At 57.2% G+C, this 127,302-nt stretch overlaps 9 protein-coding genes across 14 annotated transcripts in view; 6 read left to right on the top strand and 3 right to left on the bottom strand.

The window, feature by feature from the left end:
• Positions 1-833, bottom strand: part of ODAD1 (outer dynein arm docking complex subunit 1) — a 31,078-nt gene extending 30,245 nt beyond the window's left edge. Inside the window, exon 1 of the mRNA XM_036311569.1 lies at positions 812-833. Coding sequence (XP_036167462.1) covers positions 812-833 — 22 coding nt within the window. The remainder of the gene's footprint in view (positions 1-811) is intronic.
• A 4,784-nt stretch (positions 834-5,617) lies between these two features.
• On the top strand, positions 5,618-9,576 carry EMP3 (epithelial membrane protein 3). Of its 3 annotated transcripts, none has more exons than XM_036311560.1 (5): positions 5,618-5,894; positions 6,769-6,861; positions 7,099-7,201; positions 8,378-8,518; positions 9,086-9,306. In XM_036311560.1, the coding sequence occupies exons 2-5, from the start codon at positions 6,784-6,786 to the stop codon at positions 9,163-9,165; spliced, it is 402 nt and encodes a 133-aa protein (XP_036167453.1). In that variant the 5' UTR covers positions 5,618-5,894; positions 6,769-6,783; the 3' UTR covers positions 9,166-9,306. The 3 variants fall into 3 exon arrangements, with proteins under 3 accessions (XP_036167453.1, XP_036167451.1, XP_036167452.1); XM_036311558.1 differs by lacking the exon at positions 9,086-9,306 and adding an exon at positions 9,324-9,576 and having other exon boundaries at positions 5,633-5,894; XM_036311559.1 differs by lacking the exons at positions 5,618-5,894; positions 9,086-9,306 and adding exons at positions 6,126-6,182; positions 9,324-9,576.
• Positions 9,577-10,064: 488 nt separating this feature from the next.
• On the bottom strand, positions 10,065-33,159 carry TMEM143 (transmembrane protein 143). The gene is made up of 8 exons (XM_036311556.1): positions 32,896-33,159; positions 32,322-32,562; positions 30,709-30,813; positions 21,371-21,565; positions 20,271-20,401; positions 18,425-18,704; positions 11,557-11,746; positions 10,065-11,013 (listed from the first exon to the last, which is right to left on the bottom strand). The coding sequence occupies exons 1-8, from the start codon at positions 32,916-32,918 to the stop codon at positions 10,814-10,816; spliced, it is 1,365 nt and encodes a 454-aa protein (XP_036167449.1). The 5' UTR covers positions 32,919-33,159; the 3' UTR covers positions 10,065-10,813.
• Positions 33,160-34,289: 1,130 nt separating this feature from the next.
• Positions 34,290-42,887, top strand: SYNGR4 (synaptogyrin 4). 2 transcript variants are annotated; one of them, XM_036311514.1, is made up of 4 exons: positions 34,290-34,401; positions 40,936-41,173; positions 42,195-42,334; positions 42,628-42,887. In XM_036311514.1, exons 1-4 carry the CDS (start codon positions 34,309-34,311, stop codon positions 42,859-42,861), a joined length of 705 nt encoding a protein of 234 aa, XP_036167407.1. In that variant the 5' UTR covers positions 34,290-34,308; the 3' UTR covers positions 42,862-42,887. The 2 variants fall into 2 exon arrangements, 1 of the variants encoding a protein (XP_036167407.1); XR_004968024.1 differs by lacking the exons at positions 40,936-41,173; positions 42,195-42,334; positions 42,628-42,887 and adding an exon at positions 39,017-39,102.
• A 2,607-nt stretch (positions 42,888-45,494) lies between these two features.
• KDELR1 (KDEL endoplasmic reticulum protein retention receptor 1) lies at positions 45,495-53,294 on the bottom strand. Its single transcript, XM_036311537.1, has 5 exons — positions 53,056-53,294; positions 52,346-52,446; positions 52,005-52,163; positions 47,432-47,684; positions 45,495-46,221 (listed from the first exon to the last, which is right to left on the bottom strand). The coding sequence occupies exons 1-5, from the start codon at positions 53,144-53,146 to the stop codon at positions 46,187-46,189; spliced, it is 639 nt and encodes a 212-aa protein (XP_036167430.1). The 5' UTR covers positions 53,147-53,294; the 3' UTR covers positions 45,495-46,186.
• Positions 53,295-57,179: 3,885 nt separating this feature from the next.
• GRIN2D (glutamate ionotropic receptor NMDA type subunit 2D) lies at positions 57,180-102,476 on the top strand. 2 transcript variants are annotated; one of them, XM_036311565.1, is made up of 13 exons: positions 57,180-57,550; positions 60,643-61,133; positions 65,079-65,698; positions 70,727-70,841; positions 71,038-71,249; positions 72,020-72,188; positions 72,829-72,982; positions 75,615-75,740; positions 75,950-76,179; positions 78,838-78,998; positions 99,611-99,798; positions 99,999-100,231; positions 100,424-101,767. In XM_036311565.1, the coding sequence occupies exons 2-13, from the start codon at positions 60,669-60,671 to the stop codon at positions 101,765-101,767; spliced, it is 4,017 nt and encodes a 1,338-aa protein (XP_036167458.1). In that variant the 5' UTR covers positions 57,180-57,550; positions 60,643-60,668. The 2 variants fall into 2 exon arrangements, with proteins under 2 accessions (XP_036167458.1, XP_036167460.1); XM_036311567.1 differs by lacking the exon at positions 57,180-57,550 and having other exon boundaries at positions 60,669-61,133; positions 100,424-102,476.
• Positions 102,477-104,073: 1,597 nt separating this feature from the next.
• GRWD1 (glutamate rich WD repeat containing 1) lies at positions 104,074-110,803 on the top strand. Its single transcript, XM_036311563.1, has 7 exons — positions 104,074-104,283; positions 104,492-104,609; positions 104,794-104,953; positions 107,861-108,074; positions 108,206-108,348; positions 108,726-108,923; positions 109,846-110,803. The coding sequence occupies exons 1-7, from the start codon at positions 104,097-104,099 to the stop codon at positions 110,161-110,163; spliced, it is 1,338 nt and encodes a 445-aa protein (XP_036167456.1). The 5' UTR covers positions 104,074-104,096; the 3' UTR covers positions 110,164-110,803.
• A 6,328-nt stretch (positions 110,804-117,131) lies between these two features.
• On the top strand, positions 117,132-123,349 carry KCNJ14 (potassium inwardly rectifying channel subfamily J member 14). Its single transcript, XM_036311534.1, has 2 exons — positions 117,132-117,884; positions 119,530-123,349. The coding sequence occupies exons 1-2, from the start codon at positions 117,171-117,173 to the stop codon at positions 120,115-120,117; spliced, it is 1,302 nt and encodes a 433-aa protein (XP_036167427.1). The 5' UTR covers positions 117,132-117,170; the 3' UTR covers positions 120,118-123,349.
• Positions 123,350-124,043: 694 nt separating this feature from the next.
• The window catches only part of CYTH2 (cytohesin 2), a 7,739-nt gene continuing 4,480 nt past the window's right edge, over positions 124,044-127,302 (top strand). The window contains exons 1-4 of one of the 2 annotated variants that reach the window (XM_036311536.1): positions 124,044-124,252; positions 125,042-125,189; positions 125,291-125,357; positions 126,357-126,475. In XM_036311536.1, the coding sequence (XP_036167429.1) occupies positions 124,234-124,252; positions 125,042-125,189; positions 125,291-125,357; positions 126,357-126,475 (353 nt within the window). In that variant the 5' untranslated portion in view covers positions 124,044-124,233. Of the gene's footprint in view, positions 124,253-124,635; positions 124,791-125,041; positions 125,190-125,290; positions 125,358-126,356; positions 126,476-127,302 lie in introns of those variants that run through there. The other variant, XM_036311535.1, reaches the window with a different exon arrangement.

The raw sequence follows: 127,302 nt of genomic DNA, 5'->3' as shown, positions 1-127,302 counted from the left end.
TGCCTGGACCATCACCCCAGCCTCCTCCCCCGCCTCCCCGCCTCCCCTCACAGCCCCCGAGGGGCTTTCTACAACCAGAGTGGACCCTGCCTCTTCCTTGCTCCACCACCTTCAGGACCAAATCCCAGCTCCTCAACCTGGTGTTCAAGGCCCCACATGGCCTGACCCTACCCTCCTCTCCGGGTCTCCTCCACCAGCTCCCCGCCTACCACGCACAGCCCAGTGGTTCTCAACCTGGAGCGATTCTTTTTTCTTTTTTTTCTTTTCAATATATTTTATTGATTTTTTGCAGAGAGAAAGGGAGATAGAAACATCGATGAGACAGAAACATCAATCAGCTGCCTCCTGCACACCCTCTATTGGGGATGTGCCCGCAACCAAGGTACATGCCCTTGACCAGAATCGAACCTGGGACCCTTCAGTCCGCAGGCCGATGCTCTATCCACTGAGCCAAACCGGTCAGGGCAACCTGGAGCGATTCTATCCCCCGTGGACATTTGGCAATGTCTGGAGACATTTTTGATTGCCTTGATGTGGGGGTGGGGGCGGGGGAGGTGCAGAGGGTGCTACTGGCATGCAAGTGGGTAGAGGCCGCCCCCACAACAAGGACTGACGACCTGAGCCCAAGTGTCAACAGTGCAGAGGTTGAAAAACCCCTGCTCAGGCCGCAGGCTGTTCTCTCTGCTGAACCTCTCCCCTGCCTCCCCCCCCCCCTTGGTAATTCGGGGGAACTCTGGGCCCCCCCCATTCACACATCTCCTCCTGCAGGAAGTCCACCAGGCCCACCCCGCTCTCCAGGCCTTGCCCATACCTATGCCCAGCGCCACCTCCATCCTCGCACAGCTGCTGCCCCCACTAGAGGCCGCTCCCGGAAGGCCTCCCTGTCCCCGGAGCCCCGCAGCTCAGGACCCGAAACCTGGGGGAGCCAAGGACCAGAATGAGGGGAAGAAGGGGCGTCAGGATTACCTAGTGTTTCCTGGAAGGCCTCGCTTCCTTCCTCCGAGCGGGCGCTCATTGTGGCCAGCTTAGACAACGATTGCGAGTGTCCTGTAGAGGCGACACAGGACCCACCCCTTCAGGCCGAGGGTGGGGAGGAGGTGGGGAGGAGGTGGGCAATGAGCCGGGGACTAGGAATGAGAAGGCCACCCCATGGCCAGCTCTGGCCTCTCTCTGACCGGCAATTCCTCCAGGGGATGGGAGGGGGCACCTCGCAGGCCCCCCCACACACACTCCTCTCAACCGCCCTCCCCTTGCATTCAGTCTTGCATCTTGGCTCTGACTCTGGCCTCTGACGGGGGTAGGCCCCCTAGGCTTTCTTTTTTAAAATATATATATATTTGTATTGATTTCAGAGAGGAAAGGGAGAGAGAGATAGAAACATCGATGATGAGAGATGATCATTGATCCGCTGCCTCCTGCACACCCCACACTGGATATCGGACCCGCAACCCGGGCATATGCCCTGACAGGGAATCGAACCGTGATCTCCTGGTTCATAGGTCGAGGCTCAACCGCTGAGCCAGCCAGTCGGGCGGTCCCCGAGGCTCTCACACCTCCGAGGCGGGCTGTCTGGGGGAGGAATCACAGAGGAAGGGGGACCCGGTGCAGGGCGAGGCCCAGTCCCTACCTGCTGGAATGCCTAACCTGTCCATCCTGGGAGCTCCGAGCTCAGTGTTGTGGTCCGGTTACTGGGGAGATAAGAGGCCATGGGGCCTGAGGACAGCGGCGGGGGCGGGACCAGGACCAGAGGGGAGGTCGTGGGAGGGGAAACTGGAAGGCGTGGCCGAGGAGGCGGGAGAAGACGAGCTGGGATCTTCGAGGCTTTAAACAGGAGCCCGGCGAGGGGCGGCACCAGCAGGCGTTGAGGGGCGGGGCTGGGAGGCGTTGAGGGGCGGGGCTGGGAGGTTTTGAGGGGCGGGGCTGGGATGGGATGAGGGGCGGGGCTGGGAGGTGTTGAGGGGCGGGGCGAGGTGGGTTGAGGGGCGGGGCTGGGATGGGATGAGGGGCGGGGCTGGCAGGCTTTGAGGGGCGGGGCGGGGAGGTGTTGAGGGGCGGGAATGGGAGGTGTTGAGGGGCGGGGCTGGGAGGCGTTGAGGGGCGGGAATGGAAGGTGTTGAGGGGCGGGGCGGGGAGGTGTTCAGGGGCGGGGCTGGGAGGCGTTGAGAGGCGGGGCGAGGTCGGTTGAGAGGCGGGGCGAGGTGGGTTGAGGGGCGGGGCTGGCAGGCTTTGAGGGGCGGGGCGGGGAGGTGTTGAGAGGCGGGGCGAGGTGGGTTGAGGGGCGGGGCTGGGATGGGGCTGGGATGGGTTGAGGGGCGGGGCTGGCAGGCTTTGAGGGGCGGGGCGGGGAGGTGTTGAGGGACGTAGCCGCGAGGGTTGAGGCGGTGAGGGGTGGGACAGGGTACCTGAGGAGGGCGGGGCGTCAGGGGCCAGCTAGGGGCGTGCCTGGAAGAACCAACGAGGAGCCTGGTGAGAGGACGCTGAAAAGGACTCCGGTTCCCCAGACCTGATGGGACGGGGCTAAGCGGCTGGCGCTCTGGCTGGACCTGTGGGTGGTCGGAGTGGCCAACCTGCGAGCACGGGCCTGAGAAGCGGGGGTGCGGGGGGTGTAGCCGGGAGTGGGAGGCAGGAGCTGAAAGAGCCTGCGATGGCAGGCCTGAGAGGGAAACGTCTGGAAGGCTCTGCACCAGCCCGAGAGAAGCGTGTCTTAAACTAAGACCAAGTTATTCTGAGGATTCATTAGCAGGGAGGCGGGGCCGCTCACGACCTCAGGTCCTCGCAGAGGCTCACTACGCATGCGCGGCCCAGGGCCTCCAGAGAAGCCGCCACAAATCCTTTGCTGCCCAGAGTCCGCCCACTGAGACGGAAGTGGGCGTGGCCTCGCGCGCCGCGCCAGCCCCCGTTCTCCGTCCACGCCCCTCGTAGGGCACGCCCCCTCGCTTCGCTGGGCACGCCCCCTCAGCGGACTGCTGCTACCCACGTGGGCCTCCCCAGAGCGGGCTGGCAGTGGGCGAAGCGCCCTGCAAGCTGGGTGTGCCTGAAGCCTGCGGTTTCCTGTGGGAGGAAGCGGCTCGCGGGCACTCAGCTCAGCTCGCAGCGTTGGAGGCCCAGGAAGGGGAGATCCCTCCACCGCTCTCAGATCCTCTGACTCTTCCCCTTGCACAGGGCCCTAACACGGGGGACCCCCTGAACAGCCCCTGGATACCAAGTACCATGCTGATACCATTCAGGGAACTTGATTCAGAGTCGTACCCCGCTATTCTCCACCTCCCCCGCTCAAATTTCCGTCTCCCTAACCCCTGGTCCCTGGACTCCTCCCCAGACCTGTGGTCCAGCCCCTTGGCCCCCTTTGCCTGCACTCCCTGAAAAGCATGTGACCCTCTAGCTCCCAGTGTTTCCCTTAGTGACCCAGACTTTCTAACTTGCTTGAGGTTCTGAGTTCAGACCCCCCAGTTACTCTCCTTCTGAAAGGCAGATTTAAGACTACCTACCTATTCCCTAACCCGAGGGACCCTCATTTTGTACTCCAACTTTTTCGTCTTGGGATCCAATGATGTGCCCCTTTCCCAGATTCTCAAGACCTTGATCTAAGGTCCCCCAGCACTGAATCCACTCAGGGCCCCAATACCTGGTATAACTAACACATACAACAGTGCTTACGATGTGCCAGGCACTACTCTAAAAACTACCCTATGGTGCACTCACTATTATCCCCATTTGACAGATAGAAAAACTGAGGCATAGAGAGGTTATTAGGAACTTGCCCAAAATCACAGCTAGTGAGTAAAGCATCTGGGATTTGAAGCCAGCCAGTGTGTTTCTAGAGTCTGTGCTGTACTGGTACCCCAGCTTCCAAGTCTCCCCAAGTACCCACCCAATTGCTGAACTGCCCTCAGGGAGCCCACATGACCAATCTCGCTCCCTCCCCCAGCTCTGGCCCCATCAGATACCCATTCATGCTATCGCCCAGTTTCCTTCCGATGCAGGGGCCCTAAATTTCAGTTTTCCAGCTCTCGGTTTCTTATCAGAACCCCTGTCCCTCACTATTCACCACCACCCAACTCTGCTAAGAGACCCAGCTACATTGAAACCATCCCACCCACCCAAATGCAATAATCCAAGAAATAATCCAAGAATAATAGTTAACGTTAAACGGCTGGTACTGCACTTCCTTTAAAACCTTCCCATGACTTCTCATTGCGCTTAGGATGAAAATCCAAGCTCCTCCCCTAGTCTTCAAGGGGCCTCTTTGATTTCCCTTCCTACCCTCCCTCCAGCTCCCTATATCCCAGACACACTGGCCCTTCTGTCTGCTCCCCAAACAACCTGAGTTTGTTCTCAAGAGCCTCTGCGCTTGCTCTCCGCCCAGCATTCAAATGGCTCCTGTCTTCGGGTCTCAGCTCAGATGTCGCCTCGTTGGAGAGGCCTGGCCTGATCACCCTGTTCAAAGTAGGTTCCCCTCACACTGTCCTTACCTCCGTCACTCTGTTCTGTTTCCTTCATTGTCTTTATCACGGTCTGAGATGTCTCTGGTGTAGTGATGTTTTCTCTTGATTGTCTGTCTCCCTCCCCTAGGAAGGTAAGCCCACAGTAATAGTCGGCTCACATCTGTGTGTCGTTGTTTTATTTTTCATTAACTCCTGGTTCATAATTGATATTCAATAAATGTTTGATGGAGAAAGGAACGAACGTGTTAGGTGTGTTAATGTACTGGTATCACCTTATTCGTCTAGAACACGCATCGGACTTATCATTCTCAGGATTAGTATATTGTCAGTATTATTAGTGTTCCTATTCCCACAGATGAGGAAGCTGAGGCTCAGAGAGTGGATGCAATTAGTCAAGGCCTTCCCCCACCCCCGCCCCCCAAGGCAGGAAATGGTGGTCTTAACTTCCACTCCCTGCTCCCTCCCACAGTTTCCCATCCCTGTCCCCCCCAACCATCCCCCCCCCCCCCGCCCCCATGGTGCCAAGTCCACCAGCCCTCAGCCCACTCCGCACTGCAGGAATCTGGGCTCCTCCCTCAGGCTCCCATCCCTCGGAAGTATCCAGTCCTAAGTCCCATCAAGAAAAACAGACAGCCCTGACTGGTTTGGCTCAGTGGATAGAGCGTCGGCCTGCGGACTGAGGGGTCCCGGGTTCTATTCCTGTCAAGGGCATGTACCTTGGTTGCGGGAACATCCCCAGTGGGGAGTGTGCAGGAGGCAGCTGATGGATGTTTCTCTCTCATCGATGTTTCTAACTCTCTATCCCGCTCCCTTCCTCTCTGTAAAAAATCAATAAAATATATTTTAAAAAAAGAAAAGAAAAGCAGACATCCGGTCCCAGGTCCCAGGTCCCAGGTCCCAGGTCCCAGGTCCCAGGACAAGACCCAGAGCGGAGGCCTGAGAGTCTGGCCCTCCCACCCCTGACGCCCCACCCCAGGGCCCCCGCTCCTCTCCACTCCCTCCAAGGACTCCTCATCTCAACCCTGGGAGGGAGCCCCAACAGATTCGCATGTGGGGGCAGTGGGCGGGCTCAGAGAATGAAGAACCAGTGCCTGGGCCCTCCCTCTGGCGGCAAACCTCAGCTGGGTGCGGTGCGGGTGGGTATAAAAGGGTCGGTATATATATTGAGAGGAGCAGAGGAAGGGAAACCCGGAGAGTGAGGAGAGAGAGAGGGAAAAGGTGTAGGCAGTGAGGACAGGGGAGAAAGGGCGAGAGAGAGAAAGAAAGAGAGAAAGGGTTCTAGGGTTGGAGGGGAGACGGACGGAGAGAGCCAGAGGGGAGAGCGAGGGAGGGAGGAAGGCGGCGAGGGAGGCGGGGGCCCCGAGAGGGTGGAAGGAGGCAGGCGAAGGGCGGGGCACGGAGGCCCAAGCGAGGGACAGACTCCAACTCTGACTTTTTCCGCCGCGCGGGGTAAGTTTCCAGTCCGTTATCTGGACTGGGATTCCTTTATTTACTCGGGAGTGCAGCCGTTTGGGAAGGACACCCCCATGGAGATACTTTGAATTTCGGAAATGATCTCTTAGCCCTGGGGGTGCAGATTCTGAAAGGGGTGGGGCCCAGCAAGGTTTGGGGCGGGGGGGGGGGGGGGGGTTTCCCAGCAGAGCCCTCCACCGGATAATGTCCTGCAATTTTTCCCCCAAGGATGTCCACTCTCCCCGGGGGACCCCGAGAGCGGGACTTTGCCTGAGAACACCCCAGGTCTGGGCCACCTCCGGGCCCCCTCCCCTTTCTGGGCACTGCGTGGTGCTGGTGGGAGGCTGGTTCCCTGTTCTCAGGCCTCTCTCTCTCCCCAAACACAGATCCCGTCCATTTCCCCAACGGGGTGCCCAGCAGGCACCAGTCTGGCAGCAGGGTGGGGCGGGGACCTCGTGGGCACAGCCAGGGCCTGGGGTTTCCCTGGTACTCGGAGGCTGGAGGGTGGGATGAGTCACCGATGATTCACCCGGAACCCAGAGACGGAGAGGGGTGGGGTGAGTCGAGGATGCCTGTCTCTGGGGGCAGCTTCTGCTGCGTCCGGAGGGGCTGCAACTTGAACGTTCCTAGCCCTGACCCGGGACGGGGCCCTGGGGACTCGGAGTGAAGCACAGTGCTAGTTCCGATCATTCCTGGACTCAAGAAGTCCATCCCTGGCCCTCTCCGGCCCCTGGGGGATTCAGGATTCCGGGCTCCCAGCCTCACACCCCGGAGTCTGGAACCAGCCCCTTTCTCCACGAGGATTTGGGCATCTCACCCTCCCCTGTGCCAACCTCCTGAATCCACCATCTCCTGACTTCCCCTACCCCAGGCTTCCACTGCAGCCATGTCATTCCTCCTGCTGGTGGTCTCGGCCCTGCACATCCTCATTCTCATCCTGCTTTTCGTGGCCACTCTGGACAAGGTAAGCCTGCTCTCCTGCAGACGCCGCCACACCCCTTCCTCTAAAGGCGCCCGCCCCCTTCCCCCAGCCTCTGCCTCCGATGCCGCCACCCCCACCCCCTTCCCCTTTCTGACTAAATCCACGTTTTGCCCCAGTTCAGCCCCTTCTCGGCACCACGCCCTTGTCCTAACCCTGCCCACAGGCTCCCTGGCCCCGCCCACTTTCCCATTCCCGCCCTTGTTTCTCTGCCCATACCAGTCCTGGTGGACCCTCCCCGGGAAGGAGTCCCTGAATCTCTGGTCTGACTGCACGTGGATCAGTCACAACGATACGTGGCTCTGCCGGGATGTCAGCGAGAACGGTGAGGGGTAGCGGGGGCTGGTCTGCAAAGGGGAGGGGTCACCCCAAGTCTCTTCCCCGGGACCAAGTCTCAAACGCGCCAAGGTTGGAGTGGGCAGGTCTGGCTCCCAGTGCCCAGTGAGGGGGGCCGATGTAGGGCCCCCCTATCGCTATGGTAGGGAGCAACATGCTCGTGTTCTAAAGCGGACAAGCTAAAAGCCCCCCTCCCTTATGATTCAGAGGTTTAAGAAATTGGGAGAATGTTCCCAGGATTCTGAAAAGCTCGGACTATGTTTCCAAAGTTCTAAGGACCATATTGAGTTTTTATTTATTTTTTTATGTATTTTATTGATTTTTCTCAGAGAGAAAGAGAGAAGGATAGTTAGAAACATCCATCAGCTGCCTCCTGCACACCCCCTACTGGGGATGTGCCCGCAACCCAGGTACATGCCTTTGACCGGAATCGAAGCTGGGACCTTTCAGTCCACAGGCCGACGCTCTATCCACTGAGCCAAACCGGTCAGGGCCCCATTGAGTTTTTAGAGGTGGGGCTGAATCCTTCCCAGGCTCTAACGGAGGGGGGCAGTGGCAGATGCACCTGAGTTCTAAAGGGGCAATTTGCATCTATCAAAATTTCTAAGTCAGAAGAAGGTAAAAGATGAAATGAGTTTCCCCTAAGAGTGAAGCGAGAATTTCTGTTCTCTTGACTTAGATCCAGTGTTGCACTGGAGGTAGCCAATGCGACAAGGCAAGAGCCTTCCTAATGCCGCGACCCTTTAATACAGTTCCTCATGTGGTGGTGACCCCCAACCATAACATTATTTTCGTGGCTACTTCATCACTGTAATGTTGCTACGGTTATGAATCGTCATGTAAAAATCTGATCTGCAGGATGTATTTTCATTGCTGGCGACCCACAGGTTGAGAACCCCTGGGAGTAAAGCTGTTTCTATTCCCAGTGGACATGTTTCTGTAGAAAACCCTAAAGACTCTGCAAAGCAGCTTCTAAAACTGATCGGGGGGGGGGGGGGGGTTAGCAAAGCGATAGGAATGAAGGTTGTGACTGTGTCCTTCCCACGTATCCAAGCCTGCATGGCTCTAAATTGGGGGAGGGAAGGGGGTTGTTGGAGACGAGGAGCAAGCCGTGGAGCTGGAACGCCGGGCCTCCGTGACCCCCCTCATCTCCTCCTCATTGCAGCCTGGCTGAAGGCCGTCCAGGCCCTCATGGTGCTCTCCCTCATCCTCTGCTGCCTGTCCTTCATCCTCTTCATGTTCCAACTCTACACCATGCGGCGAGGAGGGCTCTTCTATGCCACTGGCTTCTGCCAGCTGTGCACCAGTAAGCACTGGTCCCTGGGAACTGAGGGGGAGGGAGGGGGCCAATCAGGGTGCTGGGGGCCCCGAGAATGGACAACTGGTGAAAGGAGACGATTCCCAGCAGCCCGAGGACCATGTGAGGTGCCCCCCGTGGCATCGCTCTGCCCCCAGGGACTGGCAGCCTTCGGCGACTCCATGGTGGTCTGTGTCGCTGAGTCATGGGGGAGCTGGCACTTGGGGCTTCAAGGAGCCAGGGCTGAGGAAGGTGGTGGGCAGATCATTTAAATCCCCGAGATGGAGGTGGGGGGAATCAGGGATAGGTGACTGATTAATATCCCAGAACTCTGAGTCATCATAGTGGTCTTGTAACTATAATGGCAGCCAGCTGCTGTTTCTGGTGGACCTACCGTGTATCAGACACTTCAGGGAGTTTTATGTACTTTTCCATTTTTTTTAATTTTTTTTTTTTTTTACTTGAAGTGCAAAGGGCTAAATTAATCATAGTCCTCAGTTTGGGGAACATTCTCTTCCTATGTTCCCGCAAAGCCCCTCTTGTTTTATTAATGCACTCTGTGTGCTTGGCTGGTAGACCTTCAACAATATTCCTTGACTGGATGGGTGAGGAGCTATCACCGACCCATGTTTATGGATAAGGAGACGCAGAGATGAAAGCGCCCAAGGCCGGTCTGCAGCAGCCTGGTGCGCAGAGCTGGGGGAGAAACCACAACTCCCAGCAGGCAGCGGTGCTGCCCGCTTGCCCTCCGGCGGCTCCTTCGCCCCATGGGTTGCTGGGATATGCAGTCTTCTTGGTTCCCGTCTCCCCACAGGCCTGGCAGTGTTCACGGGGGCCCTGATCTACGCCATTCACGTGAACGAGATCCTGTCCAAGCACCCGCCTGGGGGCAGCTTCGGCTACTGCTTCGCCCTGGCCTGGGTGGCCTTCCCCCTCGCCCTGGCCAGCGGCATCATCTACATCCACCTTCGGAAGCGGGAGTGAGCGCTGAGCGTCGCCTTGCGGCCCTGCCCACTCCCGGCCCCTTCGCCTCGCCCGCCTCCCGAGAATAAAACCGTTTAACCGCCCGCCTTTGCTCCTTCCTTCCTCCTCCCGGGCCCGGGCTGCTCAGGCCTGAGCTCTCCTGAGCCTGGGGCAGCCCGCCCCCCGCAGTGCCGCCTTAGAACGTCCCGCTCCTGCCCCCTCGGGCCCCTCCAAACTCGGACACAGGAGCCCGAGGTCCCAAGGCCACGGGCCCTGCCATCTCAAGTCTCAGGATCCCCCCCGAGTGGGACCGCCAGACACTGGCTTCCGGGGAAGAACCGAGTCTGGGTCCCCACCCCCTCCCGGGTGCACGGGGCTCTCTCTCCGCTGGGCAGGCCTGTGTGCTGTTCTAGGCTGTTGGTCTCGCTCCCTGGCGTCCCCTGGGGGACACGTTTCCATTCCCCTCTTAGAACCCAGTCTTCCCCCTTTGCAACCCACCGCCTCCTCTTGCCCCTCATCCCCAAACGCTCTCTGCCCGGACACCTTAGTGAGAATTAGATGGCACCGCTGCACACTGCCCACTCACCCGGAGTCTGAGACATGATTTATTCCGCTGGGAGAGGGAAATGATAGACCAACAAATATCGCACAGGCCCCTGCAGGAGGGAAGGTCCGGCGAGGTAGTTTGTGTAGAAAGGGGAGCGCAGGGCGGGGAAGGCACCTGAGGTTGGGGGGCCTGCATGGAATCGCATCCTGGTGAGGGCGGGTCCGCCTGGCCCACGGCTCCTGCTGGCCCCCGGCTCCCCCCTCAGCCTGGGCGAGCTGATGAGCCGTGGGCCCGGCGGCCGGCCTGCCTTAGAAGTCGTGCGACTGATGGAAAGCTCGGGTTTCTTTTAGGAATTCTGATCGTTTCCATGCAGCGACAACTGGCCGCCCCCAAACTGAGCGCCCAGACGCTGTCACCGGCAGTGCGGCGCTGCTGGCCGCGGGCTGGGCTCCGCCGTGGTGAGCGTGGCGGGCGCTGTGCCCGGAGCGGGCTAAAAGGACAATGACATGTGGCCTCGGGGGGGGGGGGGGGGCGCGGCCGGAGGGGCGCGCAGGTGGTCAGTAGGGTTAGCAGCTGTGATCGGCTGGCTCCCTCCTCAGCCGAACCCCCATTTGGTTGTTTACAGCTGGAGGGGGGATGCAGGCTGTCTTGATTGGGGGCTTTGTTTTAGGGATAAAGTGTAACATTGGGAACTAGAGCCGCCATGCATCGTAGCTGTGATGAGCAGTTTGTCATGAGGAGGCGGGGCTTAGCTCCTAACCAGGTGGCGGCGCGGAGAGGCTTCTCCCCGGTAGTCACTGCTGGGCGGGGCCTGCGGGGGACGTGCCCGTCGCCAACGGGTCTAGTTTGGGGAACCCCGAAGGCGGGTACGTCCCCACGCTCTCCGTCAGGGCTTGCAGGTGGCCCAGAGCCCGGGCTCCGTTGAAGGTCACGGCACAGCCCGTCTGGGTCAGGAGCCAGTTCTCTACCTCCGACTGGAGCCAGCGGGAGGTCTCTGTAGGGGAGAGGCGGGAGTTGTGAGGAGCCGGGGGGACCTGGAAGGCGGGACGGGCAAGGCCAGGAAGAGGAAGGGCCTGGGCTTGGGAGGGGCGAGGAGGGGAGCGGGGCCAGGCCTGGGAGGCTCGGCTCTGGAGCCAGATGTGGGGACGAGCCAGGAGGGGTGGGGGCTCTTGTTCGAAAGGGAAGGGACGGGGTCTCTTGTAGGGAAAGTGGAGGCTCGTATAGGAAGGCGCACGCGGAGGGGTGGGGGGGCGGGGAGGGGGGACATGCCACCCAGAGGCTGAGGTCAGGAAAAAACACGTCCATCAAGACTGTTAACTGGGTTCAGGGGTCCCCTCTGAGGGCCGGTGTCACCTCGGAATGGGTCAGGCGACCGTTTGGAGCAGGGGGTGGGGGCGGGCAGCGTGGGGACGGTGCCTCACGGGGGCAGGTCCTTGGGATCCAGGGGAGTCGCGACGACCGTGTAGTGACCGTGTGGAGGCCGTTTCAGGGGGGAAGGGGACTGGGTGGGAGGGGGCATCCCCCGGTAGGGTCCTACCTTCAGGCGGGCCGCTCGCGCCCCCTGGCCGCCGGGCCAGGAAGGTGTGCGCCAGCAGCGCCTCCTTGACGTGCTCGTCCTGCGCGCGCAGGGCCAGCGCGCTGAGCAGCTCCGAGTTGTTGGACGTGCTGCGGTAGTACAGCATGTGCGCCAGCTCCAGCGCGTGCACGCTGCGCTGCTGCCCGAACATCTGCAGGCGGGACAGCTGCAGCTCGGCCACCGGGAGGGGCAGGGCCGCGCTCGGACCCGTGCACACCCCCCCTCCGTCACTCTCGCTGGTAGGGCCCTTTGGGCGGCCTCCCGAGCCCTCCCCAGATCTGCTGGTGCAGGTCCCCAGGACCAGGGCCCAACTATTTGTATTTTTTAATACATGTTTATTGATTTCAGAGAGGAAGGGGGAGGGAGATATAGAAACATCAATGAGACAGTATCATTGATCGGCTGCCTCCTGCATGACCCCCCTACAGGGATCAATCCCGCAACCCCAGCATGTGCCTTTGGAATCGAACCCAGGACCCTCCAGTCCACAGGCCAACGCTCTATCCACTGAGCCAAACCAGCGAGGGCCGGCTATTTGTATTTTTAATCCACTTGCTCTCAAGCCGGTGACTCTGAGGTCGCCAACAATATTTTGCAGCAGCGGAATCATGCATTAATGGATTGGTTCAAGGATTTTCAGTCGACACAGGCTTTAGCCTTGGAACTTTTTGCTACAATTATTTAAGTCCTTATCTTTTAGACACATACTAAAGTATTTGCAGACGACATGCTAGGATTTGCTTCCAAATAATTCAGTAGTGAGAGAGCGGGGATCTTTAGGTGAAACGCGACTGACTATTGCTAATTGTAGATGCTGGATGCTGGCTACATGGGAGCTCGTCAGATAATTTTATTTCTGCATTTTAAAAAACTTTTCCATAATTTTTTTTTAAAAAAGGTTTAAAATAGTAACTGGTAAAGAGAAGTGCTAACAGACAAGAGTACTCAAAGAATAGCCCTGGCTGGGTGGTTCATTGGTTGGAGCATCCTCCCATAAACCAAAAAGGTTGCAGGTTCAATTCCTGGTCAGGTCACATACCTAGATTTCAGGTTCGATCCCCAGTTCGGGGCACGTGTACCTAAGGCAACTGATCAATGTTTCTCTTTCCCTTCCTTCCTCTCTCTCTAATAATAAATGAAAACATACTCTTGGCTCTGGCCAGTGTGGCTCGCTGGTTACAGCATCAGCCACACACTAAAGGGTCTCAGATTTGATTTGCAGTCAAGGGCATGTACCTGGTTTGCAGGTTCAATGCTGGGCCCTGGTTGGGGTACGTTTGGGAGGCAACCAATTGATGTGTCTCTCTCTCACATCTATGTTTCTCTCTCTCTTTTTCTCTCTCTCCTTCCCTCCATTCCTCCCTCCCTTCCACTCTCTCTAAAAAAGGGGACAACAGCCCTAGCAGGTTTGGCTTAGTGGATAGAGCATCGGCCTGGGGACTGAAGGGTCCCAGGTTTGATTCTGGTCAAGGGCACATGCCCAAGTTGTGGTCTCAATCCCCAGTAGGGGGCGTGCAGGAGGCAGTCGATCAATGATTCTCTCATTGATGTTTCTTTCTCTCTCTCTCTCTCCCTCTCCCTTCCTCTCTGAAATCAATAAAAATATTTTTAAAAATGGAGACAATATCGTTGGGTAAGGATTAACAGCAACAAAAAAGAAAGAAAAGAAAACATATCCTTGGGTGAGGATTTAAAAAACAATATTCGAAGCGCAAGCCGCTTTGAGGGGAGAAGAAGAGAAGGGCAGGCCTGGGCCCAGCTGTCCGCTCGCTGCACCCGTCCCCATTGGTCAACCCCTCCTTGCCTGGACTCCTTCCCCAGCCCTGATGCCCCCCCGGAGGGGAAGGAGAGCCCACCCATGCCCGGGGCTCACACTGGAACCTCCCACCAAACTCCTCCGTTCATCCACAAAACAGGCTCCAGGCTGCAGGGTCCGGCAGGCTGCAGGCCTTGAAATGAGTCTGAACTCTGCCCCCTACCGGCTGTGGCCCCACTGGGCTACGATCTAAGACAGGCAGCGCTATCTGTGAAATGAGGCAGATGACAGGAAGTGCTCAGGAAGTCAAAACTCAGTTAATGAAACCCTTGGCACAGAGCCAGGGCCCAGAGAAGCCTTTACACATTAGCTACGACTGGATCTCCATCCACACTGGGCTGGGGCCGCCTTTTAGGTGCAAGTCTCTGCCCCCACCGAGCGCTGCCCGCCTGAGGCCGAGGCCCAAGATAAAATGCCTGGAGCTGACCCAGCCCTGCAAAACCGCTGGCCTGACCTGGCCTGGCCGGCGCTGACCGACGCACGTGATGACGGCTGAGCGCGGACTGTGCTCTCTTCCTGCAAGCCCTGCAGTCGGCTTATGTCCCTGCATTGGAACGAATCGCCATTCCGACGGCTGAAGGGAGATGCAGGAATCGGGGACCCGCTGACATGAAAACACATCGGGTTCTGTGTCTGCTCCTGCCGAGCCGAGGGTGCGGAATTCTCACAGGTTAACCAGCCGGTCACGCTCCTCTCCGCACACAGATGCAACCTGGCCTCTCCCTGGAGACCTCTCCACCTGCACCTGCATGTGCCCTTCACACTCACCGCCGCCCACACTGAGGAAGGGGTCTCCCCTCACCGAACCCTCCCTCCCTCCTGGCCTAACCCCCCCTCCTCCCCTGGGGTCCATATCTGGGGTAACCCCACCATCTACCCAGTCATAGGCCAGACCTGGCTCCGTCCTTACCCACCCCCACCAGCCTGTCAGTCCCCAGCCCGGTCCTCCTGTCTTCTCTTTGCCGTTCCTTCCCCTCCAACCTCCTCCCTGTCCTCAGACTCCCCATTCCAGTCTGTCCCTGCACAGCTCGAGGCGACCCTGCTCCTCCCCTGCTCCCGGCGCCTCCCATGGCTCCCCAGTGCCCCCAGGGCCGGAGCTCCTGGACCTGGCCCCTGCGAATTGCTCCCACTCGCCTTCCACTCCTCCCCTCTGAGCACAGCCCCGTGTGGAACAAACCAGTTAACCCCGAGCATGCCTGCTCTCAGGCCTCCAGATCAGGCCAAGCACCTCTGGGCCATTCTTAGAAAACATTCCTGCCTCAATGTCAATGTTCAGGACGGACATCGCTTCCCACAGATGAGCAGCTTCGTGCCTGGGTTCCTGAAGGACCCACTTCTACCTCCATCAGGTACGTGGCAGGGTGTCGGGGTGCCCGGCACTGCCCCCTCCAGGGCAGAACCCGCCTGTTGTGTCTCTGGGGCACCAGCTCGGCTGCCTCCCCAGGCTGCCCCCAGGCTGCTCTGTGCTGCGCTGAGACCCACAGAGAACCAGGGTATGGCGTGGCCCACAGGAGCACCACCCTGCCTTGACGTGGAGGAAAGCTCTCTAGAGCCTCTGCGCTGAGGGTAATGGGTGGGCGGGGCTGGTCAGCCTAGCGAAGGGGGAAAGGCCATGTCAGTAGGAGGAACAGCATATGCAAAGGGAGAGAAGGGAGGGGCGGCGCTACCAGCATATTCTGGCGGAGCTGAAGCGTGGAATGGTGCTGGGGAGCCAGGGTCCCTGGTGCTAGGTTGTGAGCATGGCAGCAGGGCCAGCCTGGGGCCATCAGCACGGACTGGAGGAGACCAGGGAGGCTGGGAAGAGGGTCTGTGCTGGGGCTGGAACAGAGGAGAGGAGCCGGCACAGAGACTCGGGGAGCAGGAAGGAGAGCCTGGGACGGATGGGTTGGAGGCAGGGCCAGGGCAACTTCAGGGGTCTAGCCAGTGAGTGGGGGGGCAACAGGGCCATCTGCAGGTGGAGAACCAGGAGAAGCAGCAGGAAGGGGCACTGCTCCGCCTGGTCCCTGGTCAAGCTGGCTATGCAGGGCTGAGCACAGAGCACCTGATCGAGGAGACAGGAGAGCTGCTGTGGGAACTAGGAAGTGGGTGAGCGCTTTCGGGCCAGAGAAAGCGGGCGCGCCTCCTGCAGCAAAACTGGCCTCTCAGGTGTGTGATCTGAGCGCCTGTCCCGGGATGGGGACTCCAGAAAGGGAGGGGGCTTTGGAATCACAGATGCTGAGCCCAGTGGGGGTGGGGGGTGCACATGGGAAGGGTTTGGGCATGCCCAGGGAGCAGGTGGGGACAGGAGCTTGGGGACCACAATCTAGGAGTGACCTGCAGGAGGGAACAAGTGGGTAGAGAGAGGGGGCAGCTGGGCTGAGGTGCAGCGGGCCAGCATGTAGGGCTTGGAGGCTCAGCCGGAGGACGGGGGGTGGGTTGGGGGGGGGGGGCATTGAACAGATACACTAAACTAACTGGTGAGCCCGGCTCGTGTGGCTCAGTGGTTGACTGCCGACCTATGAGCCATGAGGTCATGGTTCGATTCCCGGTCAGGCACATGCCCCTGGTTATGGGCTGGATCCCCGGTAGAGGGCATGTGGGATGCGGACAATTGGTTCTCTCTCATCACTGATGTTTCTATCTCTCTCTCTCTCCCTCTCCCTTCCTCTTTGAAATCAATAAAAATATATATTTTTAAAATAGTTAATTAATTAACTAGTGAACTGGGTTTTAAACTGGGCCCTTCAGAGACCCAGGGTCAGACACTCGCTCATGCTTACAACCCTCCCATGGCTCCCGCGGCCTGACGATAAAACCCAGGGCTCTACCTGGGCATCCAAGGCCCCCGCCACTTCCGGGGTCTCCCTTCCCCCCTCTGCACGCTGGGCCGAGCCCTGTGCCTTCCCACAAACCATGCTCGCCCAGCCCCTTCTCCACCAGGCCCAACCCTCCCTTTCAAAGCGTTCCCTGGGCCTGGGGATTGCTCCCTGCGCCCTCCCCCAGCCCTGCCCCCTCTCGGCCGGCCGCATAGCTGGCTGTTATCTGCGGAATTTATTGCCAGTCTTCCTAACAGCCCGCTGGGATGGCTGCAAACAGCTTGGAAACCAATGAACCGATGAGACGAGAGAGAGGCGAGCGGGTACAACAGCTGCCTCCTGCCAGTGCACACTCCCAGGGCTGGTGCCGGCCCGGCCCAGGGGAGAATCGGTACCAGGCAGCCCTGGGGCCCCCTGGGCATCGAGGCAGGACACAGGGCTCAGCCATCAGAGCTCAAGTTGGGTGTCAAACCCCCACTTGTCCTCTGGCCACAGACCCTCAGATGGTGAGCGACCTGCACAACTGAACAGCCGCCCTGCACTCGCTCACACGTGGCCCAAGCGAGCAGGGAGCGCGTTAAATATAGTGTCCTGGGCCCCAGGCCCACAGATTCCAATCCAGTCATTTGGGCCGGAGCCCGAAAGGCTCATTAATAACAGCTCCCACCCGCCGGCGTGGCTCAGCTGGCTGACCATCATCCCAGGCACCAGGAGGCTGCCAGTTTGATTCCCAGGCAGGGCACATGCCCGGGGTTGTGAGCTCAGTCCCCAATGTTTCTCTCTCTCTCTCCTTCTCCCTCTCTCTCTAAAATCAATTTTAAAAAGAAAAAGCATATTCAAAAAATAAAAATGACACAGTTCCCCTGGCCCTGGCTGGGCAGCTCACAGTTGGTTAGAGCATCGTCTAGATACGCCAAGGTTGCAGGTTCCATCTCAGGTCAGGGTGCGTACAAGAATCACCCAATGGCCCTGACTGGTTTGGCTCAGTGGATAGAGCGTCAGCCTGCGGACTGAAGGGTCCCGGGTTCGATTCCAGTCAAAGGCATGTACCTGGGTTGCGGGCACATCCCCAGTAGAGAGTGTGCAGGAGGCAGCTGATCGATGTTTCTCTCTCATCGATGTTTCTAACTATCCCTCCCCCTTCCTCTCTGTAAAAAATCAATAATATATATATATATATATATATATATATATATAGAGAGAGAGAGAGAGAGAGAGAGAGAGAGAGAGAGAGAGAGAGAATCAACCAATGAATGCATAGATCAGTGGAACAAGTCGATGTGGCTCTCTCTCTCAAATCAATAAAAGAAAAAGAAAAATTGTCTATTTCTCAAACAGCTGCCCTGGCGGTAGTGACACCTGGCCAGAATGGGAGAGCCACACTCAGGACACAGTTTCCCAGGGAGTAGTGATGATAACAGCGGCAACAGCCAGCTCTCAGACAGCACCTTCTGTGCTGGGTGTCACGCTCTGTTCTCAGCACCGTGCGCATTCACTAATTTAACCCCACGGCAACCCTAGGGGCTAGTCCTGCTGACATCCCCACCCTGCAGATGCGGGAGCGGGTGCACAGAGAGGTTAAGCGTCTCATTCAAGGTCACACAGCTAGACGTCGGTAGAGCCCAATTCAAACCCAGGCCGTCTGGTTCTAAAACACACAACCTTCGCCCCTTTGCTAAGTGCCTCTCAGTGAGTCGCTGGGAACACAACTGTAGCACCTACCGCAGGCCAGGCGTGGTGCCCAGTGCTCTTTGTGGATTCGCTCATTTAACCCTCATACCAAGCCTGTGAGGTGGGTCTCACTATTATCCCCATTTTCCAGATGAGGAAACTGGAGGACAGAGATCAAGAAACCTGCCCAAGGTTGCAGCGAGTAAATAAGGTAGAGAAGGAAGGGAGGAGAGGAGAGGAGGGGAGGGAAGAGGGGAAGAGAAGAGAGGAGGGGAGGACATGGGAGGGAAGGAGAGGAGAGGGGAGGAGAGGAGGGGAGGAGAGGAGGGGAGGGAAGGGAAAGGGAGGGGAGGGAAGGGAAGGGAAGGGAAGGGAAGGGAAGGGAAGGGAAGGGAAGGGAAGGGAAGGGAAGGGAAGGGAAGGGAAGGGAAGGGAAGGGGCACCCCATGAGGCAGGAATAGTACATGAAATAAGCGAAAACATAGGGTGTCCTGGCCTTCCGGCGGAATGCCGAGGACCCAGGAGGCGCGGCCGGCGGCCGGCTTACCTTGGTGGCCCGCAGGCCCATGAAGGCAGCGAAGAACAGCAGCAGCAGGGAGGTGCCCATCTTCAGGTCGGTGAGCACCACCATGCCCACGTTGACGAAGACCGCCACGCCCGAGACCACCAGGAAGAGGTTGAGCAGTGTGCGCTGCAGGGCGGACGTGCGCACCTTCAGCTCCGGCAGCAGCTGCTCCAGGCCCTCCAGGGGCGTGTCCTTGAAGCTCTTCAGCACCAGGTGCCCCCGCTTCGTGCGGGCCGCTAGCACCACCCGCTTAAAGTATCTCCTGGCGACAGAGATGGAGGCGGCGGTCAGCACTGCCCAGGGGGCCCCTCCAGCCCAGGGCACTCGCTCGGCTCTGCCATCACAGTCATTTTAAAGGCCACTGAAGAGCCCTGGCTGATTTGGCTCAGTGGATAGAGTGTCAGCCTGCGGATTGAAAGGTCCCGGGTTCGATTCTCTGGGTTGCAGGCTTGAGCCCCAATAGAGGGCATGCAGGAGGCAGCCGATCGATGATTCTCTCTCATCATTGATGTTTCTATCTCCCTCTCCCTCTCTTTTTTTTTTTAATATATATTAATTGACTTTTTACAGAGAGGAAGGGAGAGGGATAGAGAGCCAGAAACATCGATGAGAGAGAAACATCCATCAGCTGCCTCCTGCACACCTCCCCCTGGAGATGTGCCCACAACCAAGGTACATGCCCCTGACCAAAATCGAACCCGGGACCCTTGAGTCCGCAGGCCGACGCTCTATCCACTGAGCCAAACCGGTTACGGCCCTTCCTCTCTAAAATCAATAAAAATATGTTTTAAAAAATATTTAAAAATAAATAAATAAAGGCCACGGAACGGTGGTGGGAGGGAAGTCAGCTCTGAGCTCAGTGCCCAGCAACGGGGGATCGGGCACGTCATACAGTCCCTACTCCCGGGCACGGGGTGCTGCCGATGGTATGCACTTGATAAGAGGAGCTGAGAAAAAGGCTTTCGTTGAGTGCATTTTCAATGTCCGATCCCACATCTCTGGCCGTGGCTGCTCGGAGCCAGGCAGGGCTGCAAGGCTCTGGAGAGGCAACAGATTGAGGCCGTCAGGGCCCGTGTGCGCAGCGGAGAGACACAGTGAAGCTCCCGCTGCAAGTCTAAGGATCTGCTTGGACGAGTCCTGAAAGTGGAATTACTGGTTCAGGGGATGTAAGGGGTTCTTTGTCCTTGGCTTTGGCTTTGGTTTGGTGTTCTGGATTCGTGACCATATTTGATAAACGCATTTCCAGAAAGTCTGGGTCACGGACCGGCCCAGCGGCCGACTGCGAGAGTCTGGCTGCCCTGACTTGCTCTGTGTTGGAATATCCGGTTAGAAAGATGACGTTATCAGCACCCCGCCCGTGGCCTTCCCGGCCCGAGCCCAGCTCGCGCATCTGGAAAACGGGAGAGGTGTCCCTGCCCTTTCTCTTCCCCTGCGAAGTCTAGTTCCTCCTTTCCCTGGGAAGAACAGCAGCATTTCCCGGCCGGCGTGGCTCAGTGGTTGAGCGTGGACCCCTGAACCAGGAAGTCACAGTTCAATTCCCGGCCAGGGCACAGGCTCGGATTGCGGGCTTGGTCCCAGTGTGGGGGGTGCAGGAGGCAGCCGATCGATGATTCTCTCTCATCAGTGATGTTTCTCTCTCTCCCTCTCCCCCCCGAAATTAATAAAAATATTTTTTTAAAAAGAAGCTGCATTTGGATGACCCACCCCTCCCCCTTTCTCGACTTCCCACCGGGCCCAGACCTCCAAACCCAGCCGCTGACCTATCAGTCCCCTCTCAGCTCTAACCTCGCTCCCTCCCGCTGCAGCTGGGGGACAAGGGCTGCCTCACCTCTCCGCAGGGGTGGCCTTGAAGAAGTAGTAACGCTTGGAGCCCACGCTGGACATACGAGGCATCTTCCCGACTCTCTGGCCCAGGGCCCAGAACTGCATGTAGATGTACTGGTCCAAGTTGATCGTCACCTGCCAAGGGGGCCAGGGGAAGCAAGTAGCTGAGCATGGGCTGGAGCCTGAGTGCAGGGTGCTGACAGGAGATGTCTCTCCCGACCCCCACCCCACCCCCACCCCCGTGATTTCAGCCCCTCCCCCAGGCCTGTCATCCCCCATTGCCCGGGCAGGGCAGCCATGCATGGTCACTGCTGTGAGACACTGCACAAGGGCGTGCCATCTCAGATGGCACCATTCACGTGACAGTCACCGCCGCCACATTCCTTTGAACCTAAGATGCCACTGGCTTTAAGCCATTCCATTATTATTATTTTTAAAATATATTTTTATTGATTTCAGAGAGGAAGGGAGAGGGAGAGAGAGATAGAAACCTCCATGATGAGAGAGAATCATTGGCTGTCTGCCTCCTGTACGCCCCCTGCTGGGGACTGAGCCCTCAACCTGGGCATGTGCCCTTGACTGGACTCAAACCCGGGACCCTTCAGTCTGTAGGCCGATGCTCTATCCACCGATCGAGGGCTACTCCCTTATTTTATAAAGCAATTAAAGGAGAAGATATATTGCCAATTAAACTATATCACACCACCACGTATAAGTCACATCCTAATTTCAGAGACAAGAAAATCTTTTTAAAAAATACATCTTAAAGCCCCAAAATGTGGAACTTGGGAAACTTTTAGCATTTTCATGATAATGTTGTTGACTTTGAGGATGAGCGTTCTGTCTTATTTATTACTACAACGTTCTGGCAGCTGGTAATAAAGTCTTGGGTTCTAAGAAGATCCGTATCTTATGCTACTTTCCCAACAGGCGGCAGTGAAGTGGCCTGAGAAAGAGGCGTCTTTCTCTAATTCACCAAACGGGCCACGTGGGCAAGTGTCCTGGGCCCAGGACTCCAACTCCCCGCGGCGTCTGCCTCCCCCAAAGGCCCCACCCCTGCCCCAAGGCCCCCTGGGCGTGTGGTCCTCCCTGGAAGACAGGTACCTGGACCTCGTCCTGAGGGTGGTGGACCACGAGAGCATAGGCCAGGGTGTCCTCGGAGAGCGGGGAGAAGTTGGCCTGGGCCAGCAGGGGCTCCAGCGCCAGCAGCACCTCCTGCTCATTGGACAGGCGCTGGGGGTCCGTGAGCGAAGGCTGGTCCAGGGTCTCCCTGTCCGGGTTGATGGGGTCATATAAGGCCTGAGGAGAGAGTCAGAGAGAAGAGAAACAGGCGAGGTCACAGTGTGAGGGATCATGGGTAAACTTCAGGATGGTCCTGGCCCCATCCTTTAAATGACGGGGTGCCCCAGGGCTTGACTCTGGGCCACTCTTCCCCCTCTCTCTCTCTCCCTCCAAGCCTGCCCTCAGTGGCCTCGCCATCCCCATGCCTTCAAACGCCTTCTCTTGCGGATAACCGCCCACTCACATCTCCAGCCTGGACCTCTCTCCACGCTCCAGGCCTAATGCCCAATTCCAGTGCGTGAGCATGCATTCTCCTGTTCTCCCACAGGAATCAAAGCAAAGGTGGACACAGACTGCCCAAATAAACTACATTTCCCAGCCTCCCTGAGGCAAGGGGTGGCCAGGGGGACGAAGGCCATAGAATGTGAGCAGAATTGATGGGTGCACCTTCCCCCTCAATTCTTGCCCCCCTGCCCCGGACCGTCCCCTCTTTTCTGGTTCTGCTAGCTTAGAACACTGTCCTACCTATGACCCCGTTTTGACCACACAGAGATGAAGACAATGCCCTAAGGCAGCAGTTCTCAACCTGTGGGTCGCGACCCCTTGGGGGTCAAATGACCCTTTCACAGGGGTCGCCTAAGACCATCGGAAAACACATAGATAATTACATATTGTTTTTGTGATGAATCACTATGCTCTCATTATGTTCAATTTGTAACAATGAAAATACATCCTGCAGATCAGATATTTACATGACGATTCATAACAGTAGCAACATGACAGCTATGAAGTAGCCACGAAAATAATGTTATGGTTGGGGGTCACCACAACATGAGGAACTGTATTAAAGGGTCGCGGCATTAGGAAGGCTGAGAACCACTGCCCTAAGGGCTGGCAGAGCAACAAAATGGAAGGAACCCGGGTCCCAGCATAAACTTGTGTGGAACAAGGTGACCTCTGCACCCTGGCCCGTTTACCACAGGCTGTTCAGTGGGAGGGAAATGATCCCCCACCTCCTTTGAGCCATCTGATTGTGGGGTCTGCTTGTCACAGCAGCTCAGCCTCTATATGAACTGATACAAACTCCCTACTTGACAATGGCTTTTGGATGTCACAATCACCTCGAATCCAATACGCCTACCATCCCCCCCTCCATTCCCAAACTTTCAATAAAACCACCATTTTGGACTTCCTGTCTCAAACCGGTTCCCCTCAATCACCCCTGGCTTCTTCCCTGAGTGCCAGACTCTTCGATTCGGTGATCTCTTTGACCTCTCCGCCTGGGTGCACCGTGGCACATACCCAGTGGGAGGAATGACCTGGGCAATGGTTTGGAGGGGGGAAGGCCCAGGGCCTCAGGAACAACTGAGCAGGGAGCCGGGTGATGCCGGGAGAGTCATGCCCAGCTAATCCTCTTCGGAACTAACTCCCGGGGCCGGGACGCGCTGGCGGAGGACCGGACCCGAGGCCAGAGCCAAGGCCTGTGTCTGAGTCCTTCAGCCCCGGCTGACGGAGCAGGCCCCAGAGGCCACATCGAGGCTCGAGGAGTGACCTTGAGGAATCCCGTTCCCAGTGCCAAGCTGCAGTTTGAGAGCGAGGGAACCTCAGAGGTGGAGGAGAAAGAACTCTATGTTCTCCAAGCATCCCCTGCGAGCCAGATTCTTCTCTGGGAATTTCACGTCTACCAGCTTCAAGCCAGAAGCCTGGGTGTCGCAGGTGACCCTGGCTGCTCTCTCCCCTCGTACAGTACCCCCCCCCCCCCATCCCACCTCCCTGCGGATCACCACTTCGCCCAGCTCTCTCTTCCCCGTCCGCACCACCAGAGCCTCCTCCTGCCTGGGTGAGTCCAGCCTTCCCAGTGGCCTCCCCAGCCCTCTGCCCCGCTGCCCTGTCCCTCTGTTCCCTACTCAGCAGCCGGGGCGAGCTTATCAAGCGATCACAGTAACACCTGAGAACGGCGCACGCTGGGCAGCACTATTTGAAGAACGTTACACACTCTCACCACGTGAGGATGGTGCTTCCGTTAGCCTCACTTAGATGTGGAAACTGAGGCACCGAGAGATGAAGGAAGTGCCAAGTTCACAGAGCCAGGAGGTGATGTATCAGGAATTACACATCCAACTACGTCACTCTCCTGCCAGAACCCTTCCCGGGCTCCTGCCACCCTCACAGGACAGGCTCTGCACTGGGGCCTGCAAGCCCCCCTGTGCTCCCTCTGCACCGGCCACCCTGGCTTTCCTTCCTCCAGGCCCAGGGACTCGGCACGCGCTGTTGGGAGACTCCCCCTGGCCCCCTCCCTGCCTCCTTCCCTTTCACGACTGAATCCTCCTCCTCCCGTGTCCCAGCTCCCTCCTCTCTCTCTAGAAGCTTCCCTCTCCTGCCTGTGGCTGGGCGGGGCATGCACTGTACACAGGCGCCAGGCCTAAGAGGCACCTTCGCAGATGCTGTCGCCCTGACATTCATCCTTTCGCATGGAACTTCCCGCAACAGAACGCCCTGCAGTGACGGGAACACCTGGATCTGCACCCCCATTCGGTGGCCCCTGGTCCCAGGAGGCTGGCTGCCGGGCACTTAAACGTGACGAACGCGACTGAAGAACAGAATTCTAAAACCTTATTTACTGTCAATGATTCAAATGTAAACCGCCACACGTGGAGAGGGACCATCCTGTGAGACTGCCTCCGGCCAGGGAAAAGGGGGCCTTTTCCTAATTCGCACTCAGGCCCGGGACCGAGGCCAAGGCCAGCTTTGTCACCCGCTCTCCGGACGGTGCCCTTCGAGCTCACAGCCTGAACGTGTCCGTTCACTGGGAAAGAGCGTCTGGTTCACGGCGGCTGCCACCTGGCACCGGGTGTCCCCCAAACATCTGCTGAAAGAATGAAAGATGTCCCTGGGGCCCGGTCAGTGTGGTTCAGTGGCTGAGCATCCACTTCTGAACCAGGAGGTCACGGTTCAATTCCCGGTCGGGGCACATGCACTAGGGGTGGGTTTGGTCCCCACTGGGGGGCATGCAGGAAGCAGCCAGTCCATGATTCTCTCGCATCATGGATGTTTCTATCTCCCTCTCCCTCTCCCTTCCTCTCTGAAATCAATAAAAATATTTATTTAAATAAAAAAGTAAAACACCCCCGTGTCTTTGTGGCGATTGTGGTTTTCTATCCCCCAGCATCCCTTGGGGCCTCGAACCCCATCCACCTCCTGACGACCCCAGGTTGGTCTCCAGCCCAGACGTCTTTCCTGAGCTCCAGACTCACCCAGCAAGAGCCTGCTCAGCACTTCCCCACAGATGGCCACCCGCCTCCGGATGCTTCCGCGTGGATACCCAGCGGCGTCCTCTCAAACTCACTGTGGACTCCGCGTCCCAAACTGGGGCCCCGAAACTCCTCCCATACCTGCTGCTCCCGCCAGCCTCCCCAGCTCAGAAGAGGACAGATCCATCCTTCTAGGTCAGCAGTTCTCAACCTGTGGGTCGCGACCCCTTTGGCGGTCGAATGACCCTTTCACAGGAGTCACCTAAGACCATTGGAAAACACATACATAATGACATATTGTTTTTGTGATGAATCACTATGCTTTAATTATGTTCAATTTGTAACAATGGAAATACATCCTGCAGATCAGATATTTACATTACGATTCATAACAGTAGCAAACTTACAGTTATGAAGTAGCAACGAAAATAATTTTATGGTTGGGGGCCACCACAACATGAGGAGCTGTATTAAAGGGTCGCGGCATTAGGAAGATTGAGAACCACTGCTCTAGGTGCTCAGGCCCAAAGTCTGGGGTCATCCTGGACACCCCTCTTTCTCACACATTCAACGCACCAGCAAATCCGGAGCCATCACGTTCAGAACAGATCCAGAATCCAACCACTTCTCAACCCTTGTAGGAGCCACCCATACACGCTGGACCCGTGAGGTGGCCGCAGCACTGGGCTCCCAGCTCCCATCCTCCATCCTCCATCCCGTCGATACCCCACATGGTCAGCAGAGGGCGCCTGCTGTAATCTGAGTCCACTCACGTCCCTCTTCAGTTTAGAGCCCTCCTGTGGCTTCCACCTCACTCCGTGTCCTCACCTGTGTCCCACAAGGCCCTGCAGGTCGGGCCCCACTCCCCTCCCTGCCCTCATCTCCAGGCCTGCCTGCCTCACTCACTCAGCTTTAGCCCCGCCCACGTCATTGCTGTTCCTCCTGCACTCCTGCCTCAGGGCCTTTGCACTTACTGTTTCTGCAGCTCTCCACATGGCTCACTCTTGCCTCCTTCAGGTCTCTGCTCAAACTCCAGCCCCTCAGGGAGGCCTTCCCTCATCACCACACCTAAAATTGCAAAACACTTCTGCTTTCTTTTTCTCTTTCATTACTTACAAGATTTAGACAAAAATAAAATACAGGACACCAAGTTAAATCTGATTTGCAGATCAATGGCAAATAATTTTTCAGTGTAAGTGTGTCTCATGCAATATTCGATATGCATGGGACATAATTATACTTAAAAAATCGTTCATAGCTTTTCTGAAATTCAACTGTAACTGGGTAGAGAGTTGAATGGTGTCCCCTAAAAATTTATGCCCGCTCAGAACCTTAGAGCATGTTCCATTTGGATAGAGTTTTTGCGGGTATAATTAGGATAAGGAGTGAGATGAGATCAGACTGGATTGAGGCGGATCCTAAATCCAATGAGGGTGTCCTTATAGGAGACAGAAAAGGACATGGAGAGGCACAGAGAAGAAGACGATGTGAAGATAGCGATGGAGTGATGTGTCCACAAGCCAAGGGATGCCAGCAGCCACTGATATCCCCCTCAGAGCCACCGGAAGAAACTCACTCCGCCCACACCTTCTGGACTCCTGAATGCGGACAGAATGCATTTCTGTTGTTTTAAGCCGCCAGTTCACAGCAGCAGGCACAAATGAATAAATGGGGCTCCCTGTACTTGACCCGGCAACCCTGCCCTCAGCACTCAGCATCTGCACATATTCTCCTTCTTTCCTTTGTCGCGGGCCTGTCCCCCTCACTAGAACATGACCAAATGAGGCAGATACACACCTCTGTCAGGCTCGCTGCTGTGTCCTGGGGCCTTGGACCATTTGGGGGACACAGTGGGTGCTCAATAAATATATACTGAGACAATTCAATGCGTGAATGAGGGAGGGAGAGGAACAGAGAGCGGTCACCTGCCAAGGTCACCTGCAGGACTAGTGAACAACAAAGCCGGCTTTGGAACCGCTGTGGACCTGCCACGTTTATTCTTTTCCTGTCCCAGGCTGCTTCCTCAAGGGGCTTAGGTCACCAACAACTGGTCCCCCAACCCCCATGCCCCTCTGCTGCTTCCACCCGCCCCTCTCAGTACCTGTCAGAAACCTCCTGCCCTCCCTGGCCGGTGTGGCTCAGTTGGCTGGGCGTTGTCCTGTGCCCCGAAAGGTTGCCAGTTGGGTTCCTGGTCAGGGCACATGCCCAGGTTGTGGGCTCGACCCCTGGTACGGGGCGTGCAGGAGGCAGCTGATGGATGTTTCGTTTTCACATCGATGTTTCTCTTTCTCTCCCTCTCTCTAAAAATCAAATTTTTTTTAAAAAAAAAAATCTTAAAATCTCCTGCTTCAGTGGGAATATGCATCTTCACTGATTATTCTTTCTATGTTTCTATATAAATGTTCATATAATATTTATTAAAATAACAACAATAGCCCCAGCTGGTTTGGCTCAGTGGGTAGAGCGTCGGTCTGCGGAGTGAAGGGTCCCAGGTCCGATTCCAGTCAGGGGCACATGCCTGGGTTTCGGCCTTGATCCCCAGTAGGGGGTGTTCAGGAGGCAGCGGATCAATGATTCTCTCTCATCACTGATGTTTCTATCTCTCTCTCCCTCTTCCTTCCGCTCTGAAATCAATAAAAATATATTTTTAAAAAGAAGTCATTAAAAAAAATAAAATGAAATAACCACCATAAAAACAAAAACCCTGACTCCAGAGGCCACAAGTGCCCAGGGAAGAGCTTGGAGGCGGGTGGACTGGGCGTCAATCCTGGCTCTGCCGCTGGTGAACTGTGCAATCATGGGCACATCCTGGGCCCGCTCAGGGCCTTGGTTTCTGCCTCTGCACATGGGGCTGACGGCAGGAGGAGGTGCCGCAGGAGGGAGTCAATGAGCCCAGCACAGAGTGAGTGAGTGCTCAGCAGGGAGGGCCACTGTCCGCTGCTGCTGTTCAAAGCAGAGAGGAGACCTGTAGGAGGGCGCGGTGTGCAGTGAAGGGTTAACTCCGCAGGCCTGGGTTGCACAAATCCTGCACATTTCAAACAAAAGACTGGCCCCTGAAGGGCTCCTGGGAGAGAACCTTGGTATGTCCTGCCTGATGAAAGTGTCTTAGTTAAGCACACCTGGCCAGTGTGGCTCAGTTAGTTGAACATCGTCCAGTGCACCAGGAGGTCACCAGTTCAATTCCTGGTCAGGGCACATGCCTGGGTTGTGGGATCCATCCCCAATAGGGGCATGCAGAAAGTAGCTGATCCATGTTTCTATCACCTTTTCCTTCCTCTCTCTAAAATCAACAAAAACATGTATATTTTCTAAAAAGTGTCTTGGGCCCTGGCTGGTTTGGCTCAGTGGATAGAGCGTCAGCCTGTGGACTGAAGGGTCCCGGGTTCAATTCCAGTCAAGGGCATATGCCTGGGTTGCTGGTTCAATCCCCAGTGGGGGGCGTTCAGGAGGCAGCCAATCAATGATTCTCTCTGAAATAAATAATATATTTATTTATTTATTTATTTATTTATTTTAAAGTGTCTTGGGCCCAGCCAGCATGGCTCATGAGCATCTACCTATGAACCAGGAGGTCACAGTTCGACTCCCAGTTGGGGTACATGCCCGGGTTGCAGGCTCAATCCCCAATAGGAGGCATGGAAGAGGCAGGTGAGCAAATGGTTCTCTCTCATCATTGATGTTTCTATCTCTCCCACTCCCTTCCTCTCTGAAATCAATTAAAAAAATATATTTTTAAAAAGTATCTTGGGCCCTGGCCGGTTTGGCTCAGTGGATAGAGCGTCAGCCTGTGGACTGAAGGGTCCTGGGTTCAATTCTGGTCAGGGGCACATGCCTGGATTGTGGGCTTGATCCCCAGGAGGGGGCAGGCAAGAGGCAGCCAATCCATGATTCTCTCTCATCATTGATGTTTCTATCTCTCCCTCCCCTTCTTCTCTGAAATAAATAAAAAGATATTTTAAAAAAATAAAAAAATAAGAAGTGCCTTGGTTTACCCAGGGCCTTGGGCCACACTGGATGTCTATGCTAACAATGTGATGGACGGTGGGAGTCTTGGGCCATGAGGTAGTCTGCCCGCTGGAGGGGCTGGAGGCTGAGTAACTAGGATAGTGACACAGGTGGCCAGCCAGGCCTGCGTGACCAACCTCCAATCAAACGCTGGACAAAGCCCAGAGTGTTGTCACATATTGTTGGTGGGAGAATTACGTCCTGTCCTAGGGACAATGCTGGGAGAGGACAGTGGCAGCTCTGGCCTGGTCTCTTCTGGGCCCTGCCCCTGGCCTTTTTCCTTTGTTAACGGTGCTCTCCAGCCTTTCACTGTGTCATAAGCTACCACTTCAAGCACAACAGCTTTCTTGAGCTCTGGGAGTCCGCTAGAAAATCAATGAACCTGAGGGTGGTCTTGGGGACCCTCAGCCCAGGCAGGACCCAGGGAGGAGAAGGAGGAGGCGGCTAAGAATGTATCTTCCGCCCAGGCTGGTGTTGCTCAGTGGGTAGAGCATCGGCCTGTGGACGGAAAGGTCCTGGGATCGATTCCCGTCAAGGGCACATGCCCGGGTTGTGGGCTTGGTCCCCAGTGGGGGGTGTGCAGGAGGCAGCCAATCAATGATTCTCTCTCATCACTGCTGTTTCTATCTCCCTCTCCCTCTCCCTTCCTCTCTGAAATCAATAAAAATCTATTTTAAAAAAAAGAATTTATCTTCTGACACCACTCCCTCCTGGGTTCCACTTCTCTCTCTGAGGCTCCTTGTCCACCCTCCTCCCCAGTTCCAGGTCCCCTTCCTGATCTCAAGGCTGGCACACCCCGGGGTTCGGCTAATTCCCCTCATGGTACCCTTTGGTACCATCTAGATCCTCCCAGGCTTCCTTCTCAGCCCAGACCCCCCTCCCTTGACCTCCAGACCCCACATTCAAGTCCATCTCTCTCTCTACCTGCCTGACAGGTGGCTCCAATGCCTAAGTCCAAAGCTGACCTCTCAATGTTCCCTGCAGATCTGCCTCTCGCCCCTGCCCCGTCATCCGCATCTCCATCCTTCCGGGGAGCAGGCCAGAACCGCTGGAGGCACCCTGGACTCCTCTCTTTCCCTCGCCACCCGGCCCACACCGCCGCGTGCTCCAGCTATTACCAGCGTCTGCCCACTTTTCACCACTTCCACTGCTATTACTCTTGTCCGAGCTGCCATTACCTCTCTCCGGGACAAGCATAATAGACTCTTTACTAGGCCGCTCTGCCTCTGACAGTCTGTTCCCTCCCCGGCAGCAGCCAGAAGGATCCTGTTAACAACTAAATCAGTTCCTCCTCTGCTCAGAGCCCTCCCGCGGCTCCCAGCTCGCTTAGAGTAAAAGCGTCGTCCTCACCACGGTCCACCGGGCCAGGCGCAATTTGCCCCCACTCCTCCTCTGCTCTCATTTTCCACCTCTCTCCCCCCTCTCCCTCCCCTCCAGCTACAGCTGACCTTTTGCGGTTTCTCCAACGCCCCAGGCCCTCTCTCACCCCAGGACCTTTGCACTTGCTTTGCCTTCTGCCTGGAATGTCCTCCCCAGACATCCGTCTCGCACGCTCCTTTCTCTTCACTCAGGTCTTAGCTTGCCTGTCGCCTCCTAACCAGAGAAGCCTTCCGGGACCACCGTGTCTAAAACAGGCCCCCATCTCCTCCCGGTCCAACCTGCTTCAACCTCTGCCTCATTGATCCTCACAGCGCTTGCCACTCCGGGTATCATATTTCATATTTGCTTATCATCTCCCCAGCTGGAATGCCGGCTCCCTGAGGGCGTGGCTTTACTGGAACCGTTCCCTGCAGCACCCCCGGGGCTTAACACAGGGCCAGATTCCACGTAGGTGCTCCGAGAACTTTTGCTGAATGAAGGGATGAGCAAACAAGCATGACAGGGCAGGAGGGGCCCCGCCCTCACCTGCAGCCGGTTCAGGATTTGATGGTAGTGGAACAAGGTGCAGAGGTCCACGTGGGCAGAGAACTCCTCCAAAGCCGCCTTCTCCGCAGGACTGGAGTGGAATTCCTGTTACCTCGGGAAGCAAGACTGACCATTAGGCCTCTCTCCCCTTCCTCGTGGGAAGGAATTCTTTCCCTGGCAGCCCATACAGACAGTCAGAGCTCCGGGCTTTTTTGATTTTGTTTGGGGGAGTTGTGTCAATTTTATTGACCAAGAAACGGAGGTAGCCTGGCATAGTAAAAGAGATGGATGAGAGAGCTGAGAGTTCAAGTTCTCCCTTGGACGCTGACTCACCAACATTCACACAGTGCTTACTGTGCACCGGGCGCTGCTTGCCCACATGAGATGCAAGGGGGCCAATGGAATGATAACCCCCCTTTTTTCAGAGGGGGAAATGAGGCTCAGGGAGTCACCCGCTGAGGACCGCAATGTCTAGATCAGCGGTTCTCAACCTGTGGGTCGCCAACCTGTGGGTCGCGACCCCTTTAGGGGTCGAATGACCCTTTCACAGGGGTCACCTAAGACCATCGGAAAACACATATATAATTATATATTGTTTTTTAAAAATATATATATATTATTGATTTTTTACAGCGAGGAAGGGAGAGGGATAGAGAGTTAGAAACATCAATGAGAGAGAAGCATTGATCAGCTGCCTCCTGCACACCCACTACTGGGGATGTGCTTGCAACCAAGGTACATGCCCTTGACCAGAATCAAACCTGGGACCCTTCAGTCCCCAGGCCGACGCTCTATCCAGTGAGCCAAACCAGCTAGGGCTATATATTGCTTTTGTGATTAATCATTATGCTTTAATTATGTTCAATTTGTAACAATGAAAATACACCCTGCATATCAGATATATACATGACAATTCATAACAGTAGCAAACTTACAGTTATGAAGTAGCAACGAAAATAATTTTATGGTTGGGGGTCACCACAACATGAGGAGCTGTATTAAAGGGTCGCGGCATTAGGAAGGTTGAGAACCACTGGTCTAGATAAAGAGAGACTGAAAATCCACTCTAGGCCTGTCTGACCCCAGAGCACACTTACTTAACCAATTATGTATGCTTGTCACCTCCCTTCTTCTGCTGCAGTGCCCTCATTTATAAAATGGAGATGATGGTGGTATTATCTCTCCTATTGGGTTGTTCTGATGATTCCATACATGGGAAATGCTTAGCACAGTGCCATGTAGTAAGAGCTCACGCCGTGTTTAATAATTATGATTATGCTTTTATAGGTATAATTATTATTAGATAGCAGTAATAGTAATGATGAGGATGATGATACACATTTTGCAAAGGGAAAAACCATGCCCCAGAGAGTGCTTGTTCAAGCCCCAGAACAAGCTAGAGTCGGAATCGCTGCTACGTTTGCATCTCAGAGGTCCTCTCCCCCTCCCCTACGTTCCAATTCACTTGGCGCCCACTAGGGACTGTAAGGGGAATTGGAACTACAATTCCCAGGAGGGGCCAGGGCAGCCCTCCATAGCAGGCACGGCCCTGCCGCCGCAAGGCCTGCCGGGAGTCGTAGGCCCCGGGCGCTTGGACCCCGGACGGGCGATACCTGCATCAGGAGGCGGAGCAGCTGCTCCTTGGAGAGTGGGATGAACCGCTCCTGGTACTGCTGCGCCCAGTCGCGGGGCTCCGTGGGGTTCCACATCCTGCGGTACTCCCCCATCTTGGCCGCCAGCGAGGACAGGGCCCGGGCGGGCCCCAGGAGCGCGGGCAAGACTGGCCATCCTCGGACCCAGGATGCCCAGACCCCCCGGGTCACATGCAACATGGCCAGCCCCTGTGCCCGGAGCCTAAACGAGGGAAATGGGTAGAGGGTCAAAGGGCATCTGGTGGAAAAGCGCGCTCTCCACCTCCCTGTCTCAAACCTCCAGGAGCAGAGCCCGTCCGCCCTTCTCGCGGGTCCCCTCCCACATTGCTCCGTTGACCCTGGTCCCAGGGAAGGGTCAGAGGTCTGAGGTCCTGGGGCGTGTTGAGGGCCTAGACACCCTGGCGTGGTACAACTGGTTTCTGCGGGGTCTAGGCGATGAGGTGGATCACTGGAGCTTAGGAGAAGCTCGGAAAGGCTACCCTGAGGGTGCAGGGCCGTCCTGCCCTGGCCATGCAATCCCCCTCCCTCCCCTCACCTTAGCCAACGCTCGACTGTCATTGAGCCTCCTGCGCATGTGCAGGAAGGCTTTCAGGTCCCCCAAGATTCAGCTTCATCCAGCAGCAGGACGCATGCGCAAAACCGGGGTCCCTGAGCGCGGTCCCGTTTCTTTCCTCTGAAGCCGTCCCCACTGCGCACGAGCAATAAGCCCGCCTTCCTCCGGGACGGGCCTGGTGTTGGCGGCGCGCATGCGCAGCGGGAACGTCTCCTTGTCCCCGCGCTGCAGAGAGAAGGGGACGCAGCGGGCGCGAGACTCCCGGCAGCAAAGGGGCGGGGTCGGCCCCCTCCCGGGCCCCCCCGCGCGCAGCCCGCCAACGGCGGGAGCCCAACGTCCGCCGAGGCCACGCCCCCGCTCGCGCCCGCTCCTGAGTGGGAGGGAAAGGGGCGGGGGCGGGGCCTGGGCACAGCCAATCCGCGGCGGAGGAGCGAAAAGGCGGGAAAAAGCGGAAGCAAAAGAAGTCAGAGGTGGCGCCGGGGACCGGGATGGGGAGGGCGGGCGAGAGGAAGAGCGGGCCCCCAGGTGACGCAGGCCGGGCCTCAGAGTGGGGGTGACCCTTTCTCAGGCAGTGCCCCCCCCAGGCCCCACCACCCCCTTTTCACGTCCTTAAAGGGAAGACCCTGATTCTAAGAAGGTAACCGAGTGCCGGGGGGCTCGGCCGCCTCATTCTGAGGGGGCAGCCCCGGTCCCCACACGTCTGAGGGCCAGACCCCCCCAACTTGAGAAAACGCCCTTTTATGAAGACGGGGCTGCATTCTAGGTGCAGGCCTGTGGGCTAAGGAAATAACCCCAAGGACTAGCCTAAAACGTGCCCTGTTCTACCTTTACGGTTCTCCATTATGGGCGCTGACACCCCAAACCAGAAAGGGGTCCCCCTGGCTCAGGTCTCCCAGGTGCGACCCAGCGCCTCCACTCCCTGGAAACGCCACTGTGTCCCTCAAAGGGGTGCTGTGCTCCCCTGTCCGTGACGTGACCCCCATACCCAGCCCTCTGTCCACCCCTTCTCCCCGCCTGGGGTTTCCTCTCCAGCACCCCCTCCCTGTGCCCCCCCACACCCCCTCCCGTGGTGCCCCTGCCTCTAGAATCCTGAGGACCCCCTTACCCTGTACCCCAACTCATGGGGTCCTCGGCAAACCTCTCACCCTCCACCCCCAGCCCTGAGACCCCCCAGCAGCCCTTTCACCCCGTCCCCCAGCTCCCAAGAACCCTGCACCCCACGCAACCCCCTTCCAGGGACCCCCGGACGCCCCCTCGCCCCGTGCCTCTGGCCCTGACTGCCCCCCCACTTCTTGTCGCCGAGCAGCCGAGCCCCAGGGGGAGCCCGAAGCCCCCGGAAGCCAGCAGAGCGCCCCCGCGCCCGCCCCCCCGGGCCCCGGGAGCCCGGCGGCCGCCATGCACATCCCCGAGAGCCTGCAGGACCTGGCGGACAGCGAGGCCGTGCAGTTCCTGAAGCGGCCCAAGACGGTGGCGCGGATCTTCGCAGGGGTGAGCCCCGCCGGCGGCCCTGGGTGCGGGAAGCGGGGCTCCCCCCGCAGACACGGAGGGGCCGGACGGGCCCGAGGCAGCTGATAACGGGGTCACCTTTCCCGAGCACCTGCCCACGCTGTTCCGGGCACGTCCTGCTCTCACGGAGGAAACCGCCCTGCAGAGCAGGTGCTGGGAGACTCGTTTAAAAAAAAAAAAAAATATATATATATATATATGTAGATAGATAGATGTATATCTGTAATATTAAAAGCACAATATGCTAATTAGACCGGACCGGGCTGTGAGAGAAGCCTGGTGCTGGCAGCGGGGGAAAGGAAGGCTACTCTTTTTTAAAAGTATATGTATTTTACTGATTTTTTACAGAGAGGAAGGGAGAGGGATAGAGTTAAAAACATCGATGAGAGAGAAACATCCATCAGCTGCCTCCTGCACGCCCCCTACTGGGGATGCGCCTGCAACCACGGTACATGCCCTTGACCGGAATCGAACCCGGGACCCTTCCGTCCCCAGGCCGACGCTCTATCCGCTGAGCCACACCGGCCAGGGCAGGAAGGCCTACTCTTGTACGAATTTCATGCATCAGGCCTCTAGTATATAGACTAGGGGCCCGGTGCACAAACTCATGCACCTTGAAAGGAACTGTGGGCTGGAGGCTGTGGCGGGAACAGGGGTGCGGCTCGGCCCCTCCTCCGCGCCCCACCCCCCCATGTCCTGTCTGCCGGCAGCCCCGCTCCTGCCGCTGCGGCTCCCGCGCCCTGATGGCGCCGCCCGCACCTGCTGACAGCACGGAGGGATTGGGGCCGGCGCCAGCAGCAGGTGTGAGTGGCGGCTGCCGCCCTGATCGCCCCTCAGGAGCAGGGGGAGGTGGAGAAGCCCTGAGGGGCGCTGGCAACGGGTGTGAGCGCCAGGCAGACCTCGGCGTGTGGGAGCAAAGAATTTTTAGTCACCACCAGAGCCTTGCCCCAATGAGAGCCACCGGCACCCCGCCTTGGTCTGGCGCCCTCCCTGGTCTGTGCACGCCCCCTGGTGGCCAGCGCACGTCATAGCAACCAGGTCAGTTGTTCCGCCGTTCGGTCTATTTGCATATTAGCCTTTTATCATAAAGGATTTATTGATTTCAGAGAGGAAGGGAGATTTGAGAGAGAGAGAGAAACATCAATGTGTGTGTTTTTTGTGTGTGTGTGTGTGTGTTTTGGTTTTTTTACAGAGAGGAAGGGAGAGGGATAGAGAGTTAGAAACATCCATGGGAGAGAAACATGGATCAGCTGCCTCCTGCACGCCCCCTACTGGGGATGTGCCCGCAACCAAGGTACATGCCCTTGACCGGAATCGAACCTGGGACCCCTGAGTCTGCAGGCCGACGCTCCATCCACTGAGCCAAGCCGGTCAGGGCCAATGTGTGTTTTTTTGGAATTCATAGGCCAACACGTTTTTAAAAAAAATATCAGCCAAAACCGGTTTGGCTCAGTGGATGGAGCGTCGTCGATCTGCGGACTGAAGGGTCCCAGGTTCGATTCCGGTCGGGGGCATGTACTTGGGTTGCGGGCACATCCCCAGTGGGAGATGTGCAGGAGGCAGCTGATCGATGTTTCTGGCTCTCTGTCCCTTTCCCTTCCTCTCTGTAAAAAATCAATAAAATATATTTTAAAAAAAAAAATATCAATGATGAGAGAGCTCCCTACTGGGGACCGAGCCCACAACCTGAGCATGTGCCCTTGACCGGAATTGAACCCAGGACCGTTCAGTCTGAGGGCCCATGCTCTATCCACTGAGCCACACCGGCTAGGGCCCATGTGACTAATTGAACTTAAACTAATTAAAATCAAACGTCCTGTTCCTCAGGCACAGGGGCTGGTGGCTCGCGTCCTGGGCAGATGGAGGACATGTCCATCATGGCCCCCGGTGTTGGCCGCGGTCTGCCAGGTGCCAACGCCTGTTCATTCTCCACCTTTCAGTCGAGGGACGAGGAGAGGGGCAGGGACTGGGGCCTCGGGGAAGGGAGTGGCCCACAGAGGCGGGAAGAGAGTGTGTCACGTGGACCCGAGACACCAGATGCTGGGCGGGCACGGCGCCAGGCAAGGGCTTTAAGGGCCTGCGTTTAATCCGCACCCCGTTCCCGAAGCGTCGAGACACCTGGGCTCCAATCCGCATGCATCCCAAACTCTGCTGTGTGGCCTGGGGCCAGTCACTGCCCCTCTCTGTTCCTCTCCTCTGCCAGAGCTGGAAACTGAGGCCCAGGGAGGTGATGAGACACGATCGGGGTCATGGGAGCAGGTGGGGGGCCCTGGATCAACCCCAGGGACCGAACCCAGAGCCTCCCCTTTCGGCCCCTTCCGGAGCCTGTGGTGGGAAGAGCCCGCAGGCCCGGCTCGGCGTCCCGGCTGGGTCCCCTGCAGGTCCACGGAGGGTGACGTACGCCCCCGTGTGCCTGGTGTCATGATCCACAGCACCCCTTTTATTCTCAAAAGCACCCGGACTTGTTTGATAACGTCCTGAGTCACCTCGGCCTGTGTGACCTTGAGCAAGCGCTTGATTTCTCTGAACCTCTGCTCCCTCGTGGGTAAGACGTGGGCCCTGCTGTCCGCTCGCGGGAAGGACTGCGGTGAAAAGGAAACCGGTTACTGTCCCTCAACTGGTCAGCACGGGCCCGGCACGTGGTCAGCTTTCGTCAAATAGCGATTATTATCGGGACAAAGTATTACTTGTGAGCAAGGAGAGGAGGAGTTTTTTTTTTGGGGGGGGGGGCGGGGGCCCTAGGGTGATGGGGACTTGTGTCCACTGCCGCTCTCAGCCAGGGGAAGAGGGGAACTACGAACCCCACCTCCTAGTTCCAGGGCGTTATGACCCCCGGCTGCCCCCAGGGGAAACTGAGGCCCACGGAGATTGAGCGACTTGCCCAAGGACATCGTGCAGCTGGTGAGAGGAGCTGCACGCTCCGAACCCAGGAGGAAGGGCGGGTGGCGGGGGAGGAGGAGCCCCAGCTGGTGCGGACTGGTGTGTGTGTGGGGGGGGGGGGGGGGGAAGGGCTGCCGGCCAGAAGGTTCGGTCACAGACTTTGCCCGCTGCCTGCATCACCCTCCCTCCCTCCCAGCTCTCCTCCTTCCCCCCTGGCCTGGCTCCTCAGGAGGGACTCTCTGGGCAGCTGGCGCCTGTCTTGGCTGCCGCCTGCCAGCTGGTGCCTTAACTGATGAATCTTTGCTCCCTCCCCGGGGACCGGCCAGAGAGGGCGCGGAAGGCGGTTTGGACCCGGGCTTCCGAGATCTCGGGTCCCTCCGGCCCGGCAGAGCCACCTCCCCACGTCTCCAGGGCCACAGCCCAAGGTTTGGGGGGGTCAATGGACGGACAACCCCTCCCCCCCGCAGCTAGAAGTCAGGAGGGCTGGGTCCCCGTGCCCTCTCCCCCACGGACTGACCTCGAGAGGACCCTTGGTCCCCTCCCTGGGTGATTCCCGAGAGCCATCATCAGGGCCAGGCCCCCACCCCCGCACACCCCCTCCTCGCAGCAGCACGGACACGGACTGGGAAACTGAGGCTCCGAGAAGTGAGGGGCTTGCCCAAGGCCACGCAGCCGGCAGCGTCGGCCGTGTCTGGCTCTTTGCACGCCACCCTAACGGCTTCGATTGATCACCTGTGAGGCAGGGGTGACTTGGTACCAGCTAGCGAGTGGACCTGGCGGGAGCCTTCGGGGAGGTGAGGCAGGTAACACGGACACAGGCTCCGAAATGATGGATGGGCCTGCTGGTCCCTGGCCTGGCTCTGCCCCAGACCATCAGGCAAGACGCACCCCCCTTTATGGACTCTGTTCTTCAAACTGAAGCAGATGGAGGCAAACACCCTTAGTCAGTGCCGCCGCGCTGGGGACCTCCTGGTTCATAGGTCGACGTCCGACCACTGAGCCACACCAGCCGGGAGGGGAATCCGTTTGGACTTGAACTCCTTCTGGACAAAAAAGGGGACTCACTGTCGTTGTCATGATTGTTGTCGTTATTATTATTCAGAGAAGGCAAGACAACGGATCGAAGAGGAAGAGAGGCTGAGAGTTCAGGGGTCCATCCGTTGCCTCCCTAGTCCCCACGCTGAAGGTCAGGGCCAGAGCACAGAAGAAAGGCCCAAGGTCATTCCCTTTCTCACACACATTGGCTGAGGTGCATTCTGGTGCTGGGTGCTCAGGACAGAAGGGTCCCCCGTGGACCCGCCCAGAAGGAGTTCAAATCCAAACGGATCCCCCCTCCCGGCTGGTGTGGCTCAGTGGTCGAACGTCGACCTATGAACGGGGAGGTCCCCAGTTGGATTCTCAGTCAGGGCACATGCCGGGGTTGTGGGCTCCATCCCCAGTACGGGGCGTGCAGGAGGCAGCCGATCCCTGATTCTCTCTCATCATCATTTCTCTCTCTCTCTCTTCCTCTCCCTTCCTCTCTGAAAACAATAAAGACATTTTTTTTTTTAATGGATTCCCCTACCCCACCCCCCTCCCCTGGCCCTGGTCCCAGCCAGCACTGCCACGTCAGTCAATCCCCACCTCCTGATTGAGGTCCTATCACTGGATTCCTCAGAGCCCCAACCTCAGCTCCATTACGAGCCTGTGCCTTCCCACCGGTCTCTCTGATCTGCAGGCTTCTTGCCTCGCGCCCTCCGAACCATCAGGACCCTGCGGATTTGCGCTAACTCCCGGCTCTGACCCCGGCCATCCTCTGCCCAGAACCGCTCCCTGCATGTAATCAAATCCAAGTAAGAAGTTTCACGTTCCACGGCTCCCAGTACCAGACCCCTCCGCCTGGTGTTCAACCTTTGAGCCTGGGCCCCCGCCCGCTTTTGCAGCCTCCTCACACCGGCTCCTTCTTATGCAATTTCTCTCCAGTCCCCGAAGGGCCCCGCTCTGCAGCAGCTGGCTTGAGCACACACACGCTGCGTCCCGCCTGGAATGCCCTTCCTCCTCTGCCTGCCTGGAAAAGTCCTCATTCTTTAAGATGCAGCTCAGATCTCATTCTATTTCCCCCTGAACCCAGCCCCACGAGTTCCGCCCCGGCTCACACCTAGACTCTCTCCCTGACCCCAGGCCCCAGGCACCTCCCAGCCTGCTATCTCTACTCTCACCCCCTCCAGTCCATCTCTACACGGCCCCAAAGGGGTCTTCATGCACCCGGAGCTGCCCCGGCCCCTCCGCTGCCCAGCGCCCTGCTGTGGCTCCCTATTGCCCCCCTGGCAACATCCCCATCCCCCCGCCTTTTCCAGCCTGCGTCACTCCTCACAGCCATCGCCTCATCCAGGCCGCCTTCCTGGATCGATTCCCCCCCGCCCCAACCCCATAGTGCCCACCCCATAGCTCCCCGGTTCCTTTCCTACTGGGTTCGGACCTCCCACGCTGCAGTGCGACTGTCTGGGACAAATAATTGGGACTTGATGTTTTCACGGAGTGGCACTGAGAGGAACCTCTGCCCTCAGGCACCTGGTCCGGCTGGAGGCCGTAGAGCAGGGGGCTGAGGCAGACTCAGGCGCCGGACAGCTCGGTCCGAACCCAGCACGGCCCCCTGCTAACTGGGTGGCTTTGGGTGACTCCTCGCCTCTCTGTGCCCCAGTTCCATCACCTGAGAATCGGGGCTGTTGGAAGGACCCACATCCGGGGTGGCCGTGAGGGTGGCGCAGGCTGGGGCGTGGGGAGCACTCCAGTGGCGCTTCATAAACACCCCGCGGAAGACCAGCGTGGACGCAGACAATTGTACTAAACAAACCAGGAAAAGAAAGAACACGTTCCTGCTTGTTAGGTCCCGGGTGCTTGTGACATCTCTCTCCATACTTGTCTGAATTTTGGGAATATCTCGTAAATTTATTTTAAAAACTGAATAGGGCCCTAGCCGGTTTGGCTCAGTGGATAGAGCGTCGGCCTGCGGACCGAGGGGTCCCAGGTTCGATGCCGGTCAAGGGCATGTACCACGTGATGTTTCTCTCTCATCGATGTTTCTAGCTCTCTGTCCCTCTCCCTTCCTCTCTGTAGAAAAATCAATAAAATAAATATTTTTAAAAAATGAAAAAAAAAAATAAAAACTGAATAGGGATTAGCCAGGCTGGGCGGGAGGAGGGCGTCGCAGGCCGTGGGAAGAGCCGGACGCAGAGAATCTCGCGCCGCCAACACTGAGCTGCTGCTGCTGCATCCGTCCGGGCAGCGCTGGGCGAAGCATTTGATGTTGGCACCTGGGCTTGGTGGCCAGGTACCAGCTTGGGGTGACGGGAGGGGAGCAGGTGAGGCCAGGTGAGTGGGGAGAGCACAGACCAGGCTGGGCCTCACAGGGGCCGTGGCGAGGGCCCAGGGGGAGAGGAGGCCCGAGCTGGGAGGATGGGAAGGTGGTTGAGGGGCAACAGCAGGCACAGGGCTTGGAGGCTCTGAGGCCTGGGCGCGAGGGAGGGGCCAGAGCTGCCCCCGGGTGGGTGGATGGCAGGGTCCGGCCTGCAGATGGGGAGCCCAGGGGGGCACGGGAGAGTTTAGGGAGAGGCTGAGCGCCACTCAGGGCCCTGGGACCTGCTCCCGCATCCACAGATCTTCGCCCTCATCGTCTTCTCCTCCCTGCTGACCGACGGCTACCAGAACAAGACGGACTCTTCGCAGCTCCGCTGTGTCCTCAACAGCAGCAACGTGGCCTGCAGCTTCGCCGTGGGCGCCGGCTTCCTGGCCCTGCTCAGCTGCCTGGCCTTCCTGGCCCTGGACGCCCACGAGGGCCACATCGCCTGCACCCGCTTCCGGACGGCCTTCCAGCTCCTGGACTTCATCCTGGCAGGTGAGCCGGGCCACCGCCCACAGCCCCGCCCTGCCCGCCCCCGCCCGCCCCGCCCAGCCGGCCACGTGGAACCCAAAGCGCCCCTCCCTTCTCAGGCTCATTGGCACCTGAATGATTACTCTGTCCTTTAGACTCAACCTAAGGGTCCGTCCTTCTGATCCCCGGGCCAATTCTAGAAACCGCCCTCTGCTCCCCTCCCTCCTCCCCCCTCCTCCTCCCACTCCCCTCCCTCCTCCTCTGCTCAGGGCCGGTCCCAGCATCGTGGGCTGGGAGGGCCCTCGGTGGGCACTGAGTCCACGCCCTCCTTCTGTGAGAACCTTCTGTGAGGGGGGACGTTTGGCACCTGCGCTTCCCATACAGGAGCCGCCGGCTCTTGAAGTGGGACCCTGGGGCTGAATTTTTTAAAAATATGTTTTAATTGCCCTGGCCGGTTTGGTCCAGTGGATAGAGCGTCGGCCTGCGGACTGAAGGGTCCCAGGTTCGATTCCGGTCAGGGGCATGGACCTGGGTTGTGGGCACATCCCCAGTAGGAGGTTTGCAGGGGGCAGCTGATCGATGTTTCTCTCTCATCGATGTTTCTAACTCTCTATCCCTCTCCCTTCCTCTCTGTAAAAAATCAATAAAATATATTTTTTAAAAAATATGTTTTTATTGATTTCAGAGAAGAGGGGAGAGGGAGAGAGAAACATCAATGATGAGAATCATTGATCGGCTGCCCCCTGCATGCCCCCTACTGGGGATCAAGCCCAAAACCTGGGCCTGTGCCCTTGACCTGGAATCGAACCGAGACCTCCTGGTTCGTGGGTCGATGCTCAAACCACTGAGCCACACTGGCCGGCGGAGCTGAATTATTTTGAATTTTATTTGAACTGATTGAAATGTAAACAGCCACCTGTGGCCGTGGGCAGTGCAGCTCCACTCCAGCAGCACATCTTACAGGGGCTGGAGGGAGAGGCCCTTTCCAGGCCCAGCAGCCCTTCCTGAACCTCTCCCCCCCCTTTCTTCTCTCCTGCGCCCCCAGTCCTCTGGGCAGGCACCTGGTTCCTGGGTTTCTGCTTCCTGGCCAACCAGTGGCACCGTTCGCCGCCCAAACAGTTCCTCCTGGGGAACAGCAGCGCCAAGGCCTCCATCGCCTTCGCCTTCTTCTCTGTCCCCATCTGGGTGAGGATGAGCCCCTCACGGGCACCCCCTGCAGGGCAGGGTGGGAGGGCTGGACCTTCCTCCTGCTCCCGCAGCTCCCTGGGCCTCCGCTGGCCCCTTCCCTGGCTCCCAGGCAAATCCGAGAGCAGACGCGGGCCTGCCTGAGGCCTGTGTGGGTGGCGGCTGAGCTGGGTGGCTAGTGAGCAGTGGGCACAGCCGCGCCCTGCGTCTCCCTCCCAGGCCAGGCCCCGGCCCCATCCGTCTTTCTCCGGCCCAGCCCACGCCAGCCTTCGGCGCCCCTTCTCTGCCCACAGATATTCCAGGCCTACCTGGCCTTCCAGGACCTCCGCGATGACTCCCCGGTGCCCTACAAGCGCTCCCTGGATGAGGGGGGCGTGGTGCTGACCACCCTCTCCCCGCCCTCCGCCGCCAGCCCCATCAACACGCCCACCACCGGCCCCAACAGCATGAGTTACGCCAGCTCCGCCCTGTCCCCCTATCTGACCACGGCGAAGGTCCCCCGCCTCGTCATGATGCCCGACAACTAGACAGCCTCATCACCTCAGTAAAGAGCTCTCCCTGCAGAAGCGTTTCTGAAAACAGCCCCCTGTCCTCATATCTGGGCCTCGCTGGCTCCTGGCGCGGCCAGGGGTGGGGAGAAACCCAACAAGGTCACCCCGGGGTCCCTACCACCTCCGGGTCCCTCCACCCGACACCACCGTGATAGCTGCACATTAGAGGTGGGGACAGGAGAGGGACGTCGCTCCTCAGTTAGCCATGGAGGGGCAGCTGAGGAAGTTCAAGTTCAGAGAGAGCGCTGAGAGTCAGGGTCAACCCTGGGACCAGCCCTGCTGGGACCCCAAAGCCCAAGCCCTTTCGCTCCCTCCAGTGACAAGGCACCCAAGTCAAAAGCCGGCTGCGGAGGAGTCGGTAAGGGAACAGGGTGGCGAGTCTGTGACGGGTCAGGGAGGGGGGATCCTTATCTTCAAATATTTGGAGGATTGATGGGGAAGAGGGAGTGGTTTTATGGAGAATCCCAAGCTCACGGAGGACTCACACACAGACCCCAAAATGCTCCTGTGTGTAGGACCAAAAAGGTAACTCCATTAAGGCAGCCAGTAAGTGCATAGTGGGGGGAGGGGCCGTGTCGAGGAGGGGAGCCCTCACTCAGCACCCACACTCGGCGCCATGGGCCTGGGGTGCCTAGAGCAGCACTGGCCCATTGAATATAATGGGAGCCACAGGGCGTGGAATTTTTTTTTTTAAATATATCTTTATTGCTTTCAGAGAGGAAGGGAGAGGGAGAGATAGGAACATCAATGATGAGAGAGAATCATTGATTGGCTGCCTCCTGCATGCCCCCCACTGGGGATCGAGCCCCAGACCCAGGCAGATGCCCTAGCCACCAATCGAACCGCGATCTCTTGGTTCACAGGTCGACACTCAACCACTGAGCAACACCAGCCGGGCAGGACATGGAATTTTAAATAGAAAAGTAGAACAAAACAAGTGAAGTGAATTTTCATATATTTTATTTAACCCAGTATATCCAAAATATTATTTCAACATGTCATCAGTATAAAAAATTCCCCGGTATCTTACATTCTCTCATACCGAGCTTTCGAAATCCTTTGCGTATTTTACATCTCAGTTTGGACCCGCCCCATTTCAAATGCTAATGGTCACGTGTCGCTGACGGCCACCACATTGGACCACGCAGCTAGAACCTTCCGGTCTTTCCAGAACAATCGGACATTATGCGAGCTTTTTTCACGTCATGCCGGCCAAACAAAACACACCCACACGAGAGACACACACGGTGGCCTGCAGAGCATCCGTTTGCAAACTGGACAAAGGGATGCGAGTCGTGGGGGGTCAGATGTGGGCTCCCTGGTCGCTGTGTGAGGTTTCCTGCGTGGCAGGCCCCATGCTCAGTTCTGGGGGTACAGAACAGGGCGGTCCCCGTGGGCATGGGGAGACGTGGCAGAGGTGGCGCGGAGGGCAGGGAGGATTCGGGCTCTCGTCCTCACTGTGCGGCCAGCTGGATAAGCTGGGGCGTCTCACTTGGCTTATCTGGGCCCGATCTGTGCTGGCTGGAACGCTAGGGACTGGGACCCCTGAGAGTGATGGCTCCCAGCCCCAAACCACCCTCGCAGCCCTGTCCCCGCTGCCCCTGTCCCCTTGTCTCCCAGGCTTCTGGGCAACATTCCTCTGAACAGGAGGCCCCTCGGCTTAAAGGAAGAAAGACAGGAATAGTTGAAATACCCCACAGCAGTGAGTAAACACAGGCTCAGCGTGAGGAAGCCGGCACAGACCGCCTCTGCCACCCGCCCTCCCAGCCTCGGTTTCCCCCTCCAGTGCCCGCTTCAGGGGTGCTGAGGGCCCAGTGGGCTCCTCCGTGAAACCCATGTGGCCGGGCACTAGCAAAACGCTCAGGGCCGGCCGCTACCGCCTCCTGAAGCTTCCGGCGCCCTGGGGCGGCGAGGGGTCTCAGCAGACGTCTAGGGAGTCTGAAGCCGGGGGCCCCACCCCCAAAGCTTCCGAGGGCCAGGCAGGGAAGGCAAAGGAAGGGGACAGGCCAGGGGTCCCGCCCATCTGGAGGGAGGCGTGGAAAACAGCCCCCTTTTAGCTCCACAAACAAAACCAGAAAATGACAGGTCAGGCCAATAATGAACAGCAAGGACCCTCCGCCAAGCCCTGGGCCGGGGCGGGAAGCTCGTCCCCATCCATTCAGCCCAGCCAGCTGCTGCCGCCCGAAGGGAGGACCAGGCATCGTCACTGACGGATTTCTTTCAAGAGAAGCCAGAAATTCCGATTTTCATGTGAAACTCTGCTTTTTAAAGACTGGCAACTGATCCCTTTTTTTTTTTTTTTTTGTAAGAAACAGAATGGCTCCATAAAATGCCAGATGAGGGTGGGACGGGGCTGCCTGGTGGGTGGCCTCAGGTTCGGGGGAACAGCCAGGGAAGCTCTGCGCTACGACAGGAGGAATCTTGGGGTTTTTTTCTCCAAAGCATCTTCCCCCCGTGAGGACTCGGGGTACAGCTCTGAGTCTCAGGAAACCCAGTTTCTCGTCTCCCTGCTCCTCCCAGGCCTCAGCCGCCTGCGGACGGTCAACGGGGCAAAGCAGAAGCAGACGGGGCCTGGGGCAGGACCCCACAAACGCCAGAGAGAGGGCAAGGAGTAGCAAAAGAGAGGCATCATTTTCCTCGGTTTATTTCAAGAGAACAAAGAATCAACCATCCATTCTGTACAAAAAACATGGTGGCAGAGTCACGGTGACCCTGGAGCCAGCCCCCTAAATGCCCAAAAAACGAGGACCAGACTAAAAACCCCCAACTCTGGGGGAAATTATGAAAAATCAGGGCAGACCATTCCTCCCCTCCGCCTATCCCCAGCCCAGAAGTTTGGGGGGCAGGCGCTGTGTCCTGGGTGGGAGGTGGGGGGTCGGGAGGCCGTGTCGGGAGATTTAGTGTTTGGCAAACAGTGGGGCTGGGAGTAGGATCTGGAAGGGAGCTAAGGGGCTTGGGAGAGAGAAAAGATCTCCCCCCTGCCCCCCCCCCCCATACAGAATATTGAAACGGTTTATAAAAATCAGGGCCAGAGAGTAGAAGAGAAAGGAGTCGTCAGAATCAAAAACTAAATCGTGGAAAGATTATTTTTTTTTCTTCTCTAAAAGGCAAAAAACTACAAACAGCCCAGGTCCTGAGCTTCCCCAAGTCTTGGGTCCTCCACCACCCCCTGGAACCCGGCAGGAGGAAGGTGGGGAGTGGGGAAAAGTTGGTTCTTAAAAAAGTCACCCCTGGACAGGAAGGCTCTTCGTCTCCCATCACCGTCCTCCGCTGCCAGGGAGAGGGATGGCGAGGACCAGGGCTACGCCGGCAAACTCAGCTTCTTCCCCTTCAGAACTGCGAGGAGAGGGGGGGGGGGGGGGGGGCATCACCACGGGGCCGCTCGGACGGACGGCCTCCCACACCCAGAGCCGGACGCTGGGCTGGACAGAGATGCCAGGAGGGTTGGCCCAGGACCCTGGATTATAAACTGGGGAAAGGGGCCTGAATCCTGCGGGGTGGGGTGCGGGGACCCTAGTCTCGTCCGAGGGGCTGAGCAGTGGTCTCCCTGGGGTCCCCATTTCTGCTCGTGGGGAGTCCTCCTCTCCCAGCCTTGAAGGACTCTGGCTGGAGGCCCTGGCTGATCTGGAGAGGGAGCGAGGGTCAGAGGGTGTGGCGGGGCTGGCCGGGGAGCCCAGCCGGAACCCCGAGGGTCCCAGGACTGCCTCCACTGTCCTCCTGCCCCCTCTCTCCTTCACACTGACTGGTGCCCGATTCCTCAGGTCTCTGCCTTCATCATCATCTCCAGCAAGAGGCCGCCCCTGAGGCACCCCCCACGTAAAGGGGCCCCTCAGCCTCCACAGCTGCTCACACCCCTGGTGTCTTTCTGCTGTAACTCGCCACGCTCCTGGCAATCATCGCTCTTTACCTGTTCATTCACCATCTCCCCCAACTAGAATTATAAGGGGAGGCGAGGGAGGGGAGGGCCTCATCCACCCTTTTTCCTACTGTTGCACAGAAAGTGCTCAATAAATTTCTTGGTTGAATGAATGAATTGATTGATCAATCAACCAATCAATGTTAGTGGGCCTGAGTTCCCTGAGGGTGAGATAGAGATCAATGAACAAAGACGAGGCCCTCCTTTCTCTAAGCGCTGCTGGGACTGGGGACCTGGGAATTCCAGATTTTTTTACGGAGTGAGACTGAAATCCTATGGATCTGGGATCTCAGGGCAGGCGGAGGGCTTCAGACAAATTGCAAGCAGGGAAAAGTCAGAGGCCACCTTGCCCCTCTCTCTGTCCTGTCTCCTCTTCCCAAAATGCTCCCGGGCTGGGGAGGGGGCCCGCCTGGTCTCCGTGTGGTCCCGGCAGGAAGCCCCTGTGTGTGAGAAGGCGACCCCCCCCCCGCCCCACTGCCTCGCTATCTCCCCTCGGAGACGCAGGGGCGGAGGAGAGCGACTCCGTGGTCCTTAGGGAGGCCAGGGCTGGAAGGCTGAATTCCTACAAGGGCGGGGGGCCTGGGACCCAGGGCCTGAGAGGAGGCCGCCCCCCCCCCGCCCCCCAGTTACCTTTGGTGATGTAGAGGTAGAAGAAATCGCAGTAGAGGACCGTCTGGACCAGGCCGGCCACGATGGCGATGAGATCAAAGAAGCCCTCGAAGGAATAGCGCCAGATCCAGTTGAAGAGGTAGAGCGCGCGGTAGACGCCCAGCGCGAACAGGTAGTGGCTGGTGATGGTCTCCGCCTCGCCCGTCTTGCTCACCATGAAGAGCTGCGGCAGGATGGCCACGGACTCCAGGTAGATGGAGAAGGTCCAGAGGATCTGCGGGGGCGGGAGGGACACAGGCGCAGGCAGGGATGCGGGGGGAGCGGACAGCAATGCCTACCAGCACGCCTCTGCGCCAGACAGCGCCCGGCCAGCGCCCGGCCCACACCACGTGTACTCTCATCTCCTCCACAACCCCGGGCTGGAGCTGCTGCTGTGAGCACCCCCTTCCCAGAGGGGGGAAGAGCCTTGCCCCAGCCCACGCAGCCCGTCAGGGGCAGAGCGGGACCCGGAGCCGGCTCCCAGTCGGTGCCCGTGAGCACTTGACAGTTGTGCCTCTCCAAAGGCAGCCCAGGGTGCGCCTCGGCCCTGAGACTCCCCTTCTATGAGACTCTGGGCAAGAGACCCAGGTCCTCCGAGCCTCTGCCTATCTCTGAACTGGAGAGGATTTTCCCCTGCCCTTGTAGGGGTGACATTCTAGGTACGATCTTTAGGGACATAAATCAGACTGTGTCACTTCCTGGCTTAAAACCATCCAGGAGCTTGCGGGGCCAGCGTGGCTCAGAGGTGGAGGGTCAACCTATGCACCAGGAGGTCACAGTTCGATTCCCAGTCAGGGCACATGGCTGGGTTGCAGGCTCGATCCCCAGTGGGGGGCGTGCCGGAGGCAGCCAATGGACGATTCTCTCTCATCACTGATGTTGCTGTCTCTCACTCCCTCTCCCTTCCTCTCTGAAATCAATAAAAATAAATTTAAAAATCAAAATATATTTAAGAAAACAACCACCCATCCAGTCGTTACTTCTTTTTTTTTTTTAAATATATTTTATTGATTTTTTACAGAGAGGAAAGGAGAAGGATAGAAACATCGATGAGAGAGAAACATCGATGAGCTGCCTCCTGCACACCCTCTATTGGGGATGTGCCCGCAACCAAGGTCCATGCCCTTGACAGGAATTGAACCCGGGACCCTTCAGTCCGCAGGCCGATGCTCCATCCACTGAGCCAAACCGGTCAGGGCAGTCGTTACTTCTTATCACAACCAGAATAAAATCCGAATCTAACCTGGGTCTTCAAGGCCCTCCCCGACCCAGCCTGCTCCCTTCCTGAGATCTCTGGGCTGCAGCCAGGCCCTCTATCCAGCCCTCCAACACGCAGGCTCCTTCCCGCCCCAGGACCTTTGCACCTGCTATGCCCGCAGCTCTGCCTCTTCCGCCTCCTTCCAGGCTCAGCTCACCAGTCACCTCCTGGGAGAGGCCTTGCCTGACCATCGTCCCCTCAGGACTGGCACATCACCCATCTTATCTTTCCTGGCAGCGCTCACCAGAATGTGAGTCATGAGGCTCAGCTCCTTCATCTTGTTCACCCCATGACCCACCCCTGGCACAGTGCCTGGCACATATGCGATGCCTGGGTGAATAGGTGAGGGAACGGGAGTCAGCTCCACGTCCTGGCCAGGGGCCACCATTTAGGGACCAGCGACAGCCATCACTCATGAGCAGGACAGGGCACCCTGGGAGGGGGACGAAGACCCTGCCGACATCGGTCAGCCCCCTTTCCGTCCTCGCAACCTGCCAGTCCACCTGGGGTAAGGTGTGATCCGCAGACACACTGAGACCTCCCCGCAGAGAACAAGGCCAGGTGGCAGGTACGGCTCCTCCTCGGCTGTTTTGGTTTATGGGAGGGGAGTGGGGAACATCAGGACATATTCATAACGTGTGCTCATAGAGCACTTGGCAGGCGGCACTGCTCCCCGAACCTTGCAGGTATTCATGGGCTACTGCCTTCGCCCTATGAGGTAAGTCCTTTTCTTTTTTTCTTAATACATTTTTTAAATATATTTTATTGATTTTTTTACAGAGAGGAAGGGAGAGGGATAGAGAGTTAGAAACACCGATGAGAGAGAAATATCCATCAGCTGCCTCCTGCACGCCCCCTACTGGGGATGTGCCCGCAACCCAGGTACATGCCCTTGACCGGAATCGAACCTGGGACCCTTGAGTCCGCAGGCCGACGCTCTATCCACTGAGCCAAACCAGTTAGGGCGGTAAGTTCCTTTCTTATCCCCATTATACAGATGAGACTGAGGCCCAAGGCTGCACAGCTAAAGTGTGAGTAGAGCCCAGACAGTGTTGCTCAATGGTTGAGCGTCGACTCATGAACCAGGAGGTCACGGTTCGATTCTGGTCGGGGCACATGCTGGGTGGCGGGCTCGACCCCCAGTGTGGGGCGTGCAGGAGGCAGACGATCAGATCAGGGATTCTCTCTTATCATTGGTGTTTCTAACTCTCCCCCCCGCCTCGCTTCCTCTCTGAAATCAATAAAATAGTAACTTTGGCCAAAAAAAAAAAATTATTTTTAATTAAATAAACAAAATGTGGGTAGATTCCTCTCCAGGGAGCTGGACTCCGGGGCTTGCTCCTATAATCGCTCAGAATCCTCCAGCAAGGCTCTCACAAGTCAGCTTAGTGGAGGCTCTTAGAAAAGTTACAATTAAATTGGTGCACACCCAATTGTTAGCCCTTGGGACTAGAATCATAGCATAGGGGGAGATGGGAGGTCACGTTTTTATCATGTTTATTTTTAATCTATTCGTGACGTCTGAACTTTTAAAAAATATAATTTAAAAATCATTTTTGAGCCTGCAGGAGGGCTTGGGTTTAAATCCTGTAAGCTCTCTCCTGAGCCTCATCTTAGTTCTCCAAAAAATGGGGGTGAGGATGTCCGCTTTCCCAGGCGGCAGAGAGGTCAGACTGGATGATGGCATATTTTGAGTGGCCAGCATGGAGCTGGGCACACAGTCGGTGCCAAAACCTTGCACAAGTGAATTCCCCCCTCTGAATGAAACAAACAAACAAAAAAACTGGCCTGGATTCTGATCTGGCCTCTTCTACCTGGAGCAAGCCCCACCGCCTCTACCAGCCTCAGCCTCCCCCTCTGCAAAATGGGCGCAGGCTGGGTGAGCGCTCCCAGCAAGGTGGTGGCGGTGATGTGTTTGTGAAGTCCAGGGCCTGCAGCCAAGCCTGGGGTTCCTACCACAGCACGGTGCCGCCTCCCTCTGACATTTTGGGGACCTGTGGGCCAAAGTCACCTTCTGTCCGATTTGTCTGGCCTACAGGGTACTTTAGAAATATATTTTGGCCCTAACCGGTTCGGCTCAGTGGATAGAGCGTCGACCTGCGGACTGAAAGGTCCCAGGTTCGATTCCGGTCAAGGGCATGTACCTGGGTTGCCGGCACATCCCCAGTGGATTGTGCTGCTGATTGATGTTTCTCTCTCATCGATGTTCCTGACTCTCTATCTCTCTCCCTTCCTCTCTGTAAAAAAATCAATAAAATACAGATATATATTTTGAATCTGTATTTAAAATATATAGATCTCGCAGGAAAACTCCTGAATTGTAGCTGCTGTTGAAAACATCAGCCCACCTGGCCGCTCAGGGCCAGCTTTCTCCAAGGCAGGGGTGAGGCTGGGGGAGGACGGGCTGCTCTGAATTTGACGCCTGCCAGGCCTCAGAGCCCAGGAGAGCACAGACTTCACACAAGCCCTCCCCAAACTCCTCCCAGGAATGTGCACACGTGCCACCAAAATGCCAAGGAACATAAGCATGACAGCTGGCGTTTAGGAGTACAAGTATCAACCTGGTCCCAGACGTTTCAGTCACTGAAGAAACATTAACACGGAACGTCCTACCTCGCGCCAGACACTGTGCTCTGCCGATTCCAACCCCTCATCAGAGCCTCTGACGTAGGAACCGGTCCTCCCCATTTTACAGACAAGAAAACTGAGGCGCGGAGAAACTGCCTCGCCCAGAGTCCCGCGGCTGCTAAGTGGGCTTCGAATGCCCGCTCTCTGGGACTGGAGGCCACGCGTTTCACCACGGGGCGATGCGGTATAACCTCAGTAAATCCTCGCATGACCTGCTAACTTTTTCAATCAGAAAATCGAGGCACGGAGAGGTCAAGGCACATGCCCAAGGTCACGCTAATCGAAAGCTGCAGATGTGGAATCCCAACCCAAGCAGCCCAGCTCCCCAGCCCCTGTTCCCAATGTCTGGGCTGTTCCCTAGGCTGTTGACCTTGGACGAGAGTCAGTTTAGACTCCTTAAGCCTCGGTTTCCTCATCTGTACCCTGAGGCCGCTGTGGAAAGCAATGGGTCAATGCGCACGAAGTACTCAGAGCAGCCAGCGCTGCTGCTGTTGCGTTAACATCGCCCGATTCCAGAGCCCATGCGCCGAACTTAGTCCTGAAATAAGGAAGTTTGAGCAAATCTCGCAGAAGGAAGCCTTTGAGGGGGGCCACTGACCATCGCTGTTCTGCTACAACCGCCCCCCCCCCCCCCCGCCCCCCACTACAGGGCCCTCCCAGGCAGCCTACCTCTAGCGGGGTAAAGTCGTGGTTGACCAGGAATGCCAGGATAGCCGTGGGCACAACGAGAAACTCCACCCGGAAGGTGTCGTGGTTCCCGTCGTAAGTGGCTTTGAACTTGCTGTAGATCATCCAGACTGTGGTGAAGGAGCAGGCGATATAGACCACCTGCCGAGGGGGACGAGGAGGGTGCTTCAGCCCGCAGCTCCTGCACCCCCTGGGCTCGGGCCGGGAGCCTGCACCCCCAGCCCCAGGGATCTCAGCCCCTGTCACCTCCTCCCTCCAATCCAGAAGCCGGGGGGCCCCAGGCTCCCCCGCAGGAGGGCCCAGCAGGTGCGGCCGAGCCTCACCTTCATGCACGTGTTGTAGAGGGAGATGTAGTTGGTGAAAAGGTCCAGGTAGCGGGCAGTGAAGACCACGGCAAACAGGACCTGGCTCTTCCCTGAAATCCCTGCGGTGCAGACAGAGTGGGGGCGTCGGGGTGGGCTGCACAGGACACCCCCAGGCCGAGCCGGAGCAGCCCCGGAGCGCAGCCGTCCCGGGAGGCCTGCCCTGCCCGCCCCGCCGGGAGCAGAGCCCTTTCCCGGCCCACAGCCAGGGGGCAGCCGGCCCCAGAGCTACTCCAGCCCGAGGCTCCGTCCCCGGCTAGGCCTCACGGCCACCCCGGGCCCCCGCGGGGTCCCCCCAGGTCCAGGCTCCAGGTGGGGCCTCGGGAGAAGCCCACTTGACCTCAGTGGCCCCCAGAACCGGCCGCCTCCCTCCCGCTCCCTTCCTGGCCGCCAGGGTCCACGTCACCAACTCGCAGCCACCTCCCTGCGGGCCACGGCTCCCCGCACCCGGGCCGCCCGCGGTGGGGCTGGGGGAGGCGGCACCGGGTGCCCGGGGCCTCCCCCGCCAAGATGCACGCACCCCCAGTCTGGGGGGGGAGGGAGCTGACCCCCCCGGTGACCCCGGAGCTGGAAAGGGGGGACCCCCAGCGAGAGGGAGGGGGAGGGACCCGTCCCCCGATTGCCTCCCAGCCCTTCCCCGCGCCCCCCTCCGGCTCCCGCGGGCGTCTCACCGGCACACGAGCGGGACTTCCAGATTTTGAGCAAAAGCAAGATGATGGCTAGAAGGTGGGAGAGGTCTCCCAGGAATCGGAAGAGATTCATGGCTGGGGGGCTCTGGCTGGGCTGGAGGGGGCTGCCCCCCGGGGCTGCGGTTCCGGCCGGGCGGCTGGGCGGGAGGACGGGAGAGGGGCCCTGGGTGGGCTCCGCTCCTGGAGGGGGGCTCTGGGAGGGGGAGCCGAGGCGGGAGCGGGCGGCCGAGCCGGAGCTGGGAAGAGGGACGAGGGCGGGCGGGGGAGGGCCCGGCGGGGAGGCTCCACCCCCGGGGGCGGAGTCCCGGCTCTCGGGCGCCCCCTACCGGCACCCGCCGGCGGCCGTGAATGCACCCCCAAGGGCCGCCTCCTGGATGATCGTGGCGGGGTCCCTGGGATCTGAGACCCCCCCAAATCTGGCAGCTGCTCCCCTAGGCCAGTGGTCGGCAAACTCATGAGTCCACAGAGCCAAATAGCAACAGGACAACGGTTGAAATTCCTTTTGAGAGCCAAATTTTTTAAACTTAAACTGTATAGGTAGGTCCATTGTTATTAACTTCGTTAGGGTGCTCCTAAGCTGGCCTTGGCTAAAGACGTCCTCAGTCTGATTGCGGTACCTTCGCTGAGGTCGACCCCTTCCAACTCTCCCATCCACACTCTCTTGTATACTTGTTTCGTCTATCTCCTTTCCGAAAACCGACTTCTGCGCACGGGCCACGAAGTTCCAATCGCACTGTACGAGCGCGCCCGCACGTGGTATTTTGTGGAAGAGCCACACTCAACGGGCCAAAGAGCCGCATGTGGCTCGCGAGCCAGGGTTTGCCGACCACTGCCCTAGGACCTAGGCCAGTGATGGCGAACCTTTTGAGCTCAGCGTGTCAGCATTTTGAAAAACCCTAACTCTGGTGCTGTGTCACATGTAGAAATTTTTTGATACTTGCAACCATAGTAAAACAGAGACTTATATTTTTGATACTTATTTTATATATTTAAACGCCATTTAACAAAGAAAAATCAACCCGAAAAAATGAGTTTGCGTGTCACCTCTGACACGCGTGTCATAGGCTCGCCATCACTGTCCCAGGCAGTCTGTACTCCGCGCCTGCCCTCGACAGCGATTAGGGAGGCTGGCCTCTGAGCTTTAAAAATCCTGGACAGAGGCCCAGAGGCTGGCTTTTCACGGGCCCCAAGTTCGAATCCACCCAAAAGGACAAGAAAGCAGCCCCCAGCCCCTCCCTCACACCCAGGAGTACGGGACCCAGCCCCCCTTCCTAAGGGTCGACCATCCACCTCCACCTCAACCATCTTGCGTTATGAGCACCCTCGACCCAGGAATCTAGGGGCACAATGCCTGCCCCCCCCCTCTGAGGCCCACAAACGCAGGCCCCGGTCTCTGCTTTTTCAATAACATAAGCCTTCACCCCTACTCTCCCGGACCCTGGAGTCAGCAGCAGCCCACAGCCCTGGCTCCAGCCCCAAATGCAGAATTGCCCCTCACACACACGTGCACGCACACACACACACACACACGCACACACACACACACACTCAAGAGCCCAGGTGTTCTGTGCCACACTGCACCCCAACACCTTATAGAGGTGCTGGGCCCAGGCTCTCTAGCAGGGCGGGGGGGGGGGAGGAGCTGGGCAGCTGGCCTGGGGGGAGGGAGAGGGAGGTGGAGCTGGGCAGCTGGCCTGGGCAGTGGGGGGCAGTGGGTGGGGGGGATCTGCCAGGCTGTGTCTACTAGCGGGTAGATGCTGCTTTCCTCTGATGTTTGAGTACCCACAGGTGATGCAGGCCTAGGCCCCTCAATAAAAGAAGGGGTACAGAGGTAGGGTTTCCTCAGAGGGATGGATACACATCCATGAGCCTTGGACTAGTGGACACCTGAGGGGGTCAAGTTGTCTGAGTGCTGAAAAGGGACTCAAGCCAGGAGGAGGGGGCCTAGATTACTGGGTCCCAGTGGAGAAGGAACCAGGGGCCTGGGCTCCTGGGTCTGAGGGAGGAGGGCTGGGTGCCTGGGCTCCTGGGTCTGAGGGAGGAGGGGTGGGGGGGGCCTGGACTCCTGGGTCTGAGGGAGGAGGGCTGGGGGTCTGGGCTCCTGGGTCTGAGGGAGGAGGGGCGGGGGGGGCCTGGACTCCTGGGTCTGAGGGAGGAGGGCTGGGGGCCAAGGCTCCTGGGTCTGAGGGAGGAGGGGCCGGGGCCTGGGCTCCTGGGTCTGAGGGAGGGGGGGGGGGGGCCTGGACCCCTGGGTCTGAGGGAGGAGGGGCTGGGGGCCTGGACCCCTGGCTCAGAGGGAGGAGGGGCTTGGGGCCTGGACCCCTGGGTCAGAGGGAGGAGGGGCTGGGGGCCTGGACCCCTGGGTCAGAGGGAGGAGGGGCTGGGGGCCTGGACCCCTGGGTCCGAGGGAGGAGGGGCTGGGGGCCTGGACCCCTGGGTCTGAGGGAGGAGGGGCTGGGGGCCTGGACCCCTGGGTCAGAGGGAGGAGGGGCTGGGGGCCTGGACCCCTGGGTCAGAGGGAGGAGGGGCTGGGGGCCTGGACCCCTGGGTCTGAGGGAGGAGGGGCTGGGGGCCTGGACCCCTGGGTCTGAGGGAGGAGGGGCTGGGGGCCTGGACCCCTGGGTCTGAGGGAGGAGGGGCTGGGGGCCTGGACCCCTGGGTCTGAGGGAGGAGGGGCTGGGGGCCTGGACCCCTGGGTCTGAGGGAGGAGGGGCTGGGGACCTGGACTCCTGGGTCAGAGGGAGGAGGGGCTGGGGGCCTGGACTTCTGGCCTCAGGGAGACCTACTTTGCAGGCCTGGCCTTGTACCTCCACACCCGCCGAAAGCTGGGTCCTGGCGTGTGGGATTGGAGCCCCAAGTCAGGGGATGGCCTCCTGCCCCTCCAGCCTCCGAGTGGGAGGGAGCCGGGCCCGAAGTCGGGGTCCCAGGCTGATATCTCAGCGCCAGATTCTGAGTCCCGGCCTCCCGCCCTGTCCCCCCCCCCCCCCGCCCCTCCTCCCGTTTTATCTGCGGCCCCTCACTCTCTCGCCCCGGGAGGAAGGCAGGGGCTGAAAGCTGGGCTGGGGGGCAGCCCCCGGCCCCCGCCCCGGCAGGAGGAGGGGTCCCCAGGGAGGCCGAGGGGGGGACTGTGGCTCTCCCGGCAGGGGCAGACGGGGACTGCATATTAATCGCATCCCGAGTGAGTGTGTGTGTGCGAGAGCGGAGCGAGCGTGCGGGTCCCTCCCGCTCCGGCTGCTCCGAGCCGCGGCCGCCGCCACCCTCGCCCGCCCGCCCGCCCGCAGCCTCCCTCGGCCCCGGCCCGGCCCCCGCTGGGGGGGTGGGGGGGTCGGCCTGGGTGGGTCCGCCCGGCCCCCAGGGGTCTCTCGTGCAGCGGCTCTCTGCCGGGTGAGCATCGGTGGGTCCGGGAGTCGGGCTGGGCTGGTGGAGGGGGGGTGTGTCTGCAAGGGCTGCGGCGGCGGGAGGGGGGGAGGGGGAGGGAGGGAGGGTCCGTCTGTCTGTCTGTCTGTCTGTCTGTCTGTCTGTCTGTGGCGACCCTGAGCCGCCTGCGTGGGTGTCGTGGGCCCCCCCGACCCCCGTTTCCTCCCAGCAGCCCCCAAACCCGAATGGATGGTGTGTACCTGGGCTCGGTGCCTCCCGCCTGCGTCCGGCCGGGCGTCTGGCGTCCCCGGCCGCCTGTGTCCCGCTGTCTGTCGCACAGCCCCTGACGGCAGCGGCGGCCGGACCCCGGTGTGTGTGTGTGTGTGCGTGTGCGTGTGTGTGTGTGCGCGCGTGTGGAAGGGAATCCCAGGGAGGTGAGGCTGTGTGTGTGCTCCTGCCCGGGTTTCAGAGTCGGGGCGCCAGGGGGCGGGGGTCTGGAGGCGGCCGAGCGGAGAAGGGCAAGCGGTGCCCCGCAGACACGCAGCCTCCCGCCCCTCGCGCCGACACACACGCCGGCCGCGGGCTCCAGAGGTGACCCAGACAGACGGACAGACAGACAGACAGACACAGACGCTGAGGTGGGGGGGGGGGCGCCGAGGGCACAAAGGAGGGGGGCGCGGATGAGCCAAGGAGAGGCGGGACTGGACACATGGACAGGGGGGAGGAGCCGGGGCTGAGGCCGCGGAGGGGGGCACCCCCGGTGGGCGGAGGAGGGGGGATCCCCACGGGGTCCGGGCGGCGGGAGGACACCCCGACAGCCTCCGCAATGTCCGGGGCCCAACTTCCAGCGCAACATGTGTAGCGGCGGCGTCCTCGCCTAGGCGCCCGGTCGCGGTGGCCGCAACCTTGGGGGACAGACAGGGCAGGACGGACCTGGGAAGAGCGAGAGCCGAGCCAGGGACGAGCCGAGGTGCCCGCCGCCCGCCGCCCGCCGCCGCCGCCGCCCCGGGGCCTGCCCCCCGCGGCTCCCGAGCCCTCCGCGGAATCTGCGGGTCGCTGGACTCCGGGTTCCGGTCTTAGCCCCCCGGATTCCCCCCCGACAGAACAGGGTCATGAAAAGGTAAGTCCGGGGGTCGGGGATGCAGCAGGGGTGGGGGGGACGGGGACCCCCAGATCTAGGGCAGGGAAAGTTGGCCTCCGGCCTCAGGGAAGGAGGGGGTTGCATAGTGGTCTTGGCCCCCCACCCCACCCCCAGCTCCCTTGTCCCTTGGGGACTCTTCTCTGTCCTCTCTGAGTCCCTATTCCCTGGTCGCTACCCCTCAGACTTCCTAACCCCCCCCCCATTTCTCTGACACTTCGCTCCCCCGCCCCAGCCCCACCTACCTGACACCCCAGAGGCTGTCCCCCGTCTCCCCATGTCCCCTTCCCTCTGCACACCCTGTCCGCATCCCTCTCCCCCTTCACCGGCCTGGCCCTCTCTCTCTCTCCGCCTGCTCTCCCCTCCCTTCTCAGAGCTATGAGTCTGCTATTAATACCCCTGCCAAGGACCTTGAGGGCGTCCAGGCCCGCACCCCTCGCCCCAGGCTGGCACCCCCCCCCTCAGGGTTCCAGAGGACCCTCCCAGCCTTTGGGCACGGGGCTGGGGAGGGGAGAGGAGGGTGCTGTAGGTGCGGGAACGGGGAGGCAAGCCGTCTGCAGCACGACGCGAGGGGAGGGCGGGCTGTTGATCCAAGTGGCCTCTCCTGTCTTCTGTGATGGATTTTGGGGAGGGGGGTAATGGGGGTAGGGGCGCCCCAGGAATCTCTGGCACCCTCCTCCTCCTCGGCTGGGGGTCAGGCTATGCTATATACAGGACGAGCTGGGCAACTGGGGAGCCTGGAGCTGGGGGTGCCCGGGATGTGGGGACTGATAGGATTTGAGACAAAAGGGGGTCCTTGAGGCAGGAGAGGGCTCTGGGCCTGGACGCCTGGTTCCTGGGCACGGAGGAGGCTGGGCACCTGGACCCTTGAGGCCAGGCCGGAGGGAGCCGGGCCTCCTGGGTCCTGGGAATGGACAGGGCTGAGCCGCACTCCTGGGTGCTGGCAGGAGGGAGCCCAGGCCAGGACTCCGGAGCCTGTTGGAGAAGTTGGAGGGGAGGGCTTCTGGTCTGAGGGGGGAGGGGGCTGGCTCAGTCTCCCCCGTCCCTGACAGGGCTGTGGGCAGGGCTCTCTTTGGCCTCGTGGGGATGAAAGTGGGGCCTGAGGAGGTGGAGACTGGGGGCCCCTAGGGGTGCAGCTTCTGGGGATTGGGCCTCCAGAGTCCCCTGAGCCTGGGGATACCGCATCTCGGCCCCCAGGGCTGGGAGACTGCCCTCTGAACCCATGGGGGAGCGGACTGAGCACCAAGGCTCCTCAGAAGGGCGGGGCTGGAGCTGCCCTCCTGGGCCTCAGTGGGGAGCAGGACCCTGGGGACCCCGAGGGCAGAGGCGGGGGAGGGGGTGGGGGGTTTGGTCTGAGAGGCAGAGGAGAGGCTGAGGGGTAAGCAGCCACCAGGAACGGAGAGAGCGAAGTGTTAACCCCGCGGGGGCCAGGCCACAGCTGTGGGTTATTTTGGGGTGGGGGGGCGCTATTCTGAGCACTGATTGAGCCAGCTGCTCGGGGAAGGGCAGAGGAGAGGAGGGACATGGGGAGCAGGATTTGGGAGAGCCAGGCATGCTAGGAGCCCCCACCCCCCCCCCCCTTCCTGGGAGGACAGTGGCCCAGGATCTCTGGGAAGCTGGGTGAGGTGGGGGTGGGGGGCCTCTGGGCCGGGGAGGGGGCTGTGGGCCTCTCCCCCACTCCAGCTATCAGTGGGGTAGACAGGCCTGTGCTACCATGGCAACCGGACAGGAGCCTGATTGACAGCCAAGATAGAACCCTCCCCTGTCTGGACCCTCACCCCTGCAGGAAGCCCCTAGTGCCGACTGTCATTCCTCTCTGGGAACCAGGGGTCCAGCCCCCCCCCCCCATGCCCGCCTCCCTCGGACCCAGAAGCCAGGAGTCTGGGCTCCTAGCCCGCCCACCCCAGGCAGCTAGCATTCAACAGGGGACACCACGGGCAGGAAGGCTCTATTTCCTCTCATTTACAAAATTGCTCTGGGCTGGGAGCCAGGGACCCCTGTCCCCAGCTCTCCACAGCTGTGCCCCCCCCCAACCCCACGGCCACCCTGGGCCATCATTCTGTCTAGCTCTGAGAATGGGGGGAGGGGGGATAGGGGCAGGATTAAGGGGACAATTGTGGGCTGGGGGCTGCGGAGCTGGGTGAGGGGTGAAGTCAGGCATCCTAAGGAGAGAATGCCCCACTAATTTTTTTTTCTCTTTCTCTCCCCCCCACACACCTGACCCCCTTTCCCTGTCTCATCTTTGTCTTCATTTTTGATCCCTCTGCCACTCGCCTTCCCTTTCATGTCTGTGCTGGGCACCTCCCTGGCGGGGGTCTTGATCTCGGCCTTGCCTCGCTATTTCTGTCTTCCTGTTTTCTCTCTGCTCTGCCCGCCTCCTCCCTCCATCTCTGGTCCTGCCTGGTTCTCCATCACTTGTGGGTGCTCGTCCCTTGGTGGCTGTGGGGTCTCTGTCTTCCTCCGTGTCTTTTCCCGTCTTCCTCGCTCTGTCCAACTTTCTCCTCTCTCTCGTCTCATCTCTCCTGCCTCCCTTCATCCATCCATCCATCCATCCATCCATCCCTGCCTCTCTCCTTGGCTCCCTACTATTCCCTCCCCATTTGCCACTCCGTCTTATCTCCCCACCTCATCTCCCTGCCTCGCCCTCTGAGCCCCTCTGTCCCTGACCTTCCATCTCTCTCCTAATTTCTGTCGCGCTCTCGCCGGGACTGTCTCTCCATGGTTTGCATCTCTCTTCCCCTCTCCCTGGCTCGCTCGCTCGCTCTCTCTCTCTGCTCCCATTTTGATCCCATCTCTGTGGGTCTGTTTCCCGTCTGTCCTGCCTCGTGATCCTCCCCATCCCTACCTTGTCTCTCTTCCCCGCCTCTGTCTCCCCACTCTTCCTCCGATCTCTGCACCTCTCCCTCCCTCCATCTCCCCTTCGTGCATCTCTCTCTGTATCTCGTCTCCCTGTCTCTGTCTTCCCACCGCCGTGGTCTCTCTGATTTGTGTCTTTTCTCCTGCTCCCGGTGTCTCCCCGTCTCTGTGTGCCCCCTCTCCTTGCTCCCGGTTCCCTCCTCGGCCCGGGAGCTCAGAGGCCGCCCGGCGGGGCCCGCAGGCGATGCGCGGAGCCGGTGGCCCCGGCGGCCCTCGGGGCCCCGCTAAGATGCTGCTGCTGCTGGCGCTGGCCTGCGCCAGCCCGTTCCCGGAGGAGACGCCGGGGCCGGGCGGGGCCGCCGGGCCCGGCGGGGGCGCCGGCGGGGCGCGGCCGCTCAACGTGGCGCTCGTGTTCTCGGGCCCCGCGTACGCTACGGAGGCGGCCCGCCTGGGCCCGGCGGTGGCGGCGGCCGTGCGCAGCCCGGGCCTGGACGTGCGGCCGGTGGCGCTGGTGCTCAACGGCTCGGACCCGCGCAGCCTCGTGCTGCAGCTCTGCGACCTGCTGTCGGGGCTGCGCGTGCACGGCGTCGTCTTCGAGGACGACTCCCGCGCGCCCGCCGTCGCGCCCATCCTCGACTTCCTGTCGGCGCAGACCTCGCTGCCCATCGTGGCCGTGCACGGCGGCGCCGCGCTCGTGCTCACGCCCAAGGTGCGCGCGCCTGGGGGCGGGGCCAGGTGACGGGGGCGGGGCCAGATGCTAGGGGCGGGCCCAGTCGTGGGCGGGGGCTATGGAGGGCGGGGCTTGGGGGCAGGGCCCGTCCTAAGGGTCAGCTTCTGGGACCAGCCGGGGCCAGATGGTAGGGGCGGGGCCAGGTGTTGGGGGCGGGCCCAGTCGTGGGCGGGGCCTCTGGAGGGCGGGGCTTGGGGGCAGGGCCCGTCCTAAGGGTCAGCTTCTGGGACCAGTCGGGGGCAGATGGTAGGGGTCAGGCCTCGGTGAGGGTGGGGCTGCCTTGGAGGGGCGTGGTCTGTAGGATGAGCGTGGGGCGCTGGGGGGACAAGTGATGGAGAACCAGACCCTAGAAGTGGGGTCTGAAAGAGGCCTGTCAAGGGGCGGGTTGAGGATTCTGCAGAGGAGGTGAGTCAAGGGACGGGGCAGGACCTGGGGAAGGGGAGGGACCGGCCAGGAAGGGGCGGGACGGAACGACAAGAGACCAGCCCGACGTGGCGAGATCTGAGGGAGAGGTGGGATCTGGAATCAGTGAGGGAGGAGTCACTTGGAAAGGAATGGGGTTCAGAAAGGGGTGAGGTCTAGTGAGGAGGCGGGAGCCAGAAAGGCAGGGACAGGGACCAGGAAAGACGGGTTATCCGGTACAGAGGGACAGGGAGGCTCGCCCCGCCGAGCACGGGGTCTAGAGATTTATGTAGAAGGACGGAGCCGTCGGTGGAAGGAGGATGAGGAAGGGAGGAGCCATTAGTGGGACATGGGCTGCAGCAGGTAGAGCCTTGAAGTAAGTGAGTGGGTTTCAGGGCGTGGGCAGCCAGTGAGGGGGCAGGGCTCTCTGGTGAGAGGTGAGTCTAGGGCAGCGGTTCTCAACCTGTGGGTCGCGACCCCTTTGGCGGTCGAACGACCCTTTCACAGGGGTCGCCTAAGACCATCGGAAAACACATATATAATTACATATTGTTTTTGTGATTAATCACTATGCTTTAATTATGTTCAATTTGTAACCATGAAAATACATCCTGCATATCAGATATTTGCATGGTGATTCATAACTAGCAAAATTACAGTTATGAAGTAGCAATGAAAATAATTTTATGGTTGGGGGTCACCACAACATGAGGAACTGTATTAAAGGGTCGCGGCGTTAGGAAGGTTGAGAACCGCTGCACTAGGAGGTGCAGAGAAGGGGCGGGGCCTATACAGGAGTGGAGCCAATGTGACTGAGGATAGCGCCACCTGAGTGGGTGGAGCCTAAATCTCCGCCCGCCCCCAGCTGTGAGGGTGGGTGGCTTTGTGACTAGATTACTATTGCATGCTGGGACTCATAGTTCTCTCCTGTCTAGAGCATTCTGGGAAAGGCCTCTGTCCAACTTGCTGCTGGTCTTTGGCCTGGAGCTGTCCTCAGATTTGTGGGCAGATCACCTTCAAGGTGAACTTACAACTTCCTGGCTGCCCCCTCATGATAGACCAAGAGGTGTGGTCTCTTGTGCCTCCATTGCTGAGAAGCGTGATCTGCTCTGTTTATTGTCTCTTGGGCGCTGTGGCCCGCTCAGTGTACACCCATCCCCTTCTGGGAAATGTAGTCCCTCGGTGTCTTCGGATGAAGTAAAGAGTGGTCCTCCTAGCTCCATCCGTGCCCCCATTGAATGCTGGGAACGTGGTCCCCTCAGCACCCCTCCACCTGCAAAGGGCGAGGTCCTTTCAGGGTTTCATTTCGTGCTGGGAGACCTCATCCCCTCAGGACAACTGCCATCTCCCCTGCACATATAACCACAGGCGCACACCTAGGAGTGAGTCCACTTGCTCTTCTCATGGCTTTACTGGAAGATTTATTAAAGGCTGGTCCTGTGCCAGGGATGTTTTAGGTTCTGGAGAATACCATTGTAAAGGGATATATATAGTCCCTGCTCATAGAGCTTGCATTCTAATGGGGAGACAAAGACAAAGGCAAAAAAGGACAGAAACAAATAATGCAATAAAATCTGTCCTGGAAGAAAGCAACAGGATATTGTAATGACTGAGATGGGGTTTCGATAGATGCCAGTCGGAGAAGGCCTCCCTGAGATGGTGACAACGCGAGGTAACAGCCAGTTTGAATAGGCATAGGTGGCCAGCGGCTACCGTGTTGGAAAGCCCCTGAAGCAGAAAGGAGCTTGATGTGTTTGAGAAAGAGCAGACAGGTGCGGGTGCTGGGAAATGAAGTCAGAGAGGCCACGGGGCCCAGCTCGTGCAGGGCCTTGCGGGCCACAGAGACGGCTTTGGCTTTGGCTGTAAGATAGAATCGCTGGAAGCGTTTCAACCAAGAAGGGAAACAATCCAATTAATATTTTGCAAAGATCACTCTGGCTGCTGTCTGGGGAACGGACTGGAAGATCCAAGAATGGAAGCCGGGATGGGTTGGGAAGCTGTTGTCATGGTCTAAGCAAGACAGCGGTGACAGCGGGGGAGTGTGGCAGGGGCAGTGATGGGGAGTGGACAGGGAGCCGGGAAGACTTGGAGATGGCCCGGATGTGGGCATGAGGGAAAGAGAGAGAAAGGATGATTTAGCTTCCAAGCCTGGGCAGCTGGGTGAGTAAGGAAAAGACAGGGAGCAGGTCAGAGGTGAGGGGAAGATCGAGAATTCTGTTTCTGACGTGTTAATTTTGAGGAGCTGCTTGGAAATCCAAGGGGAGGTGTTGAATAGAAAGTTTTGTGCAGAGATCACAGGAGAGGGGGGGACTGAAGACAGGAATCACCAACACCTCCAGCGCCGTCCGACAGAACTTTCTGCAGTGAAGATGGCCTGCAGCCGCTCTGTCCAAAACGGTAGCCCCTAGCCATGCGTGGGTGTTGGACACGTGACAGGTGGTTAGCGCTGCAGGGAACTACATTTTAGTGAAATAAAATTGGAATAGTCATAGCTGGCTAGTGGCTACCGTATTGGCTAGTGCAAGAAAGAGATTGTGTTTAAACCTATGGGTATGGATGAGATCACCAGGGAGGGGGGACATGGAAGGAAAGAGGAGACGAGGGCACTTCTGACTGAGGAAGAGCGTCCAGCAAAGGAAACAGAGACGGGGACAGGGAAATGGAAGGGCAAGTCCACTCTGCACAGCTTCTTCCAGTTGGGAGAGACAGCACTTCCAGCACCCTCGTTGCATGCTGGGAGATGTGGTCCTTCTCAGTGTCTTCTGGGACTTGTAGTTCCCTCACTGCTGGCGTATTCCTTACGGTCATGTTACTCCTCTAACAGCTAAATCCCTACATCTCCGTGGCTCACCCCAATAAAAGGTATTTCTTACTCATGTAAAATCCAAACAGGTGTTCCAAGTGGTGACTTAGGGACCCGGGCTTTTCCCTGGGACCTCTGTAATCCCCTAGGGCAGTGGTCGGCAAACTGCGGCTCGCGAGCCACATGCGGCTCTTTGGCCCCTTGAGTGTGGCTCCTCCTAAGCCTTAGGAGTACCCTGGTTAAGTTAATAACAATGTACCTACCTCTATAGTTTAAGTTTAAAAAATTTGGCTCTCAAAAGAAATTTCAGTCGTTGTACTGTTGGTATTTGGCTCTGTGGACTAATGAGTGTGCCGTCCTCAGATAGGGAGGAAATAAGGTGCATGGGGGAGAGTTTGAATGGATGAGCCCAGAATGAGCTCCGTCATGGGGCTGAACCTCACCCAGGTCTCGCCCTTGACCCTCCAGGAAAAGGAGCCGGGTTGGAACAGCTAGTCAGTCTGTCATATTGAGAGCCGTGACCCCCCCCCCCCAGCCCCCCCCCCCCCCCCCGGCGGTGGCCGGGAGGTGTGTCCTTTTATCAGCTTCTGGGCAATGAGGTCCTCTCTCGGCCCCTGGGAGCTGTGATCCCCTGGGGGGTGGCTGAAGGCTCCTTATGGACTCCTGGGAGCTGTGGTCTCCACATCCGGAGGCCTGACACCCCTACCTTCTCCCCGCAGGAGAAGGGCTCCACCTTCCTGCAGCTGGGCTCCTCCACAGAGCAGCAGCTCCAGGTCATCTTCGAGGTGCTGGAGGAGTACGACTGGACGTCCTTCGTAGCCGTGACCACACGTGCCCCTGGCCACCGCGCCTTCCTATCCTACATCGAGGTGCTGACCGATGGCAGCCTGGTGGGCTGGGAGCACCGCGGGGCGCTGACGCTGGACCCCGGGGCGGGTGAGGCCGTGCTGAGCGCCCAGCTCCGCAGCCTCAGCGCACAGATCCGCCTGCTCTTCTGTGCCCGCGAGGAGGCCGAGCCTGTGTTCCGGGCAGCCGAGGAAGCTGGCCTCACGGGGCCTGGCTACGTCTGGTTCATAGTGGGGCCCCAGCTGGCTGGAGGTGGGGGCTCCGGCGGCCCTGGAGAGCCCCTCCTTCTGCCAGGAGGCACCCCGCTGCCTGCCGGGCTGTTTGCAGTGCGCTCTGCTGGCTGGAGGGATGACCTGGCCCGGCGGGTGGCAGCTGGCGTGGCTGTCGTGGCCAGAGGTGCCCAGGCCCTGCTGCGTGACTATGGCTTCCTGCCCGAGCTCGGCCATGACTGTCGTGCCCAGAACCGGACCCATCGAGGGGAGAGTCTGCATAGGTGAGTGGGGCAGGGGTGGGAGGGGTGTGGGAAGACTCCGAGCCTGATACAGGGTCCCTGCCTGAATGCTGTCAGATGGGTCACGTCTTCTCTGAACTTCAGTTTCCTTTTCTGTAAAGGAAGGGGTGCAATTGAGTAATCGGGTCCCCTTTCTGCGGTTCAATCAGGTAATTTTGGGAAAGCACCTGAGACACAGTGAGTGTATTACTGTATTTCATCATTATAAGATGCACATTTGTTCACAGTTCAATGTCTTTGAAATCAAGACAGTGTCTTAAAATTGATATCTTATCATGGCTTAAGTGGAAGTGCTTCTTTCTTTATGCTACATAGAAAAATGATAGCCCTGACCGGTTTGGCTCAGTGGATAGAGCGTCAGCCTGTGGACTGAAGGGTCCCAGGCTCGATTCCAGTCAAGGGCACATGCCCAGGTTACAAGCTCCATCCCCCGTAGGGGGCACACTGGAGGGAGCTGATCAATGATTCTCTCTCATCACTGATGTTTCCATCTCTCCCTTCCTCTCTGAAATCAATAAAAAATATATATCTTTTAAAAAAGAAAAAGAAATAATGATAGCTCTAACCGGTTTGGCTCAGTGGATAGAGCGTCGGCCTGCGGACTCAAGAGTCCCAGGTTCGGTTCTGGTCAGAGGCATGTACCTTGGTTGCGGGCACATCCCCAGTAGGGAGTGTGCAGGAGGCAGCTGATCAATGTTTCTAACTCTCTATCCCTCTCCCTTCCTCTCTGTAAAAAATCAATAAAATATATATTTTTTAAAAAGAAAGAAAGAATGATACACCTTCTAGTTGATAGCATGTTAGGAAATACCCTAGTTAGAGTACAAGCTGAACTTAACTAACAAAAAGACTCAGCAATCAATGCGCCAAACAAGATAGAAGTTTGTTCCTCTATCACTTAACGATCTGGAGATTTGGGGTCCGGGTTATCAGGAGACCCCATGGCTCCATGGGACCATTCAGGGACCCAGGCCCCTCCCACCCTGTTGCTCTACCATCTCCTTTCTTCTCAGTCAAACCTGGGTCGTGGGCAAGCCTGCATTGCAGGTCCTGAGAAGGGGGAAGGAGAGGAAGTGGAGAGCAAGCCGTTTCCTTTTGGACAAGTAAGGTGGAAGGGACAGGTCTGACTCCCCATTGGTGAGCACGTGGTCAAGTCACCTGGCCAGCGCTGGCTTATTGGCTGTTTACAGACACTTTCATGCGCGTTGGGTAGATGTGGATCCTGATTGGCTAATGCCTGTGCCTTACCGGTTGTTAGATGTTTTGAATGTGGCTCCTGCACGCGCTGTGCCCTGGGCGAGCTGCAAAGAAGATTGGGGAATGCCGACTCCAGCTGGGTAGCTGTGCGCCCAGCGTACACGCTATTATTTTAAAACAGGAGACCGGGGTGGTGGAAAACAGCGCCTCCACCACAGGGAGCTCTTTGAGTGGGGAAATTGATAGGTTGGGGGACAGAACAGCGGCAGGAGAGGCCTACATCCTGAAACAAGCTTAGGAAGAGGCGATGGGTGAGAAAGAAAGCCGTAGGGGACGAGCATTTTGAGAACCGGTGAGCTGGGAATCAGGATCCGGGAGACAAGAGAGCGAGAAAAACATCCCTCGTTCATAAATACTTACTGAGTTCTGACTGCTAGGAACTAGGGCTCATGCTGGGCGCTGGGAACACAGATGAAAAAAAAACCATGGACTTCTCGTCAAAGAACGCAGGGTCCTGTAGGGGCGGCAGACACGGATGGGATAATGACAGCACAGCGTGGGCTTGCAGTAATGGAGGTTAAATGGGCATCCTGGGAGCCCCGAGCAGAGCACTGTCTCAGCCAGGACATTTTTGGTTGCAAGAAGCAGAGTCTCATTCAGACTTCCTCAGGGGAAGGGGGGTTTATCGGAAAGATAAACTCGCACAGAGACCCAGGTGTCAGGAATTGAGGCCAAGACAATCGCCGCCACCCCCACCCCCCACCCTCCCATCCCCTGGCTTGCCACTCCCGAAGGCTGTCCAGTTCCTTTCTTACGACCGTTTACCCGGGACTCGGCTTCCTCCCCAAACGCATCATTCCTCTCATTCTGTCCACCACCCATCCCTCCAAATGTTACAGCTCATCTCCTCCCAGGAGAGGAATTCGATTGGCCCAAATCAGCCTTCCAAACTAGGCTACGCAAGTCCTGGCTCAGCCTGTGGAGACAGGGAGGTTTCCGGGAGGAGGAGATACGTGAGCTGAGACCTGAAGGATGAATTGCTCACTCACTCATTCATTCATTCATTCATTCATTCATTCACTCATTCGTTCACTGACAAGCCCTTTACATAGTCGACTGTGTGCCAAGCACTGCTTTTAGGCACAAGGGTATGTGGAGTTGAACAATGACAGCCTCACAGGGGACAAAAAAGAAAAGGAAGAAGAAAATGCCAGCAGGTGATAACTTCTCAGATGAAAATCAAACCGGGGGGCTGTGATAAGAAATGCCTAGGATGCTAGTTTAGGTGAGGTCATCAGTAAAGGTCTTTCTGAGCAGGAGAAATATGGAGATAAAAAAATAAATAAATAAAGGCCCTGGCCGGTTTGGCTCAGTGGATAGAGCATCGGCCTGCAGATTGAAGGGTCCTGGGTTCGATTCCGGTCAGGGGCATGTACCTTGGTTGCGGGCACATCCCCTGTAGGGGGTGTGCAGGAGGCAGCTGATTGATGTTTCTCTCTCATCGATGTTTCTAACTCTCTATCCCTCTCCTTTCCTCCCTGTAAAAAAAAAATCAATAAAATATATATTTTTTTTAAAAAATAAAGAGCTCTAGCCGGTTTGGCTCAGTGGATAGAGCATCCATCCGAGGACTGAAGCGTCCTGGGTTCGATTCCAGTCAAAGGCACGTACCTAGGTTGTAGGTAGGCCTGGGTCAGGAGGCACGTCACGTGTAGGAGGCAGCCAATCACTGTGTCTCTCTCACATCAATGTTTCTCTCTGTCTCTCCCCATCCGTTCCACCCTCTCTAAAAATCAATGGAAAACTACCTTCGGGTTAACAAAAATGAAATAATAAAAAATAAAGAGAAGGAGCCAACTACTGGAAGATCTGAGTGAAAAGAAGGGAGGCCCTAACCGGTTTGGCTCAGTGGATAGAGCGTCGGCCTGCGGACTGAAAGGTCCCAGGTTCAATTCCAGTCAAGGGCATGTACCTTGGTTGCAGGCACATCCCCAGTAGGAGGAGTGCAGGAGGCAGCTGATCGATGTTTCTCTCTCATCAATGTTTCTAACTCTCTATCCTTCTCCCTTCATCTCTGTAAAATATCAATAAAAAATATATTTAAAGCCAAAGCCGGTTTAGCTCAGTGGATAGAGCGTCGGCCTGTGGACTGAAGGGTCCCAGGTTCGATTCCGGTCAAGGGCATGTACCTGGGTTGCGGGCATATCCCCAGTGGGAGATGTGCAGGAGGCAGCTGATCGATGTTTCTCTCTCATCGATGTTTCTGACTCTCTATCTCTCTCCCTTTCTCTCTGTAAAAAATCAATAAAATATATTAAATATATATATATATATTTAAAAAAAGAAAAGGAAAGAAGGGAGGGACGCAGCAGGTGCAAAGGCCCTGGGGCCGGAATTGCCTGCTTGCAAGCCTGAAAGAAGGCCAGCGTGAAAAAGGAAAAAAAAATTTAATTTTTTTTAAATTTTAAAATGAGAGAGAAAAAAAAGGCCAGTGTGGCTGGAGCTTCATGGGTGGAGGGCTATGACAAGCAGATGGAGAAACACAATGGGCTCAGCTCATTCAAGGCTGTTAGGCCAGGTCAAGGGGTTTGGGTTTGATTCTAAAAGCAGTTGGGAGTTCACCAGGAAGAGAGAGTATTCCAGGCAGGGGAACCGCACTGGGCAAAGGCCCAGAGGGGAGAAAAACGGGCAGGTCGGTGATACACAACAGCTCAGGGTAGATGAAGGCAGGAGAATTAGGGTTTGGGGCTGATGAGGCTGTGGAGGTTGATGGGGCCCAAGGTCCTTGAACCCCAGGTTGAGTCTTGGACATGGGGCACTAGGGAGCCATGGGTGGTTTATGAGCAAGGGAGAGATGCTGTCCATTTGGGGCATAAGGAGACCCCTGTGGGGCAGAGTGGGGAACAGACTGAAGGAGTGAGATTAGAGGCTGGAGGCCAGGCCAGAGGCTGGACCAGGGCTTCAGGGTGGCTATGAGGATGGAGAGGAGGGGGTGGGACAGGGAGATCCCAGGGGCAGGAAGGATGGGGCTGGGCAGGGGGGAGGGGGCCAGCTGATGATCTGGCCCAGTGACTGGGGCAATGTGACAGGCCTTCAGAGTGTAGGGTGCAGATGTGTGCGGTCCAGAGACCCTCGGGGTTCCTTCCCAGAGGAAGGGCATTTGAGCTGGGTCTTGAAGGCGAAAGGATTGGTCACGATGAGAAGGGACAGAATAAATGTTTTCCAGGCAGAGAGCACAGCATTTGCAAAGGCCTAGAGACAGGAAACCGCTTGACATGTTTGGGGACACTCAGTGTTAGTGGAACGCAAAGTGGGTTTGGGGTAGAAATAGTTGGCTTTTTAAAATATATTTTTTATTGATTTCAGAGAGGACGGGAGAGGGAGAGAGAGAGAGAAACATCAATGATGAAAGAGAATCATTAATCGGCTGCCTCCTGCACGCCCGAAACTCGGGCACGTGCCCTGACCGGGAATTGAACCGTGACCTCCTGGTTCATAGGTCAATGCCCAACCACTGAGCCACACCAGCTGGGCGAAAGAGTTTGAGGATGGGAAGCAATCAGAGATGGCAGGGGCGGAACACTCAGGGTCTCCACCGCCCCAAACCCAGGCTGAGGCTCTGGGACCCTGTGTGTGGACGCTGGGCAGCGAGGGGAGAGTACCTGGCAGAAAAGAGGCTTATGGGAGTTTTCAACATCTTGGAGGAGATTCCGCCTGGGAGTTGGGGCTGATCAGTAGAAAGGGGACTTCTTCTGTTTTCGGCCACCACGTCCGGTCCAGGTCCCACATGTCCCCTCCCTTTCTCCTGGCCAGGTACTTCATGAATATTACCTGGGACAACCGGGATTACTCCTTCAATGAGGATGGCTTCCTGGTGAACCCCTCCCTGGTGGTCATCTCCCTCACCAGGGACAGGACCTGGGAGGTGGTGAGTTCCCGCCCTGACCGCGGGTTGGGAGAGGCCTGGACTGCTGGGTCCCCGGGGGAGAACTGGGAGCCCAGATCTACGGGAAGGAGGGAGATGGGACCCAGACTCCTGGATCTGAGGGAGAAGGAGAAGCTGGGGAAGTCGCCCCTCCCCCTGCCCCCGCCCAGGAAGCCTGAGTCCCCATCTCTCCGCCAAGGTGGGCAGCTGGGAGCAGCAGACGCTGCGCCTCAAGTACCCGCTGTGGTCCCGCTACGGCCGCTTCCTGCAGCCGGTGGATGACACGCAGCACCTGACGGTGGCCACGCTGGAGGAGAGGCCCTTCGTCATTGTGGAGCCGGCCGACCCCATCAGCGGCACCTGCATCCGAGACTCGGTGCCCTGCCGGAGCCAGCTCAACCGCACCCACAGGTGACAGCCGGGGCCGGGAGTTCCAGCTTCAGCATCTTTCCCCTGCCCCGCCCGTTTTGGCTCAGTGGTTAGAGCGTCATCCGTGGACTGAAAGGTCTCGGGTTTGATTCCGGTCAAGGGCACGTATCTGGGTTGCAGGCTCCATCCCTGGCTCTGGTTGGGGCACGTGCAGGAGGCAACCAATTGATGTGTCTCTCACATCCATGTTTCTCTCTCGCTTTCTCTCCCTTCCACTTTCGCTAAGAATAAATAGAGCCCTAGCCGATTTGGCTCAGTGGATAGAGCGTGGGCCTGAGGACCAAAGGGTCCCAGGTTCGATTCCGGTCAAGGGCAGGTACCTTGGTTGCAGGCTCCTCCCCTGCCCCACCCTCACGTCACGTGCAGTTGGCAACCAATCGATGTGTTTCTCTTACATCCATGTTTCTCTCTGTCTTTCCTTCTCTCTTCCACTCTCTATAAAATCAATGGAAAAATATCCTCGGGTGAGGATTAACAAAAAATAAATAGAAATATAAATGGGAAAATGTCCGAGGATTAACAACAACAAAAAACCCTCCTCCCTTGAAGCCCAGGGGTCCTGACCCAGCCCCTCCTTCCTTGGGACCCAGGACCCTCACCGCCCTCCAGCTTGGCGACCTTGGACGAGTCCCGTAACTCCTCTGAGCCTCAGTTTACCCAGAGAGCGCTAACCCGAGTTTTAGCGGCTGCTTGCCCCTCCCTCTCTTAAGACGAGCGGTCCCCAGTGTCCCCAAGCCTGCTGTTCCCCGCAGCCCTCCGCCGGACGCCCCCCGCCCGGAAAAGCGGTGTTGCAAGGGCTTCTGCATCGACATTCTGAAGCGGCTGGCGCAGACCATCGGCTTCAGCTACGACCTCTACCTGGTCACGAACGGCAAGCACGGGAAGAAGATCGACGGCGTCTGGAACGGCATGATCGGGGAGGTGAGGCGCATGGACAGGGACTGGGCGGGGCGGTGCGAGGACAGGACCGAGGAGGGGGCCCCAGGGGGCGGGGCTACCGGGGGGCGGGCTCTGGGGCTGAAGGACTGGACTAAACCAAGGGAACGCCCAGATGTTAAGGGGCGGGGCCACCAGAAGGACCTGCCTTGGTGGGGGCGGGGCCAGGAGAAGGTGCCTTGGGGCGGGGCCAAGAGAAGGGACCTTGGGCGGGGGCGGGGGCGGGGCCAGGAGAAGGGACCTTGGGGAGGGGGCGGGGCCAAGAGAAGGGACCTTGGGGCGGGTCGGGGGCGGGGCCAGGAGAAGGGACCTTGGGGCAGAGGCGGGAGGGGCGGGGCTTGGAAGGTGGCCCTCCTAGAAGGGGCGGGGCCTGGGGATGGCGCCCAAAACCTAATTGCAGGAGCAGGATGCGGTCAGTCACCTCTTCCCACTCCTGTTCCCAGGCTCGCACCTCCACCTTCCCTGCCCCACTCGGCGTCCCCCTCCACCCCACGCACCCATCCACCCACCCAGCCTCTCTCCTGCGCTGTCACTGGCCTCCTCCCGGGGCCGGTATTGCCTGCCTCGCGCGTCTATCTGCCCGAGCCAGCGGGGCGCCCTCACCCCCTCCTCGCCCTCACCCCAGGTGTTCTACCAGCGCGCGGACATGGCCATCGGCTCCCTCACCATAAACGAAGAGCGCTCCGAGATCGTGGACTTCTCCGTCCCCTTCGTGGAGACGGGCATCAGCGTGATGGTGGCGCGCAGCAACGGCACCGTGTCCCCCTCGGCCTTCCTCGGTGAGCGGGGGCCCTGGGGCGCCAGGCTGGGGCCGCTGCGTGCCCAGTCCCATCTGGTATTGCCGGGACTCGCGGTGACTCCGTCAAGTGGCTTCACTTCTGAGCCTCAGTTTCCAGATCTGTAATATGGGGGAAGTCGTTTCCACTACCAGAAGCATTTTGACCATGAAGCTAATAATGAGCTTCGGGAGCCTTCTCTCGCACAGCCTCCTCAAGGCCCTGGGCCTGGTTTTGTAGTCATGATTTTGTATTTTTTTAAAAATATATATATTTTTATATATTAAGAGAGGAAGGGAGAGGGAGAGAGAGAAACATCAATGAGAGAAAATCATTGATTGGCTGCCTCCTGCACGCCCCCTACTGGGGACGGAGCCCACAACTCAGGCGTGTGGCCGGGCCTGGAATGGAACCATGACCTCCTGGTTCATAGATCCTCCTTCAACCAGTGAGCCTCGCCAACCAGGCTGTATTCTTTTTTCTTACAGAGAACCCTCCAAATTGTATGAGCTTCAGGCCCCACAAAATCCAAGTCCCCCCAGTATATACATATGAGATGAGGAAGAGATTAGCATGGTACCGGCACAGGGTCGGTGCCCAATTCACCCACCAGATAGTGTTTTGTTTTGTTGTTTTTTTTAAAATATATTTTATTGAGTTTTTACAGAGAGGAAGGGAGAGAGATAGGGAGTTAGAAACATCGATGAGAGAGAAACATCGATCAGCTGCCTCCTGCACATCTCCCACTGGGGATGTGCCCGCAACCCAGGTACATGCCCTTGACCGGAATCGAACCTGGGACCCTTGAGTCCTCAGGCCAACGCTCTATCCACTGAGCCAAACCGGCCCTGGCTGGACAGACAGTGTTTTTGAGCACCTCTGAGCTGCACACAAATCCCCGCCCTCTAACAGCTCTTGGCCTCCTGGGGGAGACAAAATAAATTCTTAAAGGGGTCCAGTGACAAAATCACTTAACATGGTGGGTGACCAATACCACAAGAAATTAAGTTGGGAGTCGGGGAGAGAAGGGAAGGAATGGTATTGGTGCTGCGGTGGTCGGGCGGGGAGGCCCCTTTGCGGAGGCGACTCAGTCCTGTGTAGATCTGCCGGGAAAAGCATTGTAGGCAGAGGGAACAGCAAGGACAAAGGTGGCGATGTGCATGGAGTATCTGCGAGATAGCGGGAGGCCTGTGTGACCGGGGAACGGAGCGAGTGAGAGGGGTGGGCAGTGGGCGTGGCAGGAAGACCGGGTGTTCCTCTTACTGAAATGGCAAGGGTTTTAACCGCGGGCGGTGGGAGAAAGGTGGCAGCGAGGGTGAGACAAGGAGACAGTGTGAGATGTGCTGGGAAGCTGACACCCCGGTGAGTTGGGCTTTGAGCTGGATGGGAACAGGATAGAGAGCTCATTTCCTCAGCCGGGGGAAATAGAAGGAAAAGTCTTGTCATTTCCCGCTTGCTGTCTGAGTCGCAGCAAAGCTCCTGGCGGGGGAGGTGCTGGGAGAAGGGACAGCTTCCTGCGTGTTTTGTTCCTGGTATTTTCCCCAGCGATGTCTCTCGTGGCTTCCTCTGGGCACCGAGGTCTGCCGGGCATCTTGAGATGCACCACGTGGGCCCCGCTCTCAGCAGGGCAGTGACAGGGTCGTAGGCATGACCCACCATGCTGCCCAGTGGAGATGACAGGCAGGCATGTCCCCAGATGCTGCAGGAACAGTCCGGGGTGGCGACTCCGCCTTGACAGGGGCAGGCCTGGCCGCTTGCACTCGGCCCAGGGAGATCAAAGCAGCCGGTATGAATCTCAGGGGAAGGGCTTGTTGTCAGTGAACTCCCAGAGGCCGGGTGAGGAGGGGGCACAGGATCCGGATGGGAGGGGAGCTGTGGAGACTGAGGCAGAGAGGGTGTGGCTAACTGTGAGGCCTGGGTGGGTGAAGCAGTGGGTTCTGCAGTGATCCTGCGGGAGAGGAGGGCGGAAGCAAGGCTGAGAGTGGGGCTTTGTCCTGGCGTGCTAGGGAGCCACGGAGGACTGTGAGCTGGGGAGGGGTCAGGTCGCCTCTCAGTGTAGAAAGAGCCTCCAGGGCCATGGAAGTGGGGGGACAGGCTTGAAGGGAGAGACTGGGGAGGTGGCCCAGGAGAGGGGGCAAGGCCTGATCCAGGAGTGGGGACGGGAGGATGGGGCTGGGGACTGATAGGCTGTGGCTGGTGAGGGAGAGAAAGGGAGAGAGAGAGGTTGCAAACAGGGGGTTGGTCTGTGACCGAATGGAGGGTGGGACTCCCAGGATGGGGAACCTGGGAGCTGGTGCCAGGGTGTGGGGCATGAATGGCCTGAGGGTGGCGGGGGAGCAGGATGGCCAGGGGAGATGGAGACTCCGGTTGGGGCTCTGGAGTCATATTTCGAAGAGGGTTCCTATTTGGTGCCTGAGACCACAGGAATGGTTGAGATGGCTGTCTTTGAGAGAGACTGGCTCTCAGGGGCCTGTGTGGCCAGCAAAGGTGTTCCCGATATGGGAAGGGCCTCCAGGGCCATGGAAAGGGGGAGGGGAGGACAGGGTCAGATCGGGGCTGCACCTGGGTCACGTGTCTGTGGTCCCCCAATCTTCTGCTTGGCTGAGCCATGACCACCCCCACCCCTTGTCCCCAGAGCCCTACAGCCCCGCTGTGTGGGTGATGATGTTCGTCATGTGCCTCACCGTGGTCGCTGTCACTGTTTTCATCTTCGAGTACCTCAGTCCTGTCGGTTACAACCGCAGCCTGGCTACCGGCAAGCGTGAGTCCCCTTCCTCCATCACCCTACCTCAGAGCACCTGGACCACAGAGAGAACTACATTTCCCAGCGGGCATTGCGGTAGAGCGATGGCCCCTTGAGGTGGCAGAGGCCTCAGGGGCCACTGGGAATTGTAGTTCTTTCTGCTCCCTCATGGAGCCGAAGGGATTTGGGGTCCATGTTCCCTCCTCCCCCCTCCTGGCCCCCTGCAGGCCCTGGTGGCTCAACCTTCACCATTGGAAAATCCATCTGGCTGCTCTGGGCCCTGGTGTTCAATAACTCAGTGCCTGTGGAGAACCCCCGGGGCACTACCAGCAAAATCATGGTGCTGGTGTGGGCCTTCTTCGCCGTCATCTTCCTCGCCAGCTACACAGCCAACCTGGCCGCCTTCATGATCCAGGAGGAGTACGTGGACACCGTGTCTGGGCTCAGTGACCGGAAGGTGTGTGTGTGTTTGGGGAGCGGGGAGTTGGCTGGGGTCGGAGGTCACAGAACTTGTCAGGTGGTTGGGCAGAGGGGGATTCCTGGGGGGGGGGGGGGGGGTTCTCCTCCCAGAAAGAGGTCCAAAATGGTAGAGTTCTGGAGCCCGAAATGAACTGTTTAAATATTCCCAGGGGAAGAGTGCTGCCAAATGTTCCAGGGGCAGAAGTGCCCAATGGGATAGTCTAGACTACTGTTCCCCTCAAACTCTGATGAAGAACTAATTTTTGAAATTTCTAACCCAGTGGAGACCAGTGCTTTTATGAAATACAATCGAAATGCATTACTAGAAAAGTGAAATTTGAAAATGGAGACATGCAGAGTTAAATTGCTCTAAAGGCTGACTCTCGATTTCTGTACTTGCCGCATCGGCGGTCACTGTTCACTGGGTGTCAGGACCCCTTAGAACAGCGGTTCTCAACCTGTGGGTCGCGACCCCTTTGGGGGTCCAACGACCCTTTCACGGGGGTCGCCTAAGACCATCGGAAAACACACATATAATTGCATATTGTTTTTGTGATTAATCACTATGCTTTCATTATGTTCAATTTGCAACAATGAAATTGGGGGTCACCACAACATGAGGAACTGTATTAAAGGGTCGCGGCATTAGGAAGGTTGAGAAACGCCGCCTTAGAAGGTTGAGCAATCCATTCAATGGATGGCCACCAGCAATTTGTTTAATGCAATTGAATAGAAGAGAAAATATATCTGACTGCATCTTACGAAATAAGGATGAGTATGGCTTAGGAAATGTTTGTCTAGTCACATACACACTTGACCCTGAGCCAGCACACACCTGTCTGGCTATGTCTGTTGCTAAAACAGTGAACTATGTCTGAACAGATCGGTAAATAACAGCTGCCCGGCTCCCCTCCTCCCCGTGCCAGCCCCTGCCCCTGGGACTTCCCATGGACCCAGCAAGTTAAGGGTTAATGCCTGGTATATCAGGGACCTCTGGGGCCCTTCTTGAAACTCTGCAGTCTGTCTTTTTTGACTGGACCGTGACCAGGCCCTGCTGGGTGTTAAGTTAATTTTAATATTACTGATTATGTGTATATGTAATTCGTGCACGGGTGGGGTCCCTAGGCCTGGCCAGCGATCAGGGCCGGCTGGGGCCTTCCTTCCCCTGCGGGCTCCTGGCTGGGGTCTGCCAGCCCGGGGGTAGGGACCGTGGGAGGTTGGCCAGCCACGGGGAGGGGCTAGGGGAGGTTGGCCAGCCGCGGATGTTGGCTGTGAGAGCGCGCTGACCACCACGGGGCAGCTCCTGCATTGAGCATCTGCCCCCTGGTGGTCAGTGTGTGTCATAGCAACCGGTCATTCTGGTTGTTCTGGCATTCCAGTCGCTTAGGCCCGTGGTCGGCAAACCGTGGCTCGAGAGTCACATGTGGCTCTTGGGCCCCTTGAGTGTGGCTCTTCCACAAAATACCACGTGCGGGCGCACGTACAGTGCGACGGAAACTTCGTGGCCCATGCGCAGAAGTCGGTTTTCGGCCTGGGCGAGTCTATTTTGAAGAAGTACTGTTGGTATTTGGCTCTGTTGACTAATGAGTTTGCTGACCACTGGCTTAGGCTTTTATATATAGGTATAGGTATGGGTATGGGTATGGGTATGGGTATGGGTATGGGTTTGGGTTTGGGTTTGGGTTTGGGTATGGGTATGGGTATGGGTATAGGTATAGGTATAGGTATAGGTATAGGTATAGGTATAGGTATAGGTTTAGGTTATATTTTAGGGTATAGTATAGGTTTAGGTAAGGTTTCGGTATAGGTTAGGTATAGGTCTAGGTTATAGGTCATAAGGTATTAGGTATAGGTTTTAGGTTATAGGTTATGTATGGTATCGGTATAGGTTAGGTTTAGGTTTAGGTATAGGTATAGGTTTAGGTATAGGTATAGGTTTAGGTATGGTTCTAGGTATAGGTGTAGGTTAGGTTTAGGTTTAGGTTTAGTATAGGTTATAGGTATTCGGTTTAGTCTAGGTATAGTATAGGTATAGGTTAGGAATAGGATAGGTTTAGGTTTAGGTTTAGGTTGGTTTAGGTTAGGTATAGGTTTTTTAGGTATGGTATAGGTATAGGTATAGGTTTAGGTATAGGTATAGGTATAGGTTTAGGTATAGGTATAGGTTTAGGTATAGGTATAGGTTTAGGTATAGGTATAGGTTTAGGTATAGGTATAGGTATAGGTATAGGTATAGGTTTAGGTATAGGTATAGGTTTAGGTATAGGTATAGGTTTAGGTTTAGGTATAGGTATAGGTATAGGTATAGGTATAGGTATAGGTATAGGTATAGGTATAGGTATAGGTTTAGGTATAGGTATAGGTTTAGGTATAGGTTTAGTTATAGGTATAGGTATAGGTTTAGGTTTAGGTTTAGGTATAGGTATAGGTATAGGTATAGGTATAGGTATAGGTATAGGTATAGGTATAGGTATAGGTATAGGTATATACCTGCAAATGTATAGATATCTGTGGGTGGGCAGTAGTGTTTCCTGCTATAGGCCACTGTGAGCAAGTTTGAGGAACACTTTTGCATTGGGGCGGACATCTGGATGCAGTACATCCTCACCCCGACGGCCCCAAGGGGGCGCCCTAGTAACTCTCCATTCTGCCCTAGTTCCAGCGGCCCCAGGAGCAGTACCCGCCCCTGAAGTTCGGGACGGTGCCCAACGGGTCCACGGAGAAGAACATCCGCAGCAACTACCCCGACATGCACAGCTACATGGTGCGCTACAACCAGCCCCGCGTGGAGGAAGCGCTCACGCACCTCAAGGCAGGGTCAGCGCAGACTCGAGCGGGAGGGGGCGGGTTGGGCCGGGCGCCCTGCGGATGCTCCGAGATGGTGAGGGGTGAGGGGTGATTTATTGGCATTAGAGGTCAATGCGGGGTGGGTCAGCTTGGAGGGCAGAGGGCACTGAGAGTGGGAGTGAACTCCCAGAAATAGGGTCCTTGTGATGGTTTTCGGGGATCCAGTTCAAATCCTGGATTTGTCTCTTCTTGGCTGTGTGTCCTTGGGCAAGTCACTCAACCTCTCTGAGCCTCAGTTTCCGCCCCTGTAAAATGAGGATAACAGGAGGACCTACCTCGTAAGGTTGTTATAAGAACTGCTGTGGTTATTGTCTTTAATTAACATATTATTTTGTTATTATCGTTAGTTAATCCATGCAAAACTGAGCAGAGCCTGGCGTGCTGTAGGTGTTTGCTGCTATCATCATCATCGCTATCATCATCATCATCATCATCATCATCAGAACTAAACTCAATGGAATGAATATTTGTATTGTTATTTTGTAAATTTATTTATTTTAACTTCAGTTTCCCCCCAAAAATGGGGGTAACGTTAAGTTCTGGCCCCAGAGTACAGTCCAGGTTGAGCACAGTAACTCTCTCCCTGTCCCTCCTTTACTTAATCTCTCAGCACGTATCTTCTTTCTTTTTTTTTTTTTTATTTTATTTTTTTTTAAATATATATTTTATTGATTTTTTACAGAGAGGAAGAAAGAGGGATAGAGAGTTAGAAACATCCATGAGAGAGAAACATCCATCAGCTGCTTCCTGCACGCCCCCTACTGGGGATGTGCCTGCAACCCAGGTACATGCCCTTGACCGGAATCGAACCTGGGACCCTTGAGTCCGCAGGCCGACGCTCTATCCACTGAGCCAAACCGGTTAGGGCTGCATTTTCTTTCTTAGTCCTTATTCTACACCAGGCAGTGGACAATTAGGCCACAGTTCCTGCCCTCCGGGAGCTTAGGGTCTAGATCAGTGACGGCGAACCTTCTGAGCTCGGCGTGTCAGCATTTTGAAAAACCCTAACTTAACTCTGGTGCCGTGTCACATATAGAAATGTTTTGATCTTTGCAACCACAGTAAAACAAAGACTTCTATTTTTGATATTTGTTTTATATATTTAAATGCCATTTAACAAAGAAAAATCAACCAAAAAAATGAGTTCGCATGTCACCTCTGACACGCGTGTCATAGGTTCGCCATCACTGGTCTAGAAGTAGGAAATGAACTATAAACATGCAAGCAGAAAAATCAGCAAGGTGGTTTTAGAAAGTCATGGTAAGCTGGAGCATGACTGAGCTGGGATATGGTCACCAGAGTGTTCAGGGTGGGCCTCTCGGAGGAGGCGACTTGAGCAGAGAGAGTCCTGAAGGAAGTGAGGGAGCTAGGCAGAGGGAACAGGGCATTTCCAGGGGCCGAGCTGGGAGTGGCCTTGGCGTTTTGGAGGATCAGTAAAAGACTAACATGGCTGAATTATGGAGAGCTAAGGTTAGAGGGCAGATGAGAGGAAGACATGGGGTGTGACCCCTTGAGTCAGAGGTCATGGTTGTGTTTTATTCAAAGGGCAGTGAGAAGCCATGGGGAGGGGGACTTTGAAGAGAAGAGAGGTGTGATTTGATTTGTCTGTAAATGCCCCCTCTGGCTGCCATGTGGAGAATGGATGGAGGGGGGCCTCAGTGGGACCAGTGGGACCAGCTATCATGTCTTTTAGAGCAGCGGACGCCATCCTTTTGGACCTCACGGACCACCGGTTGGCAACCACTGGTCTAGAGCACCTTTCCCCAAGGCCCACCCTCTGCTCACCCTCCAGCAGCCACTCCTAACCAGATCCTATTTACTCCTGTTTTGATTAGAATTGCTGGGCTGCAAGATAAGAAACCCGATCAGTTTGGTCTCTGTAAAGTGAATGGGTTTGCGTAAGGATCCAGCAGCGTCTCTTTGCACTAGTTGCAGAAAGTGAAGCCGGGCGGCATGGCTCCGTGGTTGAGCGTCCACCTATGAACCAGGAGGTCACAGTTCGATTCCCAGTCAGGCACCTGCTCCATCCCCAGGGAGGGGCATGCAGGAGGCAACAGGTTGATGATTCTCTCTCATCATTGATGTTTCTCTCTCTCTCTCCCTCTCCCTTCCTCTCTGAAATCAATAGAATATTAAAAAGAAAGAAAGAAAGTACAGCTAGGCTTAGAATGAATGTGAAAGTCATTCATTCATTTTTAAAATAGTTAAGATTACCAGGCACAGTTCTGCACTGGATAACGGTGGTCAACGAAATAGTTACATTTCTTGGATCTGTTAGGGATGCTTAAACAGACGGGGGGGGGGGGGGGGGGGTTGTTTGCTTGCTTGTTTTTAATCTCTCACAAGAAGCCCAGGGCTTGTGTGATAGCTCAGAGATGCCATCAACAACCCAAACTTTGTTACGTCAACCTTGGCGACAGCCCTTCCTGCTCCTTTTGGTTGCCTCGTGACCACAACATGGCCGCTGCCCCTCCGAAGCATATCTTGGTTCCAGGCAAGAAGGAGGAGGAAGAGTAAAAGAGAGGAGGATTTTCTCCCGGCAGATTTCGCCTTTATTTGGGGAAAAGTATGCTTTTCGCAGGGACTTCTGGCTGTGTCTCAGAAGTCATCAGATGCCTACTCCTAGCTGCAAGGGAGGCTGGCCAATTATGTGAGCCTTCCAGCCTCCGTTGCGGAAAATGGCCAAGAAAGAGGTCGTAAGTAGAGATTACGGCAGCCAAGCCATCAGCCAGGGCCATGCCCTCGTGCGATTTGTATTTTGCCACCCAGCAGCTTCTCTCCGGCATCTTGTCCTCTCTTGCAATTTGGGGGGGGGGGATGTGTTACATGGTCCCTTGTCTTCCATCTCTCTGCTTCCCCTGCAAGGCCCCCCTTTCTGATACTGTGAACTTCAGCACTTTCTCATCGGCCACCTCATTTCTCTCTCATTTCCTGTGACTACTGTTTTCTCTGCCCAACTTCAACCCCTTCACGGGGTTGCCACTTTCTCCTCGACCCTCTCCCTTGAAGCACCATAACGCGAGCTGGTTTGTAACAGGCTTTTCTTCTTCTTCTTTTTAAAAAAATATATTTTATTGATTTTTTACAGAGAGGAAGGGAGAGGGATAGAGAGTTAGAAACATCGATGAGAGAGAAACATCGATCAGCTGCCTCCTGCACATCCCCACTGAGGATGTGCCCGCAACCCAGGGCATGTGCCCTTGACTGGAATCGAACCCGGGACCCTTCAGTCCGCAGGCTAAGGCTCTATCCACTGAGCCAAACCGGTTAGGGCGCCCTCAAAATTCTTAAGAGAAAAGCACGCCTCATGCCACAGAACCATCTCCCAAGAGCACACATGCAGGCTCACATACTGTAAGTCGAACTATTTAAACTTTATAAACCAAGCTTGCAAACCATTCCACTTGTTGGATCCTCCTGCCTTGACAAATATGCCCTAACAAACAGAACGGCCCGTAAGTCCAAGTTTAGGATTCCCAGAGTTCCATGACGGACCCTGGCTCCTTGTCTTCCCGCCCACATCCCTTCTCTTGCCGGTTCCAGCTGCCTCGCTTGGCTCGGGGCCCCGGACCACTCGCTCGGGCCGCTGGCGTGGACTCACCTTCTCTGACTGACCTTCCCCCTCCCTCTTATAAGGACCCCAGAGATCAATTATATCGGGCCCACCTGGATAGTCCAGGCTCATCTCTGCATCCTAAAGTCCTTAATTTAATCACATCAGCATCCTCCTTCGAACTGTAACATAACGCACTCACCAGGTCCGGGCGTTAGGGTGTGGATATATTTTTTTTGGGTGTGGGGGAGCTATTATCCTACCGACCAGAGTTTCCTGGAGATTCAGGGAGGGCACAGCCCCTTGGCCCCAGCGACTCCGGCAGGGGGAGGTGAAGAGAAGAGTTCTCAAAAACATGGGTCCCAGCCCTAACCGGTTTGGCTCAGTGGATAGAGCGTAGGCCTACGGACTGAAGGGTCCCAGGTTCGATTCCGGTCAAGGGCACGTACCTTGGTTGCAGGCACATCCCCAATAGGGGGTGTGCAGGAGGCAGCTGGTCGATGCTTCTCTCTCATTGATGTTTCTAACCCTCTATCTCTCTCCCTTCCTCTCTGTAAGAAATCAATAAAATATATTTTAAAAAAACAAAAAAACATGGGTCCCCGAGCAGCACTGCCTGCTGGAGGTCTAGGGTGCATACTGAGTTTGGAGAATCATGAGCAGAGGTGTTAGGACACAGCACAGAACAGGAAAAATAGTTGCTTTTAAATTGTGCATTGATTCCTCCTTCTCCCTAGGGACCAGTTTCCACATCTTTCCGGATAATGCCGGGATTCCCGTGTCCCCCGAAGCCCGTGGGTTCCTAACGGTTTCCCAGGGTGCTTAACAGCCTGGTTTTAAAACCAGATGGTCCTGGGCTGGGATGGGCCATAACCCCTTCCTTGCCGTGGGGCAAGTTAAGTCAGTCCCCGAGCCTTCACGTTCGCCTCCGTACTATGGGGTCCCCAGCCCCACCGGGTCCCCACGTGGCCCTGGAGCGAGGCACCTCAGCAGCCAAGGCCCCTGCTGCTCTTCTCCGCCTCTTCCCCTCCCGGGGCCACTTGCTCTCGTCTCGGTCTCTCTGCACATACCGGCCCTTGGCGTCAGCCGAGCCCGCGGGTTCTGTACGGACCCCGCTTTCCATGCAGCCTTCTAGCTGCAAGGTCCAATCTGAGCCGATGCACGCCTATGGTCAATGTCACAGCCTGCGAGTGAGAGTCTGATTGGTCCAGCTGGGAGTCAGGCTCCATGCCAGGGCCAATCAGCGGCGGGCAGGGTGAGAGCTGGTCACGTGGTTCGCGGGCTGCCAGGTCCCTGCTCCCTGCAGGTTCTCAAAGGTGCCCTGGGGGCCTGCGGGCGAGGGACGCCTCGCTGGGCTTCCGGAACACCTTCTTCGAGTGGCCTCTTTAAAAATATATATATCTATATATATTTTTATTGATTTCAGAGAGGAAGGGAGAGGCAGAGAGAGATAAACATCCATGATGAGAGAGAATCATGGATCGGCTGCCTCCTGCACGCCCCACACTGGGGATCGAGCCCTGCAACCTGGGCATGTGCCCTTGACTGGAATTGAACCCGGGACCCTTCAGTCAGCAGGCCAACGCTCTATCCACTGAGCCAAGCCGGCTAGGGCCCTCCAGTGGCCTCTTGCTTCTGCTTGAGCTGAGAAACCCGGTGGCCCCCTCAGCGCCCTGCCCAGGGCTCCCCCGTCTGGACGACACCCAACACTTGCTTCTTGGTGAAAATAAGAAGGTGACAGATCTCTCCCCTCCGCCACCCCTTATTGATTCATTGCTGATGGTTCGATGCATTTCCTCCGGCAGCTTTTCCTGGAGCAGAGCTGGGGAGCTGCAGATTTAATTAAAAATTTTTCTAGGGTCCACAGCAGGAGAAACAGGCAATATTAGTTTTAACTGTGCGTCTTACTTGCCCCAGGATCTCCAATGTGTCACCATTTCTGCTTGTAATATAAACATTCATGGAAATGGTTCCCTTTTTTCTTTCTCTTTCTGTATTTTGAGTTTATGTTCTACTCAGAGCATCTCCCCTTCGGACTGACCCCATTCCAGGGGCTCCGTAGCCACATCTGGCTCATGGCTGTCACTCCCGACAATGTCTTCTTACTTCTTTTGCTATTTTCCTTCCCTTCCTCTATCTTCTTTTTCCTTTTTTTTTTTTTTTAATGTTTTCATTGATTTTTAGAGCGAGAAGAAGGGAGAGTGGAAGAAAGAAACATCGATGGGAAGAGAAGCATCAATTGGCTGCCTACTGGTGATCCCAAAACCCGGGCATGTGCCCTGACAGGGAATAGAACCAGGGAAAGCTTGGTTTATTGGGTCGATGCCCAACCACTGAGCCACACCAGCCAGGTCCCCCCCCCCGCCCCCCCGCATAATCTTCCCCCCTCCTCCCCTTTCTCTTACTTGTACTTCTTCCCCTTCTTCCCCACCTCCATCCCTTCCTTTGCTCGGCCTGATCCCCAGGTGTCATCTAAGTTTCCCTCACCTTAGGATCTAAAAAGCATTGACTCCACCCCACCATCCATCCCCCAAGAATTCTGCAAATGCCTGGCCTTTCCAGGGTCACCCTGGCTTCAAGCTCCTTTTTGCCGGATTTAACTCACTTTCTGAACCATCTCACCGGCCCAAGTATGTCTGCCCAGCTCCAGAGCCTCTTCACCAGAATGGAACCCACCCCTCCCTGGCCCTGCTGATGCCAGGCCCGCGCACACGTGCGTGCTGCACGGTGACTGGGCTGGCGGAGGGCTTCGGCGCCAGCACTGACCAGTAGACATGCAACGCCAGCTGCTTGTGGGTCTGCATTTGTTAGTAGCCACAGAAAAGGCATGAGGAGAAACAGATGAAATCCGTTTTAATAATACATTTTACTTAACCCGGTTATTCGAAATATCATTGTGACATGTAATCAGGAAAAAAATAGTTGAGACCTTTGATGTATTTTCCCCACATGCAGTCCGGCCTGCGTTTTATACCCACACACATCTCAGGTCAGACTTGCCACGGTTCAGGTGCTCAGAACAGCCACCGTGGCATGAAGCTACCGTAAGGGGCCGCCCGGGTATACAGCATGCAAATGCAAGAAGTTTCGCCCCGCCGGCATGGCTCAGTGGCTGAGCGTCAGCCTATGAACCAGGAGGTCATGGTTTGATTCCCCATCAGCGCACATGCCTGGGTTGTGGGCTCGATCCCCAGTGTGGGGCAGGCAGGAGGCAGCCGATCAATGATTCTCTCTCATCATTAATGTTTCTTTCTCTCTCTCTCTCTCTCTCTCTCTTCCTTCCTCTCTGAAATCAGTAAAAATATATTAAAGAATAAAGCAAATGCAAAAAGTTTCATAATGAACATAAAACAAAAAAGAGCTCTGGCCACACACCCCGCCCCTCTCCCTGGACGTTCCCACTTCCTTCCTCACCCCCAGATTCCTCCCAGCCATCCCGCTGACTCATCTCTCCCCTCTCCCCTTCTTCCCTGTTGTCCTCTTCTGCCCTCCCTCCAGGAAGGCCTCTGGGATTTCCAGATCCTCCCCCTCTCATCTCTCCTAGGCTCCGCCCACCTACGCCTACTTCCTGGCGCACAGTGCCCTTCCCCGGGAGGCAAGGGGCACTTCCTCTTTTACTTCTGCAGGCAGCCCTCCCTTCCCCTGGCCTCTGTGTCCTTACTTTCAGAGAGTGAGAATTCAGACCTGTGTGTGGGAGGGGGAATCCCATATCCCGAATCTACTTGGTTCCTGACTTGGGGAGAGCAGTTAACTGTGTGACCAGCAAAGGAGACCAACCCCATCTTAAAAAAAAATAAAAATGAATTCAAATCTATCCTGTCCTCGAGTTCAGAGAACAGGGGGATCCCTGTACTATTTCTTTTTCATCCAAATGTCAGCCCAACCCCAACTCTTAGTGAGTAAAAATAGCTTGAGACTTCATCATGTGTCTTTTTATATTTTACTAGAGGCCCAGTGCACAAATTCGTGCACTGGTGGGGTCCATTGGCCTGGCCTGTGGGGATTGGGCCGAAACATGCTCTCCGACATCCCCGAGGGGTCCCGGATTGCGAGAGGGCGGTTCTTGGGTGACACACCCCAGAATCAATCAGGCTCCCTCCTCTCTCTCTCTCTCTCTCTCTCTCTCTCTCTCTCTCTCTCTCTCTCTCTGCATCACCCGAGAACTGCAGCTGCCAAGTCACTGCAGCTCAGCAGCTCCTACGTTGAGCGTCTGCCCCCTGGTGGTCAGTGCATGTCATAGCTACCAGTCAGATGGTCAATCAGTCTGCTGGTCACTTAGGCTTTTATATATATACTAGAGGCCCAGCTCGTGAAATCGCATAGCCCTGCCCACCCACAGGCACCTCGCCACGCCCACCTCACCATGCCCACCCGCCTGCCGGTTGCCAGCCTTGCTGTGATTGGAGCCTGTGGGCCGCGGGGGGAGGGACGGAGAGGTGCTCCATGCACTTCATGGTGACCTGTCGTTTGGTTGTTACAGCGTTAGGGCCACTGGCTTTTTATAATATAGATAGATCTTTCTTTTAAAATATGTTTTTATTGATTTGAGAGTGAGAGAGAGAGAGAGAGGAAGGGGAAGGGAGAGAGATCAAGCCCATAATCCTGGCATGTGCCCCGACCATGTGCCCCCACTGGGAATTGAATCGGCGACCTCTCAGTGCATGGGCTGATGTGTGGCAACCCACTGAGCCACACTGGCCAGGGCATCTTTTATCTTTTCTTATTGAGATACAACACACAGATCCGAAGTGTGAAACTCTTTGATTGTCTATACACGCGTCATACCTCCATGGGGCCACCTAGATTCACTCAAAGCCCCCAGAAAGCTCCCCTCTGGGCCTCCAGTCACCACAGAGCCTCACTGTAAACTGGTTTTGCCTGGATTTGACTATCGATCCCACAAACAGGGTCCAGCAGGGCGTACAGCAGCCTGTGCGTCTGGCCTGTTCTGCCCCCCGCTACCGCCAAGTTGTTGGTCCATGGCCGTATCCCACTGAGCACAGCATTCACCCATTCTACTGTGGCTGGGCTTTGGGGCTGTCTCCAGCGCTGGGCCGTGATGCATACTCCACTACACACGTTTTTGCACCAGGACGTACATGTTCCCTTTTCTGGGGTAAATTCCCACGGGTGGAACCGCTGAGTCAGAGCGCGATGGACGCCTCGCTTCAAGAGATACTGCATTTTCCGAAGCGGTTGTGCCATGTCCACTCATCCGCCGTGCGGGAAGGTGCCGCTTGTCCCGGGTCCTTGCCAAGGCCTGTATCATTCCCAAACCTTTTAAATTCACAACAGCGCTTACTATCCATCAACACTCACTCAAGTTCATTACTTGCTTGCTCGGGCTACGGTAACAGAAATGCATTTTCGCCGCCGTTTGGAGGCTACAAGTCCTCCTGGCTCCCGCCGAGGCGGTCAGGGGACGCTCTGTGTCTGGCTTCTCTTCTTGGCTTGTAGGTGACTGTCCTCTCCCCGTGTCCTCACGACGTGTCCCATCTGTGTGTGTCTCTGTGTCCCGACTTCTCCCGGCCTGTTGGATGCGGGCCCACCCCAATGACCTCATTTCAACTCGAGTCACCTTTTGCGGCACTGGGGTAGGACTTCAATACGTGAATGTAGCCCGGCCGGCGTGGCTCAGTGGTTGAGCATCAACCTATGAAGCAGGAAGTCACGTTTCGGGTTCGATTCCCGGTCAGGGCACGCGCCCAGGTTGGCGTGCAGGAGGCAGCCGATCCATGATTCTCTCTCATCGCTGGTGTTTCTATCGCTCTCTCCCTCTCCCTTTCTCTCTGAAATCAATACACATATATTTAAAATATATATATGTGAATGTTGAAGGACACCATTCAGCCTGTATTCATAGGTGAATATTATTATTCCCATTTTAGAGATGGGGAAACTGAGGCACAGCAAGATTCCCATAGCTGCTGAGTGGCAGAGCTGGGACTTGATCATCGGCCATCCGACTCCCAGCCCAGCGTCTCGGCCACTCCAATACATTGCCTGCTGGGCAGTGAGAGACCCAGAAGTCTTGTGAATTCACAAGGGATACATACCCCTGTGTGTCGCACTGTCACCTCTGCGGATTTCTGGCTTCTGCTGCATCCTATTTCTCTCCACTATTCCTTTTCACATTTCCCCCCCTAATTTTTAGTTCTATTTTTGTTGTTTTTATTAATCCTCACCCGAGGATATTTTTTCCCCATTGATTTTTAGAGTATGAAAGGGATGGAGGGAGGGGGAGAAAGAGAGGGGTGAGAGAGACACATCAATTGGTTGCCTCCCGCACTCATCCCCACCCCGCCAGGGATCGAACATGCAACCCTTCTGCAGGGGCCGGTGCTCTAACCACTGAACACACCAGCCAGGGCTTTTAGTTCTATTTTTTTTTAAAATATATATCTTTATTGATTTCAGAGAGGGAGGGAGAGGGAAAGAGAGATAGAAACATCAATGATGAGAGAGAATCATTGATGGGCTGCCTCCTGCACACCCCCACTGGGGATCAAGCCCACAACCCAGGCATGTGTGCCCTTGGCCGGAATCGAACCCAGGACCCTTCAGTCCACAGGCTGACGCTCGATCCTCCAAGCCAAACCAGCCAGGGCAAGTTCTATTTTTATCAGAGTTATATGTTCACATACTTTGGAGCGTCAGATACACGATTAAAAATAATGAAAACCCACAGCCCCACCTGCCTGCCTCCATCCCCCCCCCAACCCCCCCCCCCCCCCCGGAGGATCTGCTGTCCCCTCATTTACTGTGCCATTGTGTGATTGACGTCCTGGTCTCTAAATAGCACGTTGGACTGGCTGCCTCCTGGTTTTTCCAACTTTAGGCCTTTTCCGTTCGCGTCTCACGACGGAAGACACGTACTCATGCTCTGGTTTAAATCGCTGCAGCCTCCCACGCCGGGATCCTGGCTGGACGCACACGCAGTGTTACAGTTCTGACTGCGTCTCCGCTCCCACAGCTGCCGCCAGTAGTAAACCAGGACGACTTCCCGCTCCCACACAAGTCTTTGTTTTTCCTGGAGTTAATAATTGTCTCCCCCCCGCACCCCTCCCCTCCCAGTTACTTAGTGCCTGAGTTTTCTTTGTGCTTAACTAATGCCAACCCACAGTCTCTGTTAGTTACATGAACCTCTCCGTATACCCAGAGCCTCAGGTACCCCATTGATGTCATCTCCTCGAAGAAGTTTCTCTCCTGACCTTCTGGCCCGCTCCAGTCTGCCCAAGGTCGGCCATCCTGACTTGATCCCCTCACCTCCCCCCGGGGTTCAGATCATATCAACTCCCAAGTCTTACTCTTTTTTAAAATATATATATATATTATTGATTTTTTACCCAGAGGAAGGGAGAGGGATAGAGAGTTAGAAACATCGATGAGAGAGAAACATCGATCAGCTGCCTCCTGCACGCCCCCTACTGGGGATGTGCCCGCAACCAAGGTACATGCCCTTGACCGGAATCGAACCTGGGACCCTTGAGTCCGCAGGCCGACGCTCTATCCACTGAGCCAAACCAGCTACGGCCCAAGTCTTACTCTTGACGCTCTAAGGAACTGAGCTCCCGGGCCAGGGCAAAGCATCTGTACTCCTGTGGGCCATCTGCCTGGCTGGCTGGCTGTAAAATTCGGGGCTGGAGATCATTTTCCTCCAGGTGTTTAAAGGCATCCCTCCTGCCCTAACCCGTTTGGCTCAGTGGGTAGAGCGTCGGCCTGCGGACTGAAGGGTTCCAGGTTCGATTCCGGTCAAGGGCATGTACCTTGGTTGCAGGCACATCCCCAGTGGGGGGTGTGCAGGAGGCAGCTGATCGATGTTTCTCTCTCATCGATGTTTCTAACTCTCTATCCCTCTCCCTTCCTCTCTGTAAAAAATCAATAAAATATATTGAAGGCATCCCTCCTCATTTCTAACTTCAAAGTTACTGTTGAAAAATCCAAAGTCATGCTGATCCCCAAGGCTCGTCCCTGACCTCTTTTTCTTTCTCCGGTCCTAGGCAGCGTGTCTTCAGCTATCCTCATGACTGAGCCTTCCAATCATGTCATTTCTTCGGGCAAAGTTTCTCATTTTTTCTATTACGATCCCCCCACCCCCACCCCCACCACCCCAGTTTTCTGTTCTTTCTTGCTGGAACTCTCACTTAATTTCACAGTGGGCTTCCTGGACTGCCCATTTCTTTGATTCCTTCTCTTATTTATCCTTCTCTTCAGCTCCCTGCTCTACTTCCTGCGAGACTTTCTTAATGTTAGCTTCCGCCCTTTTACTCAGCTTTCCATTTCTGCGAGCGTGGTTTTCATTTCTAAGCACTTTTGTGATCTCTGAACTTTGTACGGCGCTTTGCAAACGTTACAGTATTATTTTAGAGTGGCCTATTTTGTCGTATCCTGTTAATGGTTGGAAGGTGCAGTACCTTTTCTCGTTTCCCTGATGATGTTAATGATCATGGTTGGGGGGAGAGGGGTTGCATTATCTCCTGTCCGCATCCTGTTTCCTTCAAGTCACCTGCTGTTTGTTCCTGTCTTTCTTACTAGAGGCTTTATTTGATGGCTGGTAATCCTTGGGAGTCTGTTCATATTGGGGAGTGGTGGGTCCAAAACTCTCGAAATGATGGGTCTGTGATTATATAAATGGGGTTGTTGACTCTGCACTTCACTGTGGGGTGATCTGTCTGGAGGATTTGGGGGGGGAGATCCCCAATGTTAGTATCTTTCAGTCTCTTTCATATATAGTAACATATACTAGAGTCCTGATGCATGGAATTTGTGCAAGAGTAGACCTTCCTTCCCCCAGCTGCCGGCACCGGCTTCCCTCTGGCACTGAGGGACCTGGGCTTCCCTCGCAGCCCCGGCTTCGTCCGGAAGGTCGTCTGGAAGGACATCTGGTCTAATTAGCATATTACACTTTTATTATTATAGATATGATGTTTTTAAAAAAATATATTTTATTGATTTTTTTACAGAGAGGAAGGGAGAAGGATAGAGTTAGAAACATAGATGAGAGGGAAACATCGATCAGCTGCCTCCTGCACACTCCCTACTGGGGATGTGCCCGCAACCAAGGCACATGCCCTTGGCCGGAATTGAACCCGGGACCCTTCAGTCCGCAGGCCGACGCTCTATCCACTGAGCCAAACCGGTCAGGGCTAGATATGATGTTTTAATATAGAGAAGGAACAAAAGAGGAAACAAACAATGAGCCATGCCCTGGCCAGGTAGCTCAGTTGGCTACAGCATCGTCCTGATACCCCACGGCTGCAAGTTTGATCCCCGGTCAAGTCACATTCAAAATCAACCAATGATTAAGTAGAACAACAAATCGGTGTTTCTCTCTCCTTCCCTCTCTCTCTCTCAAATCAATTATTATTTTTTAAAATATATTTTATTGATTTTTACAGAGAGGAAGGGAGAGGGAAAGAGAGTTGGAAACATCGATGGGAGAGAAACATCGATCAGCTGCCTCCTGCACACCCCCTACTGGGGATGTGCCCGCAACCAAGGTACATGCCCTTGGCCGGAATCGAACCTGTGACCCTTCAGTCCGCAGGCTGACGCTCTATCCACTGAGCCAAACCTGTCAGGGCACAAATCAATTTTTAAAAGGTTAATAATGAGCCTGACAAGACAGCCCCTGGTGTTATGAAAGCTAAAAGGCGCTCATTCATCCACTAAATCTTCACCAAGTTCTCGCACCAGGCACCGGCCTAGGCCGAGGGTACAGCAGTGGACGGACCCAAGTCCCTGCTCCTGGGGGGCCCCCAGTCCGGGTGGGAGGCAGACAGACGGGTGTGAGAGCAGCTCTCCAGCGGCCTTCCCTGCGGGGGTGCAAACGTCCCGACAGCGCATCCAGCACAGCGACCGCTTCTCCGTCACTCGCCATGTGGTTGCTGCGACGAAGGAACTCAATGTTTTATGTTATTTTATTTTTTTTTGTATTTTTTAGTTTGGTTTTGCTTTTAATCCTCACCTGAGGATATTTTTCCATTGATTGTGAGAGAGTGGAAGAGAGAGAAACATCGATGTGAGAGAAACACATCGATGGGTTGCCTCCTGCAGGAGCCCTGACCAGGGCCCAGGCGGGGGGGGGGGGTGGGGGGGGGGGGCCTGCAACCGAGGTACGTGCCCTTGACCGGAATTGAACCCGGGACCCTTCGGTTCACAGGCTGATGCTCTATCCACTGAGCCAAACCGGCTAGGGCGAATTTTTAACTTTAGTTAAAATCTGAATTCCAACAGCCACACGTGGCTGGCGGTGACCACTGAGAACAGCACTAGAACATTCCACCCGTACAGAGAAGTGCCGGGAATTGGCAGCTCACGTGGCCTTGGCGGGCTCACACGCCAGCCAGCCGGGGGCTTGCCCTGCCGCTGAGGGCAAGCGACCGGGCAGGCGGCTGAAATGCATTTCTTCCAAAGAAATAAAGAAACGGCTTCTCTTCCCTCACTTGAGGGGGAGGGGGGGTCAAAAAGGAAGCATGGAGCCCCGATCCCTAAGGAAGCAGCCTTGTTTATTTCCTTGGGATCAGGGACGCCGTGTCTGCAAACGCACATCTGCACGCACTCCTCGCTGAAAGGGCACGCTGTTCTCATCTTGCCTTGTCCACGAGGAACGACTCTTGGCGTCTTTCCCACGTTCATGAAATCTTCCCTCTCGGCTGCGGCTCCCGGCCCACAAAACACCCTCCTCCAAGCGGCCTGAATTCATTCGTTCCGCCTCTCGCCAGGAGGCACCTGCTGTGTGCCAGGTGCTGTTCCAGACCCGGCGCACACAGCCGGGATCGGCCAGGCAAGGTCCGTCCCTCAGGGAATTTACATTCCAGCGGGGTGAGGCGCGGTAAACTTAACCACTGAGCAGGTTTGGCGCAGTGGATAGAGCATCTGCCCTCGGACTGAAAGGCCCTGGGTTCCATTCCGGTCAAGGGCATGTACCCCGGTTGCAGGTTCACTTCCCTGACCCTGGTTGAGGCATGTGCAGGAGGCAACCAGTTGATGTGTCTCTCTCACATCGATGTTTCTGTTTCTCTCTCTCTCTCTCTCTCTCTCTCTCTCTCTCTCTCTCTCTCTCTCTCCCCCCCCTCCCTCCACTCTGTCTAAAAATCAATAGAGGGGAAAAAATCAATGGGAAAAATATCCTTGGGGGAAGATTAACAACAAAACGATCACCAAGACCATTTTATAATTACAAGGGGATAAGTGCTATGGACAAAAATGGGGAGAGGGGGAATGAAGGCGTGTGGGGGACCCTGGGAGGAAGCCACCGGTTGAGTATTAAGCAGGGTGCTTGGGAAGGTGTCTCTTGAGCCATCACTTGAAGGAAGGGAGGGAGCCAGCCAGGCGGGTATCTGGGAGAAGAACGCTCCAGCAGGGGCTGCAGAAGTGCAAAGGCCCTGAGGCCGGAGCACGCTGCCGCAGTCGGGAGCTGTGCAAAGGCCAGCGTAGCTGGAGCAGACGCAGTGCGGGAGGTGTGTGTGGGAGATGGGTAGCTGGAGCAGACGCAGTGCGGGAGGTGTGTGTGGGAGATGGGTAGCTGGAGCAGACGCAGTGCCGGAGGCGTGTGTGGGAGATGGGTAGCTGGAGCAGACGCAGTGCCGGAGGCGTGTGTGGGAGATGGGTAGCTGGAGCAGACGCAGTGCGGGAGGTGTGTGTGGGAGATGGGTAGCTGGAGCAGACGCAGTGCGGGAGGTGTGTGTGGGAGATGGGTAGCTGGAGCGGACGCAGTGCGGGAGGTGTGTGTGGGAGATGGGTAGCTGGAGCAGACGCAGTGCGGGAGGTGTGTGCGGGAGATGGGTAGCTGGAGCAGAGGCAGTGCCGGAGGTGTGTGTGGGAGATGGGTAGCTGGAGCAGACGCAGTGCGGGAGGTGTGTGTGGGAGATGGGTAGCTGGAGCAGGCGCAGTGCGGGAGGTGTGTGTGGGAGATGGGTAGCTGGAGCAGACGCAGTGCGGGAGGTGTGTGTGGGAGATGGGTAGCTGGAGCGGGCGCAGTGCGGGAGGTGTGTGTGGGAGATGGGTAGCTGGAGCGGGCGCAGTGCGGGAGGTGTGTGTGGGAGATGGGTAGCTGGAGCAGACGCAGTGCGGGAGGTGTGTGTGGGAGATGGGTAGCTGGAGCGGACGCAGTGCCGGAGGTGTGTGTGGGAGATGGGTAGCTGGAGCAGAGGCAGTGCCGGAGGCGTGTGTGGGAGATGGGTAGCTGGAGCGGACGCAGTGCGGGAGGCGTGTGTGGGAGATGGGTAGCTGGAGCGGACGCAGTGCGGGAGGTGTGTGTGGGAGATGGGTAGCTGGAGCGGACGCAGTGCCGGAGGTGTGTGTGGGAGATGGGTAGCTGGAGCAGAGGCAGTGCCGGAGGTGTGTGTGGGAGATGGGTAGCTGGAGCGGACGCAGTGCGGGAGGCGTGTGTGGGAGATGGGTAGCTGGAGCGGACGCAGTGCGGGAGGTGTGTGTGGGAGATGGGTAGCTGGAGCAGAGGCAGTGCGGGAGGTGTGTGTGGGAGATGAGGCCCGAGGAGTCAGGAGGGACGCGGGGGAGTTTGGTGGCTCCTGGCTTTGTTTGTAGCTCAAGGAAACTCTAATGACTCTGAGTGAAGTGGGCAGTCAGGGGAGGGTTGTGAGCCAAGGAAGGGCGGGAGCTGACTCAGATGCTAAGATCCCTTTGGACAGGGCAGACTAAACAGGGACGTAAGGACAGACACAGGGTATTTTATTTTTTCCCAAACTTGCGTCTAAACAAAGGCTGTAGGACACGGCTGAGTTTTACTAGAGGTTTAAGGGCAATGGGAGGGGGGAAGGAAGTGGGGGGAAGGGAGGGCAGCATTATCTATACTAATAATAGAGGAATATGCAAATTATCCAGGACTCCATCACAGTAACGACCGAACAGCAGGCTGTGTGGGGCGACCAGGCTGGCAGGGGGTTTAGTGAGGGACGACCAAATGACCGAACAGCAGGCTGCATGGGGCAATCAGGCTGGCAGGGGGAGGCAATTGGGGGTGACCAGGCCGGGGGGGGGCAGTTGGGGGCGACCAGGGTGGCAGTTGGGGGCAACCAGGCCAGAGGGGGAGCTGTTAGGGGTGACCAGGCTAGAGAGGGGGCAGTTAGGGGCAACCAGGCCAGTGGGCGGAGGCAGTTGGGGGCGACCAGGCTGGCAGGGGGGGCAGTTAGGGGTGTTCAGGCCAGCAGGCAGAGGCGGTTAGGGGTGATCAGGCTGACAGGCAGGCAGGTAAGCAGTTAGGAGCCAGTGGTCCCGGATTGTGAGAGGGATGTCCGACTGCCGGTTTAGGCCCGATCCCCGGGACATCCCCCGAGGGGTCCCGGATTGGAGAGGGTGCAGGCTGGGCTGAGGGGGATCCCCTCCGACCATGCACAAATTTTGTGCACCGGGCCTCTAGTATTCCAGAAGAACAGAGGAAATGATTAAAAGTGAAGGCTCTTAGGTCCCCTCCTCCTGTAAGTCGCTCAAACCTTCCCACCTCTGGAGGCCTTGGTTTGGGGGCTCTCTCTAAAATGCTTCTCGGTCTCTCCCCACCATACCCCTCCCTTGTCCCCCAACAACCCCAAGACTCTCCTTCCATCTTATCCTCGTCCCCAGAGCCTCCATCCCGCCTCTTCAGCGGATTCTGGAAACTCCCAGGTTTTCCCACTTCAACGGGTATGAGGTTCACCTTTCGCCCTCAAGGGCATTTAGCTAAACCAAGAGAAAGTTAGAGAAATTACCGTCTGCCTATGAGGCAGCAGTGCCCGCGGGCAGCGCTGGCATTTTTCTTGCCTATCTACATATGTTCCCAGATGTCAGCTGGGATCTCCCTGCCCGTGCGGATCTATATAAAGTTCATTCAAACGCTTCTCAACAGCTTCCACTCGTTCTCCAGCGCCTTCCTTGCCCCGCCCCCAAGGCTGATCCCTATTTGGGGTGCATGGACTAATTCTCTCCTTTTCGTTAATTTCTCTGCAACTGCCCTCGCCGGTTTGGCTCAGTGGATAGAGCGTCAGCCTGCGGACTGAAAGGTCCCGGGTTTGATTCTGGTCAAGGGCACATGCCTGGGTTGTGGGCTTGATCCCCAGAGGGACGTGCAGGAGGCAGCCAATCAATGATTCTCTCTCATCATTGATGTTTCTTTTTTAATATATTTTATTGATTTTTTTTACAGAGAGAAAGGAAGAGGGATAGAGAGTTAGAGACATCGATGGGAGAGAAACATCGATCAGCTGCCTCCTGCACACCTCCTACTGGGGATGTGCCCACAACCAAGGTGCATGCCCTTGACCGGAATCGAACCCGGGACCCTTCAGTCCGCAGGACTGCGCTCTATCCACTGAGCCAAACGGGTTAGGGCTCATCATTGATGTTTCTATCTCTCTCTCCCTCTCCCTTCCTCACTGAAATCAATTAAAATATATAATTTTTTAAAAAACAAAAATATATTTAAAAAAATAATAATTTATCTGCAACCAAACACGTACACAGGCATTCCGGTGCACGTGTGTGTGTGTGGGGGAGGGGGGCATAGAGGTATTTACATGGACAGGCAAACAGCTGCCACCCAGTGTCCGGCCACATGCTCTCATCTCTCTCTCTTGCTTCCCCCCCCTCCCTGCCCCCGGACTGTCCAATACTATTTCCATTTAAATTAATTCTAATTAAGTGGAAAGTTCCATCCTTTCGTGGCACTGGCACATTTTGAGAGGCCGAGAGCCACGGATGGCTGGTGGCTGCCCCGCCAGACGGGCGGCCGGGATATTTCCATCATCACAGAATGTTCTTTCCCACAATGCTGGTCTAGACAGGACAAGCGCCCCCTTCTGGGAGCCAGCCAGGGGTCTGCAGTGAAGATGACCAACATTTTACCCCATAAGTATGTCATTTTAAAAAGGACAGAGCCCTGGCCGGTTTGGCTCAGTGGAGATGGCGTTGGCCCGAGGACTGAAGGGTCCCGGGTTCGATTCCAGTCAAGGGCATGTACCTTGATTGCAGGCTTGATCCCCAGTGGGATTTGTACAGGAGGCAGCTGATCAATGTTTCTCTCTCTCTTTCCCTCTCCCTTCCTCTCTGAAATCAATAAAGATATATTTTTTAAAGAATAAAATAAGCCGAAACCGGTTTGGCTCAGTGGATAGAGCGTCGGCTTGCGGACTGAAAGGTCCCAGGTTCGATTCCGGTCAAGGGCATGTACCTTGGTTGCGGGCACATCCCCAGTAGGAGATGTGCAGGAGGCAGCTGATCGATGTTTCTCTCTCATCGATGTTTCTAACTCTCTATCTCTCTCCCTTCCTCTCTGTAAAAAATCAATAAAATATATTTTTTAAAAAAATAAAATAAAATAAAAAGCACATACAGTCCTGGCCAGTTTGGCTCAGTGGAGAGAGCATTGGCCCGAGGACTGAAGGGTCCCGGGTTCGATTCCAGTCAAGGGCATGTACCTTGGTTGCAGGCTTGATCCCCAGTGGGGAGTGTGCAGGAGGCAGCTGATAGGTGTTTCTAACTCTCTATCTCTCTCCCTTCCTCTCTGTAAAAATCAATAAAATACATATATATTTTAAAGTACATACAGAGTTATACACTATATGGGCTTCTGGGAGTGGTTTGCGTTTTGTTTTGGTTTTTTGTTTTGTTTTTTTTCACAGTAACACTCCCTGGACATCTTCAGATGTCAGATCACAGGCATTTATCTTGCTTCATAGAATAGTTACACGGTGTTCCGTGGTGTGGATTCGCTTACTCATTCCTTCATTCTGCAAAGATTTACAGCCACCTGGTAGGTACAGGAACGGTGCGAGGTCCCAGCCTGGAACGTGGTGCCCTCCGGCCCTCCCCTCAGGGGCTCGAGCCCTGGGGAGAGGCTGAGGTGAATGCAGTCATCACGGAAATAAGTGCACAATGGCAGCGGGTGTGCAGAAGCGCAGCGCCCCATGCGCCCCTCTGTGAGGCAAGGCCCCCCATGCACCCCTCTGTGAGAGCTGATTCCACATCCCTGACCCTCTTCCCAGCAAGTTTTAGACGTGGGGGCCTCGTGGGGGAACGCAAGCAAATGAAGAGGGTGCATCTGGGCCTGCATTTCCGGGTCTGAACAGTGGGGATACTAGCTTCTACCTTGCCCAGCGGGCGTGGCTCGGGGGTTGAGCGTCGACCTACGAACAAGGAGGTCAGGGTTCGATCCCTGGTCAGGGCACAAGCTCAGGTTGTGGGCTCCATCCCCAGTGTGGGGCGTGCAGGAGGCAGCCGATCCATGACTCTCTCTCATCATTGATGTTTCTCTCTCTCTCCTTTCCCCTTCCTCTCTGACATCAATAAGAACATATGTATTTAAAATAAGTAAATAAGCCCTAACTGGTTTGGCTCAGTGACTAGAGCGTCAGCCTGCGGACTCAAGGGTCCCAGGTTCGATTCCGGTCAAGGGCATGTCCCTGGGTTGCGGGCACATCCCCAGTAGGGAGTGCGCAGGAAGCAGCTGATCGATGTTTCTCTCTCATCGATGTTTCTAATTTGCTATTCCTCTCCCTTCCTCTCTGTAAAAAAAATCAATAAAATATATTTAAAAATAAAAAAATTAAAAATTAATTAATAATTAATTAAAAATAGTTTCTACCTTCTGGTAACGTGGTGAGGATTACACAAGCTATTTAACTAGACGGACAGTGCCTGGCACAGTATTAGCGACCAGTAACGTATTATTATTTCTATGGCTCCCTTTTTGAGTCTCAGCCCCCCTTCAAAAGGGAGGCCTCCTCCATTTAGGCCTCCTCTGGAGGACTCTGGTGAGGATTCAACCAGTAATTATTTCGTCACGGTCACAGCTAACATCTCTCCAGCCCTCCCTCTGCACCAAGCACCATCTAACCTTCGCAGCAACCCCCGGGGAAGTGCGGCTGTTGTCCCCATTTTACAGATATTGACACTGAGGCACAGAGAGGTGCCGCTTGCTCAAGGAGCGTTATCAGTGACGGGAGCAGTTGGAGGTGAGGGGTCGCGGGGTTCGGGGCTGGGCCATGAGGGCATTGGGGTGCGACTGACCCTGCCCTTTATGCCCCCCTGCCCCCAGGAAGCTGGACGCCTTCATCTATGACGCGGCTGTGCTCAACTACATGGCCCGCAAGGATGAGGGCTGCAAGCTGGTCACCATCGGGTCCGGCAAGGTCTTCGCCACCACGGGCTACGGCATCGCCCTGCACAAGGGCTCCCGCTGGAAGCGGCCCATCGACCTGGCGCTCCTGCAGTTCCTGGGGGACGGTGCGGCTGCAGAGGGGGCCTGGGGGAGCCCGGGGCGGGGGGGGGGATGGGGTGGGGGTGGCGGGGAGCCCTGGGTCCCGCAGAAGGAGGGGATGAGGACCAGGGCACCAGGGTGGAGGGCCTAGACTCCTCTATCAGAGGCGGGTCCTCGAGGGATCGCTACAAAGGTGACCTCTGACCTCTGACCGCACGCCCCCCAGATGAGATCGAGATGCTTGAGCGGCTGTGGCTCTCCGGGATCTGCCACAACGACAAGATCGAGGTGATGAGCAGCAAGCTGGACATCGACAACATGGCAGGCGTCTTCTACATGCTGCTGGTGGCCATGGGCCTGTCGCTGCTGGTCTTCGCCTGGGAGCACCTGGTGTACTGGCGGCTGCGGCACTGCCTGGGGCCCACCCACCGCATGGACTTCCTGCTGGCCTTCTCCAGGGTAGGGGGGAGGCGTGGGGGGCGGGGGAGGGGGGAGGGGGAGGGGGGAGGGAGGCAAGGGGACCCGCAGGTGGCAACCCGCCGGGAGGCCCAGGCGTGGGAGGGAGCCGGCGGGGATGCGGGGGAGGAGGGAGGGGTGGGGCCGGGGTCCCGGGCCCACGGTGCTGACCCCGCCTCCCCCGCGGCCCCGCAGGGCATGTACAGCTGCTGCAGCGCCGAAGCCGCCCCGCCGCCCGCCAAGCCTCCGCCGCCGCCGCCGCCGCAGCCGCTGCCCAGCCCCGTGTACCCGGCCCCGCGCCCCGCGCCCGGCCCCGCGCCCTTCCTGCCCCGCGAGCGCGCGGCGGTGGACCGCTGGCGCCGCGCCAAAGCCGCGGGGCCGCCGGGGGCCGCGGGCCTGGCCGACGGCTTCCACCGCTACTACGGCCCCATCGAGCCGCAGGGCCTGGGCGTGGGCGTGGGCGAGGCGCGCACGGCGCCCCGGGGCGCGGGGGGCCGCCCGCTGTCCCCGCCGGCCGCGCAGCCCCCGCAGAAGCCGCCGCCCTCCTACTTCGCCATCGTGCGGGACAAGGAGCCCGCCGAGCCCGCCGCCGGCGCCTACCCCGGCTTCCCGTCTCCGCCCGCGCCCCCCTCCGCCGCCGCGGCCGCCGCCGTCGGGCCGCCGCTGTGCCGCCTGGCCTACGAGGACGAGAGCCCGCCGGCGCCCGCGCGCTGGCCGCGCTCCGACCCCGAGAGCCAGCCGCTGCTGGGGCCCGGCGGGGGCGGCGCGGGGGGCGCGGGCGGCGCGGGCGGCGGGGCTCCGGCGGCGCCCCCCCCGCGCCGCGCCGCGCCGCCCCCGTGCCCGTACCTCGACCTGGAGCCGTCGCCGTCGGACTCGGAGGACTCGGAGAGCCTGGGCGGCGCGTCGCTGGGCGGCCTGGAGCCCTGGTGGTACGCCGACTTCCCCTACCCGTACGCCGAGCGCCTCGGGCCGCCGCCCGGCCGCTACTGGTCGGTCGACAAGCTCGGGGGCTGGCGCGCCGGCAGCTGGGACTACCTGCCCCCGCGCGGCGGCCCGGCCGCCTGGCACTGCCGCCACTGCGCCAGCCTGGAGCTGCTGCCGCCGCGCCATCTCAGCTGCTCGCACGACGGCCTGGACGGCGGCTGGTGGGCGCCGCCGCCCCCGCCTTGGGCCGCGGGACCCCCGCCCCGGCGCCGGGCCCGCTGCGGGTGCCCGCGGGCGCACACTCACCGCCCGCGCGCCTCGCACCGGGTGCCCGCGCCCCCCGCCCCGCACCACCACCGGCACCGGCGCGCCGCGGGGGGCTGGGACCTCCCGCCGCCCGCGCCCACCTCCCGCTCGCTCGAGGACCTCAGCTCGTGCCCCCGCGTCGCCCCCGCGCGCCGGCTCACCGGGCCCTCCCGCCACGCGCGCCGGTGCATGCACGCGGCGCACTGGGGGCCGCCGCTGCCCGCCGCGTCCCACCGGAGACACCGGGGCGGGGACCTGGGGACCCGCCGGGGCTCGGCGCACTTCTCCAGCCTCGAGTCCGAGGTATGACGCGGCCCCGGGGGCCCGCCCGCCCCCTCGGTCAGCGCAGGCCACGGCCCGAGGGGGCGCGCGCAGTGGAGAGGACCCGCGTGGGATGGGAAAGAGAAAGGTGGCACTGGCCGGACCCCGCCTGGAGCAGCGTCCTGTGCCCCTTCGTTTTCGGGGCACCGTGAGCCGGAGGGGATTTGGTCCCCGGAATCTCACCCCGCTTGGGAGCGAGGGCGGGGGGCGGGGGGCGGAGGTCTCGGAGCCCACTGGACATTTTTTAAAACCCGACAAGGGCTTTTTAACGTCACCAGATGGGGCGGGAGGTGGGGGGGTCGCGCCACGCCCGCGCCCCACCCCCACGCCCGGGGCCGTGGCCCCCACATCACTGTGCAGCTCCCCGGCCCCGGCCACGCCTCCGGGGAAGCCCGTTTTTAACCTTCCATCCATTGGGACTCAAAACTGTGAGACGCATTCGCCAAACTGTGACCCTCCTAGACCTTGGCCCCGCCATACAGAAACCCCTGACCCCAGACTGTGACTTCCGACCCCTACCAATGGTCATCCGACCCCAGACTGTGACCTCTGACCCGAAACTGTGACCCGAACCCCAGACTGTGCCCCGACCAGACTGTGCCCCTTGACGTCAAACCGGGACACCCTCCCCCCCCTCTCCTTTTCCACCCCGGGTCACATTTCCCTATTTTGACTTCGGACACACCCCCAACGGAAGCCCCGCCTCCCCCGCCCCGCCCCCCTGCCCCCAGCGTTGATCCCACCCTTTAGGGGCCAAAACCTCCCATCCAGTCGCACCTCACTACCTACCCCAGGTGCCACCAAACACACCCTCTCCAAATCTCACCCTTATCTGTGACCCTTCAGTGATGACCCGGCAGACCCCCCAAAGCCTCCTCTTCCCAGATCTCCAGCCGGGTCTGGAGCTGGGTTGTGGAGGGGAGGGTCTGGGAGTCCACACTCACACCCACCTTCCTTCCCTCTCTCCTGGTCCACCTTGCAGTGTTTGGAATAAACCATGTTTTTATGCCTCCTCAGTCCAAGTGTGAGCTCCGTGTCTGTCTCGTAGCCCCCACCCCCACCCCCAGCACCAGCACCCTCAAACCTGTGAAGGAAACAAACTGAGAGAAGTCCCACCGAAGGAAGGGGCAGAAAGAGAATTAGCGAGAGCAGAGACCCTGGAGGGAGGCGGGAGACAAAGACCCAGAAAGAGGAGGTGAAAAAAGACCCTGAGAAGGGAAGGGCTGAGAAGGGGCAGGGGTGGACAGAGACCTGGAGATATGGGGGACAGAGAACTCAGGAAAGATCCAGGATCAGACCATTTCAGGATCAAGTCGAGGGGCCCATTCCTATGGCTACGGTCAACGAGGCGTGCAAGATTCTTAATATCCTGTCCATGCAAGTGCGGAGCGTGTCTAATACATTTCAGCCAATCCACATATCTTGAATAGCGTTAATCTCACCAAGGAGAATCTATTCCTAACATTTCATTATGCCAATTAGCCAAACCTCTGCTGCTGATGGGCGATAAGGAGAAGCACTCGTAACAGCTGCCTCCAGAGGGTGGACTTTCTGATTAAGTGCTCGCTGACCATAGCTGCAATGTGAAGTCCTTGGTTAGGCACTTGACTGCCCCGAGAGGGTAGATTCAACCGACTAACTCACGCGTAATATCATCCTGCTTACATTAAGCATTTTGAAATAAATTAAAGCCATCATCACAAGGAGGGGAGAAGAAACCGGCGTTATGGGTCTTCAGAGAACAGAAACCCACACTCCTTGTCAGTAAGAGCTCTTATTTGCATACATGAATAATCATCTGAGCGAAAAGAAAGCTCTGGGAATCAAAGGTGGAAAAATGGAGTGGAGGCTCTGAACTCTGAGTCTAGTAACATAATTAAAGCATAGTGATTAATCACAAAAACAATATGTAATTATATATGTGTTTTCCGATGGTCTTAGGCGACCCCTGTGAAAGCTTCGTTCGACCCCCCAAAGGGGTCGCGACCCACAGGTTGAGAACCGCTAGTAGATGGGCGCCAGGCCTCCCAGAGAACTACAACTCCCAGGAGGCCTTGCGACGGCTCCGCGGAAGAGCGCCTCAAAGTTATGCGGGGCTGGTGGTCTCCGGGTATCCACCACCCGCCTCCAGGGCTAAACCCGGGCGAGGTTACCTTGTTCTCCTTCTCCCTCTCCCCACCGCCCTCTCTAATTGGTGAACTGGAGAGTTTCCAAGGTAACGGCGCCGCCTGGCGGATCTCCGAAGGGGTGGGGGCGGGGAAAAGCGCAAACCGGAAGTGACGCTCTCCCCTCGCGCCGACAGCTAGAGGCTTCGAGGATGGCGGCGCGCAAGGGTCGGCGGCGCACGTGTGAAACCGAGGAGCCCATGGAGGCCGAGTCCCGCGACGCTGGGTCCGAGGGCCCGACCCAGGTCTATCTGCCCGGCCGGGGGCCGCCGCTGCGCGAAGGAGAGGAGCTGGTCATGGACGAGGAGGCCTACGTGCTGTACCACCGAGCGCAGACCGGTGGGTGGGCACCCAGACCCCTGGCCCCCGGGGAAGGAGGGAGCTGGAATCCTGGGTCCTGGGGGGCCCAGGTCCTGAGCCTTTAACTTACTAGTAAGAGGCGCTCTGAAAGGGAAGACTGGGGTCCTGAGAGGGGTGGCGTCACACTGGAGGGCGCTGAGATCCCGCCGCCCCATCATGGCTTTCCAACCTCTCCTTCCCTCCCCAGGCGCCCCCTGTCTCAGCTTTGACATCGTCCGGGACCACCTGGGGGACAATCGCTCCGAGCTTCCTCTGACACTTTACCTGTGTGCCGGGACCCAGGCGGAGAGCGCCCAGAGCAACAGGTGAGTGGGACCCGAGGCTTGCCCAGGAGTCCAAGTCCCAGCCTCTTCCTGCCTCAGAGTCCAGGACTCAGCCTCCGGCTCCCCTTCCCCAGGGACCCAGGAGGCGGGGCTTCCGGCTTCGGCCTCCCTCAGACCCAGCAGTTGGGGTGTCCCCGCGCCTCAGTCACATCCCACTTTCCCCCAGATTGATGATGCTTCGGATGCACAATCTGCACGGGACCAAGCCCCCACCCTCAGAGGGCAGCGATGAAGAGGAGGAGGAAGATGAAGAGGATGAAGAAGATCGGAAGCCTCAGCTGGAGCTGGCCATGGTGCCCCACTACGGCGGCATCAACCGAGTCCGGGTAAGCGCAGCCTACCCAGTCTGCTCTGCGTCTCTGGGGCACGCCCCTACTCTCACGTCTGTGCCTGCACCTCAGCTTTTGGGACAGCATCGGGCACATAATTTTATATGTTAGTTTACATATGTCTTAGCTATTCTGAATTGTCGCTGGGTGCTGTGGAGTGGGTTTCTTTTTTAAAATTTTTTTTTTATTTTATTGTTTAAAGTATTACAGATAGTAGTACATATGTCTCCTTCCCCCTCCCCACCATTGACCTTCCCCCGGCCACCCCTCCCCCCCACCACATGCCCTCACCCCAGTGTCTTGTGTCCATTGGTTATGCTTATATATTCATGCATACAAGTCCTTCAGTTGATCTCTTATTCCGCCCCCCACCCACCCTCGGCAACACTGCCCAGCCTTCCCGCTGTAATTTGACAGCCTGTTCCATGCTTCTCTGCCTCTGTATCTATCTTTTTGTTCATCAGGTTATATTTTTTATTTTTATGTTCTGTGAAATGGTGAGAGTTGCAAAACTTGCCTGGTGTAAGGATCACATAGAATAACGTACAATTCTTTCTGTAACTGAAATACAGTTATTTCAGGTGCTTAGAAACAGCACCTGGCTGTAATGTGAGTGTCTGTGTGTTTTCTGTTATTTTTCAGGAACTGTCCTGAGGTTACTCTTGTGGTTTAGGGTTATAGCATCTTCTGTCTGATCAGGTTGATGTGTGAGTTAAAGGAGGTGACATATAAGCAGCGCTTGGAGCAATGCTTGGCCGGTGGTTCTTGCTGTGCGTTTCCACTGAAGTGTTAACGTGTTTTAGGTACTGTTTTGGACTCTAGGGATTTAACAGGGGGCAGAAGGTCTCTGGCTGCTTGGAATTATATGCTGCTGGAGAAGGGACAAGAGCAAAACAAGGAGGTGTGTACTGTGTCAAGGTGCTAAATGTTGTAGAGAAAAAAATAAAGTCAGGGAAGGGTGTAGGGTGCTCCTGTGTGGGTTGCTATTTTAAATAGTGTGGCCTGGGAAGTATTCACTGATAAGGAGCCGTTCATACAGAGACCCACAGGAAGTGAGGGAGTGAGCCAAGGGTGTGTGGGAAAAGGTTTGCAGGCAAGGAAAGCCAGTGCACAGGCCTGGGGTGGACATGGCATGTTGGAGAAGTTGTTGAGAGACGCTGGGGAGACCAGTGTGCTTAGAGCAGAATGAGCAAGAGATACAGCGACAAGATTCCGGGGGTGGGCCCAGACGAGACAGATTGTTTAGGGCCTTGTAGCCCATTGTAAGGACTTGGGGAGACGCTGGAAGCCATGGGAGAGTTTGGAGCACAGGCAAGGTGGGATCTGACTTGTGTTTTTTTGTTTGTTTGTTTTTTAATTATTAAATCTTCATTTTTCAGATTACATTTGTTCCTCTTTTTTCCCCCCATAACTCCCCCTGACTTGTGTTTTAATTCCTCTACCTGCTCTGTTGAGAAGAGGCTGCAGGAAGGCAAGGGCAGCAGACAGTCCTGTAGGGGCTGTAGTTCGGGAGAAGGGTGACATCAGTAGCAACGTGCGAGACAACAATAGGGGTGGTGGGAGGGATAAAAGTGATGCTTTTTTTTTTTTTTTTTTTCTTCCCCAGTTCTCACCTGGGGATAGTTTTCCATTGTTTTTTTTTTAGGGAGAGTGGAAGAGAGAGGGAAAGACAGAGAGAAACATCCATGTGAGAGAAACACATCCATTGGTTGCCTCCTGCATGAGCCCCAACCAGGGCCCAGGCCGGGGAGGAGCCTGCAACCAAGGTAGGTGCCCTTGACTGGAATCAAACCCGGGACCCTTTGGTCCGCCGGCCGATGCTCTATCCACTGAGCCAAACCTGCCTGGGCGAAGTGGTGCATTTTTACTGGAATCAGCATAGGTGTCAGGTTGAGGAAGAGACAAGTCGAAAATAGGTCCTGCAGTTTGGGGAGGAGTAGTTTGCAGTCGGCGATTAGGAGCTTGGCTTTTTATTTTTTATTTTTATTTTTTATTGATTTTTTACAGAGAGGAAGGGAGAGGGATAGAGAGTTAGAAACATCGATGAGAGAGAAACACCAATCAGCTGCCTCCTGCACACCTCCCACTGGGGATGTGCCCGCAACCAAGGTCCATGCCCTTGACCGGAATCGAACCTGGGACCTTTCAGTCCGCAGGTCGACGCTCTATCCACTGAGCCAAACCGGTTTGGCTAGGAGCTTGGCTTTGATCTCGTGAAGTTTGATGTGAGTCTGGAGTTCGAGAAGGAGGTCGGGCCTAGGGGCTGCTGGAAACCTGGAGGCTGAATGGGACCTCCTTGTGAGCAAACGGACTGAGGCCTGAGGCCCGTGACTCCAACACTGAGAGGGTAGCAGAGACCAGGGGTCTGACGAGGGCTGGTGGGGACTACAGCCTTCATTCCCAGGAATCTTTTTTTTTTTTTTTTTTTTTAAATATATTTTATTGATTTTTTACAGAGAGGAAGGGAGAGAGATAGAGAGTTAGAAACATCGATGGGAGAGAAACATCGATCAGCTGCTTCCTGCACATCTCCTACTGGGGATATGCCCGCAACCAAGGTACATGCCCTTGACCGGAATCGAACCTGGGACCTTTCAGTCCGCAGGCCGACGCTCTATCCACTGAGCCAAACCGGTTTCGGCAATTCCCAGGAATCTTAAAGGAGCTTTGTCCTCCCACCACCACCTCTACTGCAGGTTGGGGAGTGGTCCTAGGTACCAAGCTGGTCTTGAAGACTGTGGTCCTTTCCTACAAAGGATTCTGGGGGTTGTTGTCCCAGCCCTGGGGGTGGGGGGGTGGTCTGAGGAACTGCAGTCCTAGTTCTCGGGGATGCTAGAAGCTGTGGTCACCAACCTGAGCCTCCTGCCCCTCCCAGCTCACCTCCCCTTCCTTCTCCCCCCACAGGTGTCTTGGCTGGGCGAGGAGCCGGTGGCTGGGGTGTGGTCAGAGAAGGGCCAGGTGGAGGTGTTCGCGCTGCGGCGGCTTCTGCAGGTGGTCGATGACCCCCAGGCCCTGGCCGCCTTCCTCCGGGACGAGCAGGCTCGCGTGAAGCCTATCTTCGCCTTCGCTGGCCATATGGGCGAGGGCTTTGCCCTGGACTGGTCCCCCCGTGTGCCCGGTGAGTCCCTGGGGTATGCACTTGGTCCTGGGGTGCCAGAGGGAGCAGGGTCGGCAGCAGGGGTGGGTGCTAACTCCAGGGAGGGGACTGCGCTGGGCCAGCTGGGACCAGGTCGTTTCCCGTCCCCCCAGGGCGCCTGCTGACTGGTGACTGTCAGAAGAACATCCACCTCTGGACGCCCACGGACGGCGGCTCCTGGCATGTAGACCAGCGGCCATTCGTGGGCCACACACGCTCCGTGGAGGACTTGCAGTGGTCCCCAACCGAGGACACGGTGAGGCAGGGCTGGGGCTGGATTCCTGGGTCTTGGGTTTTTTTTTAATATGTCTTTTTATTGATGTCAGAGAGGAAGGGAGAGGGAGAGAGAGAGATAGAAACATCAGATGAGAGAGAATCACTGATCGGCTGCCTCCTACACACCCCCTGCTGGGGACCCAGCCCGCAACCCTGGCATGTGCCCTGCCTGGGAATCGAACCAGTGACCTCTTGGTTCCTGGGTCAACAGTCAACCAACTGAGCCATACCAGCTGGGCTGGATTCCTGGGTCTTAAAGGAGGAGGGGCTGGGGCAGGTCCTAGTGAGGGGCCCACAACTAGTACCTGGTCTCGGGTGGGGTGCAGGGAGCCCCGGTCGCTCAGACTCCTCTTCCAGGTATTCGGCTCCTGCTCAGCTGACGCCTCCATTCGCATCTGGGACATCCGGGCCGCCCCCAGCAAGGCCTGCATGCTCACCACTGCCGCCGCCCACGATGGGGACGTCAACGTCATCAACTGGAGCCGCCGGGAGCCCTTCCTGCTCAGCGGCGGGGATGACGGGGCCCTCAAGGTGTGGGACCTGCGGCAGTTCAAGGTACGCTGCCAGCTGGGCACCCGGAGAAGCTCCTGTTCCCGCAGCCGCTGGGATTTGTGGGTCTGCCCTCTGACGTGGTCTCCGACGCCAGAGCTGGGAGCGCCCTTCACTGGGCCCAGCCCCTTCGGGCGACGATGGGGGAGCGGGCTCAGCAGGAGGGTGGCTTGGGGCTGATGTGGAAGCGCCGTTCTTCCAGCCGGAGAGCTGACAAGAGACAGAAGAGGCAAAGACCTCCGGAGCCCAGCTCCCTCGCTGCAGGAGAGGAGACAGGCATAGCAAGGCCAGGAGCCGATGTGACATATGGCCCAGCTACGTGCTGATTGTAGCGCCGACTGTCGCGCTGAGAGGGCTTCTGGGCAGGAAGCCTTGCTGTGTCTGGGATCCCTCTGAGCAAAGCCCCAACTTCACAGGGCTCTGCACCTTCCCGGGGCCACCGTGTCCTAATCTGTTTTCCCTGCCCGTGTAATGGGTTCTCTAGCATCACCCCTGGGAAGTTTCTAGAAAAGGATTCCAGCCCCAAGGCAGGTACATGGCCGAGCTGATTGGGACTTTGGAGACCCTTCTCCAAGTCAGCCCCTTTGGGTAGGAAAAGCAGCTTCTTGGTTCTTTGCGTCTGCTGCTCCTGGAGCCTGGGAGCCCTGCTTCTGCCTCTTTAAGGCCATAGGACCAGTGGGGAGGACACCCCCTTCCTGGGAGGGGCTCCTGGGCAGGTGAAAGCAGGGTTCCCAGCAGCCCCCGGGACATAGGCCATTGTTACCAGCTGTACCTCCCCCTCTGTCACTTTCAGAGAATCTGGGCTTGTTGGGGCTCAAGGGTGGAGCCCTGGTTGAACCCCGAGGCTGGAGAGGGTTGGGGCTCTGCCTGGGGTACCCCAGGACTCCGGCTGAGGTGCTCAAAGCCCCTGCCTCCTGTTTCCCCACAGTCTGGCTCCCCGGTGGCCACTTTCAAGCAGCACGTGGCCCCCGTGACCTCCGTCGAGTGGCACCCCCAGGACAGCGGGGTCTTCGCAGCCTCGGGTGCAGACAACCAGATCACACAGTGGGACCTGGCCGTGGAGCGGGACCCCGAGGCGGGCGACGCGGAGACCGACCCCGGGCTGGCGGACCTCCCCCAGCAGCTGCTGTTTGTGCACCAGGGCGAGACCGACCTGAAGGAGCTGCACTGGCACCCGCAGTGCCCCGGGGTCCTGGTCAGCACCGCCCTGTCCGGCTTCACCGTCTTCCGCACCATCAGCGTCTGAGCGCGGCCTGGGAGCTGACGGTGAGGGAAGGGACTCGTTCAGATCTGCGGACCGGCCCTTCTCCAAACAAGGACTTTGCTCAGCCCATTGGCACCAGGATGGATTCTGCTTGACTTGCTGTTCTTTAAAGGGCCTTGATTTGGTCTGAGGACCCCTCCAGCCGCAGGACTTGGTTTGATCCATGGCGCTCTGAGACAGCGGTCGCCAGCCTTCCAGACCTCAACCTTGCGGAGCACCAGGAGCACCACTGGTTGGCGACCACTGCTCTCAAACCACTGGGTTTGGCTCCAGCGGCCCCACCCACCCAGAGACGTGGTTCAGCCCAGTGACTTGCCCCCACCCTTCAGGGAACGCTGTTGGCCCATTTCGAAGGTGGGCCTGTGTGGCCCCAATTACTAGGGATATTTTGTCAGCTGAGGCACTTGGCTTGACCCTTTGACCTCAGGGAACTCAAGTGCTTTGCAATGACTGGACCGAGTTTGAGGGGTGGGTCCCCCCCGGAGGATTAGGTTTTGCCAGGACTCCCCGGGGGGGCTGCATGGGCTTTCTCCCCTCCTCTGTGCTGAAGGCAGGTACCGTGGAGGGAGGAAAGTCGGGGGTGGGGGGTCCTAAGAGCCAATAAAGGAGGGAATAGGCCTGATGTATGAGACTCGTCCTGGCCGCTTCCCTGAGAGGAAACGGGGAGGAGCAGGAATCTGGCAGCTGCTCCAGCCTTCACCCCATTGGGTGCAACCCCAGTCTGCCTTCCCTACATTTGATTCCATCCGGGACTCACTCCGGGTCTCCGGAGGGTATCTCACCTGTGACCCCCAACTTTTTAAGGCTTTGTCTCAGAGAGAACCAGGCCCCCCCATTTCTCCTTCAGTCACTGTCTCCTTTATCCTAATCTCACCCCTTTTGTTCCCTCATCCATGTCCCCATCTTCCCGTGTCTCCTGGCCCCCAGGCTCTGTCCCTCCCCCTCCTGTGTCTCTGCCACCTCTCCAGCTTGCCTGGGCTGCAGCCCAGCCGCCTGCCTGGCTGTCATCCCTGGCTCCCCCTCTGCGGCTCTGAGCTGGCCCCACCCCCTGTCCCCCCCTCGGCCAGGCCTCTGATCCGCCTGTGGACACAGAGGTTGGGCGTCCGGCACAAGGCCCCTGGGGCTGAGGACAGACCGCAGCCATCAGCACCCACCGAGGAGCCCCCCGTGGAGGGCATGGGGGTGGGCCGCCCCACCAGGTACGTGCTGCATGCAGAGGCCTGGGCAGGGGTCCCGGGGCTGAGGGCCACCCCACCTCCTCCCACGCCCCTGCTTGCTTGGGCATCTGCTCCAGCATCCCCTGCCCCCCATCCTTGCTGTTCCCCCGCCCCCTCGGAGAGGTCCAGTCTTACCCTCGGTGACGGTCCAGCCCCAGAACAATCGCTCCCTTCAAGTTTGGTGCCTCTAACTGGCCCCATTGGCATTTTGTGCTTTTTTTCACTGCCCGCCCCCCCGCCTGCCGCCCGTCCCCCCCCCCGCCTCCCGCATCCCCCATCTCAACGGAGCCTCTTTCTTGCCCCGTCTCTGTGTCTTCCGTTGCTCTCTGCCTGCCATCTCCCATCTTGCCCTTTCCTAAGACACGATCTCCATGACTTTCCCAGTTGCTCCTCATCTGCCTGTGTTGCTGTTCTCTCTCCCTGGGCCTCTGTCCCCCACCCATCTCCCCATTGTCTGTCTGCTTCCCTCTGAGTCTCTGGGTCCCTGTCACTCTGTCCCTCTCTGTCTGTCCCTATGCCCGTCCCTCTGGGTCTCTCCACGCCCCCTCCCCCCCCCATCTCGGTTCTCTCTCTTTCTCAGGCTCCCTCTCTTCCTGCTCATCTCCGATCCTGTGCCCTTGTCTTTGCCCAGGCTCTGCCCCCACACGCCCTCCTGTCAGTCTCTGCCCCCAGCCTGCTCCCCAGACCCCGCGGGGAGTGAGGGTGGGGGAAATACCGGGCTCTCGGGGAAGAGTGTGCGAGGGTTTCTTTGGGGAGGAAGGGAGGGAGGCTGGGCCTGGGCGGAGCCTCTTGGCCTCAGATTAGGCAGTGACTTTGACCGAAGTTAAGGCACCTTAAGCCCCGTCTCCTTTATATGGAAACGTTAAGCTGCTCCCCTGGGGCAGGTCAGGGGGGGCGGGGAGGACTTGAGGCTCTGGAGCTTTCCCTCCGGCCTGCTCTGCGGAGCAGGGGGTCGCCTGAGTCCGAGGAGCACCCACCCATGGGAGCTGGGCCATGGGTGCAGGCAGAAGGGGAAGGCCCTGCCCCGTCTGCTCTGGGAAACGGACACGGTCGTGTCGGCCTTGGGCTGAGTGTGGGCCTCGGTTTACTTGGGAGGCAGAGTCCTGGGTTGGAAAGGCTCAGAACCCAAACTGGCACCCACCCTCACACTGCCTGGGTCTGGCCGGGTCTCAGCCTGTGGCCCAGAGCCGTGACCCTCACCTCCCAGCATCCTGAGCGGTGGGGTCCGGTGGAGCCCAGTGGGTGGGCGGGGACACCCAAGGAGCTCTCCTGCAGCCCAGCACATGGCAGATGCTCAGACCCGCCTATGATTAGGGGCCCATGCTCCGAGGCTCCGGCTTCGGCACCCAAGGGCCCAGGTGGGAGGGGCCTGAGCCAAGGGACGGACCAGTGGCTGTTGCCTGAGAAAAGCAAAGTCCCCAGGGTTGTGGGTAGAGACAGGTGAGGGGGTGTGAGGAGGCCCCGGCTGGGGTGGGTGCTGGGTCGGTGGGAGGCCCTGTCATCTGTGGCACTCAGTCCATAGTGGGGACTTCAGGCAGGGGAGGACGGCAAATGTCCAGGTCAGAACCTGGATCCTGACCTTAAACGGCCTCTTCAGGGACTAGCCTCAGTTTCCCGTTTTTGGCAAACCATCTCTTCACAGCCAGAGTAATGATGGGTGAAAGCGGAGTTGGGCTACATCCTGGGTGCTGGACGCAGCCAGGCCCAGGGCACCCACCTGAGCCTCCGCTCTGCCTCTGGAATGGGTGCAATGAAGCCCAGATGCTGGGCTGTCCAGGTGGTCACGGGCAGCAGGTGCAGAGCTGGAGGCCCGGGGAAGGGAGGAGGAGAACCCTTTGGTATTGAACTTGATATTGACTGACAGCCCTCTCTTCAAACTGAGTGCCCCCAGTCCCGCCCGGAAGCCCATCAGGATCCCAGAGCCTGGCACAGGGGCACATCGTATGCCTGTGCTTGGTACATACTGATGGAACCCATCTGCCAAATATTTCACCCCTGGTCCATATTAGGTCCCTGCCACCAGCGTGCCAGAGGTTACCCTGCAGCTGCTGGAGGGTGATGAGGTCTGCAGGTCCAGCCCCTTCCCCCCTCCTCTCCACACTGTCTAGCTCAGCGGTTCTCAACCTGTGGGTCGCGACCCCTTTGGCGGTCAAACGACCCTTTCACAGGGGTCACCTAAGACCATCCTGCATATCAGATATTTACATTGTGATTCAGAACAGTAGCAACATTACAGTTATGAAGTAGCAACGAAAATAATTTTATGGTTGGGTCACAACATGAGGAACTGTATTTAAAGGGCCAGAAGGTTGAGAACCGCTGGTCTAGCTGATGAGATTCTCTCCATTTCACAGATTAGGAAACTGAGGCTCAGAAAGGGATGTGACTCACCACCAGTCCTCCAGCTAGTAAATGGCAGAGCCGGATTCATTCAAAAGCCCAAGGTCTTCTGGATCCTTCTTCCTTTCAAGGCGGTGGGTTTTTATCCCCATCCCCCTGATGAGTAAATGGAGCCTCCAGGAAAGGAAGTCAGTTGTCTCAGGGCACATAGTGGGTCAGCAACTGAGCCAGGATTGGGCCCTGGGTCTATATGACTGGAAGCCCTTCCTGACCTTGATGAAGAAGTGGTTTCCCCATTTTACAGCTGAGGAAACAGGCTCACAAAGACTTGCCCAAGGTCTGAGAGTCGGGGGGAGCCTGGGTTTGTTTTGTGTGTATGTGTGTTTTTGTAACAGCTTCATTGAAATATAATCACATACCACACAACTCACACATTAAAGTGTACAATTCCAGGGTTTTCAGTACATTCACAGAGTTGTGTAATCATTACCACAATCGATTTTAGAACATTTTTAAAAATATATTTTTATTGATTTAAAAGGAGAGAGAGAAATATCAATGATGAGAATCATTGATTGGCTGCCTCCTGCACGCCCCGCACTGGGGATTGAGCCTGCAACCCGGACATGTGCCCTGACCAGAATCGAACCTGGGACCCTTCAGTCTGCAGGCCAACGCTCTATCCACTGAGCCAAACCAGCCAGGGTCAATTTTAGAACATTTTTATTTCACCTAAGACCATCCTGCATATCAGATATATGCCGTGCCCTAACTGGTTTGGCTCAGTGGGTAGAGCGTCAGCCTGCGGACTGAAGGGTCCCAGGTTCGATTCCGGTCAAGGGCATGGACCTGGGTTGCGGGCATATCCCCAGTAGGGAGTGTGCAGGAGGCAGCTGATGGATGTTTCTCTCTCATCGATGTTTCCAACTCTCTATCCCCTCCCTTCCTCTCTGTAAAAAATCAATAAAATATATTTTTTTAAAAAAGAAATGCCGTGTCCTCTGGCTATTACTGCCCAATCCTTCCATCTCCACAATCCTAGGCGTGACTAGACTACTTTCTCGATTTGCCCATTCTGGACATTTCATGTAAATGCAATTATAAAATATGTGGTCTCACCCTAACCCAGAGGTTCTCAACCTGTGGGTCGCGACCCCTTTGGGGGTTGAACGACCCTTTCACAGGGGTCGCCTAAGACCATCGGAAAACACAGATAGAATTACATATTGTTTTTGTGATGAATCACTATGCTTTAATTATGTTCAATTTGTAACAATGAAAATACATCCTGCATATCAGATATTTACATGACGATTCATAACAGTAGCAACATTACAGTGATGAAGTAGCAACGAAAATAATGTTATGGTGGGGGGTCACCACCACATGAGGAGCTGTATTAAAAGGTCGCGGCGTTAGGAAGGTTGAGAACCGCTGCCCTAACCAGTTTGGCTCAGTGGATAGAGTGTCAGTCCTTGGACTGAAGGGTCCCTGGTTCGGTTTTGGTCAAGGGCATGTACCTAGGTTGCAGGCTCAATGCCCAGTAGGGGACGTGCAGGAGGCAGCCAATCAATGATTCTCATCATTGATGTTTCCCTCTCTCAAATCAATAAAAAACACTTATAAAAAATAGATGGTCTTTCGTGATTTGCTTTTTTCACTTAACATAATGTTTTCAAGGTTCAACCATGTTGTAGCGTGTGTCTACTTTTATTTCTTTTCACTGCTGGGTTGTATGTATTCCGTTGTGTGGAACTACCACATTTTATTATCCACTTATCAACTGATGGCCATTTGGGTAGTTTCCATCTTTTGTCTCTAGTGAACAGTGCTGCTGTGAACATTTGTGTACAAGTGTTGTGTGGACACTTTTTTTTATTTCTCTTGGGAAGTACCTAGGAGTGGAGTTGCTGGATCACATGGCAACTCTCTGTTTAATCATTTAAGGAACTGCTGGACGCTTGAGGGTGCCAATTTCTCCACATCCTTTTCAACACGTATTTTCTGGGGGTTTGTATGGTTTATGACTACAGCCATCCTAAGTAGGTGTGAAGTGGTATCTCACTGTGATTTCCATTAGCATCCCTAATGGCTGATGCCAATATTTTCCTGTGTTTATTGGCTGTTTGTCTAACGTTTTTTGGAGAAATGTCTATTCAGATCCTTTGCCCATTTTAAAATTGGGTTGTCTTGTTATTATTGAGTTGTAAGGACTCTTTATATATGTTTGGATAGAAATTTCTTAGATGTATGATTTGCAACTATTTTCTCCCACTAGTGAGTTCTCTTTCACCTTGTTAGTGTCCTTTGAAGCACAAAAATATTTACTTTGATGAAGTTCAATTTATTTTTTTCCCTTTTGTTGCTTGTGCTTTCTGAGCTTGTTTTTTTGTTTGTTTTGTTTTAATCCTCACCCGAGGATATATTTTTATTGATTTGAGAGAGAAAGGGAGGGGGAGGGGGAGAGGAAGAAGGAGTAGGAGAGAGGGAGAGGGAGAGAAACATTGATGGTTGCCTCCCACATGCACGCCACCCGGGATCGAACCATCAACCTGGGTTTGTACCCTGACTGGGAATCAAACCTGAGACATTTGGGTGTAGGGGAGGATGCTCCAACCACTGAGCCACCCGGCTGGGGCCTGAGCTTGTGTTTGAACCATAGGGGGACCTCAGCGCTGCAGCTCACCTCCCCACGCTGACTCCATGCTGAGAGCCAGTGACCACTTAGTGCAGCGGTTCTCAACCTGTGGGTCGCGACCCCTTTGGGGGTCCAACGACCCTTTCACAGGGGTCGCCTAAGACCATTGGAAAACACACATATAGTTACATATTGTTTTTGTGATGAATCACTATGCTTTCATTATGTTCAATTTGTCACAATGAAATTGGGGGCCACCACAACATGAGGAACTGCATGAAAGGGTCGCGGCATCAGGAATGTTGAGAACCACTGACTTGGGGCTTATGAGCTTGGGCTCTGGAGCCAGCCTGCTAGCACGCAAACCCGTTTAATCAGCTGTGACCTTGGGCAAGTCCAACATGCTGTGCCTCAGTTTCCTCATCTGTAAATTGGGAAAACAAAGCGTTGTGAGGCTCAAATAAGAAAATTCACGGCAAGTGTCCAGGACAGCGTGCGCACTGCACATGCCGGCCTGTACATTATTGTGGCTTACCACGGCGCTGTTACAGCTACAGTTCTGTGGCCGTGGCTGCTGGGCAAGTGCCTCCCGTCGTTACAAGTATCACTGTCGCAGCGGTACTGCTGTGACTTTCAAGGTGAGCATCCGTCCACCCATCTGCCTGGCCCAGGGAGCATCTCCCCCCCCCCCCGCCCCCCATTCCTGGCACCTCTGACGTTTCTGCCCACTTCTTGTCCCCGCAGGTGCGGGGCGCCCGCCCCCCACTAGCCCCGGTGAGCGGCGGTCCCCGCCAATGGGCCTGGCCGAGGCCCTGCGCCGCCTGAGCGGCGCCCTGGAGTCGGGGGCCGGCGGGGCGGGCGACGAGGAGGCCGGGCCCGGGCTGTGCCGCAACGGGTGGGCGCCGGCCCAGTGCCCGGCGGCGGCGGCGGGGCGGCGCGGAGGGCGCTTCGTCAAGAAGGACGGCCACTGCAACGTGCGCTTCGTGAACCTGGGCGGCCAGGGCGCGCGCTACCTGAGCGACCTGTTCACCACGTGCGTGGACGTGCGCTGGCGCTGGATGTGCCTGCTCTTCTCCTGCTCCTTCCTCGCCTCCTGGCTGCTCTTCGGCCTGGCCTTCTGGCTCATCGCCTCGCTGCACGGCGACCTGGCCGCGCCGCCGCCGCCCGCGCCCTGCTTCTCCCACGTGGCCAGCTTCCTGGCCGCCTTCCTCTTCGCGCTGGAGACGCAGACGTCCATCGGCTACGGCGTGCGCAGCGTCACCGAGGAGTGCCCGGCCGCCGTGGCCGCCGTGGTGCTGCAGTGCATCGCCGGCTGCGTCCTGGACGCCTTCGTGGTGGGCGCCGTCATGGCCAAGATGGCCAAGCCCAAGAAGCGCAACGAGACGCTCATCTTCAGCGAGAACGCCGTGGTGGCGCTGCGCGACCGCCGCCTCTGCCTCATGTGGCGCGTGGGGAACCTGCGCCGCAGCCACCTGGTCGAGGCCCACGTGCGCGCCCAGCTGCTGCAGGTGCGAGGCCGCGGCCCCCCAGGGAGGCAGGAAGGTGCACAGGGGTGGGGCCGGCCCGGGGGATTGTGGGAGATGTAGGCATGAGGCCGAGGCGTGCATTTGACGTGGAGGGTGCGTGGACTACAAGTCCCAGCAGTCTCTCGGGCAGGGATCCTCTTGCTCTGCTGGTGGCTGGAGTTTGAGTCCAGGAGCAGTTGTAGGAGATGCAAACCTTAGACTTGAGACAGATTTTGAGACACAAAGAGCTTTCTGGGGTTTGAGGGCGGACCCCTCCCTATGGAACTGTGGGAAATCTAAACCTTGAGGGGCCTGTAAAGGCTCTGAACTCAGACTCCTCCGGGGTCTGGGAAAGGGCCCGGGTGAGGTGGTGTGGGATCGTGTAGTTTTGCGGGTGGTGTAAATGGATGGTGTGAATCGCCGCTCAGGTTTCCAGTTCCAACAGCTATGACTTGAGGCCTGGCCCCTGTGGGATGGTGGGAGATGTAGGTCCCAGGGTGGGGTGCAGCTCACACCTAAGCAGCCGTGGAACACAATGCTTCATGACCTCTGGGCATGGGGCCCTGCAGCCTTCGTTCCCCACCTCAGCGGCCCAGCCTCTCCCACCGGCCTCCTGCTGGGAGGGGCACAGAGCCGTGGTTGGGACGCTCTTGAATTGTAGCTTCTTGGCAAAAAGACAAACGAACAAAACAACTCCCATTGGCTCCCTCCAACGCTCTGCAAAAGGCGCTTTTTGCTTTCGTGTTTCTAGAATTGTGGTCGAACTGCCCAAATTCTGAGGCTAGCTGCCCTTGTCCAAGTACACACTTGACCTTGGGCTGAGCTTGTACTTGGGAGAGAGGGAGAACAAGGTGGTGGTGGGAACTACAGCTCCCAGCAGCGACTGGGGTCTCCCGGAGACAGACAGGTGGGGGAGAATGGGCCCCACCCCCCACCTCTCTCTCCCACTTGACTGAGACCGCAGGACCCTGGGAGGGATATTGTCTATCCCTATGGGGTGCTGACATGGCCTGGGAGGTGGGTGTGGAACCGATGGGTAGGTGGGGTGAAACTGCCAATACCTGGCCTATGGACTGCGTACCCTCCTCTCCATCACACACAGATACACAGGGGCTGCAGGGCTTGTAGTGGGGGTGGGGGTGGGGGTGGGGGTGCAGAGCGCCCAGGGGCTGGCAGGAAGCAGCGGGGAACACAGGATATTGGACCTAGATTGTCATCCTGGTTTATCTCGCTCTGTTTACTGAAAGCTATTTTTCTTTTCCTCTTCTCCAATTGCTGCTTGGATGTCATTCTTATCTCCTGTTTCTTTACCTTGGTCTCTGCTTTGCTGATGTCTGTGGCTCTGCCAATGTCACTCTGTCCCTCTCTTCCTCTCTCCCTTGCCTCTTCCTCGGGTTTCTATCCCCAAACCCCCCGAGTCTCTGTCCCTCTCTCTTTATCTCTGGGTCTCTGTCCCCTCTTTCTCTGAGCCCCCATCTTCCTCTCTCTGGGCCTCATCCCCCTCTCTCTGGGTCCTTCTCGTCACCCCTCCCTCACCCTTCCCAGTCTCTACTCCTCTCCTTTTCTGCATGTCCATTGCTTTCTATCATCATCTCTGTCTCCTCTCATCTCCCTGCATCTGTCTTGGGCCCCTTGTCTTTTGCTGCAGCCTCGGGTGACCCCCGAAGGTGAGTACATACCCCTGGACCACCGGGACGTGGACGTGGGCTTTGATGGCGGCACGGACCGCATCTTCCTGGTGTCTCCCATCACCATCGTGCACGAGATCGACTCCTCCAGTCCCCTCTATGAGCTGGGGCGTGCGGAGCTGGCCCGGGCCGACTTCGAGCTGGTGGTCATTCTCGAGGGCATGGTGGAGGCCACGGCTATGACCACGCAGTGTCGCTCTTCCTATCTCCCCGGTGAGCTGCTCTGGGGCCATCGTTTTGAGCCCGTCCTCTTCCAGCGTGGCTCCCAGTATGAGGTGGACTATCGCCACTTCCACCGCACTTACGAGGTCCCGGGGACACCGGTCTGCAGTGCCAAGGAGCTGGATGAGCGGGCAGAGCGGGATTCCCACAGCCCCAAGTCTAGCTTCCCTGACTCGCTGACTGCATTTTGTTATGAGAATGAACTTGCTCTGAGTTGCTGCCGGGAGGAAGAGGAAGCCGAAGGGGGAGATGAGTCGGAGGCCGAAGAGGGGGCTGCCAGCCCCCGAGTACTCACACCCACCCTGTCTCTGACCCTGCCCCCATGATGCCAGCTGGTGTCCCCCATTTGTATCCCCTTCCCAGAGGTAGCAAAATGGAGAGCCCGGGCCCTCTCCTGGGACCGACAGGCCTGCCGGGTAAATTATTAGCTGGTGAAGTTCTGCCTGCCTAGTGGACCCACCATGGACACACTGGATTTTAATTCCTCTGTGTTGTGTGCTCCCCCCTGAGACCCCTGTATCGGCCTGATTCCGGAGTCTGACCAGAGCTAAGGGATCCAGGATTCTGGACCACCCAAGAGGCAAGGACTGGTGGTTCTAGATTCTTCTATATGGCTGGCGTGGGTTGTTGAGCAGGGTCCGGAATCAGAGACATAGTCTGCCTCTGGGGGAGGAAGTCAGTTCTCCAGCAGCGAGTGAGAGCGAGAGTTTATAGGCCTGGATTGGTTTAATAGTCAAGGGACTATTGCGTCTTGGCTCAGCCAACCAAGAAGCAAGTGGTCTTTTTCTAGACCACCTCAGGAGGAAAAAGTATGGGACGCTCCAAGAATTCAGGACTAACTTATTGACCTGGAATGTTGACTGCAAGTCAAGAAAAGACCTGTGCTTCCAGAAAGCCCATGTTTTGAGATTGTTCATCTAGACTGGCCTTAGATAGTAGAAGTACTCCAGGAACTAAAGAGTTGGGTTTCTAGAATGCACAAAAGAACGGAGAGTCTGCTGGTCTAGGACTGCAGTGACAGATGAGGAGTTCTTGATAGTAGATAACGCCAGACCGGTGGCTACAGAACGTCAAAGCAAGGGGAGAATCGATGCTTCTTAATGACCCACAGGTGTGTGTTTTTAAAGTGCCATTCTAGAATGTCCAAAGGAACCAAGATTCCGTGGCTCTGGATGGACCACAGAGTCAGGGAAGGAGTGGCGATCCTAGACGACTTCTTTGTGGTTCTGTAATGCCAAAAGGAACCAAGGCTTCAGGGAGCCAGAGTTGTCCATGATCGAAGCCCGGAAGTTCTAAGCAGCTCCTGGAACAGTTGGACTCAGGACTTGCTAGACAGCATTTCTGGGCTGACCTGAAGGTGAGGGCCCAGACAAGACCCTGTGGGTAACAGGGCTAGTGAACGGGCACGGGAAGGGAGGGGGCCATGGCTGGCGAGTCTGCAATGCTCTGGAACCCTACACCTAGTGATGTGTATCTATTTCTTAAAGATGTTATATATGTGTGTGTGATCTCTATATATAAAAGCCCAATGACTGAACAGCAGAACGACCAGAAAGGCCGGTCAACCTTGCGCGATGATGCGCACTGACCACCAGGGGGGCAGACGCTCAACGCAGGAGCTGCCCCCTGGTGGTCAGTGTGCTCCCACAGCGGGTTGATCCCCGCAGGCCATGCCCCCTACCAGTGCACAAATCTGTGCACCAGGCATCTAGCATATAATATAAATACAGATATATATATATATTGCCCCACCCCCACTCCATGGTTCTTACAGAAGGATTAGAAATGGAGTTTGAGCTCATTGGAATGGGATCTTTCATAAGGATCCAGGAAGCTTTGCTCTAAATCCTAGCTCTGCTTAAGGACTGTGTGACTGGGCACATCCCTCCTCTTTCCTCACTTCGGTTTCCTCATCTGTAAAATCGGGGCACTGGAACTTGAACTTCTCCAAGGGCCTTTCCTCAGGAATGGTTCCTCACTTCAGGGAGGGGGAGGTGAGGGGAGGGTCCTAGAGACTTCCCAGCTCTCCCTGGTGCATGGACCCACCATGGACTCCCAGGGGTGGGAGACGCTCTTGGAGGCCAGCTCTGAGTTTGGACATCTGAAGGACAGGGCAGGCTGGGTGCAGTGTGGGCTGTGGCTAAGGGCCAGAATCAACGCCTCCCTCGTCCAGCTTGACGGACAGGAGGTAGCTCTGGATACCAGGGGCAAGTAGGTGGTTAGGGGGAGAATTGTCCCCCAGATTAAACCATTGGCGCCTGGTGGTGTGTCTGTGAGTGTGCTTCTGGGGCCTGGCCTCTGCCCTTGCTTCTATCTACCTAAGTGCCCAGCAGGCAGGAAGCCAGCTGCTAAAGGAACCAATGCCTGTGAGGATACGTGCCCACCGCTGTGTCCCAGGACTAAGGGTGGGCACTGTCATTGCCCCTCAGCCTGCCCAGGTGCTGCACCAACCCAGGTCCTCCCTTCTGGCTTCCCCGCCTCCCTTGATCCTTCAGAATCCCCACGTAATAACCGGATGGGATTAATTAGCTGGCTGCCCCCCCCTCGCCCCCCCCAGCTCAGGGAGTCTGGGATAGGGCCTCGGGACCATAGAAATAGGGGTGGAGGAGAATGCTAAGTGTGAGGTGAAGGGACAGGGACAGGGTTCTGCTTGGAAGGAGAGAGAGTGGGGTCGTGGCAGGCACAGCCTGGGTTTCCATTGGGGAGGGCAGGGGCTGGGCCACTCCTAAAGGTCAGTGAGATTAGGACGCTCCATGTCTAATCTGTCAGTTTAACCAGATCCCAGCTCTGAATCTGTCTCCCCCTGCCTAGCTCATGGGCCGCAAATGAGGACAAGTCCCAGACACCACCTCAGACCCCATTAGGGACCTGCCAATGACAGGGTACCTGGTTTCTCCATTCTGCTCAGGGTCCTGCACCCACTTTGGCTGCAAGGCCTGGGAATGAGAGTGGGATGGGGTTAGGCCCTAACCATTAGGGCTTCTGATGCAGGAGGACTCTGAGAGGAGGGAGGGGAGCAAGAGTATGAGAGGTGGGGTGCACCTGAAGTGAGGCAAGTTGGAGAGAAGGGAAAGGACCCTGAGAAGGGTCTAGGAATCAGAGAAGGTGAGAGGGTGCTGAGGAAAAGGGAGTTGTCCAGGGAAGATGCTACAATCAGGGGAGGAGCTAGATGGCACCAGGAAGGCGGGGCCTGTGCTTTCACTATATTTGGCCTTTTCCTATTATCCCATTCTCCTTGACAGGTACCAAACAGCGTAATATTTAAAATACATATATTTTTTATTGATTTCAGAAAGGGGGGTGGGGGAGAGAGAAACATCAATGATGAGAGAGAATCGTTGATTGGCTGCCTCCTGCACGCCCCAATAACCCCGGGCACGTGCCCTGATCAGAATAGAATCATGACCTCCAGGTTCATAGGTCAATGCTCAACCACTGAGCCATGCCAGCCGGACCAAATAGTGTAACATTGAAAAGACAGAATAAGTCTTTTTTTGCACCACTTCTTAACTCTGGAGAGGCTGGGGTAGATGGGAGGGGGTAAGAAAAGGGTCTGGAGAACGGAGGGGCCAGGAGGCCAAAAGAAAGGTGAGCCTGGGGGGGCGGGGGCGGCGGAGATCGACCGAAGGACTTGTATGCATGCATATACGTATAACCAATGGACACTGACAGCAGAGCGGTGAGGGCATGTGCTGGGGTGGGAGTGGCCAGGGAGAGGTCAATGGGGGGAAAAGGAGACATATGCAATACTTTCAACAATAAAGAATTTAAATTAAAAAAAAAAGTGAGCCAAAGCTGCTCCCGGTTGCTTGGCAACAGCTGTCGTCAAAAGGAAGCTTGGTTGCTAAGGAGCTGTGGCTCGGAGAACAACCGGCAGCTGGGGCCCCGCCCCCTGGAACAAGTGCCGACCCCCAGCGACGCTCCACTAGCGGCGCGCTCGGCGGAAATCGCATCCCGTTGCCCAAAGTCCCGGCGCCCGCGAAGCCCTCCCGGCTCCCACGCAGTCCCACCTCCAAGCAATTCCTTTCCGAGGCTCCTCATAGGCGGGCAAGCCAGCCACGTGACTTCTTTTGTTTCAGAGGCGGTGCCCAGCCCTCGGCCCGCAGTCTGATTGGTCCGAGGGACCGTCTCTCTCCGGCCGACACTGCTACGCCTGCTCCTTGCGCGCTGATTGGCCCAGGAGAACGGTCCTTCGGCATCGAGGGCGGAGCAGACGGGAGGGCCCGGACTGGATTGGGCGGTGTCAAAACGAGGGGCGGTCCCTACTGGCGGGGCGGTTGGGAGGCGAAGGGAGAGTCTTTTCAGCGCTGAGGACTGGCGCTGAGGAGGCGGCGGTGGCTCCCGGGGCGTTTGAGCGGGCTCACCCGAGCCCGCGGGCCAACGCGGAACCAGGCCCGACTGGCGGGACCGCCCCGGACTCCCCGCGGGGCTTCCTAGCCGCCATGGAGGACGGCGTCTACGGTAGGTCGGCGAGGGGTGGGGCCGGCTAGGGGCGGATGAAGCCCCTCGTCCTCCACGTTCCGCCGCGAACGCTGCCCCCGGCGCGCGCCTCTCGGAGCTGCTCGGCGCCGTCGCCGCCGCCGCGTTTTTGCGGGGCTCGGGATGGGCTTCCGGCGGGGCCCGAGAGCGGGGCGTTCCAGGCCATTGTTTGGGCCGATCCTGTTTCCGGTGGCGGCGGGAGGGGGCGGGATGAGCGGTGGAGCGGAGGCCGCGGCGGAACCATTCCCCCCGGAGGGGCCGGGCGAGCCCAGGGCCTGCTGGGAGCAGGGGTGGGGGGGCGCTCCTGGGGGCCGAGGGGTGGGGGAGAAATCTTGGGGCTCCAGAGACCCCACGGAGACCGTGGCCTCTGGTGCCCCGCCCCCTTCCCCAACTCCCGCGAGCTGTCATCGGCGTCCCCCGCCGTAGTTACTTCTCATGGGCCCGGGAGGCCGGACACCCAGGCCCGCGGCTGCATCGCTGAGAATGGAAGTGGGAAGCCAAGGCCTCGGCCCCTTTGCAAGTAATGAGCCCACAGTTCAGACTTCCAGCCGCCTTCTCCTTCAGCCCGGGTCCCCTTCTTCCCCAGGACTCAACCCAGGCCCCCAGCCCCTTCCCCCGGCAGACGTAAGAGGCCTGACCCTCATCTTCACCCTCCCCCTGAACCCAGGGGTCATGCCCCCCGGCCCTGTAAAAATCCGGATTGCAGGAACACAGGTTCCCCGTCCCCCCAGAACTGACCTCCATCCAACCTCTGACCCCCCCCCCCCCCAGAACCCCCAGACCTGACTCCAGAGGAGCGGATGGAGCTGGAAAACATCCGGCGGCGGAAGCAGGAGCTGCTGGTGGAGATCCAGCGCCTGCGCGAGGAGCTCAGCGAAGCCATGAGCGAGGTGGAGGGTCTGGAGGCCAATGAGGGCAGGTGAGGACTGGAGCCGGGAACTTGGGGGGTCGTGGGGCCAGGCCAGGGGCCAGGGCTGCCCAGACATTGACCCTCCACCACCCCGCTCTCTGCCTCTGCAGTAAGACCTTGCAGCGGAACCGGAAGATGGCAATGGGCCGGAAGAAGTTCAACATGGACCCCAAGAAGGTGCTTGGCGCCACGGGGCTGGGGTCAGCCTGGCGGACATGCTGACGGGGTGTGATGGTTTAAAGGCCTACTTTAGGGGGACAGACTTGGTCCCAATCCCTGGATTTCGCCGGGTCGACTGTCCATTTGTTCCCTGAACATGAGCCAAGTGCTCCAGCCCCCAGACCTTTGCTTGTGCTGAGTCCTCCGCTGGGCCGTCCTCTTTCCCTGCTTGTTCGTATTTCTGGACCCACTTCTGGTGTCACCTAGAGTCCCAGGAGGAGCTGGTGTCTGGTAGGAAGCAGACAGTGACATGCTCAGCGGCGTCGTGACAGAGGCCCCGGGGCTGGGGACACTCAGGAGGGAGCCGGGGCATCGGGGAGGACTCCCTCGAGGAGGGGATGCTCAGGGCAGGTTTGAAGGAAGAGCCAGTGTTCACCTGGTGGAGGAAGGCATTTGTTCGTTCATGCAGTTGAAGCCCGTTGCCTCCTGCCTGCCTTGGGCCTGCTCCTCCGCTAGCCAGTGCTCGGCCCCTAGAGATGGTCGACTCTGCTTGGCCTGCAGGGAGCCCCTAGACATGGTCACCACAGTCCAGGGCGAGAAGGAGCTGTAGTGGAGGTCCTCACGGTGCTGGGAGAGCCAGAGGAGGCCGGGGTCCCCCCTGAGGGCTGGCCCTCACAGTTCTTGAGGGCCTGCTGCTCACTGAGTTTCTCGCATTATTCCTCCTGCCCCGAGCAGTGTAGCTTGTTCAGTCCTCCAGCAAACAGCCACTGAGCTCCTGTTCTTGCCAGACCCTGCTCTCGGGGCTGGGATGAACCAGGCGGAGCAGAGGGAACAGTGGGTGCCAAGGCTGTATGCGGTGAGGCGGGAGGGAGGCTATTTAAAGGCCTGTGAGAAGCCTGAAAATGACACCTGGCCCTGCTCGGGCAGCGTGGGTGGGTTTGGGTGCTGAGCTTTCTGGGGAGGTGGTGGGAGTGGCTGTCAGCGTATTAGCGCTGAGACCCGGTCCCCACTCACTAGGGGATCCAGTTCTTGGTGGAGAACGAACTTCTGCAGAACACACCTGAGGAGATCGCCCGCTTCCTGTACAAGGGCGAGGGCCTGAACAAGACAGCCATCGGGGACTACCTGGGGGAGAGGTGAGGCCCCGCCCCGCTCCTCCGGGCTCTCCCCGCAGCCCCTGGCACCCGCCTCACTGCAAGCTGCTCTCCCGAGGAGAGACCCTGACAGACTAACCTTCCAGCTGGACTATGACCGGCTGGGCTGACGCCGGGGCCTGGGAGCCTGGGGCCATCAGGGGAACCTAGGGACTGTCTGGGAGCATCTCGGGGGCATGGGGACCTTCTGAGGACATCTGGGAAGTGTGGGGACCATTATGCCTGGGGACAGGAGAAAGTCTGTAGGAATGTGTCACAGGAATGTGAGAACTGGGTAGACACTGATGTGCATGGGAACCGTGTGGACAGCTTGGAAGTATGGGGATTAGCAGCAGGTATTTGTGGAGCCTGGAGACGCCGTGGAAATCGGGGCAGGAGGACCTCTGTGGACTCTGGGGAGGACGGGGACTGCCTAGAAGTCTAGGGCACGTGAGCCTGGACATCAGTGCACAGGCACCATCTGTGGGTGTAGGGAAGGCGTGGACTGTCTGGACCCTAAGGTGCAGGAGGGCATGCTGGGAAGTCAGGGAGGCCTGGGACCGTCTGTGAGCGTCTGAACGTCCGAGGTGCACAGGACTCTCTGGGTGTCTGGGCGCTTTGGGAGGGTGTGGGGATCTAGAGTGTATGGAACTTTCTGGACATCTGAGGTGCGTGGCGACTGTCTGGGAATGTGGGAACTGATGTCTAGGAACCTTCTGTATGTGGGATCCATCTGTGGACAGCTGCGATGTGTGGTGACTGGGGACATCTGTCATGTGGGGAACGTCTTGTGGACATGTGGAGGGTGGGGACTGACCGTGCATGTCTGG

This window comes from Myotis myotis, unplaced genomic scaffold (genome assembly GCF_014108235.1).
Source record: "Myotis myotis isolate mMyoMyo1 unplaced genomic scaffold, mMyoMyo1.p scaffold_m19_p_56, whole genome shotgun sequence".
Taxonomy (NCBI): domain Eukaryota; kingdom Metazoa; phylum Chordata; class Mammalia; order Chiroptera; family Vespertilionidae; genus Myotis; species Myotis myotis.
This window is presented reverse-complemented; position numbering and strand designations above follow the sequence as displayed.

Excerpts from the sequence above, each read along its gene's own strand:
- KCNJ14 (XM_036311534.1), top strand. The coding sequence starts at position 117,171 with ATGGGCCTGGCCGAGGCCCTGCGCCGCCTGAGCGGCGCCCTGGAGTCG. Across the intron at positions 117,885-119,529 it reads TGCGCGCCCAGCTGCTGCAG|CCTCGGGTGACCCCCGAAGG; the intron begins GTGCGAGGCCGC and ends CTTTTGCTGCAG.
- GRWD1 (XM_036311563.1), top strand. The coding sequence starts at position 104,097 with ATGGCGGCGCGCAAGGGTCGGCGGCGCACGTGTGAAACCGAGGAGCCC. Across the intron at positions 108,075-108,205 it reads CTGGTCCCCCCGTGTGCCCG|GGCGCCTGCTGACTGGTGAC; the intron begins GTGAGTCCCTGG and ends CCGTCCCCCCAG. Across the intron at positions 108,924-109,845 it reads GGGACCTGCGGCAGTTCAAG|TCTGGCTCCCCGGTGGCCAC; the intron begins GTACGCTGCCAG and ends GTTTCCCCACAG.
- KDELR1 (XM_036311537.1), bottom strand. The coding sequence starts at position 53,146 with ATGAATCTCTTCCGATTCCTGGGAGACCTCTCCCACCTTCTAGCCATC. Across the intron at positions 47,685-52,004 it reads ACGACTTTACCCCGCTAGAG|ATCCTCTGGACCTTCTCCAT; the intron begins GTAGGCTGCCTG and ends CCGCCCCCGCAG. Across the intron at positions 46,222-47,431 it reads CTACCTCTACATCACCAAAG|TTCTGAAGGGGAAGAAGCTG; the intron begins GTAACTGGGGGG and ends CTCTCCTCGCAG.
- TMEM143 (XM_036311556.1), bottom strand. The coding sequence starts at position 32,918 with ATGACAGTCGAGCGTTGGCTAAG. Across the intron at positions 30,814-32,321 it reads TGCTCCGCCTCCTGATGCAG|GAATTCCACTCCAGTCCTGC; the intron begins GTATCGCCCGTC and ends CCGAGGTAACAG. Across the intron at positions 11,014-11,556 it reads CGCGAGCGGCCCGCCTGAAG|AGACCTCCCGCTGGCTCCAG; the intron begins GTAGGACCCTAC and ends TCTCCCCTACAG.
- SYNGR4 (XM_036311514.1), top strand. The coding sequence starts at position 34,309 with ATGCACATCCCCGAGAGCCTGCAGGACCTGGCGGACAGCGAGGCCGTG. Across the intron at positions 34,402-40,935 it reads TGGCGCGGATCTTCGCAGGG|ATCTTCGCCCTCATCGTCTT; the intron begins GTGAGCCCCGCC and ends CCGCATCCACAG. Across the intron at positions 42,335-42,627 it reads TCTTCTCTGTCCCCATCTGG|ATATTCCAGGCCTACCTGGC; the intron begins GTGAGGATGAGC and ends CTCTGCCCACAG.
- GRIN2D (XM_036311567.1), top strand. The coding sequence starts at position 60,669 with ATGCGCGGAGCCGGTGGCCCCGGCGGCCCTCGGGGCCCCGCTAAGATG. Across the intron at positions 61,134-65,078 it reads CGCTCGTGCTCACGCCCAAG|GAGAAGGGCTCCACCTTCCT; the intron begins GTGCGCGCGCCT and ends TTCTCCCCGCAG. Across the intron at positions 65,699-70,726 it reads CGAGGGGAGAGTCTGCATAG|GTACTTCATGAATATTACCT; the intron begins GTGAGTGGGGCA and ends TCTCCTGGCCAG.
- EMP3 (XM_036311558.1), top strand. The coding sequence starts at position 6,784 with ATGTCATTCCTCCTGCTGGTGGTCTCGGCCCTGCACATCCTCATTCTC. Across the intron at positions 7,202-8,377 it reads CCGGGATGTCAGCGAGAACG|CCTGGCTGAAGGCCGTCCAG; the intron begins GTGAGGGGTAGC and ends TCCTCATTGCAG. Across the intron at positions 8,519-9,323 it reads CTTCTGCCAGCTGTGCACCA|GCCTGGCAGTGTTCACGGGG; the intron begins GTAAGCACTGGT and ends GTCTCCCCACAG.